This window comes from Astatotilapia calliptera, chromosome 1, assembly GCF_900246225.1.
Source record: "Astatotilapia calliptera chromosome 1, fAstCal1.2, whole genome shotgun sequence".
NCBI lineage: Eukaryota > Metazoa > Chordata > Actinopteri > Cichliformes > Cichlidae > Astatotilapia > Astatotilapia calliptera.
The window spans coordinates 7,142,102-7,274,401 of record NC_039302.1 but is presented as its reverse complement, the minus strand read 5'-3'; the positions used below and the strand labels follow the sequence as shown (position 1 = coordinate 7,274,401).

The following is a 132,300-nucleotide window of genomic DNA, read 5'->3' as shown; positions in this document are numbered from 1 at the left end:
AAAAACACACCATAGCTGCTCCCGTAAGAGTTCAGAGGGTAAGTACAACCGAGTGCTGCTAATCAAATGCTCTTGATTAAGTGATCATCAGTGTGATCGCCACTAAAAAAGCAGAAGTTTTGGCAGTTTGCTGGTCTGGAGCATTCGGGTATATGTTAATACAGTGCCATAATCTTTCCAGGCAGGAATTAACGATCCAGCAAATTCAAACCAAGGTCGGACCGTCAGTGCTCGGAGAAGCTGCAAAAAACCCAAAAGCTACAAGTCACACTTTATAAGCCTCAGTTAGCATGTTAAATGTCATGACAGTCCAGTTGGAAAAAAAGAAGCTCTCATCTGCCTCTCACCTTATGGCAGCTAACAACCCTGATTTCAGAAAGAAGAAAATAGATGAAGTATGATTTGTTTCTCTCTGAAGAGAAAATGGCAGCACAGTGTAGGATTGTAATGTTGCATCAGAATAAAACACAAGACTTCTGGAGCAATGTCATTTAGACCGATGAGATCAAAGTGGAGATGTTTGGTCATAATGCATAGGGTCACATCTGATGAAAATCAAAGTTTATCAGCAAAAATAGCACCTGTCAACCATGGTGGTGGAGAGGTAATGCTTTGGGATGATTTTCAGTCTTCCATGAATCCCTCTGTATTCCAAAGTATTCAAATGTGAAGCCACGGATCTGACAGCTGAAGCTTAGTCAAAAATGTGCCATGCAGCAGGACAACAATCAAGCACAGCAGCAAACCAGTACTAAAAAATAAAAGAATATAGTTGTTGCACTAGCACCAGTCAAAGTCCAATCCTCAACCCAGTTGACAGGCTATGGCAGAACCTTAAGAGAACTGTGTATGAATGAATGCATAGAAATCTAAATGGACTGAATCAAAATTGTAAAGAAGACGACTCCAAAATTCCTCCACACTGATGTGAGAGACTAATAAATCATACAGAAAATGATTGCTTAAAATGATTGGTGCTAAAGGTGGTTCTAAAAGCTTTTGAATAAATAGGCATTGCACAGAGTCCCATTAAATACTTACATTCAGGTATTTGACAAGTTGTAATGTGCAGTTTCTTTCAACTAAAATATCTGATTATACAGTATATCTTCCTTCGGTGCCTTTTTATGGACCTTTTTAGTCAGTCACAGCACTTGGTTAAAGTCATGGAAAGCTCTTGTCTAACACAGAAAAAGATGTGTGACACATATTTTAAATGTGGAGCTTCATCCAGTAATAAATAAATAAAAATTGCTTCTGAAGGTAATCCTGACAGCCCTTTTGCTACAAACACATAATTGAGAGAACAATTTAGTTGAATGAAATTTCCGAGTTTCTGCTTGAGATATGATGAAACGATAAAGGACAGTAAGAATCTAAATGTGCTTCGTAGAGCTTCACAGAGACTTTTTCTTTCTTTCTTTTTTGGGGGAAGAGAAAGAGGATACTGCTCACTGGCTTATTTAGAGATACTGGCTTTAAAGTCTGTCAGACAAATTGAAGGACACAGATGGGAAAAGCTATGTGAAAGTGTTTAACAAATTATGGGCAGAGATGGCTTTAGTTGATTCTTTTTATCCCTCATTTTGGTCCATAGCCACTTATCTGTCAAAACAAGTTTGGCCTCTATATTTCTTTCCCTCTGTGAGACATCTCTTTTTTTCCCTCATCTTCCTTCCTTTCTATCTTTTCCCATCAGTCTATTGGGATGTTGGCTCGGCTGCTGTGGTAGCACAAGTCCCAGACTGCTTTCTGGGACAAACTTCAAGAAGCTGGGCTGGAAGAAAAAAACACGGAAGGGGAAATATGGTGAGAGAAAGAGAAAGAAAGAGAGAGAGGATCCTCTAGCTCTACGGAGCCTCTTCAATTATTCAAATGGCCGCTGTCCCTCTGCACTTGTTCTCTCTGCTTGGTTTGAATATTAAAATGGCCGCCCCCAAAGAGACAGATATCCACAAGATGAAGCCCACGCAGAGAGCAAAGGCTGAGTGTGCTTGACTTTTTTGCATCTCTGCCATAGCAGTTGATGAACAGGAGACTATCTTTGCAACTAAATGCATGACTTTGAAGAGTGACAAATTCTTGTCACGTATAGACTAAATTCTATTAAAGACAGGCTCAGGGACTGCCTTATTAGCATCAAGTAGAGCATGCTACCTGTATCCCAACAGACAGGAAAAGCCCTCTCTGCTCATTCGTGCAAACTGAAGTCCCTGGTATTTTCTTTGAGGGGTTGACCTGGTCAGAATAGTCTGGTGGGACTTTGTGACATGAACAGGAAAGTCTAAAGATTCTCCTCACACTCAGTGTTGACAGCACAATAACTTTATTTCACTTTAATTTTAGCCAAGGTTGCTAACAAATATAAGATCAAGTTATGTCAGATAAAAAGCCCCAAACTGAAAAAGACAGCTTGCTGCTCTCCATAAATGCCAGGTCTGGTGCCCAACAACTACAGGTTCACATTAAAGGATCTCAAGGCTGTTTTGACACAATGGAGGTGGTGCTGTGCACACTTGCAAATGATCTGAACAGGGAGTAGTAAGAACCTTTGTAGTGGTCCCCAGGCGTACAAGGAGACTGACACAAAGAATCAGCCATGTTTCAGTGAGGTATCTGCCTTTTGGGGTGTCGTAGAGCTTTCTGATTACACCACACATCTGAATATGTTGTGAAAAACACCATCACATGATAAAGAATGAAGTGACCATCTGACCATCCATCCATCCATCCATCCAGGGTTATATTGTGGTGTCCAAATCTCTGGTTGTGAGCTATAGGCAACCACTCACATTCACATCTACACCTGGGGGCAATTTAGAATCACTATTTCAACTAACACATCTTTAGACTGTGGGAGGAAACAGGAGCAGCTGGTGAAAACCCACACACCTACTGTGGCACTCAGTTAATAGCCAATCACCTTAGGGATGGCAGCGATGCTAGCTCATATCTTTTAAAAAGAAAAGAAAGTCATTGACTCAAGTCTTGCATACTAATTCTTAAGGAAATTACAACAAAATGTATTAGTTTAAAAAATGCACAAGTATTCATTATACTAATATTATGGCCCTTATCGATGTGATGAGCATTTTCTCAGTGCAGTGAGCAATTTTTGTTTTTTTCTGTCAAAAAGTCAAAAAGAGTAATTTCCTGTAGAACAATTTGGGGATACATGTCACTAGGCTAGTCTGTAATTTTAGTGTTTACCAAGAACAAATGTCAGGTATTTTATTTAAAAGCAAATAAACTAAGGGAGGTATTACAATAAGCCTGAAAATAAGGGTAAAAAGGAAAAACTCTGAGACTTGCTGTCTCATGACATCAACCAGTTTTAAGTCGTTTCCTAATAAATCCTTTACATTGTTGTTTCCATCATATTTTCAGAAATCTGCATAGTCTGTGACTTTGTAGTGCCTCAAAATCTCTTGGCACAGCAAACATGACCCATGGTGGCAGCCTCCTGGAGGCCAGATGTTAAAAGTGTGTCACCTGCAGTGTTGCTTTTTTGGATACTAGCACCAATCAAGATGCACAACACTGTGTGAGGGAGGAACAAGGCATACGAATGCTAAGTAACCACCTCGTCGTCTTAAAAGCTGCAAACCTGCAAAAGTGGTAAAAAAAAATGTCAAAAACACAAACAAGGTCAATTACAAATATTTGACCAAACAGTAGTTTAAAAATGATTTAAGTACCATTACTTCTTTGTGGTGGGGTTAATGGTTTAATTCAACTTTTTCCACTCCCGCAAAGTCGCAGTTGAAAGTTTGAATTTTCTTTAGAACCTAGACTAATAATTGTTCTAATAATTGTTCCTGAGTAGCTCCAGGAACTTTGCGGAAACAGCAAATATCCTCTGTAATTGTTTTATAGCTTTTTTGTGGCAATATATAAATTTCCATGAATTTTAACACTAAATTATTAAGAACAATATTATTCATAAATAAATTACAAATTTAAATGTACTTAATAAATATTAATGTAAATTCAGCTAAATATTCCATATAAAATATAATATGTATACATTTTTTAGCACTGTAGAGAGAACACAAAGCAAACATGGAGGAAAACGTGATACTCCTGCACTCAAGGCGGGAAGTTTCAAAGTAGCCAATCCGAGAACATTATTCATCTTTCCTTCTTGGATCTCCAGCAGATGCAGTCCAGCATTCTTTGCTGTTTACAAACTGTGTAGCTATCTCACCTAGCCTTCTTTGTTTTTCATTTTGTTATCTTTTGCTGTTTAATTTTTGCTGCGAATTTCAGGGGTCAACTTTATACGTATGTGATAATTACTTTTGAGGAAATTGTAACACAACAAAAATGTGTCCTTTGGATGAACAGAAACAGCCAGTGTGATCCTGAGGAACACGCAGACTTACTTTTGTTTTACTCTCTGGTTTTAGTATAATATTACCTGTATTATAAATGCAGTGGTTAAGGTTGTTAAGACTGGTGTCCAGCGGTGAGCCTTGCCTTTCTTCTTTGACTTTTTTTGTCATGCAACTCAGTAAAAACTCCCCAGAAATAAAACCTCCAAGGCATTCTGCTTTATTTATTTCATTTTATTTTGTTAGTATTCAGTGATCACAGTGAGCAGTGTAGGAGGATGAACCTTAATGGACCATTACAGCAGTTCCAGATAATTAAAGTGGCATTTCTGTGCATGCATATTACACTAAAGCCCCTTTGTGGAAGGAGAATAAAAAAAATCAGCTGGTGAAATGAGTGTGCAGACTGTAAATGTAAATGAACTCTAAAGTGAATAGAAAGCTGCCAGCGTCAGCAGCTCCTGGGGGCAACAAAGGTACATCCAGTTTTAATATAAGGTCAAGCAATCTTGAGGAAACCAATGTCAAAATTAGGTTGATTCAAGTTAGTGCCCAGTCAATAAAGACAATGGTTATTGTATCTAGTATGCAAGTGAAATACTCTAAGTTAAAAAAAAAAAAAATGAGTTCTGCTTTTTTATGGTTCATAAAGGCTCCAATATTATCAGTATGTAGGTCAGACAGAATAGCCTGTTCACATTTTATTTATAATTTTTTTTCCCATGAAAATGGGACATAGTATGTATAATGGTCATTTTGACCTTTGGATGCTGGGCCACAAAACCCCCAATTTTTTTAAATTAGATCCTTTGGTGTTGAGTGTTTTTTAATTCGATTAAAAAATTTAAAGAAAAGCTGAATAAAAAACAAGGTTTAAAATAAAATACGGTGCCATCAGATTTGAGTTTGTCATTTCTTTCTAAGACACCTTAGCACTTAAATGCATAAATATCTGAAGCCACAGGTCTTTCAAAGTGTGTTATAAGAAGCAACAGGCCAATCATAAAAGTGAGTTTTGTGACACATGTTGCAAGAGAGCATAAGAGAAGAAAAAGGTAAGGATAAAAAATATATATATTAGCTCTTCTCATAGGTTGCAAGCAAGTTTATATTAAGAACTGAGAGGGGAAAAAAAGTAATGCAATGTGTTGGCATGTAGTCAAAAATGGTACGTGCCCACATCATTGCTGAACAGCGCTGTCCAACAGTCCTTGTTTCTCCAGAATACATTATTGTGATTAATTACACCAGGTCCCCATTGAATTTGAATGACCTCCAAAAGAGTGCACAAAGTCCTGGTCATGTGACTTCCTGTACGGTGCCCAGATTTCTATAAAGAATGATAAGGAGCCTTATTAGCATAAATGTGAAGACAGAGAAAGGCTTCTAAAACTGGCCAAGGTGTTATATCTTTTATCTGGCAACTTTCAACAGTTTTACCACCTCACACGGAGATACAGCTCGGGAAAAAAAGACAACAAAATCATCCAAAAAAAGAAAAATGCTGAACACATGAGGAGGGTGATTAATGCAAATGCTTTACGCGTTGCACAGGAAGGCATAAAGATGGTGGTTAAGGGAAATTTAGTGTGCTCTTCTTTTTTGCCATAAACATCATAACATGCCACAATAAAGCAAACCAGTGCCTTGTGAATAATGACGCTCTCCTGCATATGCAGCCCATGAAGCAATGAGAAATCAAAATACCGGCTCATGCATGTTGTCATATGTGATGTGCAGGTTTGCAGTCCTATGCATAAAACATCTCTATACTGAGAAATGCTCTCAAGAGTTAAAATCATTAGGAGTGAAACAGAATTGCGGATGAATAATGGATTTTATGATTTGATAACCTTCAGATGGAAGTTATAATATTTTAATGTGATGGGTTTGCTTTAGATTCAAGAGTTAGAAAATTCTATTCACCAAAGTATAGGAAAATTGTTCACCCTCTGATGATCAGGAAATCGCAGATGTTTTTAGTTATCAGTGTAGATGGAACTGCAGGTTGATATACTGGTTGTCTTACTGCTGTAGCAGTTCAATGCTTCTCTTAATCAGAACGGACAGTGGGTGCTGTGAAGGACTGAAGCAGTGACCTTCCATTTGTGCGATTGCTTCTTGCAAGCCCTTGCAAGTCTTCTGCATCATTGATCTCTCTGTACTGAATTTTATATCTTAGCAAAAATGTCTCTGAATAAAAAAAAAATTGTATTGAATAATCAATGCCTAGAGGGCATGGATATATGGAACTCATGAGCATTCTTTAACTGTTTTAACAATAAAAATTTCACCTTAAAAAGGCCTTTTTTGTGACTTTTTCTATCCTGAAATCCTATCAAACCGCTGCCGGATGACAGATATGATCAGGTGGTTGTATTACTCACTACACAGGATCTTGTGTTACAGTCTTTTGTGGCATAATCCAGACTGAGCACCCACACAGCAGCCCTATTCAGATGTCAAAGCAGAAGGCTATACTCACCTTCAAATGGTGACTGAGGCATAAATCTATGTGACAATTAGACAGGCGACACAATTCATTATGTAACAAACTAATCTAGCTGCTCTTTCCAGCAGCCAACTCATTTAATTAATAAAAGTTACGTCTCCTTGGTTATCAGATATACATTCTTGTTTTGGTTTTTTTTGCAGATCTTATGTTACTACTGTGCCCAATTCATCACTAATAACGATTCCTTCTAAATCAGTATTTTTCTCTGTCCTCAGATACGCGAGGTTTACGGAATGACTAAAGACCACCTGGAGGCCTCTTCACCAATCGATACCAACCTCATGGTTGACGTTATCTCCTAAGGAGGGGAGTTGAGATTGATTGTTGTTAAGCACTTTGCAGGATGGAAAGAGGATGAGGACGAATCATAAAACGCCCACGCACACCTACCCATCCCTTTTCAGCCGCAACAGAGTGCAGCCAATCGATAGAAGCAGGATCAGCAAAAACAAATAAATAAATAATATTAAAGGAGTAAATATGTGAATAAACAGGGGGGCAGCAGTTAAGAAAACAAGAAATTGTATCACAAATTACTCGAATCTATGACAGTAAAATGCTAAAATCTTGTGTTTTTTATATTCCTTCCAAGCCAAATAAATAAACATAAAAAATTTGTTATTAATGAGGTCAGGTGAATTTTAATTGATCCCTGTAAGACTGATTTTGCATTTTTATGAGTATTATGTAACCAGGGGAGTCTGCGTTGTGCGAGACAAAGAGACTAGAACCACAGATGTCTTTAGAGCTAACCTCTGTGTATTCCTGACATGAGAGAAAGGGAAAGGCAGATCTTCAAATTAAATAACCACGACCCTCCAGCTTCGAATTAATAAAGCAAAATTGGGGGATTAGTTTAACTCACTCAGGAGGTAACAAAAATATGCACAATGGATTATTAGAAAGCATGGGAAGGAATTATGACATCACATTATGGGTAGGAGGTAAAATGGGTACACACATGAATTGGGAGGACTTAATCAGTCCGGTTACTGCTGTGTACTGACAGATTTTGAGTATATAAAAGTATATTTTAGCGAGAGCAGAGCGCTTTACATTTTCAGAGCTTTTATAGCAGCCTTTCAAGCCTCGGTTGTTATTATGTGACTGAAATGACTCTCATTGGTAAATAAGGTGTTTTTTTATAGGCACATGGAGCTTTACTGGAATACCTGAAGAATTAACCAAGAGTCAACATTACATAACTGCACCACCTGACAGTCCTCATTCACGTCACAGCACATTACTCCCGCTGTTCCCGCTTCTAGCAGATATAATCAGCACAGATATCTTAAAATCAGCAGCACATAAACCTGGGGAAACTGTTGAGTACGTTAAAGCTTTAGAAGTCTCTTCACGGCCACGCTGGAGGTCTCAGTTCAGTATTTACATGTTGTCTTGGAAGGGAGACGTCTCTTTTCACTCAGTCGTAGTCAAACGTGTGTTTTACTCATTTGACAACACTGATTTTAAAAAACCATTGATATCCATTATTCATTAAATTGCACTAGTCATTCGATACTGGCAATAAATAAATAAACAGCTGACTACAGTTTTTATTTCTTCTTTTTTTTTTTTTATTGCACTGCTTCACTTATAGTTTGTCTGCACTTGGACACGGCCTACCATGATGTTGGTAGCTCCTCGATTAGCCCTGTGTGTGCTGTTGACTTGGTGCTATTTTGGTTTTAGTGCCTTCTGTTGATGACACACAGTCTCAGTGCAACGGTGTCTCTTTTGCTTGTGGATTAATAAACCCACAGATTTGGCAGTGTTTAATAATTTGAGGACATGAGATTCCCCTCAAACCACCTGTGCTATAAATACAGTGACATTGCTGTCATGGTTGCTATGATTCATATGTTCTCGAGGGGTACAAACCATTTGCGATAGAGAGAGAGAGAGAGAGAGAAAAAAATGACCACCAGTTTAAAAAAACCCCAAAAAACCTCAATGATACATAATGCAGCAAAAAGTATGATTTTGTTATACTGCACTAAATAGAACACCATGAAATTGTTTAATTTGCTCCAGATGGCAACAAATGATTCATTCCTCAGTCATTTTCCACAAGACAGTATGGAGGATATATACAAAGGAAAGATGTTCCCCTTTATCGCCCAGTTTGTTCTCAGACTGAAGCAACACAAGGCATTGGATAAAAAGTAAATCAACGACAAATGCACACAACATAGTACAGGAGCAAAGACCCATGATTGTTTTCTTTTTGCACGTTAGCAATGACTGGATTTGGTTATAAAGCACAACATAAAAATACTACAGCTGTTTTAGATTCAAATAAGTATTTTTTCTCTGTTCTCACTAAATGAACTCTTTAGTTCAGTAAGGCCACGAGAAGCACAGGCACGGCAATTAAACACTCGAAGTAGAATGATTTGCAAGTCACTTAACAATCTGCAGTTTTCAGGAAAAGGAAAAGTGAAGCAAACCTGTCTGTGACAGGTGGGCAATCACAAAGACTCCAAAAAAATAATAATTGTGAAAGCACTGTGCATCTCACGGCTTCTTAAAAGAGTGAGATCATTACAGCTGCCAGCTGCACAAAAATATTTAAAATTAAGTGAGATGGGAAGACTGATTCACAACATGTCTGCCTCACAAAAGTCTGACAGTCTCAATGGTGAGGAGGACATTAAGTTAAAGTAGCTCAAAAGTATCAAATTAAAGTCTGGCATCTTTAAAACTTTGAGCAAAAGATCAAAAAAGAATAATTTGACAGTCATTGGCTTAAACTCAGGTGAAATACACAGAATCAGGCAAAGATTAGGAAACACACTTTAAAAGATGCTTTCATGACCTATTACAGTCAAAACCCAGGATCCCACAGTGAGCCACTATTTTTAGCTTTTTCAAACTTATTTTTTATTTTGATGCCGGAAGCAACATTTTAATATGCTAATACATGTTTTTCCCACTTAATGGCACCAGCTCTTTGATACCGATGCATCCACTTGCAATTAGAATGGCAGGGGCTAAGATTAGAGTCACAGAATAAGAGTAAAAATGGAGCCGAGTGTGCCCTACATCTGTCTGAATTTGTTCACAAGGCTGGTCAGGATAAGGACAACGCTGGGATCCACCAGCCAGAGAGCGCTCACTGGTAATGGTGTAGGTGTAAATGGAGTCATGCTCTGTTGAAAGAGTAAGGCTTGTGTGTTCGTTCGCCTCATCCATCATATTTGAGGGTGTGCGTGTCTTGTCTATGTGGGCAAGGAGAGACGGAGGATGCTCTCCAGCCGGGCCCAGGAGATGGGCTGAAGGGAGGATGACAGATGACGGATGAGGTGCCGTCATGGTTTCCTAAGAGCTCAGTAAGACCTGTCTTCTGGCGGCACGTCTAAATTATTACCTCAGCTTCTCTGCCGTTTGTAGCGTTCAGCCCTGGTCTTGTGTTATTCAAGCAAAGCTGCAGACCTTTAGGTTTTCTAGGCTTGAGAGCTTTCTTTCTCCTTTTTTTATTAACATTTACCTACAGGGAACAACACTCCTCTGAATGGCTCTTGCTCTTTAACAAAATCTGTCAATTTCTATTTTCTGTGATGTTAGTTGCACATTTGAAGGTTTATCTAAAGTGATGAGTTAATACGAAGCATTAAAGGCAGTGCTTTTTTGTTGTTGTTTGTACACAGGTTCAGTGAAAATTCGGATGCCCAAGTCATCTATTTTTCCATTTCTGCTCTGGTGCCAATGATAAGCATATATATTTCAAGATATTTTACCATCACTTGCCAAGATGCATTGCGATATGGATTCAGCAGATGAAGAAGTGGTATGTAAAGCAAATGTTCGTGCTCTTTGAAGAGCTGGTCTCAAGCCAACGTCACTATTATAGAATGCTTGACACAAACAAGCTTTAATGATGAATCCTCCTGCACACTCATTAATTCAAGAGTTTACTGAAAAAAAATCTAAGTGAAATAAATAAAAACATGCATGGAGTGTGATCTGCTGCTTGAAGGCAGACTCTCTTGCCGGGAGCTTGGATAGCGAAGGGCCCCGATCCGTCGAACGTGCGACTGTGGCCCTAGACAGTACAACTGGCAAGGACGCTCACAGAAATGTGAGCTAGACGCACGTATCTGCCAGACACTGTGTGCCGGTGCTGAGTAGGAGCTTCAGCGTGCCAAGTTGATGTGGGAGAAAATAGAGCGCACAATGCTGTCCAAAATACAACAAAGTGGGCCTCTCTTTTTGCTGAGAAATTACACAAATGTAAACTGTCAAAAAGATTTGCATATATTTGCAAACTAAATGGCGACAACAAGTCATTGTTATAGCAAGTGCGGCTTTGCTGCGAGCCCATGGCACATCTGCGGTATCACAGTCGCCAAGAAATTTCAAAACAAATTGCGGAAATGCAGATTTCAGCCAGGATCTGTTTTAACTGGGCACGTGGAAGCTTTGTGTAAGTGAGGCGTGTTTCCAGAGGTGCTTTGTACATATTCAGCACAGTGTTCAAGATGATATGATTCTTTCACTACACAATGAAATATTTAGAAAGAGGATGAAGAGAATGGCCGCAAATCTGTGAAAACTTGAAGTGTAAGAAAATAAAGCCTCTGCTTTCTTTCATTAAAGGTGTAAATGATGTCCTACACCTCTGCGCTCTTTCATACGAAATATCTGCTCTCACTGGCTGTCTTTTACATGGTGACTTTATTTTCTTTAATTACCCAGGCTGATCTGAAAAAGGTTAAATAGTACATAACACTGAACAATCTCTGCAGTCTTACACGGGTTTTGTGCGTGTCTGTCCCGAAACCATGGATTTTCCTCCACCCATTTATATCCTACCTTTGAAACTCTGAGAGAGGTTTTACACTTGCGTGTCGTGGGACGTTTTCGCACATTTTCATGAAACCTTCATTATAAAGTTTACTTTCGCCAACTGTGTGAAAATGACCAACTTTACAGTAGGCTCGGTACAAAAAAAATATTGCTGCCATATTTTCATATCATAACAATTGTAGGAGGATGATTGTTTGTTTTGTTTTTCCTTTAATATAAACACTTTATTGAGAAATATTTATCATTATGGGCACATCTGCTTTGACAGCTAAGTTTCCTTTTTCAGTTTTCAGGTGGAGTAAAAGATATTTGAAGCTCACTGTTTTTTTGGTTTTTTTTTAAAATACATTTAACCCTAAAGGTTATATTAGTAATAAACACCCCAGTTAATATAGTTGTTAAGTCATGAAGGAATGGCTGTAACGGCTAAAACGTGCTAATATACTCTATATGGACAAAAGTGCTGAGGCACATACAGATGTGACCGAGGGCTGACAAGCCATGCAATGTGTTAACTTTGGAGTGATCGCAGGGAGGAGACAACCCCACCTAACTCCACCCACTCCTGCTGCAAATGGTGTGCATGATTCTGTTTGAACAAATCTACTGACAACAAAAGCCACTCAGTGCAAATGAAGAGCGAATATATATCCTTCTGAGAGTGGGAAAAAAGAACCAAGAAGAAGAGAAGGGGGGAAAAGCCAATCAAGAGTGGTGCAGATAACTAAATGCTGCTTGTCTAGCTTTAACTGTGTGAGAGAAACACTTGAATAATGCAATTACTACTAGCAACACACGATTTCCTTTGTTTACTTTGACATTTAACATTAATTAACTTAGCTAGCAGAGCAACCTAGTGTGTCCAGCCTTGCTGGCCGAGACCTGACCTAGATGAATGTGCAGTTTGGGGGTTTTTTTTGGTGTCAAATTATTTATAAAATAATGATGATGAATACTAGTTGGAAGAGCTTTCTGTGAATTTTTGTCTAGAGCTCCAACAGACACTGGAGCCACCACTGCCTACAGAAGCTCCTCAGCCATAGAAACCTATGCCATGAAGTTCCCAGGGCACACTTTTTATGCTGATGTTAATGCCAAAGGAGCTTTGGAACCTGTTGGTAAACCCAGTTTGTAACTTTACATTGTCTGGCACTTTGTGGCCGAGACAGGACTTTACCATAATACCATTTTTGTCAATGACTGTCTAATATCCAGATGGGAGGAAATTTCACAAACTTACTTATTGCAAAAGATCAGTTTATTTACTATTACCTCCACTGAATTCAGTGAGCTCTTTGAAACGACTGACTCTTTCACAAATACTTGCAAAGGCAGACTGCATGCGTAATTTAGTTTATGTAAGGATAAAACATAACTAGAATTTCAGTCACAGATGTCTTGGAAGATGTGCTAGCATACTTAACAGGACAGGAGGCCATAATATTGCCAGATAACTGCTTTGAAAATACTTTGAAAAGAATGTACAGACACTACAATTACAGCTGAGAGGTTCAGTTAGGTGACTCAGCTGAAGTGAGCAACTATAGCAGTCTGTATCAGCGCCCTGGTGTCACTCAGAGCAACCAAACAGTGTATAGCCCCCAATCCCAGAGGAGGCTATGCAATAAAGAACTGAATCAGGTTTTTGTTGCAAAGCATTTGCAAACACAGGTCTTTGGGGACTTACTTGCTTTCAATCTAAAGTGCACATTTGAGGACCTGCAGTTTTGGCATTTCCACATTGGTTTCATTTGGTCAGTAGTGCCTTCTTTCACATTAACAGCAGCTATGTGATTAACAAAACATCGATCTGGCATGCAGTAACATTTGCTGTTGAGAAATCAATTGTTTAATAGATAACTATGGGGAATCACTAGCTATCATTAACATAAAACAGCCAACAACAAGGATATTAGCAACAAGGATAATACATATATTTCCCATCAAGATATTTCAGCACTTAGGTATTAATATTTTATTCCTGTCCACACTTACTGGTTTGGAAATCCCAATGGTGCAGGTGGTGCAATGGTCCAATCATGCAGGCTGAGTGGTGTTTTTTTTCCCCAGCATAAATGGTCTAACCTCAATATGAACATTAAATTCAATACATTAAATGGCATTTGTATTAAAGTGTCTAATGCCTCTCATGTTCACTTTCATATATGAAATGATTCTTCAGGCATCTTATAAGCACACCTCTGGAGGCCGGAGACTTAAACTAGTCTGCCTCAATGTGTCTCGTGATGACACTACAGAGAAAGCAGCTTTATGGTAACAGCTCAGAGGATATCAATTTCAGCCTAGTTGAATAAAATGAGAGCATTTTATAAAATAGAAAAAAAAAATCCACTGCAGTGCTTGTGATAATGCAAGAAATAGTTTTCTTCTATTCGTTTTTAAACTGAACTGAAATAGATTACAGCATCGTTATAAATACCATCCCATAAGCAATTAGCAACAACAAGGAACCAGCAGAGGGCAACAAAAATCATCATCTTCCCAGTCTCCCATTTAGGGCACCTCCAGCAGCTACACTTTATAAAACGGATGCACTGGAGTCAGCCAGGAAGAAAAGAAGAAGAAAAATAAGTAAACAATGTGAGGCAGCCACATGCATATGGGACCTGCATCTGACAGTTAAGCAAGGCAAACATATTGCTGCAATATTGTGCGCAGTAGTAGAGCTGTCAGTTTGCTTAAATCTAAACGCACCAGCAGTGCACAACTGGACTGTGCTGGCTTTCACAAAAGCACAAACTTCAGAAGCAGTTGAGTTGTTTATGCTTTACAGCTGTTTGTTAGTTTCTGTTTTTTAATCTCTCTCAAAAAAAACCCTTTAATTACCACATTTCAATAAATTTGAGGGGGAATTTGGTACATTGCTGAGGCACATTGATTTAAGGCAACACTGTAAAAAAAAAAAAAACTGAAACTTTTTTTGTTTTAAATGAACAAATAATGGCACAAGCAATGAAGTAACTTTCTAGTTACATAGGAAATGGCAGACTATCACATTTTTTTTCGCAAAAACATGCACAATGCATATTTGTAACATTTGTTCAGGTTTTCAAAATAATTTCTGCACATACTTTTAAAATTGTAGCATTTACAATTTCAACTTAACAAGCAATAACAACAGTGTAATCTATAATTTCGACTTGGACCATGAGAAACACTTGCTAATACATTGCATACTTAAGCGTGACAACATGAATTTAACTGAAAAAGAAATTATTGGAAATACACCATGTAATATTAATGGAAAAGTGAGAATGTTTGTGGGGCTAGAGTACTCTACAAAAGTCTTGAGCCACACCTCATTTAAATTTTTTATTTTATTATTTTGCTTCCAGGTGGATTTTCCTGAGCTTTTTTTGGGTCTTGAAACAATAGTTCTTCAGGATCTTTGAAGGTCTTTCAAAAGTTTTCTTTGGACATTGGCTTGTTTTTTAGCCGAGATCTTGTACCTGACCATTTTCAGAGGAATTGTTTCTTGTTAAGCCATTTAACACTGACCTGTGAATAATTCAAGGACAAAAAGGAACCTAATTTGAGGGATGAACCAGTGTCTACACATAACAGGTAACTTAGCAAAGATTAAATTTGAAATTATATCTTAGCTCTGGCATGAATTGGTGTGGCATTTCAGCCAACATTGTTGAGGAAAAGTCAAAATGAATAGAAATATGAAAGCAGAAAAATACTATCAGACTTTGATTCACCATGCAGTACCTTCTTGAAAGTGTCTTATTGGAAAAGGTGTCATTTTTCAGCATGGTAATGATCCCAAACACGCTGCCAATGCAGTAAAAGGATACTTGGATAGAAAAAAAAACACTGTAACACCGGGATTCCCACATGCCGCCAGGCAAGTCAGGCAACAGTTTGGGCTCCCAAGGCCAGTGGGAAGCCTCAGAAGGCTGACAAACTTCAAGCTACATCAGTGGCAATGCACATTCTGTTTAAACAAACCTAATCACAGCAATGAAAGCCCCTCAACCAAAATTTAGTTATTCATCTAAAAGAGGAAGAAAAAAAAATAAAATAAGAAAATGATTCAAAAAATGAGACAGTGGTGAGTGGCGCAAATAACAGCAATTCATTTTAATGCTAAAAGACTAAATGCTGCTAAACTATCTGGATGACAGACAGTTGAATAATGTAACTTCAACTAACATAGGATCATTTCTTTTACTTACTTTAATTCAACTTTAGTTATCTTAGCTTACAAAAGCCTACAGTGCTTAAATCTGATATCTAGGATTTGTGTGGGTTGAGCGGGTGCTACTGAAGTCAAAGTCTGGACACTGGCAGTCAGCTTGTTAGTGCTGTGTTGTTAGTATTAACACTTCATAATCAATCAGTTCTTGTCTTGTCTTGGCCAATGTTACTAAAATAATAAACATAGTATCTGGTATTTCTAGAATAATGGTTTACTTCTTGTTTTATAAGACTGCTGATGCAGTTTGTGGCGCTGTCAGAGTACTTATAACACACGGTGATGAAAATTGGTTGAAAGGGCTTCTTATCAATTTTTCTCTAGGGTCCCAACAGTCTCTAGACGCTATCAGTCATGGATTGGTCTCCCCAGAGCCTGGACCTCAATATTATTAAAGCAGCGTGGGATCATCTTGAGACAGACATCCAAAAAAGAACTTTGAATGCTAGCTGGAGAGCTATTCATGAAGACTACTTAAAGAAATGATAAGAATGCTTGCATAAGAGAGTTCAGGCTGTGTTGAGGAATAAAGGTGGTCACATCAAATATTGACTTTCAAGCTTGTTAGATTTGTACAAATGCTGTATTTCCATTAATGTTTGCACGTTTCAATAAATTGGTATAAATGTCCATTTCCCTTTTTCCTAGCAAAATATAAAGAAATGACGGGTGGCGCAACTCTTGCACAGTACTGTATACGTGACTGAGTGAAAACTAGAAAAGCATTTCTATTGAAGCAGTTCTTCTGTTAAAGCAGAGGCAGAGACTTTTAAGTCAGAGCAAATGACGCTGACAATGCCTTTGCTGACAGGATTTTTGTTTTTATTCGTCATCACTTGACCTTTACTCATCTTCAGCGTCATTGTGAAAATGATCAATCTTGACCTTTTTACACCCTTCCCATGGAACACTGACACATTCACATTCTAAACAAAAGAAGTACAGTTTAAAAAATAAATTAAAAAAAAGGTAAGCATGTCTGTGCTTTTGTATATTGCCCCATTCGTCTGCCTGCCCCTACTTACTAGTTATTTTGTTGCACAATTTTGCAGTCTGGAAATTTATCTAAGTTACTGAATAAAAACAAAACAATTAAATTGGAAAAATAAAGCCATATCACAGCATACGACAGAATTTTTCAGTATTTTTAAAAATGCTGATATAAACTCAATTTGGAGAAATCTTTGGAAATTCAGGAAAAAATATTTTATTTTTCATCGGGGATCAATTAAAAGAATTCGGAGACTGAAATGATGTGGAACCGGACCCAAGTTGATAGCTCGTTCGTTTAATGCCCCATCTCCAACAGAAAGGTTTAAACATCAGGAATTTGCAAAGAACAGATGTGCTAGTCTGCAGCTCTTCCACGACTATATACAAGGACACAGCATTTTACCTTTAAGGTTCAATGTAAGAAGTAATGTAATAATGTAAGACATCCCAATCATTTCACCAGAGAAAACAATCTCCATTCCTCAGATGTCAGATAAACCCAGTTTTGCTTTGATAATAAAATATGTGTAAAACAATGTATCATCCAACATCTACTTGGCTTGCAGCTCATTTAACCCAGATGTGGAAATAACAAGATTAGAGGCAAGCCTGCCAAATCTCCGCTGGATGTATCCAATCACATTATGTATGAAATACACTGCGGGAATACAGAATATTTCACTAGTGATAGCTGAGATGTGTGGCGGCAGCTGCATAGGCACTCTGTCTTGTGGCTGCTTCTTGAAGCAGGGATGTGCGCCAAGAAGGATCTGAGTCCCTTGCAAATCCATTCACTGGGAATGGTTGTCATCCCTCCAATCCATTCAAATTTGATTTGGCAAAAAGTAGTTTGCATGACAGAACCTTGAGCTTCAATTGGGGGAGGTGATGAGGGGGAGGCAAATGACGCACATGCCCAGGAAGCTAAATGAGTCAGGAGGAGGATTCCCAGTGTTCATACAATACACTTGGTTATTAAATTTAATCCCTCATTTTGAAATGGCAGTTTATTCAACAAGGACATAGCCAGCATTTGTTGTGTAGTGTACACTAAATACACGGAGTGGCAGAATGCAAGAAAATAATAATTAAGGTACAGTATGCAAGTATAGCTTGAATAGTAGCTGTTCTATGCAATTCTGCATTCTGCTATTCTGTACTATGCTAAAAATCAACTAATGCACTGTGATAATTTATTTTAGAAAATTCAACAGGCAAGTGGGGCCATGCTTTTCAGTACACATAGGGTATCCTTTCCTTGTCTTTCTTCACTGAACCAAGTAGCAGCATGTTAAGCAGTTACACAAAGGTGGTTATCAACCGTGGTTTCCCAATCTAGCTATGGTGACAAAGAAGCAGTGTTTGCCGTTTATGATAGCAAACATAGAAAAATCTAGATGCAGCAGAACAGCAGATTTTTACAAGCAAAGAGCAAAGCATAAAATTTGAAAACTAAGATGACTGCTTGTTGTGTAAAGTCCTTCGAATAGTAAGAAACACTATTTAAACAGCACTTTCTTCAAAGTCTATTTATTGATGGCCATGGCTCCGACTGTAATTACAGCTGTGAATGTCTTTAAATAAATGTGTTGTAAGACATTTCCACCCGCCTTCTTTCAACTGCAACCCTGGTGATAATAAACTGTCTTAGACCGAGTAAAGAACAACAAAAAAAGAACCATATTTAAAACCAGTAACTTGCTGACTTGCAAATTTCAAACCTCCCCAAATAGGTCACAAGGGGTTTTTTTTAGAATGATATTGCTATACAGCAAAACTACAGTGGAATAGCCTGAAAACTGCTTGGAGCCAGCAGAAAAAAATAAATGTGAAGAATTAAGTCACCATCTGCCAATAGCTTGTATTTGTCATTCATGCTCAGAGACAGGTGAAGGGTTTATAAAAACTACAGACTTGCTTGGTTCTGTATCCAAGGCCTGAAGAATCACTCTGGAATGGTGACGCTGTGTTCCAGACACCTGATTAGCCAGGAAGAGGTACTTTTGTGTCTTGACTCGAACATAACCTGCTCCAAAGCAAATCAGCTCTATAACATAAGGTAGCAGAAATAGTCCAATAGGTCAACCACTTTCATAACTTTGGAAAGCCAAGTACCCAGGGTTAAAGAGTTAGAGCATCTTTGCTTAATGGGCGACAGGTTTGTGCTAGAGTTTTGTTGCTGCATCTGACCCCAACTACTATATTATATTATTATAGCTGGCGGAAAGACCCACTCCAGTCATGGTTGCTACTGCTGAATCTCTTGTCAACAACGGTGTATTTGCTAAAACATGTGTCCCTGACAAAGACAGAGAGTGAGGGCATTGTGAATTTGCTGCCTCTGCTATCAAACTAACTTGATCATATAGACAACACATGTTGCAATACACACCCCAAACCACAGACACACAAACAAACTGTTAGGTAATTCATGAATGTACTGAAGCATAGTATTTGGGGCTTTAACGTGCTTCTTTTTTCAATCAGCACCAACCACCAACCATTTTCTTTTTTCTGACAACATGTATATATTCCAGAAAACAAAACAAAACAAAGGACTAAGGCTATTGTTTGACTTGCAAGTCAAGACAAGACTTGACCCGAAGTGTTTGGCTGTCTTTTACTCTGTAATTCTATGTGCATTTATTAAACATGCTGATCAGTACAGGGAAAGAGTAAACTGCAGAGGAACATTGCTACTCTTGTAAAAGAGATGGGAGAGGATGCATTAATTGAATTAATGATAATAATGTAGGTAAGACATATTGTGCAGTGTGCCTCAGCACTTTCAAGGAGAATTCAACATCATAACTTTGGCTTTAGGGTCTTCATAAAGTCAATAAGATGGACCTGGTATAATGCCCTGTCAGATTTACATTATAAACCAGCTTGCAGTTTTATATAGCAAGCACTTTATGAGATTAGCACTTTTTTTTTTCTTCATGAGCTGCTTCTGGAACAAAGCACAAGCTGCATTTAGCAGTATTATTTATGGGCTTTTCTTTGTTCAAATGTATATTTCCAGCTTAGATTTAGAATAGAACAGGTTGATGCTTTGGACCCTGAAAAAATCCAGTTGATGAATTTGTGCTGTCCATGACCTGCCAATAGGGCTTTGGCATTTCGTAATAACATTATCAATTAATGATAAGTGTGACTCGTAATCTGTGCTCATTTCTTCCCCCTGTTTAGGCACATTCTAATTATCCATGAAATAAGGGACAGGTGTTGCTGTATGTAATAAAAATAAAAGGCAGCTATGGATTTCTATTAGCACATGAAAGTTATAATAAATTCAGTATTTTTATTGATGATATTTCTAGTCCAATCTTTCCCGTTTGAGGTTTTCAGAGCCTCGGGGAAAAGAACCTTAACTGAAGAGAAAACAAAAGAAGAGTCAAAGTAGTGTTCTCAAAGCCAAAGTTATAATGAAGTCCGCACAGACGTGCAGCTATCTTCTCTAGCTGCAAAAAACGCCCCCCCCCCCCAACTTATTCACAAGGGGTTGCCACAGTGGAGTAGCCTGTATGTATGAATTGGCAGGTTTTAGACCGGATGCCCTTCCTGCCGCAACCAAAAAGGGATTCGTCTCCTCCCAGGACTGAACCAGGGATCTTTTACTTGTTAAATGAAAGTGTAAGCTCAAATATAAAATTATACTGTATAAAAACAGTTGGTGGATATTGTATAGACTTTTATGACTCAATAGAAATCTTTTTTTAGTGGAAGTATACTGCATTGAAATTTTAAATCGGATATCGACTATTTTAATTGTTTCCACCAACCATTTCACAGTTGCTTCTTCCTCATAAATATCGGCTGTGTGGGTAAAATATGGCAATATGTCGTTCTGCATTCTAGACACAATTAGCAAGTTGCCATGCAGTCACCAATTAACCCAACAAGCACAATGTAGTTTTGTACTTTAACCCAACCAAGTAGCAAATAAAAAGAAAGACAGGAAAAAGAGGTCCAGGCTTTTGGGAGATTATGTAACTTTATATTAAATATTCCCTACTGTTTTTTGGTAATCTTTGATAATGCCAAGCTCAGACTGCACACACCACTGGCTCTGCCTGGCTAGCTGAAGCTGTTTTGCTTTGATTTCTCTAATGATTCTGCCTAAAATGTGATCTAACTCAGTCAAACAGTACTTTTTTTATGTGTTTAAATACAAAAAAAATAAATAAATAATGAGAGGAAGAAGAAAAAAATAAACTGCTTAACTCCTGTATTAGCAACAGCCTTCATCAGACATTTCCTGTTGCTTCTTATGCAACTTGAACATAGGGTGAAGAGAAATTTCAGAGTATTCTTCCCTGCAAAAATGTTTTATTTCATCATCATATTTCTGGGATGTCTTGATTAAACAGCCCTTGTTAAGTCATGCTATAGCATCTCAGCTGGGTTGAAAATTTTTCCAACCATCCTGCTATTGATTTACTTGTGTGCTTTGGTTCATTGTCTTGTTGCATCACCCAGTTTTCTCCTAAGCTTCAGGTCCAGGCTTGCTGCTCTTATGTTCTCTATTCCCCCTGAAAGACATTTGAAAACCAAACCCACTACAACACAGTAAAGTATTCATAAAGCAGAGAACACACACACCCTTTTCCCTGTGCAAGCATTCTACAAATAGACAAATGATTGGATTTAAAGCACATTCTCTAAAGCATTAGCATATCTAAAGTTTAGAGAAAATAATTGCATTTGTGGATGCAAACAGGTTTTTGGGGGTTTTTTTGTTTTTTTTCAAAGCACAAGAAGTTTATTACGTTTATATCGGCAAAGTCAGAGCAGGCAAAAAAACAAAACAAAACAAAAAAAACCCAAAGTGAGGCCTGAGTGAAAGGATTAAGAGAAGAAGAGGGCCCAGAGCAAGAGCTGCTGCTGGTCTGATAACTTTGCTGAGGAAACTGATTCACATTGGCATTTGGCAGACATCAAACCATTACCACTCGCAGAGGACATAAGGAAAAATAAACCGACAGTTCACCCGACACCCGCCCCTTCAAAATATAGCTTGAAACCACAGCACACACTGGTTCAAATATTCTTTTGTTTTTAGAGCTGCAGCTCACATCAGCTACAGCCACTTAACTTGATTTATACATGGCTCACCAAGCTTATTTAGCCAGCTCCCCGAGTTAGTTTATATGGCATTGATGATCAGTAAATTAACCTGATAGAAAGGGTTTATTTTCAGTGCCAACCTGAATAAGCTACAGCACTTTGCCTCGAGTCCTTTTTTTCTGTTAGGTGCTAGAAATGAACGCCTAAAATCCTACACCAAAACATTTAATTGTCTGTGAGCACAGTTCATGTTTGCACTCAGTAATTACTGAATTACAAGTAATGACTCCTTGAAATTAAACAGTGATGGATCATTAAGATCCATTTGGGATTTTTTTTGTCTCTAGATTTAACATACCAGTAATGACTATGGCTCAATATTCAACCTATTACCTTTGTTCATTTTAATGGTTTTTAACAAGTAGTGGTAGAAAAATCAGCATAAGCTTTAAATTTGATTTAGTAATTTAGGACTGACAGCATGCATAGGAGTAAACATGAAACATAAGCCTAACAGTCTCAGGCGTGAAAACAATGATCTTAATTGTCTGTATTTGGAAAATGACCAAATAAATGCAGAATGTCAAGAAGAGAGGAGTCAAAGAATGTCAAAATACTGAAGAGGTATTTCATAGAGTATACTTATATCATACCCTGATCTAAATGAGTGATATTCAAGTGTTGAGTGAGTGACTATGTGCCATGTAGGGTTACAGTACTGAACGTCAATAATGTAAATTCAGGTGACCATTTGGTGTGTCATGAAGCTTTTACTGAAGCTAAAAATCATAAACTCAATTACACTTTAATCAATGAGGAAAAAAAAAAATATTTATGGGTCGAGTGGCACCTCTACAGCACTTGACCTATTAAACATCCTTCATCTGATAGAAAAAGCTGGGCAAAACATAAGGAGATGGCCTGTGTAACAACTTGTGTGTTCTTGAACAGGACTGCTAGCGGTTATACTGATAAATGAGAAAAGGAGTCGAATGATGTGATTTCTAGACCATTCGGCTACAGTCATGAGCCCCTTTAGAGACACCTGTTCAACTACTCGTTGATGCAAATATCTAATTAGCAAATCACACTGCAGCAACTCATGGTATACAGACATGCACAAGACAATCAAGACAAGTTCAAATCGAGCATCAGAATAGAGGAAGAAACATTGTCTGCATGACTTTGAAAGAGGGATGGTTGTTTGCGCCAGACAGGCTGGTCTGGGTATTTCAGAAACTGCTGATCTACTGGGTTTTTCCCCATGCAACCATCTCTTGGGTTTACAGAGAATGGTTAGAGAGAGAAAATGTCCAGTGAGCGGCGGTTCTCAGACAGAAAATGTCTTGTTGATGCCAGAGAATGGCCAGGCTACACATGGGCTAGGCTCCAGTCGTCCAATGACCCTGAACTGGATAAGGACAAGATAGCTAGTTGGGTGGATAGAAAAAATAAGCTCCAAGATTGTGACACTTTGTCAGAAAATCTTATGGTGAAAATTAAGGGGAAAAAAAAAAGACCCATGGAAAATGAAATTGAATATTTCACCACTGAGACCTCTAAATACTTGTTTAAAGAAAAAAACCATCAGCAGTTATGATGTGCATTTTGATGTCAAAAATGTTAAATGCCACAAGTGAGATATTGCCTCAGGAGCAGTTGACTGTACCGGCTGGCTGTGATGAATCAACAATCAATACGATAACCTGTGTGAAGCTTAATCTGAAGATAATCTATCCCAATTTTAGCAAAGATTGAAAAGAATTTGACCAATGACTTTGACCCTTTGCTTAGACACTATAGCACTTGGATCTAGAGGTGTTAAGAGACTTCAGAAAAGAATGGGTACCTACACAGCTATGCTGCTTGGCCACCAATAAACTTTTTGAGGGAATTCAAACTGAACCAGTGAGCAAAAACAATCAATTATCTGAGCTTGTTTGATTGAAAGCTTAAAGGTTTCAAGGGTTTGTGCCTTCAGCCATTTAGAGCCAGTACCCCTCAAAAGCCGGTCTTTGTATAAAAGTGGTTCCTCAACAGTTATTGCAAACTTTTTTGTAATGTAATGTCATTTTAGGCCAAGATTCAAGAGAAACACACACAAAAAAGGCTTCAAACAGCACAGTAGCACCAAGATCCAATAAGCCCTCATCTTCACCCTTCAATTACATCCTTGAAAATGGAGCTGATGACACTCCAGTACTTTTGCTATTTAAGGCCTTTTAATACACTTTATAGACACTTAAAAGGTAAATTATTAAATACTAAAACAAATACTCGCTTTGGGACAGAGGTCTTCTTCAGAAGAGATGCCATGATTTGATAACAGAACGTAAAATGTTTGCAATCCAATTATTTTTTTTAAAAATACCTTGCCTTTGCATTTTATTAAACCTAAATGGCCTTTCCTCCCAATACGTATTAGAGTACAAGATCATCCTGGTCACTTACAATACCAGTAGTTCTCTGCTCCTGATCTCTCGGGGACAAGTTCATACTTCATCCTAATCCCTCTTCACCATCAAAAATAAACCTGTATGTGTTTAACTTTGTATTTGTGAGTCAGGTGTCTGTACCCACTCAGCCCCACTTCAGCGTGGTTTAATGTGCCACAGCAACCCCCTGAGCTCTAATATCATCTGAGTCTTTCTTCATATTCTATTCTTAATGCGTCTGTTGCTGCTGAACTTTTCAGGCTGACAGGCGATAAATATTAATAGGAATGCATAATGGAATGAATATTGGGAATTATAATATACATAATATTAGGATGAGCAGTCTGAGTCTATCAAAATGATATTGTCAGATTTCAGTCCAACTTTCACATTGCTTTATACTTTTGAGTTTTTAAATGCGAATGATTTTTTATTTATTTTTTATAGATAAAAATCACTGAACAGCAGCTGCATAGAAAGAAAGAAGTAAAAATCAGAGAACTCATTTCCGTTGAGACATTGTGTCTCTGACATTGTGAGCTTCAGAATGTCATTTTCTGTGTTACAGGCTGGTGTTCGGTTTCTTTTGCAAATGAGCTTACCAGAGATCCTCATTAATCAGTTTTTTTTTTTTTTTGGGGGGGGGGGTCTTGGCAGCATTGGTGCAACACAAAAGAATATTTTTGTTTATGTTTTCTGTACATTTCTTGTTTTCACCAATTTTAAATAAGCCTGCGGCACATTTGACAGTGTTCTGTTTTGAATGAGTGTAGCGGTGGAAACAATGGGATAGTGGCAGCAGAGGGAGCTTGTTAAAAGAACAACAGCTCTGGCTTTCATGAGAAATGAGTATGCCGACGACTGAAGTCATGCTGTGCGAGGATCCGCAGACGCCGTGAGATGCCTGCACACAAATGCACATGCCTGTTCCTGGAATGGTGGTGTGAGAGCGAAACAACGTCCACGGGTACAGAAAGAGTTCTTTCATCCAACATGTGGTCACTTTTGGTAAACAGTGTTTGAGAAAAATGAGCAGCCATTTCTGTCTATGCTGTATTTTTTATAGGTTAAAGATGTGCTTTATTTACATATACAGAACGTCAGGTGTCTCCCTGGGCTTGCATTGAAAAATTAACATGAGAAAGATCGTGTTTTAGAAAGGAAAACTGGATTTTATTTAACTATAGCCGAAAACTTAAGAAACAGAAAACCTACACTTATTTTACACAATTACACATTTTATTGGCTTTTTTTTTTTCTTTTCTAAATCGATTGAAGCAGTCAGTGAAATGCAGCGTGATGTTCATGCCTGGCATACACCGAGACCTTGATTTCAGTCCAGTCAGACTTGAATAGAGAAACATTTGAACCTAAGGACATTGATTTGACAGCTGCTCACTCATGAGTTGTCCCACAGTGCTTCACAGTGTTCCTTCAGATTCTTCCAGATCGCAGGCATTCAATCTCCTTCAACCCTGAATCTACCCTTACCATCAAATTTCATCAAATTTGAAGCAGGCTGGCATGAAAGGCAAATGATTACAATCTGCTCTCCTGATTGAACTCCACTAACCTTTCTGCCACAAATGTCTCTTTGAAAAGCACCATCAAATATCAAACTATTCCTTTTTCTTCCATCGGAAGGGCTGAGGGGTCCAGTCCACATTGCTTCATCTGGACTGCAACGTCAAACAGGTAGTCGTAGCATTCGCACCTGGAAAACACAGGAAAGATGCAACAGAAATTATTAAAACTAAATGAGTCAGGAGGAGGATTCCCAGTGTTCATACAATACACTTGGTTATTAAATTTAATCCCTCATTTTGAAATGGCAGTTTATTCAACAAGGACATAGCCAGCATTTGTTGTGTAGTGTACACTAAATACACGGAGTGGCAGAATGCAAGAAAATAATAATTAAGGTACAGTATGCAAGTATAGCTTGAATAGTAGCTGTTCTATGCAATTCTGCATTCTGCTATTCTGTACTATGCTAAAAATCAACTAATGCACTGTGATAATTTATTTTAGAAAATTCAACAGGCAAGTGGGGCCATGCTTTTCAGTACACATAGGGTATCCTTTCCTTGTCTTTCTTCACTGAACCAAGTAGCAGCATGTTAAGCAGTTACACAAAGGTGGTTATCAACCGTGGTTTCCCAATCTAGCTATGGTGACAAAGAAGCAGTGTTTGCCGTTTATGATAGCAAACATAGAAAAATCTAGATGCAGCAGAACAGCAGATTTTTACAAGCAAAGAGCAAAGCATAAAATTTGAAAACTAAGATGACTGCTTGTTGTGTAAAGTCCTTCGAATAGTAAGAAACACTATTTAAACAGCACTTTCTTCAAAGTCTATTTATTGATGGCCATGGCTCCGACTGTAATTACAGCTGTGAATGTCTTTAAATAAATGTGTTGTAAGACATTTCCACCCGCCTTCTTTCAACTGCAACCCTGGTGATAATAAACTGTCTTAGACCGAGTAAAGAACAACAAAAAAAGAACCATATTTAAAACCAGTAACTTGCTGACTTGCAAATTTCAAACCTCCCCAAATAGGTCACAAGGGGTTTTTTTTAGAATGATATTGCTATACAGCAAAACTACAGTGGAATAGCCTGAAAACTGCTTGGAGCCAGCAGAAAAAAATAAATGTGAAGAATTAAGTCACCATCTGCCAATAGCTTGTATTTGTCATTCATGCTCAGAGACAGGTGAAGGGTTTATAAAAACTACAGACTTGCTTGGTTCTGTATCCAAGGCCTGAAGAATCACTCTGGAATGGTGACGCTGTGTTCCAGACACCTGATTAGCCAGGAAGAGGTACTTTTGTGTCTTGACTCGAACATAACCTGCTCCAAAGCAAATCAGCTCTATAACATAAGGTAGCAGAAATAGTCCAATAGGTCAACCACTTTCATAACTTTGGAAAGCCAAGTACCCAGGGTTAAAGAGTTAGAGCATCTTTGCTTAATGGGCGACAGGTTTGTGCTAGAGTTTTGTTGCTGCATCTGACCCCAACTACTATATTATATTATTATAGCTGGCGGAAAGACCCACTCCAGTCATGGTTGCTACTGCTGAATCTCTTGTCAACAACGGTGTATTTGCTAAAACATGTGTCCCTGACAAAGACAGAGAGTGAGGGCATTGTGAATTTGCTGCCTCTGCTATCAAACTAACTTGATCATATAGACAACACATGTTGCAATACACACCCCAAACCACAGACACACAAACAAACTGTTAGGTAATTCATGAATGTACTGAAGCATAGTATTTGGGGCTTTAACGTGCTTCTTTTTTCAATCAGCACCAACCACCAACCATTTTCTTTTTTCTGACAACATGTATATATTCCAGAAAACAAAACAAAACAAAGGACTAAGGCTATTGTTTGACTTGCAAGTCAAGACAAGACTTGACCCGAAGTGTTTGGCTGTCTTTTACTCTGTAATTCTATGTGCATTTATTAAACATGCTGATCAGTACAGGGAAAGAGTAAACTGCAGAGGAACATTGCTACTCTTGTAAAAGAGATGGGAGAGGATGCATTAATTGAATTAATGATAATAATGTAGGTAAGACATATTGTGCAGTGTGCCTCAGCACTTTCAAGGAGAATTCAACATCATAACTTTGGCTTTAGGGTCTTCATAAAGTCAATAAGATGGACCTGGTATAATGCCCTGTCAGATTTACATTATAAACCAGCTTGCAGTTTTTATATAGCAAGCACAACAGAAATTATTAAAACTAATATGCTTTTGCAAGATTATGACACAAAATAAATAAATAAAGCCATAAGCAGAGATGGTCTGACCTTTGCACTTTAGTAGAGGGGATTTGTGCAGTCAGGTAAAAGTCTTAAGTCCTGGAGTCTAAGTGGGTGTTGTACAAATTAGTTGCTTATCACGTCATGTAACCACTAGGTGGCGTTTTAGAGCACCCGCCATTTATATTTTACTGTATATCAAATGTAGAACAAACAATGAACATTTGTATCTCTGATAATGTTTATCACATAATGCCAAATTCCTGTTGAGAACAGGTGAAACTATATCAGTGAATATTGACATTGACAAAATTTGCCATGCTGCCACAGACATGCCTTGCAACAAAACCTCGAAATTTTTACAAGTTAGCATAACAAAAGCTTTTAGATTAAACTAACCAAAGAACAAGTATATAAGATTCAATCAAAATGGGGTGTTATTGTGTTTATTCTGTCACACAGGCCTAGAGAATGGTCAGCAACCATTTGGCAACCAGTCAGGAGGGAAAAGTGTTCATCACCCAGCTGGTTGCATACTGGTTGTTGGGAACAGTGATCAAAGGGGAGGTTTGGACACTAGCATGTGGCTATGGTCACCACTAGATTGGTTGGAATATGCCAACTTGTCGGCAAACAAACAGCTTGCCAAGCAGTATTGAAACTGTTGAAAAATGTGATGAACTGGAAACCGAGAACGTTCACCTTGAAAGTGAAAGTCCATCATGCTCCATCAATTTGGAAAACATTCCCTTGTACTCAGAAAAAAGTCAGTGTCTTGCATGCAAACTATAGCCGACTGCAGGAACTTCTAAAATAATCAGAAACCAATCTTTGAGACAGATTTCACCTGATGAAAGCCAGCAACCACTTGGGAGTACACATTTTTCGTTAGCAACCAGAGGTTGGCAGAGGGTTGCCTTTGTGACTGTGGTCTGAAAATGGCAAAAACCTGTTAAATTCAAAGTAGTGAACTTCCTGTTATATTCAGGGAGTGGTTTCAAAAATATTTCCTTTTTCAAAGCCATTCTTCATGATGGCATGGCGTTAAATGAAAATGCAAATTTTTCATCATAAAGCATCATCTAGATCTGAAGGCTCTTCTGAGTAAGCTGGTAACTGTGCAGGGGCGGGTCTAGCAAAGTGTTGGCAGGGGTCCATGTAGGGCATTAAAAGGGAAAGGGGGGCACAAGGAAATACTTTCTTATTCTCATTTAAAATGTCTCACTTTTAAAAAAATAATTATCTGAGTCTTACAACAAACGATTGATAGATTGATACATATATACCATCAGAACAGTGTACATCACAGTCACAACAGTGTTTGTTTTCATTCAAAGGCTTTATGATTTTTCCTATAATGGCAGGCCGGTCTCTAGTCAAAATGCCCGGGACGATTTTTTTTGTCCCAGTCCAGCTCTGTATGCAGCTCATCTGCAGTCTGGTCTTACCTACATCTTCCTATTCAGAAGGCAGAATTTCCGAGTTCTGAGTACAATCGAAAGCACCACGACTGCAGTTTTTTGTGCTGCATGTAAAAAGCGAGGATAGAATGGCTAGGATAAAATCAGGCGTGGGATTTCTCTCGTGGAAATGTGCACATTATTTTTTCCTTTCTATTGGTAGGTGGCACAGTGCACTTGTGGCAAGTAAGCAAGCTAGAAGACTGGCAATCTTGCTGGGTATCCAGTTACGGAAGCAACACATTAACAAGAGAATTCTGAGTTAAACCAAAGTTACTTTCCCTAGTAACTAGTTACTCTGAAAGTAACGAGTAACTTGAAGTAACTGAGTTACTTTTGATAGAAGTAACTAGTAATGTAACTAAGTTACTAATTTAAAGTAACTTACCCAACACTGCTCATTAGTGATATGTAGATATGTTCGGGCTATCTTTTCATTAACCACAAGAGGTTTTGGACTGATTGGACAACGTATGTATGACTTACAACAACTTAAAATTTCATGGTGTAAGACAACCCTAATGGAAACTCCAAATCTTAACAATTCACCTTCTACGGAAAGTTTGACAAACTATACTAGAAATGTCAAAAACTTCATCAAAAGTCTTGTTTTGCATATCTTATCATGTTTATAGCAACAAGTGGAATAGTGCAGTGAAATAAATGCTCACATAGTCTTCGCTTTTTCCCACGACTCGCCCCACACATAGACACCATGCCTGCGGACAAGAACTGCACATGAATCTGGGTATTCTTCCATTGCCCGAGCCATCCGGTCTTTCAAGTCCTTCTCCTCTGGTGTATTTTCAATAATCGGCACAACCAGGAAGTCATCATACCTGTGTAAACATGACAAATGACACAAAGGCTGATAACTGCTAAAGTTGTTCCTTTTCACCCTTTTCCCACCAGAGTACAGTCAGATACATGCTCTATATGCTTGTTCTCGGAGGCTGACGCTGCCATCAGCTTGCCAGAATCTTTGATTGGGTGGCAATCAAAAGGAGGCAACACAGTGAGGGTAAATCAAGCTTTGAACTTAAAATAGTTGAGCATGAACCCTGTGAGGAGTTGCTGTTTCTCTTATTTGCATTTTATAACCAGGTTTTAGACTGCTGATTAAACAAAACAACCTCAGACCTGTGCAGCATGTTAAAAGCTAAACAGTTCATCATTTAATATAATCTGCTGCCACCCTATTTCAACAGGGTTTAACCATGGTGCCAAAATTTCCTTCATTCATTCAGCTGTGTGGTTAGATAGCTATCAGTACATAACAATGAACACTGCATAAAAGGTTTCCTGACCAACATCAGGGTTATTGGGAAAGAGATGGCAATAAACATGGGCAAGATGATGATGTATAAATAGCCAACATATTAAAAAAAACAAACAAAAAAAAAAAAAAACCCTCTTCAGCACATACTGCGGTTATGCTTTTCTTAACCCCGACCAAAACAATAAACCAAACATGTTTCCACGGAAAGCTCGCTGAACTACTAGGCAAATGCTGGAAATTTCTACTGCCAGATTGAAAGTACACGAGCTTGTGCCAAAACCCTGCCTCGACTTAATCATTCTCGTTGGACAGGTTTCCACTTCATTTACCGTAATTGTTCTCAGCTCATGAGTTTGTTTGGGATACGTTGGATAACATAAAAATAAATAGTCTATACCAGGGGTCGGCAACCTGCGACTCTTTAGTCCTTCTATTGCGGCTCCGCGTGGTTTGGGAAAATAAATTACAAGTACTTAGCTGAAGTGTATTTTTTGTGTTAGTTCTTTTTAAACTTGTAGTTCTAAATTGGAAGATTATTGTGATTTTGAAATATAAAAATAAAATTATATTTTATTATTTTTCGTCGCTCAAAATAAGTGTCACACTCGCGGAAGCCGGTATACACGCTGAAACGCCATGCATTTACAGAGACTTTCAACCCCAGGCTGGCCAATTATGCACTGCAGACCACGCCCCGCCACACACATTTACCAGGTAAAATAAATATAAGTAAATAATATTTATGCAGAATTTTACAAATATTTATTTTTCATTTTTTAGTAAATGGCCTGTATTTGTATAGCGCTTTACTAGTCCCTAAAGACCCCAAAGCGCTTTACACATTCAGTCATCCACCCATTCACACACTGGTGATGCAAACTACACTGTAGCCACAGCGCACTGACAGAGGCGAGGCTGCCGGACACTGGCGCCACCGGGCCCTCTGACCACCACCAGTAAGCAACGGGTGAAGTGTCTTGCCCAAGTGTCTTGCCCAACGACCGAGACTGTCGGAGCCGGGGCTCCAACCGGCAACCTTCTGATTACAAGACGAACTGCCAACTCTTGAGCCACGATCGCCCCGTTGCATAGTAGCATAGTGCTTTATTCCGATATAAGGGTGGCGGCTCACAGCAGTTTTTGTTTGCTGGATCATTTTAGTTCAGCTGGGTGTCTTTCCTTTTTGTTATATTTCTTTAAGAGTTCAAAATGTGTTCGTTACATAAATAAAATGTAATTTTCTCTGTAGCACTTCATGGATTTCATAAGCAACACACTTTAGTTGTTCACAAAAAGCATAAAGGTAAAAAACAATACATACAGTGTTATCTTCATTTTAGATGTCAAAAAGTATTTGCAGCTCCCAGTGTTTTCCTTTGCATAGAAACCGGGTCCAAATGGCTCTTTGGGTGTTCAAGGTTGCTGACCCCTGGTCTATACGTAGCCTCAAGTTTAACATATCTAGTGTCAACCACTTCATTCAAGTTTGTGTTTCTACTCCTTTTCCGTGACCATATTTGCATAACAACTTTGTTACACCATGAGAAAATAAATAAATAAATAAATGCTTAGAAGCTCGTTGGACTTCACTAATCCTTGCTGCTTGATTACATACCGATAGTTTGTGCCTGAGGTGCCCTTACGAATCCCCTTGATCATCTCCTGGTGTGTTATCCTGAACTCTTTGCCAGGATAGAGCAGCGTTGCCATGACAGCAGCCTTCGAGTGGGTGTGTATAACTGCCTGTGCCCCTGTATTTTAGCAAAGGAAGAGGAGATTTTGATGTGTGAGTGTTGTCTATTGGTACAGTCTTTCGCAAACGATAATTTAAAATAAAATAAAAAGTTGTACCCTTCCCCTAACAATGACCTCAAGTTAAACTATGCTTAAGTTACAACTTAAACTGTAATAGTTTTATGTTGTGGATCTCTTTTAAAGTTATTATAGGGTAGGCTATTTCATTAAAGGTTGGCTTCTTATTACAATTCCTTTATTAAATACTGCTTTCATGAGTCTGAGCTTGTCTGCTTGCTAATAAAATCTGTTCCATATGGAAGACATTTATTTTGTAGACAATCTTGTGCTCGTCAATTCACATTTAATCTCTAAAAGAGAAACCTTTCTGGGTATAAAAACAAACAAACAAAAGGAAACTTGACTTAAAATAAATAAAAACAGAACAAACTTCTTGAGAGTTTATGGTTTTCTACAATTGAATTTTGTTTCCATGACAAAACGGTGTACCCACTTAAGTGAACATAATCACAGCATTTAGTACATGAATCAGGAGCATGCACCACTCCCACATTTCATTTAGCTTTTTAAATTAGAAAACATCTGTAATTAAAGAAGTATTTTCTTTTTTCTGTGTGCTGTACTAAATCATCACTCAGACTAAAAGAACTGCTTCATTTAAAAGATCACTTACAGATCTTTTTCTTTTTTTAATTGGTGTATGCAAATAGTGGCTAACGTGGGTGGTAAGCATTGTGCAAAGAGCGACTAACCTCTCATAGTATAGGCGTTCATAAAAAGTGGTGTGCACTGGCTCTTCTTCAATGTCTTCCAGGCAGGAGGACAGCTGATGTCCCTCTCCTCCATGTCACAAACAAACATATCTTCTGGCTGAAGAACAGAGTTTCAAAACTGTTGATCACTCACATCAATCTGCTCTCTATTGGGCAGAACAAAGTTTCACACCACTTACAGTCTCCTCACCTGGATTCTCTCTTTCTGAACACCTGATGGTGCAATGTAGATCTGGTCTCTGTAAGTTTTACAGCAAATACAGTTAATATCATGAGGATAACGTAGTACATCCTTCTGATGTGAACCTAGAAGTTATTTCTTCATAACTCCATGAGAAACTAAGGGTTTCCACGTCAGAAAAAAAAAAACTAGTAACTTAAATTTAGAAGGTATTGCATGGCGGCTCAAAATTTGACGTTACTTTTCCATGTTCATAATTCCATCAATTTTGGCACAATCTCCAACACCACTGGCTCAAATGCAGCCCTGAACCAAGACACAGCCTCCACTGTGTTTTACAGATGGCAGAAGACAATGCTGTAGCTGTCCCCATGCATTTTTAGTCCACTTCCTGTATACCACAGCCTTTTTTTCTCCACCCTTTCCCTTTCTTAAGAACCATTTCTGACGAGTCTTCTGCAAACACTAGATGGACCAACTGAGGGCTAGAGGCATCTCCAAGTTCCTGCATCAAGTCTTTGCTTTTCCTATTTCCTAAGGACATGACTCAAAAAAAATGTTTATCTGCTGAATATCATCTGCTTGCATTTTTAAGCCAGCTGCTTCTTTTGTCCTTTACTTGTCCAGTTTACTCAAATTTTTTAAATGACACTGCGCACCATGTGGACATACGTTTTCACTTAATAGCTTTTTTAAGAAATCACGTCACGGGTGCAAAATCACTTTATATTGTACCATCTTTTGTAGATTCACCTAAAGAAATTGGAACAAATGATTTCCAAGACGTACAAGAAAGTCTGTCTCTTGGAATCAAACTATATCCAAGGACAAAAAATATGAAAAGGGGTGGTTCAAGACTTTTGCAATCCAATTTCACTTTTTTCTTTTTCCACCAGTTAAACACAAAGTTGGCTCAGAGTTTGGCCGTTCAGCTGGAGCACTTTATTGCTCTGCCTTTCCATTTACTTGGAACCGTCTTTGAACTGCAGTGTAAATATCACAACTGTTATGTGTGTAAATATCATGTGACATTTCCCTAATACAGCATTCTCTTTGTTAGAAAACCTGGTATTCTATAGCCTTGTTCACAAGACCTGATGGAACAAAGCCTGGAGTGAAATGCAAACAAATGCAAGTGGCAGTGTTAAATAGAGAAACTCAGCTGATTCCCTCAAAATCTCTGAAACAACCTTTCTTTTTGCTTAAATGTTTTGTGCCTTGACATTTCCCAATAGAGTCTAGTAGATGGAACCATTGTTCCCGTCTTTATCTAGCAACAAACATTTCCAGATAGAGGAGTAGCTTATTGATTTTGAGTGCAAGTTTCGGTGAGGCTGCCTCAGGCTGTGAGTCATTTCTGAGTCAAACCAAAGCAGCTGTGAAGAGGAGGGTGGGGGGCAGGAGAAAAAGGCAGAAGAGCTTAAAATTCAGCCCTGCGCTTACAGCAAACAAAAAAACCCCGAACAACAACACACTTTTGTGTAAAACAACACTACTGCATAATGTATTCTGGCTGCCTGATCGATTCAACATTAGGTCCAATACATATGATTTGTGTTGTTTGGTGATATTTTCTTTTTATCATCACAAAATGCACTGAGGTGATAAATGTCATGGCCGTAAATTACCACGGCATACTCCATCTGTAATGACACAAGCCTGCGTCAAATGTGTCCTATTTTTTTTGGCGGGCGGGCGGGGGGTATGATGTTAAAAAAAAAAAAAAAAAAAGTCAAACTGAAAGATAGTTATTCTGTCAAACTGCAGGCTTTTTGAGGAATGATCCAAAGTGGAGCTTACAACTGCTCATTTTCTATTTGAATCTAAAGGTATAATCATTCAACAAGATGGAAAACTCTCCCTCAAATCATTTTAGAGTTGCCAGTGTGCATGAAGCTGTGGCTGAATGGTTATCTGGCTTCACTGGAAGTTTCATCAAGTTACCTTGCTGGCTTAAATAAATGTCTGCCATTCCACTCTTCAAAGAGATTTGCTAATGGGAGGTGCTTTCTTTGTAGCTGCCTTCCAAGACAACATAGTTCAAAGATGCTTGTAATAACCTGTCAAAGCCTTCGGTTTGAATTCTGTTTCATTACAGCAAAACTACGGCCTTCTGCTTTTAACCTAGATTCACACACACTGTCAAAACTAATATAACAAACTCCCTATTAGCCTCACCGAATCCTGAATCACTGCCATGCACACACATCCACCAACAAAAAATATTTTTTGGCATCTTCGGCGTTTCCAAAGACATTCGTATTAACGGTGTGCCAATCAGTAATTTTAACAGGAAATATCCTTCACAGATGAGCAACAGAGGATAAGCCTCAACATTTCCAATATTTCACAATGCTCTGCATTGTAAGTTGAAAAAAAATTAAAAATTTACATACGAACCCTTGTTTCAGACTTATCCCTCCACCCGTCCCAGTCACCCATCCCAGCTGGTAGAAGAGCCGACATAACTCAGGAATGAGGACACGTGGATGGTCCTTGTCCTGTAACAGACGCAGAAGTGTAACTTGAGTAACAACAGTTGAACACGTTGCGTCAGCCAGCGTCAAGAAAAGTAAAAACTCATGCACTGCATTTTAAACTTTGAACGCTACAACATTTACACGGCGAACTTCAGTGTCTGCTGATACTTAAAATTGAACGGTATTTGCACATAAAGATAAAATTAACTAGATATTCACAGATAGGGTGGTTAAGAGCCAGATACTTTTTTCCCCACCTCAATATGAAGCTTTGTTTCCCCGGCACAAAAGAATAAATAAATACCAATTAAATTACAACTACCAGTAGCCTATTTGCTTTTAATGTTATACCAAGATACAATCACTTTTTATTGTAGCAAATCAAGGTTTAGTAATGTGGCAACTACATTAACAGTGGAATTTATGTCTGTAAGCAGTACTTCAAATTGCCATAGCAACAGTTCATAGGAAATTATTTGCATATAAAGACCAAAAATGAAAGTCCTCTTTTTTGACAGCTTTACAACCATATCAATCATGGCAGTTCATACATTAACCTTATTAGAAAAATGACATAAAAATCAGGCTTACAGCATTTTATATATCCATAATGTACATTATATAGATTTAGTTTACGAAGACAAACGTTTTCACCGATTCTTTTAACTACAGCACCCTTCGAACCCTCAGCTGGGCCAATAGATTTTAAACGCGCACATCATTAAGCCGTCTACCTCACTAACATCACGCATGAAGCTCAGCTGTAAAGTTACAACCAACAAACTACTCTCTGCATTGTCACTGGAATTCAGTGAGTGATGCAGAAATATAAATGTGACTGAAACTTGATTCTAAATCTGCTGCCAAGTCTCTTGTACTCTGGAATTGTAGCTACTAAAACACACAGTGCAACACCTAGAAAACCGACACAATCAACTCCTTTTATTAGCCCGTGGGTGAGTCATTTTTCAAACTAATTCAGTTAATACATCCTAAGCTCCAAGGTGTGACTGTTGTATTAGCAAGGATAACACAAAGTGCATCAAAATAATTAACTTCAATTAAAATGTTTATTATTTTATTTTATAATTTTTAGCAGCATTAACTTCCTGTCTTTTGCATTTTACTGTAACAGTTTTCAAATTCTCACAAGTTTTTAATCACCATCTCGCTTAAGAAAGGCATTTAGAAGACTTCAGTTTATACAAATACCTTAACATAAATAAATAAAAATCTCTCATGTCACGCACTACACTTGCCTGCTTTTCAGTGGTCTCTTGACCTGCATCTTGAAAGTCATCGCCGGTGCCGCAAAAAGACGACATCTCCTGTCAAAACAGTTAACGGCATTTAAAAGATGTGTCATAATGTCAACAGAAACTGGGCAACGTAATCGGTAACACTTTATTTGGTGGAAGGAGGAAGAGCGAAGTGATTTAAGGTCAAAAGGGAAAAGGATCAAGGAGGAAGAAGAAAGAATTACAGTTGGACTAATTTCCCTTATTCTTTATTCTCCCACATGTCAGTTTCCAAGAACTGACATGTGGTTTCCTTTGATCAATCTTAGATGCTGAGTAACATGTAAAAGGTTATGCTCCAGCTTGAAATCCCTTGAAAACACATTGTTAAATGTATTTTCCTATTATGCAAGCATTTAGGCTCTTTTCTTTCATTAAGACATAAATTTTCCATGCCTCACTAGATTCAGAACCAAATACAATGATTTATATTGCATTTCAGCACAGGCGAGTGAGAGCAGCATGGCACTGGCATTAATAAATAGAAAGCACTATCATTAGTTTGACGATGAAGTGCGAAGGAGTTTCTTTTATTTGGAGACACATCGTCAATGAGGAAATGAAAAGCAATCAGCAAAGCAGACCATGACAGACAGTCTTTCATATTTACAGCTTCCCATGGTCACACCGTCTGCACGGGCATTAAGCACTGCGTGAACGGTTTGTTTTATTTGTGACTGCCTTTACTTTTAATGGATGATTTTTATTTTTTTTTTAAAGGAACTTCTTAGCAAATCTTTTGCTAAATATTAACACCCAACTAAAACAAATTAACACACTGGTTTAACATAGTTGCATAACCTAACTGTAACTGATGTCTGCAAGCTACAGCTATCCAGAAATGGCTGAAGTTGAATGTTGGATGAATTTCGCAGTGTGGATCACACTAATTACAGTTAACTGTTTCCTTTATTCTGCAGTACAGCACTAAAAGTCCATCTGTCCTGTATTTTTTTTTCCTTTTTTTTTTAAATTTTTAATTAAAAATTTAAAAAAAAATAAATAAATTAAAATGGCCAAAAGTTGCTTTCTGTCTTTGCTTCCTACATTTTCACATGGAAAGGTAAATTTATGTCACAGACATTCAAGAAAGAGATAAATAATAAACCTTTATTTCAAGTAAATATATAAGGGATAGGGATTTGTTTGTTTTTTTCCTCCATAGGGGACTTTTACATAATGAGGTGCGTGTTTATTCAAACATTCTTCTATATCACATTATTGAAATACCACAAAAAACACACAGATTCCTATTAAAGACTGTAACAAACTCATTCCACACTGCACAACGAGGAGCTTTGTTTTATGGCTTATCTGAGATTCTAACTGCACTGAAAGAAAGACATAGCAGTAAATAACATAATATACATACATGTTTCTAGCATTTGCGATTCAACGTGCAGTAAAACTTTTGGCTTGCATAGCAGGTAGTTACGTACCGGTCTACTATTACAGAGGGGAAAAGCCTATTTTATGCCACATGCCAAACACTGGCAGTACAATTACTTAAAGGTTGTTGTAAATGTGCAATTCCAGTTTGAGAAATAAATAAATAAATACATATATTTATGGAAAATAAAACACAAAAGGATAAACCTTTAATATATTTTCTATCAGCCTTGTCATTCATTTCTGATATGCAGATTTTCACATCAAATATTAACTAATCCATTATATTCAAGACGTTTATCGTCATATACACCGCAAAACACAAGTGGTTACGCAGAACAATGAAATTCTTACTTTGCAGGTTCCCTTCACACAACTAAATAACAACTAACTAAAATGAAGAATAAACTTAACCCTGAGCATAGAGCATATATACAGTGGGGCAAAAAAGTATTTAGTCAGCCACCGATTGTGCAAGTTCCCCCACTTAAAATGATGACAGAGGTCAGTAATTTGCACCAGAGGTACACTTCAACTGTGAGAGACAGAATGTGAAAAAAAAAATCCATGAATCCACATGGTAGGATTTGTAAAGAATTTATTCGTAAATTATGGTGGAAAATAAGTATTTGGTCACCTCAAACAAGGAAAATCTCTGGCTCTCACAGACCTGTAACGTCTTCTGTAAGAAGCTTTTCTGTCCCCCACTCGTTACCTGTATGAATGGCACCTGTTTGAACTCATCATCTGTATAAAAGACACCTGTCCACAGCCTCAAACAGTCAGACTCCAAACTCCGCCATGACCAAGACCAAAGAGCTTTCGAAGGACACCAGGAAAAGTATTGTAGACCTGCACCAGACTGGGAAGAGTGAATCTACAATAGGCAAGCAGCTTGGTGTGAAAAAATCAACTGTGGGAGCAATCATCAGAAAATGGAAGACATACAAGACCACTGATAATCTCCCTCGATCTGGGGCTCCACGCAAGATCTCATCCCGTGGGGTCAAAATGATCATGAGAACGGTGAGCAAAGATCCCAGAACCACACGGGGGGACCTGGTGAATGACCTGCAGAGAGCTGGGACCAAAGTAACAAAGGTCACCATCAGTAACACACTACAACGGCAGGGAATCAAATCCCGCAGTGCCAGACGTGTTCCGCTGCTGAAGCCAGTGCATGTCCAGGCCCGTCTGAAGTTTGCCAGAGAGCACATGGATGATACAGCAGAGGATTGGGAGAATGTCATGTGGTCAGATGAAACCAAAGTAGAACTTTTTGGTATAAACTCAACTCGTCGTGTTTGGAGGAAGAAGAATACTGAGTTGCATCCCAAGAACACCATACCTACTGTGAAGCATGGGGGTGGAAACATCATGCTATGGGGCTGTTTTTCTGCCAAGGGGACAGGACGACTGATCCGTGTTAAGGACAGAATGAATGGGGCCATGTATCGTGAGATTTTGAGCCAAAACCTCCTTCCATCAGTGAGAACTTTGAAGATGAAACGAGGCTGGGTCTTCCAACATGACAATGATCCAAAACACACCGCCCGGGCAACAAAGGAGTGGCTCCGTAAGAAGCATTTGAAAGTCCTGGAGTGGCCTAGCCAGTCTCCAGACCTCAACCCCATAGAAAATCTGTGGCGGGAGTTGAAAGTCCGTGTTGCTCGGCGACAGCCCCAAAACATCACTGCTCTCGAGAAGATCTGCATGGAGGAATGGGCCAAAATACCAGCTACTGTGTGTGCAAACCTGGTAAAGACCTATAGTAAACGTTTGACCTCTGTTATTGCCAACAAAGGTTATGTTACAAAGTATTGAGTTGTATTTTTGTTATTGACCAAATACTTATTTTCCACCCTGATTTACGAATAAATTCTTTACAAATCCTACCATGTGGATTCATGGATTTTTTTTTCACATTCTGTCTCTCACAGTTGAAGTGTACCTCTGGTGCAAATTACTGACCTCTGTCATCATTTTAAGTGGGGGAACTTGCACAATCGGTGGCTGACTAAATACTTTTTTGCCCCACTGTAACCACGGCGTACTTTTCAGTTCAGTTTCTAAAATCATACATACTGTCAATATAAATGCAGTTAAAGAACATACGTGGACTTTACATTTCACCTCAAGCATTACCCTGTGCACCACAACTACACAGGTGACTTTTCGGTTTGTGTTGCAGTTTCCAATGAAATACAGGCTGCTTGCTAACCTACATAATATATATTGTCAAGTCGAACATATACCATTTGCTACACTGTGATGAAAACAATAAAATCTGATTTATCCGAGTCAGTTTACACCGACAGGAATAATTAGACAGCGCTGCAGTGCAAAACATAGCTTTGATGTTAACTTTGACAAGTGACAGCACATATGAAAGTCTTCTTCTTCGAGGAAACATATGTTATCGCAATGCTCACAACTCAGCATTCAGTGTGAGAAGATGCTCGTTCATCTCAAACAAGGGAGGATTAGGGGAGTTCATCAACTAAGTTCCTGAGGCTGAGCTCAGTCTGGTTGCACGAAAAGTTTGCAGTTGTACCATTTGTGCTAATAGCTATGGCTAACATGTAGCAGTGACGATAGCTTCGAAAAATGGTTCCCGAAGCGTGAAGTCTCGTCGTCAAACGTTAAAACAACGACTCGTTTACCTCGACTCTGTAAGATCAGTAAAATAAAAGTGTAAAATACACCCACTTACTGGACTTTTGGTGCTAAATCAGTCTGTGTGCGATATCAGCGTTCGGACGTCATCAATACGCGACGTGCACAAGCGCGCGTGCAAATACACAACACCGGATGTGATGGCTCATAAACTTTGGCATTTAAACATTTTCGCAGAGCCTTCTGCGTTATACGAGCAGGGGGGAATAAAATAAAACAAAACAAAAAGTATTAACCCTTTATGGGGCACTAGTTGAAATGTATATGTAAATTGTCAATTCTAACTCTAGGCTTGTTTTTTTCTTCACTTGTGCGACTTTTTTCAAAACTGTTTATTTTTATGCTGTAAATCAGGCCCAGTGAAGTTACTATATATGGTTACTCACTAATTTAGGGCGCACTTCTTTTTTTCAAAATAGTGTGTATATAAAAACTATAGGAAGAAACAAATATTTGAAGGAATATGTCTTTATGGACACTTTTTTCTTGACTGACAGTTTGCTTTTCACATATCAAAATGCAGCCCTGTCTAGTTACAGACAAAATCTTCACAAATTGCAATAACGTCCAATAAGATATTGTGGCTAAGCATGTATACGTTTTTTCAAAGGTTTATGTTAATTTAAGTTTATTCCCTGAACTGAGTATGCCTGTATATATAAATATAAAGTAGGCAGCTGCAACAGAAAAATTACACACTTTTAAGTCAATTTAAGTGTAAAAATTACACTGCTGTAAGGTCAAAACAAAAAAAATCACACATTTCACTATTTCTGGCTAGAGAATTTTCATAAATGAGTTAAATTTCTCAATGGATCACTGTACACTGATATACAAAGTTGTGACTATAACATTTAGTATGCATCCAATGCATTGTCAAGTATTGTCCTATATCTATCATAGGTTGTTTTGCTTACCAATGTAAGCTTTTTGTGGTAGTAGGAAGGGGTGAGAACCCCATTTGGAATGGGGCATTAAATTAAACCCATAAAAAGTAGAGTAACCATGCCAATGCACCGACATAACAGTTATTAGTCCACACCAGAATATCAAAGTGCAGTTTAATTCATTCAGCACATTTGTACCGGAATCTTTACTATACTATGCTGTGTATAATGTAGTATAATATATAATATGGATATATGGATAATATGGATAACAACTAAGCAAAGATGTGCAAGAATGAAACAAATTTTTTTAAATTACATATTGGTATAAAGACTATACTACATAACAAGGTATATCTGTAATAGTGTGCAGCCCTACAGAGCTGTGAAAATGTAGTGCAAGTCAGGACAGCATCCACAAACATTAGATGTTATGTTGAAAGAAATCTTCTGCCAAAACGTGGGGAACACTTGATTTATGTTGTTGGTCGTTGCTGTTGTTGTTTGGAGACTGTTGAGAGGTGGGGGTTCTCATGTGCAATCCTGCCATCTATACTGTTCTCCGATAAACCCACAGTATCATCAACCCAGGTGATTTTCAGAGAAAATGTATTCATAACAGCATGTTTTTTTCTTAGCGCAACGGAGAGGGAGTGAAAGAGACATGTACTGCTTTATGTAATAACTTTGTTATTGTTCATTACCAATAGCAGGGGTGTTGAACTCCAGGCCTCGAGTGCGGGTGTCCTGCAGGTTTTAGATATCACCCTGGGTCAACACACCTGAATCAAATGATCATCTAAAACCTGCAAGACACCAGCACTCGAGGCTTGGAATTGCCTACCCCTGCCTATAGCATCGTTGTCAGCTATATGGTTTGCCTGTTCAGACTATACAGCATCTGCTACCCTTAAATGCACAACAGTGCCTGTGTTTTACCTGAAGTCAGAAACTTACAGATTATTTCATAAGAATTTGTGCGCCTAGTCTGAACACGCTATCTGTTGGCTTGAAGCCTTTCCACACAGGCACTCCTCCCTCAGTTCATCCTTCTATCTTGTTGAACTCACTCAAAATCCTATTGTGTATGGGGAAGAGAGACTTCAAAGAGCCCTGTGGGCACTCTGTGAAAGTTCCCACATTGGTCACTTTTTAATCTGTCAGACATCAATGAGGGTTTTCCTCTAGCTGAGGTAAGTGGAGCAGTAGGATTTGTGCAACTGTTACCTAAAAATGGCCAAATAATAAATACATAGATAAATGCTCTAAATGCCATTAGCTAGATATTTGATGATCTTTCCTAAACTGACCCAAAATATACAAAATTTATACACTGAGACTTTCCTGGGCCAAATATGATCCATATTCATTCAGATGGATTTTAGAACCATCACCATGGAAAAAAGGTGGCAATAGGGAAGCTTGAAAATGCAAAACTACACATGCCATGTCTGTGAGTATCTTTTTATCCAGCAGTGGTGACAGAGTTCACTGTCATGGAGTATAGGAGTGATGATATATGATCATGTATTATGTCATAAGGAACAGATGTACACTGTATTGCCAAAAGTATTCACTCACCTATCCAAATCACTGGTAGTGTTCCAGTCACTTTCGTGGCCACAGTATTTTAATGGGAACGAAATATCTAACAATAATATTATAGTATAATATAATATTGCCAAGCAAGCTAGAAATGTATTTGAACAACAAGGAAAACAGAATTCCAACTTAATTAAACCAAAAGGATAACATGTAAATATGATAAGATAAAAAAAAACTTGTTCTGGGAATTTATTTTACATTATAACCAAGTATAATCTTTTTTCTTTTTCTTTTTTTTTGACTGAGGGAATTGTTTATACGCTGGCATAATTCCTCCATGTTAAACAAGATAAAAACATGATTACTGTGCTATGCTACTTATGCATAGAAATGTATTCTATGCATAAGTAGCTTTTCATTTTCATTAACCTAATCCTATATATGACCAAGCAACAGTAAAGTCAGACTATCCAGTAGGGTTTATTTTTTATTTATATTTTTTAATAAAGCAGAAAGCCTGTGAAAGAAAAAAAGAATCAATGGATCAACTTGACTTTTGTGACATATATGAACAAGCACTCATTGCTTGTTTGCTTTAAAGCAGTACTTCTTCATAAGGTGAAATAAACTAATATACAAAATTAACTTTTTGTTTATGGTCATTTAAGATTTGGTTGCCTAGTTGTGAAGTATGATGCAATTAAATGCTCCTACCGTTCCTATATTAAAGTAAGCACAGATGTTCTAATAATCCACCTCTGGGTTTTGGAGCAGTGTTGTTATGCTATTATAAACAGAGAAGCAAAGGAAACAGTTTAAGTCATTTTTAATAAAATCATCAATCAATCACAAAAAGTGATTGCTTGCGTTGCTTTTAAGTTGGAGTATAACCACAATGCAACCAGCGATGCGTGAAAAAATGCAAAAAAATGTGTCACAAACGAGTTGACTGATTACACCATCTGATTATTTACAAACTCTCACCAGTTCTCTGAGGATGAGTGCAGTAAGCCAGCGTTGTAACGTGATTGGAGACAGGTTCCTTCCCGCCAGGTGGGAGCAAACGTGGCTGCCCAGAGGCTGAGCGAATTGCATGCTCAACCTTTGGTTGAGCCATTGGTTGCTTGCACTACTTCCACGTGGTTGCCAGATGTGAAAAAGTGCAAACCAATCATTAAGATGATGCCACCTATTTTTACTCTTGTGTGACTTTGCCACGAATAGCAGAGTTTTAGACAGTATCATACACAACATGTATTTAATCATTAGCATGTCTCTTTATAAGAAGTACTTTCACTCGTTCTTTTTCCAAAAGGGTCATCACAGTGGCATAAACTTTACACCAAATGTTCCTGATGCTGTTTTCCCAATTCCCAGGTTTGGGTCTCTGTCCATAATCAAACAAAGGCTCGTTCACTCGTAAAGCAAATGTGTTAACCACTACACCACAGAGCCATAGTGTTTGTATGCTTTACTGAAAAGCATTGCTTAAAAACATAATCTGTCCTGTCTTTAAAGGGAAAAAATGATAATCTCTTACAAGAAAATACATATGATGAAAACACCTCAATAGTTTTTAGGGAATTCTGCTGATTAAGAAAACATGAGGAAAAATCTCTGCTGCATTTTAAAAAGCCTGAGCCAGTGGAGCAGAGGTTTGGAAACAGGGTTCCTACGTGAGACCATAATAAACAAGCTTTTTACACCAAGATCGAAATATCTTTCAAATGCAGATAAATAAAGCAGCAAAAGAGCAGACAACTTCAGATTTGTCCAGACTTGGCTCCCTCACCAAGTTATGAGAATCTGAAAATTTCATCACGCATGGCCCCCGCAGTCTTTGCAGTGCAAAAAGAATATTAGAATAAAACACAGTTTGCCAATAAACCTCATACCAACTGTGAAGCATGGTGTTAGAAATTCTATGAGTTGGAGTCTCTTTGATTTCACACAAACTCCTGGCAATGTTGGGACAATCAGTTGAGGATCTTGTCAGCAGCTGTCCTTTCTCACATGTAGCTCACAGCTCACAGATAGTCTGCTTTACACGCCTGGATAGAACCCGCAGGAGGCAGGACACATGACGCCCACTCGCTCGCTGTGAATTCACTAAATGGACAATTACCTGGACTATTTTTACATGGGTTCAATTAGACATCACACAGACTTTGAAGTTGTGAGCTGGCGAGGGGAAAGACCGTTTAATGTCTGAACCAACTGAGTCTGACATTTGCATTCTAACATACAGCTCTGCTGGGTAATGTCTGTGGTTTCAGGTACTGGTCCGTCAATGATTCATCTATAAATTAGGCCTCATATCAAAGAGAGCTTGAAGATAATGCGAGGCCATATTTTTAAAGTATTTGACTGGAGCTTTCAGCAGAATAATGATCCTGAGCACACCAGCAACCAAGCTACAACAAGAAACATTTTTGAATCACACTGAAATGTTGTGGGATATTTAAAACCTTTAGTACATGCAAGAAAAGAAAAAAAAAGGGAAGGAGGAATGGCTGAAGATGTCAAAGTCAAAGGTCATATTAAAGATCTATAAGATAGTATGTTTGTTAAAGGGCCTGTCTCTTGATTTTATTTATTTATTAACCCTTTAAAACCGGTCAGAGTGGGCACGCTCCGTTTTGCGTAACTATTTTTAAATCCCGGTAGCACTGCAACCACGTGAGCGAGCGCAATAAATTTTTTTGCATATGAAACCAGAGGAGTTGTACTTACATCTTATGCCATCAGCTTGTCCTCGGTCACGGTTTCCTTCCACATATAGCTTTGCTAAAACTGCATAAAAAGCGCTTGCAGCAACAAAAACATAATATTCCAGAAACTCGCTTTGCCGAGCCGATCAGCTGTTCATAACACTTCCTACATCCATCAGCGTGAACTATCGCATGTCCGCCATGACCTGCCCGGAACCGGAAGTGACGTCATTTTCGCGGAAATGTAGTTTTTTACCATCATGGCCTCATAACCCTATACTAGTGTTTTTTAAAGTTATGTTTGACTTTCTGACTTTCTGTGTTGTTTCTGGGATGCTTAGGACTCATATTGCACTGCTGGAAATAGTTTATTTTGATGCATATGCTGCTTTTTTGCAAATTTGCACTATAATATTTATTTTCGTTTTTCCTGCAGTGTATAGAAATTAGTGTATTTCAAAAATAAAACTATGAAGACACTCAAAATAAATTTCATGTGGTGGGAAACTATTTTGTGCAACTTTTTTGTATTTACAGTTTTGAGGGATACGCCTCTTAAATTTCTCTAACTAGAAATATATGTTAAAAAAACAAAAACGATTTTCAATTTTTTTGTAGTTTATTGCACTTTTTTGCAATTTATGTAATTTCTATGCACTTAATGCATGCATATTATTAAAATTTAGGCTGTAATGGTTGTATTGATGTATAGCAACTTGAAATGCTCCCAAAAATGGCTCTACAACATGTAAAAATATAATATAAGCTCTGGCGGACTTGGTTCTATGGTAGGTCTTAAGGGGTTAATCAAATATTCCTTTTGGTGTACCGACAGTAACAAAGTGGACTGGCTGTTTGTTTGTGCAGTTTCCATGATGTGATGACTTTTCCCATGTTACTTTACAACTTAAAGGAGCGGCACCCTACCTGCAATTTTTTTGTTTCATGCCAGGTAATGTTTTATCACATGTTCAGTGAAGCACATAGTCGGCCAATTGCATGTTCAGCACAAAAAAATAAAAATAAAAATGCCTGCCTAAACAGAAACAAAAACACCATTTAGTAATTTAGAACAGGTTATATACATGTTCCTTTTTCTGAAACATTTCTGTACGTCCCTACCTAAATAAAACTACTGGCTGGTTGATAAGGAAGAAAATTATTTGGCAGAGTCCCATTCTATCTGCCCTCCAGTTAAACTGCTTTCCTTCTTGTTGCTTCCAGGCAATATGGGGCATCTCTGAGGTTGGAATGTCATCCAGATAGGGTCACAACTCATAACTGTGTACTTCCTCAGAATTGTTAGCAGGTCTGATCTGTTTTCCAGCGAAGATTAACCCATATAACAGAATTCCAGTCCAGAGCTGAACAAGGAAGTAATGGTTAGAACAAGCAAAAGATTTTTTTGTTGCAAGAGAAATGTGAAACGGAAGAGGAGAATGTCATTGCCTTCAATATACGGCACTGTGCAAAAGTCTTGAGAAATCCATCATTTCTTTATGAGCAATGCTTTAGTGAAACTTGCAAACATTCTTGGAAATACCGGAAAACTGGACAGTAAGGTGAAAACTACACCTGTAGATCAATACTTGTAAACCTACAATAATTTGAACCAGCCAATCTGTGAGAGACACATGGAACTGTTCACTCTGGTGGCTCAGAGACACTGCCCAGTGTTATATAAACAACACAGAAAAAGGTGATCTGCAGTGTGTCCAGCGGACATCAGCAGCAGAAGCTTGAAAGTCAATATTTGGTGTGATCAGTTTTATTCTTCAGCACAGTCTGAACTCTCTTAGGCAAGCTTTCTTGTCATTTCTCCATGCTTTCTGAAGAACATTCAAAGCTTTTCTTTTGATGTTGGCTACCTTTTGTTCCCTTCTAGGTAGATGTTCCCACACTGCTTCAGTAATGTTGAGGTCCGAGCTCTGGGGAAGCCAATCCATGGCTCATATTGTTTCACTGTGTGTGTTTCTATCGAGGTATGCTTTTACTGCATTGGATGTGTGTTTGGGACCATTGCCATGCTAAAAAAACCCATATTTTTCTATGTACAGAATTCCATTAATTTTGACAAGATCTCAAACCATGACAGAGCTGAGAAGACATTCACTGTAGTACCTCATTCCCGACCTTCCTGATACATGCTGCAGATGATATGAGCCAACAATTTCTCATTTGGATTCATCACACCATGGCTTTTTGAAAGCACCCTTCCACTGAGGCCACTTTCTGATGAGGCTGCAGTGAACAGTAGATGGATCAACTGAAGAACCAGTGAAAACATTGTTCTGTTTTCATTTCCCTAATGACATGACTTTTGCATCTACTGTATAGAAATTGTTTTTAGACCTGACACTTTTTCTTTTGTCATATGCTTCTCTAGTTACCTCAAATTTTTTAGAGACAGTTGTAGAGACTCATACTCTGACTATGATAGACCATTGAAAATCTCCTTTCTGTCCCGGCTAACAGATGGATCCAAGTGCAGACAAACACGGGAGGTTCAACGTTCCAGCACCGACTACTCTGTGCCGCAGCGTTAAATAGTCCAGAGGGACGCTGCCTGATCAGCAACAGGTGTAGTAATCACTGCTGGCGGGTGGGCCAAGGGTGAGAGCCCACAATGAGCTCCACCCAGGCAAGCAGGAGAAAAAACAGAACAAACTTGTGGCAAGCCAGAGAGGCACAGGGACCATGACACTTTTTGGTGCATAAATCAACTATTAAATCAAAGTCGAATGAAAAAAATAGGAAAAGTATTATTTTTTGAAAGATTACTTTTAATAAAGTGAAGTTTAAAATGTGTTCTTTGCTAGGCTTTCTGTTATGTGTAGAAACAACAGTTGTTCATCCATTTAGTTGGGTAACTTTTTTATGCATGAAGGATTTCACAGATCAGTCTTAAGTGGCTTGAAAACAAAAAAAATGGTAAAAGGACTGGACAGAAAATGACTGAAATAGTAATGTCCAAAGAAAAACTTTGAAGCGCCTTCAGAAAGCCTGGAGAATTATTTCTCATGGTCATTTTAAACAGTATTTTTTATTTTGATGAGCATGTACACATAAGCAAAGTTTTTTTAAATTTTACAAATCTTAAATTCACAAAGTACATTTTTATTTATTAGGTTTTTTGTTTTGCTTTGTTTTGTTTTTTAGAGCTCTTCTTCAGTTGATCATATTGAGCATTATTGTTCTTTGTTTCCCACCATGGTATGTTAAATCCAAACACAGCGTTGAAAGCTCTGACTTAAAATAAAAGTCATGCAATCATGGTTTTAATTTAAAATACAATCAGTAGTTATGTATAAGCGTGTGGTCATGTCTATACAGTGGAATTACATGCAGAGTTATTTATGCATAAAAGTTTTAGAAACATCCAGTAAATATAGTTATTCCATTTCATCCATCCATTTGCTTCCGCTTATCCTTTTCAGGGTCGCGGGGGGCGCTGGAGCCTATCCCAGCTGTCATAGGGCAAAAGGCGGGGTACACCCTGGACAGGTCGCCAGTCTGTCGCAGGGCTAACACACAGGGACAGACAACCATTCACACTCACATTCACACCTAGTGACAATTTGGATTAATCAATTAACCTATCCCCACAAGCTGCATGTCTTTGGACGGTGGGAGGAAGCCGGAGTACCCGGAGAGAACCCACGCAAACACGGGGAGAACATGCAAACTCCACACAGAAAGACCCCGGCCTGATGGTGGAATTGAACTCAGGACCTTCTTGCTGTGCGGCAACAGTGCTAACCACCGTGCCACCGTGCTAATTCCATTCCATTTCAATTAAACAAAAATGCTTATGGAAATGAATTTGACAGTTGCAGTGTGTAGGTCACTGGGTTTGAATGCCTTGGGATTTTGAAGAGGGGAACAATGGTATGAAACATGATAACAGTAAGGCAGAGGGAACAAAGAATGGTTGCTAATTGGTCTGCACAAACCCAGTGAATATGCCACTTGAAAAAAGCCATGCTGTTTTGTAAGTGTGCTACTGTTTGTCCATTCATGTATCCCCACCCCAATATTAAGGGCTCCTTTAATATTGTCTTAAGGATGATGAAACCCATAGTTGGCTTTCATAGGTGTGCTTCGTTTTCCACATTTTGCCATTGCTTCAACTTCTCCAGAATCCTTGGGCAAGATGCTAACCTCAAGTTGCACTCAGATGGATACATATTTGTGTGACAGAAAACCCTTACATAGAAAGAGCATAGAAAAAAGTGCTGGTGTGAGTGGCTGAATGAGGTAAAGTGCTTTGAGTGCTCTGATAGAGTAGAAAAGCTCTATATAAGAACCAGTCCATTTACCATAGCTATAATCTGAAAGCTCAAAATACTCTTAAAAGTTCAACTGAACAATTTAATCGTGACTATAGTTCTACCAAACTATGTGAAAGACTAAGGCTTCCATGCATTGTACCTCATTATCATTGAATCACTTGCACCGTCTGGTTTGTGTTTTAGCCTGGTGATTCTTCCTACTGTGCATCATAGCTAATAAATTGTGAAATTCCATTCTTAACAGTAACAGAAACAAGCCTCTACTGGGTGTGGAATACAAGTCTGGACAAGAGCTCACCCACACACGCTGAGTAATTCATGACGAATGTCACAACTTCACGAATGCACCAGAACACCTGAGGCAATAGTCTTGCTGTGACGCATGCATCAATTTCCATCAGATACCAGCATATCACAAGTGCTATTATATACAGCACACACTGCCTGCAGGAAGGTGATATTCAGCTGAGATTGTAACAAAAATCTTCCTAGTGAAGTCAAAAATTGGATATTAAAACTATGAAACCAGGCCAACAATGTATTGCCTTGTTTTGTTAAAATGCCAGGCTTCTTCTGTGACATGGTTATGGAAGATAGAATGATAAGAAAGCAGTGATAAAAAATGATGTGTTGTCTCATGCATCTGTAGAACTGCACATAATGTATCATTTGTCTAACTGAGTCTTGAGCAGTTTCCAAGCCTCTCTTCTGTCATCAACAGATTTTTCCATTTCTGTGAAGGCTTTTTTACATGGTACCCAGAGTTTCACCCGAGTTTCCCTATTATTCAACTGCTGGTTGGATTGCATTACATAACACCCGAGCAATCAGTAATGATCCCTTGTATGTTTTTCTTTTCTCTTGCATGCTTCTAGCCTGCATTACCAGACATGGAGAGATGTAATCTTACACTCATACACTCCTTTCAAACAAAGGCAACAATGGCTAACTTTATTAGGCTTTTAACAGATTCAAATGTGTCAGAATAAGTTCCCGTGTGTATCTTTCTTGTTAAAAAAAAATCCACATGTCATACTTAAATGTAGGTCAATTAAAAAAAAAAATTGCACCTACCCCTTTAGTGATAGGCTCAGGTCCTTGCAAGTATTTCATGCAAACTGTATTTTTCCATTTCTTATATAATCTTAGTAGGTTTATAGATTAGGATACTGATACTGTTTTGACATTTGGTGCATATGTTTGTGCAGCACTTTCTTTCAACTTTTTCTGGCCCCTGTTAAACACCACAGAAACATAACAGAAACACATGGACTACTACACACTAAAAAATGTTCTTGTTTTGCCTTCATGTGATACAGCCCTGCAATAAATGATAACCAAATCCCATCATGCAACGCATTTGTTAGAACTTTCACTAGGCAAGGAAAATCCTGAGCAGGAACTTTACATTGATGTAATTTTGACATGAGTGCTGTGCCTGAGGGAGAAAAAAACCGTGAGAAAGTGGATAAGGAAGAAGGCGAGTCAAAAGGTGTGTCTGAGCTCTTGTGTGTTTCTGTGACGCTAGCTTTTGTGCTGTTATGACCTGCTGCTGTATAAAAAGGCAAAGGCATGATTTATCTGGCTCAAAGTATCAGTTCACTGTGCAATATAGTTCCAGCTGACTCTTAGTTACTTCCAATCCTTGATTTTAGCACCTTTCTCTATTATGAAGATGAGGAATCTTCTTTTGGGAGTTCTTCTGGGACTCCTTGCTGCTGTTCATTCAACACCTGTTAATAGTAAGTGGTATTTTTTTTAATAAGTATTGTAGTAAATTGTTTTTAGCAGAATTTTCAGCTTTTTTATTTCAATGTGGATTTGTCTTTGATAGTTAAACTGTAAAAACAACCACAACAAAGCTATTTATTAATTGATGATGAATGATGCTGTATAAAAAAGATTCCATCGCAAGATTTAGGAGCAAAGGGTGTTCTGTCTCAGACAAAGTAATTCCTTTATATCAACTGAAAGTTCACCACTTCCTGTCGAGCCTTTCTCTTTACCCCGTGAGTCAGCACTCTCCTGCTACTACCTAAATCTCTTTATATTTGAAGTATGGCACTTCCTTAACGAGTCACATTTCATTGTTAGTGCACAGGTCTCATTGGCAGAGCTCAATTAAACACAGAAGTCTTTGTGAAATGTTCTGTTCCAGGAGGTGCATTAATGAATTTGTCTTGAAACCAAAGATCAGCGAAGAGCTGTTACACATGTAATCTCATAGGGAACACCAGAGCTGAATGTGACTGGGCAGAAATGGTGGAGATGTGTGATTTGAGCTGAGCCGCTTTCTTTCATTCATCCTTCCTTTCTTTCTGTATAAATCTAAACTATACATCGTTTCATTGGTTTACTTACACTATTCCATCAGTGTATAAGTGGCATTTAACAACATAAAGCATTTTAAATATGGGCTACAAGGTTAAGGGGGACCTTTGGTAGTAGAACTGCTAACAACTCAATTCATGCTCCACGATACTGCTAATGTAAGGTCTACTTGAAAAATACCAAGTAGTTGTAGATGTCAGGTAAATATAAGAATGAATTAACTTATAAAGTATCTTAAAATAGAAATATTTGAGAAAAGAAGCAATTAAATAAAAATTTAAATGTTTTCTATTCACCAGCGATTATAATGGTTTACCAGAAGATATGTGACTTCCTTCCTTTGTGACACAAAATCCTAACAATGGCTTAATACTTTTTGAAAGACAGAAAGCAGTTATGTTGGCCTGGTTTATTTGGGTTGGTATTAAAACTGATGCTTTGATGGAGCTGTCTCTCTTTTGTTAACACACTAATACACAAATAGTCACCTAGGTTAATTATTACTGTCTCTCACCACACCTTATCAAAGCGGGTCACATAACAAGCTAACACAAGACTTTGGGCTGAAGCAACATAAGCTCTGTGTGGTCCTTTTGTGTTTAACAAAGCTTGGTAACTTTCCTCCCTACTCATTTCAGAGCCAGTAGGTAAACACTTAAGATGATACATGGATTTTTTCCTTTTTCTTTGTCCTAGCTGTGACCCAGAACCCTGCCAACCCTGATGCAGGCTTTCTTGAGGATGCCATGACGGAGGGGTTCATTGTTGGTCCATCGCCTACGCTTACAACTGAAACACCCAAAATAAGTGCCACAGTTCAAGCATCACAGACACCGGTTTACAACTCTGAAGATATGACCGAAGGAAGTGCTGCTGGAAAGATCAGTGACATCTTAACAACGTCCATCTCACCTCATGAAACCACAACGCTGAGTATTTCAAATGCTCAGACCTCTGGATTCATAGAGAGTGCCGTGAATGATGGCAGTGGTTTAGGAGAGAACAGTGACGAATCACCGATCGCCTTCACACTCGATACCACAACAACGAATGCCACAAATGCACCGACTTCTAACTCCACAGACAGTTACATGTTTGAGGGGAGTGCTGTCGAATCAACAATACCCATCGCACTTGATACCACAACAGCAACGCATGCTCCGACGTCGGACTTCACAGAGCATTACATGTTAAAGGGGAGAGGTTCAGGATATACCTCACCTTCCCTCTTTAGCCATACCACCACAACATCAGTGACAAGTGAAGACCAGTCAATCAACACTTCAAACAACAACGTCTTCTCGCAAACTACTGATCCTACTGTCTCTACCAGTGACGTCACAACAAACCCGGATTCTGGTTCAGGGTCTGAACTGGTTTCTAAAAGCACCACTATGACATCTGGCTCGAGTGTAGAAACTAGCACTGTATCATCAATACTATCAAAACAAAATCGAAATTTTCAGCATCGGGAGAACATTAATAAAGGTAAATATTTTGTAATTAACAATAAGTACCTGTATGTTAAATTGTTGTGGTGTATATGGAGGGGTTTACAATTCTATTTTTATGTGCAATTAGCACCACAGACACAGACGCAGACGACAAACACTGAAACGACACACAAAGGACACGTTACACCTGGTGAGTCAGACAAAAACCACACTTCTGCACAATTAATACATGAATAACACTCATTCCACCTTTATAACACACCTCTCCCATATGACCAGATTGGATCATCATCCTTGGCTTTATCGTTGGTGTTGCAGCACTTGTAATACTCTGTGTTGCCATCGCAACCAGACACAAGTAAGACTCATATGTCAGAGAAACGAACAACATATCTGAGTAGATCTTCTCAAAGCACAGAATTTTAATTAATGTTTTTTATGTTGCAGGTGGAATGGACCAAACCAGGCAAATCTGACAGTGGCTTCAAATAACCTCTCGAACCAGAAGAGGGAGCGAGAGATGGAGACTTTCCTGCCTAATGAGAAACCCAAGGAGAATGGACATTCAGGGGAGTACACTGTCATTCCCCTGGAAGATGTTCCAGAAAATGGTCCCTCATACTGAGATCCAGAAACAAACCCTCTGAAAAACAGAACCGTGAGACTGTGTTTCAAGCACAATAATTTAAAAGAGGAACAAAATTGTCCAAACTGCGGAGCAAAAGGGGATTTGTGGACTCTCACACCTCTGATTCCTGTCTGAATGACAACAATATGTCTTTTCTTTTTTCCCCCACTGACTTTGAAAAACTTTGATGACACCTTTATAGCTGCAGTAAATTTTGATTAGTCTATTTATTGCATTATTACGTTTTTTTTCTTTCTTTTTAAATTTTTAAATTATGTGTTGGTCAGGTAAAGTGTGGTAATGTCATTTATTTCAAATGGAGCTAAACTCTCTACAGTGTTTTTTTCCCAGTTTTTCTTTGTAATTCACGTGGTTTCCTTTTTTCCAGCTGGCCTTTTTTTTTTTTTTTTTGTTAAAAGTGTCATTTGTTACAAAGCTATTTTCTGTAATAATCTTATTGAAGACTGTGTTGTGGACTGTAACTTATATTAAGCTGCTCTGTTGTTTTTTTTGTGGAATCTTGGAGTACTGAATGGTACTCAGGTCACTGAGTCTAGTTCCTCTTGAGAGCCTGCACAGCACTTCAGCAGTGGTAACATGCACTTACTGAACATTCATATGCTGTACTGCATCCTGCCTCCTATGAGGAATAATCACAATGGTAGCTCATCAATAAACATTTATTTGCTTACAATAATCTTTACACACATGCATTGAAACATTTATACACTTTCGGTCCATTTTTCAGACGAATATTTTTGCTCTTGTGATGTGATGGTGAAGCACAAATCCCTTCACTCTTACTTCCATTTAGCCAGTCAGAGCTTAGCATGATGATGAATGTCAGACACAAGAAAATATTTAATGCATTCTCAGACAGACATGTGTACAGAATCCCAAACAAAGATACAAAATAGGAGTTTAATCATCTAAAGATGGTACAAGTCTTACATCTTTATAGAAAACACTTGCTATGGTAGGCCAGTTGACTAATAACATATCATCAACTAAAACAATGACCAATAATAAATTAAAGAAATGGAGAAGCATAAAGAAAATCAGTGACAAATGACTGGCTTACTGCAGTCTTTCCCTTTAGAGATACCCATATTCTCACATACTGAAAAACCCCCATAAGCTTGCTCAGAACCCTTAAGCAACCAAATATGCAGTGGGTCAGTAACAATTTGTACCCACACTGACAAATAGTGGACTTTTTTCCCAGAAAACAATTTGCAATCTTTCTTAAAAACAAACACATGTAATGGATTCTTTGTTAATGAATAACCCTAAGGTCACAACCTATTGAGATAACTAATGGCCCGTTAAATAAATAAATTAGCATTGTTCTAGCATAACTGCAAAGTTGTATATCATTATGGTCATTATATAAATTTTTTAAATAGCAAAAACCATTATGATGACAAAAATATCAAGTCTATACATTTGATTTGTACACTTTTTACCTAAAGAGAGTATATACACAAAGTGCAAGCAGGCACTTTTATTTATATATATATATTTATATAAGCTTCTGCTTATATGAAAAAGAAATGAATAATCCAGTTTCATCTAGTTTTGAACACCAGAGTGAAACTCACAAACATGTACATACTGAGCCAACATCCAATGACCTTGTTGTTACAGCGTCAGATTTATGCGAGTGCTGGAGGCAGAATTTAGTGTGCACTTGCTAAACAGACGTGACCATAGCTAATTAACTGTAGGTGTAATTACAAGCTTGTTATTTCTATCTAAATCTGTTTTGTAGATGCTACAAAACCTTGTGAAGAAGGCCCAGCCATCCTCACTCACAAAACTTCTGTTACTCTTTTCTATTCTAGCGCGACAATCCATACTAGCTTTCATCCAGAAATGCTTCAGTGATCATGATCATACTAACTGCACTCTGCAGGTGACATCATCAAGGCAAGGTTGTCATATAGTAAAGAAATAAACGGTTTGAAATAAAACACTGGACAATGCACTGGTCTGTTGAGAGTTTGAGAGACATCCCCACTTCTTCTCATTAAACCTCCAGTTTTTTGTTCCTTTTCTTTTCGTTAATCTCCCCCACTCTCTGTCAGAAACACACTCGTACACACATGATTTCTAGGACACAGCAGACTTTTGATTATTAACAGAAACTCAGTTATCCATACATTAAGGACATACATACAAAAAACAAAGAAACAAACATATGGATAAATAACTGGGAGGACACCCTTTATGTAATCTATTTGAGCTTTACTCTCAGCAACACATTCTGTACTTTGTGTTGCTACATTTAGAGGCCACGCTCTCTGCTTTTAAATCCTAATCTTCACTTATCAGCTCTGACCTTGTGTGTGACATCAGGGAATAATCCCATGAGCTGAACAGTCAAAGGTGATTCAAGGTTTAACTGCCATGACCTTTCTCTGCAATTCAACAACAAGACACTCTTTGCTTTGGTTTCTTTTCTTTTCTTTGCCATAAGCTTACAAATTGTGAAACCGCTGATGGTATCAACAATTCAGCAATAAAATCTGTCAGATTCTGATGCCTTTTATATCACATGCTCCTCGTATATAAGTTAAGCAGCAAGGCCATCAGTCACACACCCTCCTTTAAGCTACAAAGAAAATGGTTTGGTACAAAAGAAACATGACATGTTGCACAGAGTAGAAGAATTTGTTTGCGTTGACAGGACAGGTAGCTTGCAGCAGCACCAAGTAAGGCCCTGAGTGTTGTCAACTGAATGTTGTCTCTACAAGTGCATGGAAGTTTATTACAGTTTGTGCAGAAGTTATACAAACACAAGATCTGATCTAGGGTGAAGATTTGATCCATTCAGTTACCCAGATGGATAAAGGTATTTTCAAAATCTGTCCGACTCCTGTTAACCTCCCCTTAATGCTTTCTTTTCTTTTCTTTTCTTTTCTTTTCTTTTCTGTCTTCTTCTTAATATGATTGCTTTTTGTCGTCGCTTGTATTTTTGCAGTTGTGTCGGCAGAAGGTAAAAGTAATACTCATGTAAGGTGCAGCGGCATCTGAATCTGCTTTACCCGCATTTCCATGGGTCTTCCTCAACAAGAGAGAATTCTGCAGTGTTGCCATTTTTGCCCATGGTGACCTGTAAGCAATTATCAAGAACAACTAACTGTTGTGACCAAGGCACTGTTACTGACAGACTGTCAGTGGTTGGGAGCAGAGAAACCATTGCTTCATTACATGTTGGCCATTGACCTTGGGGCTGAGTTTAGTTAGTCCCCGACAGACAAAAACACGTTGTCATGCAGTGATAGACAAGTACATTAAGTCATTTTTCCAGAGTTGGCCATGTATTTAATGGATTCTCTCCCCAACCAAATTACAATAATGATATTCATCACTATACAGGCAATGAACGTGAATAAATTTTTTTTTCTGTTGTTTGTTTAGAAATCTAGCTACAGTATAGACAGGAGGCATGAAACAGGCATTTCTTAAATGAATGCATCACTTTGGATGATTGATGATGATATGGAAAAAACAGCAGTCTTTATGTGTACCACTGGCTAAAATCACTTTGAAAATATGGTTAAAAATGTAAGAACTAATAATTTGGTCAGGGCTACCATAAATACATGTCCAATTAAGTAAGCAAATGAAATAAAACAGAAAAATATGCCACATGTACGAGACAATGAATTAGATTAGTGTTGAGCCTTTAAAATAAACTGATTCAGTTTTTATAAACAATAAGAACAATGTTTGATGTAGAAGTGAACAAATTTTGATAAACCTGGTATCACAAAAACTGCTTTTTCATATGATCAACAGGTGAATAAATAAATATAAAAAAAATATTTATTTAGCTTTTCACCACTTTAAAGATGACATTTTTCAGTCAAGAATGACTTTTACTATTCACACAGACACCAATATGCCAACATAGGAAGCCACAGAGAAAAGAGTAACAGACACAAAAAGAAAGACAAACACACAGCTGGGAAGGATGCGCTACATACAGGTCTCTATGTCCGTTAACGTGAAATGTACCTTGCAGTCGTCTATCAACACTGAGTTGTGGTGAGCGTACATATTCTGGTTGGTGTTATTTTCAAAGAATGATTGTGTCTTTGCCATCTCAAAGTCGTCCATCCGGACCTGCTGGGCGTCAAAGGAGTCAAGCTCGTCTTTGGAAAGGTGGTACACGATGCCTGCTCCATAGGAGTCCCCAACCACATTAACAGAGGTACGGAAACGATCCCTACATGTTAAAAAAAACAAAAAGAAAAAAGCACTAGATGAATAAAAACACCATCCATGCATGCATCCATCAATTGTCTACTGCTTATTTGGGGCCAGGTTGTGGGGACAGCAATCTAAGCAGTGACACTCATATCTCCCTCTCCCCAGCTACCTCCTTCAGTTCTGGGGGAACACCGAGGCATATACAGGCCTGGGTCTACCCTGGTGCCTCCCTCGGTCCTCACCCAGGAGATGCCCAGGAGGTATCCTTGTCAGCTCAAATCACCTCAGCTGGCTCATTCTCGAGGAGTAGCAGCTCTACTCCGAGCCCCTCCTGAATGACTGAACCAGCCAGCCTTCATAGAAAGCTCATTTCCTTACTTGTATTTGTGATCTCAGTGTTTGTGACAATCCAGAGCTTGTGACCACAGGTGAAAGTTGGGACGTAGAGCAAATGATAAATCTATAGTTTTGCTTTTATGCTCAGCTCTCGCTTCACAACAATGGACTGTTACAGCAGCACCAATTAGTTTGTCAAATTTCTGCTCCTCTCTCCCACCACTTGTGAACAATACTCCAAGATTCTTAAAATACTCCATTCCTTACATAAAATCACTTTATTTTGTTTTTAGGGAGTTTTAAATGATGATTCATTTTATCAAGGGAAAAAAGCTAAACCTAAACCTAATTTGGCCTCTATGAGTTCCATAACAGTTCCCCTTGCTAAATCATGAATTAAATGTGATTAACCACATTTTTGGTAAAGCAGGGTTCAGTTTCACTAGTCAAACCGAGGCCTCATTCCTGCCACTCCTGATAAATCAAGAAAGCTCATAAATAAAAGCCATGATATAAAGAAGCAACTTAGAAACAAAGTCACTGACACCTATCAAGAGTTCCAAAGCCATCTCTAAGGCTTTGGGACTTCAGTAAACCACAGTCAGAGTCATTATCCACAAATGGAGAAGACTTGGAACAGTGCTGAAGCTTCCCAGGAGTGGCGGGCTGACCATAATTACCCCAAGAGTGCATCAACCACTCTCTCAGGAGGTCATAAAAGAACCCAGAGCAACAGCTAAAGGACTACAGTCTTCATATGCCTCAGTTAAGGACATAGTTCAAGTTGCAACAGTGAAAAAAAGGCAAAAATGCCATACATGGGAGAGTTCCAAGGCGAAAAACGCCTGCTGACCAAAGACAACATAAAAATCATCTTGATGGAGACTTAAGAGAAAATATTCTGTGGACTGATGAGATGAAAGTCTTTGGAAGCTTTGAATCCCATTGCATCTGATATAAAACTAACACAGCATTTCATAATGAGAGCATCATACCAACAGTTAAACATGGTGGTGGAGGTGGTAGTTTGATGGCCTGGGGCAGCTTTGTTGCTTCAGGACCTGGACAACATGTCATAACTGAACCATGAATTCTGCTCTCTACCAGAAAAAACAGGAGGAGAACGTATGGTCCATCAGTTGATGCCCTGAAGCTCAAGCTACCTTGAGCAGCACCTCTGAATAGCTAAAAAAAAAGAAAGAAAACAACCTCTGAATGCAAAATGAAGGCTCTGGAGTGGCCTAGTCAAAGTCTGGACTCTTTAGATGCATTTAGATGCTTTGAAATGATCTTAAACAGGCGGTTTATGCTCAAAAACCATCCACTATAGCTGAATTAAAATAATTCTACAGGGAAGAGAGGGCCAAAATTCCTCCAAGGCAATGTGAAAGACTCTTGCTGTCAAGGGTGGCAAAGCCAGTTATTAGGTTTAGGTAGGTAGGTAGGTAGATTTGGATAGCTTTTTTCTTCTTAATAAATGAAAGATCATTTTAAAACTAAACTTTTACTCCAGTTATCTTTGTTTAAATTTGTTAAAGATTTGAAATGCTGAAGTGTGACAAATCCCCCCAAAACAAACAAACAAACAAACAAACAAACAAACAAACAAACAAACAAACAAACAAACAAACAAACAAACAAACAAACAAACAAACAAACAAACAAACAAACAAACAAACAAACAAACAAACAAAAAAGATCTAAGGAAAGGGGAAAATACTTTTTCATGGAGCAAATGTGTAGGTGCTAGAACTTTAGACATTTACTGTGGTTATGTGTTTTCTGAAACAATACAAATATTTCACTGTGTGACTCAATTAAATGGTTTTTCATTAAATAACTTAAAACCATAACAACCACAGTTATAACAGTGATTACACATGTTAGAGGCCAGTAAAACAGGCACTCTACTCTTTTAATATTAGCAAAAATGTGTACATACAAATAAAATGATTACTTTAGCACATATGCTCGGGAAATTTACAAAAAAAAAAGATTACTTATTTGACTACACGTGATAATATATAGCGGGAAGGATTTGTCCTTATTATTGTAACATCTAAAACTGCTTACATAAAATTTAAAAAGTAAGAACATTGAATGGTGTTAGAATATGTCTGCATGCTTTTGTCATGATAGCAGTGTTGATGTGGCGCTCACAGAAGCCAGTCGACAGCAACCAGGAGGCTGATGTCCTGAGTGGGCAGCCCTACTGCTGTTAGGATCAGAAGCATGGTCACAAGTCCAGCACTCGGGATACTAGCTGCTCCAACACTGGCCAAGGTAGCTGTCATGCTAAATAGGAGAAATTTTCAAGTGTAAGGTTTTAATACACACACATCCTTACTATCTGTACACAGCTAACACCCTATACTATCTCTACAAAAGGTTTTATGATGACAAAAGTATTTTGATAACTAAGTATTGAAACTGGGAACTGTAAGAGTGTACACTGTCTAAGTAAATTTAAACCACAACCTTATTCTACACAATGACTTTTCCTGTAAAGTGAAGAGGGATAATGCAATAAAAGAAATAATGTGTTTTAGTAATTTGGACACCATGTCCATAGGACAAGCTTTTACAAGAGTGTGGACGTTCTCCCCTGTCTCCCCAGTTTGGGTTGAGAAATGGTGACTGTGTAGGCTACAGCATGACTGACAATGCTTTTATACTAATCAAAGAACAGAGGGACTCCTTGTGTCCTATGGATAGGAGGACTGTAGGCTTACCTTACGGTAACAATCTGGCCCCAGTCGAGGCTGATGCCATTCATCTGAGCGATGAAGATGGCAGCAACAGCCTCATAAAGTGCTGTGCCATCCATATTGATTGTAGCTCCCACCGGGAGGACAAAGCGTGTCACTCTCTTGTCAATGCCCAGGTTTTCCTCTAAGCATCTGAACGTAACAGGCAAGGTACCAGCACTGTGGCAAATAAAACAAGACGAAGCTTGTTAATATGACATGAGAATGAGATTCAGCTTGGAAATTGTGCACCCAATTTGACACTATAAACGTGTAGGAATAAAGAACTCTGCAACAAATAATAGACTGTCTGTTGAGAATTAATTTGCCTGAATCACTCTTTATATTCCATTGATTTTTAAATTTAATTGCACCATTCTTCCATTCAAAATGAAAATAATTTACTCCAAACTATGGTAATTTGATTCATATAAGGTCTTTCAGGCGTTTTACTTTTGAAAACAATCAAAAACTTTAACTTGTTTGAATTTAAGACAGAATATCATAGAAATAACCACAGCTGTGACTCCAAACTTGCTTGGCTTCTTTCTTCTAAGGTTGTGGAATGGTGAGCTGGAAGGAACTGGGAAAAAGCTGAGCTCACCTCTGTAGAGGGAAGCGTGTATCTGGTGCCATTAATAAAACATGGAGATATTCCATGTGGAGGCAAAGTGAGAAAGTGTTGCTAGCAAGCTAATTCCATAGTTATCACTCCAAAAAACCGGTTGCCCTGATTATTTAGCATCTGTGATAGAGTATTTACAAAAGTATTTATAAAAGCATATATCACATTGAAAAACAAAGCCTGATTTCTAGACAGGGATACTGTGGTCCTCTGAGGGTCAAGGAGTCTGAATTCTACAATGTTCAACACAAACAGATGCAAAATTCCCCATACCTGGACGCTGTTCCCAGTGCCGTGACCCAAGCCTGGAATATTCCCATGAAGAACTTGTAGGGGTCTTCTTTTACTATTATAAAATATATCAGTGGAAGAAAAATTCCTCCATGTATGATAAGGCCCACTATCACAGTAACCATGTACATTCCCAGTTGTCTTGCAACCACCTCCAAGTCAGCAATAGAGATGATTTTTCCACAGATGAGGCAAGCAATACCAACAGGGGAATACCTGAAGACAGAGTGTGTATTTTGGTTACAAATATGTCAGGCACAGGAAAATATAGTATATAGCATTCATGTCTGTGAAGGTTCTCAGTCATCCAGGTCATTGTAGTCAAATGAGCTTGCAAAGAAAAGCGTCTGGACTTCTTTAAGTTGCTTGAAGACGTTTCACCTCTCATCCGAGAAGCTTCTTCAGTTCTAAGGTCAAATGGTGGAGAGTCTGGTGAGATATCTGGGACTCTCCACCATTTGACCTTAGAACTGAAGAAGCTTCTCGGATGAGAGGTGAAACGTCTTCAAGCAACTTAAAGAAGTCCAGACGCTTTTCTTTGCAAGCTCATTTGACTATATAGCATTCAGCTTAGATCCTACAACAAGTTGCTTCATGCTGTACACACATATATGTATATATATATATATATATATATATATATATATATATATATATATATATATATATATATATATATATATATATATATATATATATTAAAGAGAATAAATTGTTAGGAATAGGCAACACAGTTTTGCTTTGATTTAGCAGCATGTTGTTATTCAAGTGGTTTGATAGTGTACAAGGCTCCTGTATTTACTCGAGAGTCTCTTTTCAAGCTTTAATGTTCCCCACAATAGAAGCTTTAGGCCAATCACTGGGCTTTTCAAGCCAGATAATGAAAGTATTAAAGAGCAAAAATACTTATTATGGAAACCAACACAACCTGTTGAAATGCATTAGGAATATCCCTTCAGGGAGTGGCGTTTTAGTGTTAGGGGCTTAAAATGGAGTGGGGTGAACTGCAGGTGGGGGGCATGTACTTTTAAGTTCTGATAGCTTTTTTCTACCTTTTAAAAATTGGGGCCTGCAGCTGTTTTAACCTTGTGTGGAACAGTGCTTGTGATGAACTGAACTTACCACATAATTGCACCAACGAGCTTCATAACAATCTCATTGAGTATGTTGAAAAACTCCAACATTAGCTTGGCCTTTTCGCCCATTTTCCCCATAATAACTCCAAAAGCAACAAAGAATCCAATTAAACCTGTAAGACACGGAATATGATAATTTAGTATAAATTAATAGAAAGTTAATCATTTTACTTGCTCGGAGGAAGAATTATTCAGACATATTACTAGACAGCAAAGCAACATTCTGCTATGTACAATACCTAATTTTAGAATATATAAAGTACATTTGTATGTATTGTAGACTAAATCTAAAGTGACAGGCAACCAATCATTCATTTTAAGTACTGTACAGAATGAAAGGCTGTCCTAGGTGTTGGGAATGTTCAAAATACCAACTAGAGCATTTAGTTATAGCATTAATGAAATGAAATGCAAACTAAATACAAATTAAAGTGTGTAAAGAAAATTCAGCCAATGTAAAGTTATAAGTCTTTCCTAAGTTGGTAATAATGTTAATAAACATGAGCACAATGGAGAGGGAGACACCCTACATTAGGCGCCCCTGGTGAGGAGCTCAAAAATCTGTGTTTGCAGACACAGATGCCAATCGATGCCTTTGTGTTATCTGAATGTTTCCCTTTGATGATGGAACTTTTTTTTAAAACAGAACTTTTGTTTTACATCAGTAACCCTGCTAAGTGATTCCATTTATGCACTGGGCGTGCTTTCAAACCTACCCAGGACATTCATCCCACTCTTGAACTGAAGTGACCTTTTGACTGTGAACTGCGGAGGTGCTCTGGTCCTGTTAGTGGGTACTGGTACTTTGGTGGTTACTGTCTGGATCTGGACAGCAAGCAAAGAAAACAAGAATCAGTTGGAGGAACTGACATGTGAATCACATTTTTGCGGTGGACGAAGACCATCTGTGAAACTCCTACCTGCTGGAAACAGGCCTGCACTAAGTTCTCTGGGAAAAGATTTCGGATGAGATCAAATAAAGCATCCACACTGGACACATCGTCGTTCTTCTTTCCCTGTCCAAGATTGGCCCTAAGCTTGGGGTTCCCGGGATGGATGGCCAGCACCAGGACCACTCCTAGGACAGCCGCAATCACCGTTGTCGACATATAGTACACCATGGCCCTGGTGCCTAGTCGCCCACTGGATTTGGCATCCAAACCAGCTAGTCCTGTTGGCAAAGTATGTTTTACAGGATATAATAATATTTACTCAGAATGACAATAATGAATCAAAATAGGCACTAAGATGTCATTAAATTAATCTGTTTAAATTAATCGGCTACTGTAACCAAATTGCTAAAGTCCTTCCAATAAGAGCAGCATGTGGCATGTGAGCTCTAAAGTCCACTTTCAGATACATTAGGATAACATACAGATGGGAAATAAATCAAGTGATTTAGAAATATTAAGTATGAAGTCCAGCAAGGAGTTAGGTCACAGAATGCCATTAGAACAGCTCAGCTGCGCTGTGACAGTCTCAAACTCTGAACTTGCCAATGATTGATGTTTAAATGAGTGCAGTAAAGAGTGCCATCTAGCATGACATGTTTTCATCATAAGATAAAGGTGAGGACTAAGTAACCTTTTACTGATGGATGCGACTGCGGTGGCAAAATCAGGAGGTGTGTAGGAATAAAGGGTTAATGTTCTTACTGTAAAACTGCCATTTAAGTATGAGCAAACTTACAGTGCTTAACAAATTTATTAAACCAAGTATCATAAAACTAAGAAATCACAAATATTTCAGACATCTGTAAAAAAACACATTTAAAACGTAATAATTATATTGCTATTTGTTAGGCAAACAACAAACTGAATTCGTGTTTTTCTACCCGAATTTGAGCCAAACTTCTCTGAGAAGTCTGACATTATCAAGCATAACATTCAACCAATAAAACTAAAGTTTGCTTTTTAGGAATGGAAGTAAATAAATGCATCTTGATATAAAAAAAATAATGATAATAATCATGTGCTTTACTATTTTCTGTATGTTTACTAAAACACTAACATCAACAAACAAATTATTAGATTTTATAATTAAAAATATAATTTGGATTTAAGAGCATGCACACACTGATGGATTAACCATTATAGAAACATAAAAACTCATTTGATTTATTGGTATTGCTAGTTTAAAGCAGCTGTGGCCATAATAAAAGCAACGTATCAGTCTGAGAGAACACATTTTGCAACTAAAACTAAAACTTAGGGAAACATAACTGCTGTAAATAATGATGGGGTGTACAAAAAAAGACATTGTGCCACAGAACTGAATCTTTTAACTAGAGACTGATACAGTATCAGTTTGCTAGTATTATTTGCTAATATATTGGTCAGCAATATTTAGTTTTCTTAAAAGTAATTTGATATCTCATGTTGTAACCTCGGATATTTTTGAAATGAATGAATATAAAGCTATAACACAACTATAAGGCATAAAAAACACAATCCTATATTACAGTCATTCTGCTCAGCTTGTTAAAAAAACACCTGGCTCACAGGGAACTTACTGTAACTGTGTCTCTATGCTTCACACCAATGCGACTTTCAGCTCTATTTTTTTCTTTGCACAGTAACAGACTGTGGCTCATGCATTCACTAAAAATAGATCCCAGTGTAGAAAAACAGTAACACCTGTGTACTTGTGCAGTATGAAATCAACAAAATCTGTTCTGTGGCTCTTTTTCCTCCCACTGCTCCCCCCCCCCCCCCCCTTTTTCTTCTTCTTCTTCTTTTTTTTCTTTTGCCAAAATGTAAAAAAAGCAATTTTAAGATCATTTTTTCCCCAGTTTACCAGGAAAAAAAATACACCCACTCTCACATCTCTGCTGTTGCGACTCAACTCCAAGGTAACAAGTAGCACCGTTGACCTCATTTCACGACAGTTGTCAGCAAATTCAGCAGAACATCGTATGTTCGAGTTACTGTGCCTCACCCACCTGTGACCAGACTGGAAACAACAAGAGGCAAAATAAGCATCTTCAGCATCCTCATTAGGATCTCTCCAGGAAAAGCAATGATCATTATAACATCAGGAGGGAGAGGTGATATGTGCCGCAGAAGCATTCCGGAGATGGAACCCAGAAACACACCTGAGACAACAAATAAAAAAGAAAAAATCAAACACAGAGCCAGTCATTTGTTTAACATCACCTGTCCTCCCACAGTCACTGTGTCATAGTATTACTTGTAGAAAGGTGATAAAGTGTGACAAAGTGTGAAAAATCAGACTTAATAAGGTTGCTTATTTTTCACCTTACAGCAGCTAATAAAGTAATGACACCAAAAATGTTATCACCTTGACTTCAGTCTAAATATTTTTCCAATTACCGTACATCTGTAAAACGTTTGCAGGGAAAAAGCTCCAAAGGATGACATAAAAGTTACTGAAGCTTGTAAACTATTCTTCTTATACACTGAAATTACGTTTCAAAGTTAGTTCCTACTTTAGCGTTTTGCACGGCAGTCTAAATGCAATACAACCTAGGCTGTCATGGCTGCCTGCTAGTTTAACATCAAGAAAGAAGCTGTGAACATTTATGCATTTAAATGGCACTCAGGAGCACACAGTGAGAGCACTGATAGAGCAAGAATTAAAAAGGGAAAAAAATATTGGCTGCTTTTTTTTACATTGAGTGGAGGGGATTTTTTTCCCTCTTTTTCCCCAAAGGTGATTTTCTTCTAGAAATGCAGTAAAGGTCAACTGCAGCTGCTTCACTGGTCGGAGCCAGGTGTTGCCATTCTCCCCTGACTGCGTAACCTCGGGGCACACGATGAGAAACACCTGCCTCTTATCTGCTCTAACAGCTGATCAGATGTGGGATCAACAACAGGAGGTTCCATTGAATAGAATTGTATTTATTTATTTAATAGGAAAGGTATTGATTTGTTTAGTTGGATTTTGTACTAAGAAGGTCAATAGACTCTGTGTACTTTAATGGGGACTTCTAATCAGAAAATATCTGTGAATGACGTTAACATGGCACCGTGCTTGCGGCGTCTCTTGTTTGTTTAGTTGTTTTTCAATATTTTCTTTTTGCCTAAAATTTCCTTTACAGATTGTTCTCAAAAAGTGCACAGTACAGTTTACGATAGTTCCATTTACACAACACAAAGCTTTTGCAGCATGAGGAGAACAGTGATGGCTATGACAGTCGAAATATCCTATAGCTTTTTTTTTTTTTATATTCTTCCATCACGCACCAAAACATTGGTCTCATAAGAAAAATGGAAGGAAGAAGTTCCTTCTGTACTCTCTGGGCAGCGTTTGGCAGTTGACACACAGTGATGGATTGGTATGTCGACATACCTTGCATGATGATCCAGATGAATCTAAGTTTGTGTAAATACCATCATGATGATTACACTACCTATATGTATTTTAATAAGTTCCCTGTCATAGAAGAGCCCAATAAAACAGACTGGAAAAAAAAAGATCTGATAACATTTTATTAACCTGGCATCATACCTTACAGGATGTGAGGCTTTTATTTATTTATTTATTTATTTATTTATTTATTTATTTATTTATAGGGTCACTTCACAGGCTATAACAACTACTGGAAACTCAATCCTCATTGCAGATTTCTATCGTTGCCCTCCTGCTGACAACACCTGCACTTTTCCATCTGCACTTGGAAACCTGCTGTTCATCTAGAACACAATTTCTCTCACTCTGTTTTAAAATCACCCATGAAGCATGTATCCAATAGGGACAGTTACAGTGTTTTTTCACATCTGTAAGCTAAAGGTCTTGGACAGCCTAAAACTGCACAGTGTAAATGTAACCATGAATAAAAGCATATCGTGGAGGAATGAATGTAAATAAATAACTTACCAAGGATGGTGAGAGTGAGAACCATGTTCTTCATAATCTTATCACAGAGGGTTCCACATGGATTCTCAGGTGGGTCTACCCCTGGTCCCAGATGGCTCTCATCCATCCTGACCTCAACTTGCTTCTGCATTTTGTTGGCACTGGAACAGGTAAAGAAGGAAGATGTTATAATAATAATTGAGACCCATCATGACATCTCCGCCACACTACTATGTTTTTAGTGTAAAGCAGAACAAATGCTTAGTAAACAAAACTGCATTGATTTGTAGCTAAGAGAACACATAATCAATGTTTAGATTGCACTCAGATAAATTGTAATTATAGCTGAAATGCAGGAACACTCAAGTGCGATGTCCGCACGTGTTAATGCAATCTCACATACTGAAAATATATAAAAACAGTAGTGTGTGAATAGATGAGAAGGCACGAAATGTCCTTGGGCAGGTTAGTTGAAAGCCACTTAAAGATAATGCTGTTGTCACTGTACTAGCAACTACTGCTAATGCAGTAACGGTCAGCACAGATGATGATGGGCTCTATGAATCTCACTGTCCCCCCATATCCAGTTGCTCCTCATTGCAACTGATTGACACCGTAGAGGGGGCTCATGCCCATCTACTGTATACACTCAAGTTTCAACAGCCAAAGGAAGTTGCAGTTAGAAGAAGTAACATGAATACAACCCAGTGTGTTGCAGCTTCAAAATCTGCGAGGAAAAACTGGCAAAATAAGGAAGAAATTGTGCTTGTAATTGATATTACACTTCTGGACAAAAGCACTGGGTCACCGACACACTACACCCACAGGAGTTGCTCAGTCATGGAAACGCATACCAGAAAGCACCTGATGCACGGTTTTTGTGCTGATGCTAAAACCACAGGAGGTTTTATTAGTCTGCATTCAATGAGTCACCAGAGCTGTGGCGACTTCACTGTCCACTATGTAACTCCGCACTCTGTGTGTTCTCCTGCTTTGCAGTAAGACCACTCACAGTTAACAGAGAGTATCTGGCAGGGAAGAAATTTCACAAACTGACTGTTTGCAATGGTAGCATCCTCTTATGGTAACTCACTCAAATTCAGTGAGCTCTTTAAAATGACTCATGCTTTTATAAAATTTGTAAGGGCAGACAACATGGCAAGAGGGTTGGTTTCATCACATGGTAGCAAGAAGACTCAAAACACCTGAATTCAAGGACTAAGCCCAAGGGTGACCCAGTATTTTTGTCCATAGAGAGTATGCTGAAATACTAGCTGTTAAGAGAACAGATGGCTGGATGGATTGATGCTTCTATGCTTCTGACATGTTTCTTGGTTCGCCTCTGCTGATCAGTCTCTTGTCTCCGGGAGCTTTTCTGTGTGGAGTATGAATGTGCTCCCTGTGGCTGTGTGGGAATATTCTAGTTTCCTTTCACAGTTGGAAGACATACATACTGAGTTAAATGGTGATGCTATTCTGGGTAAAATACTACCTCTATATTTAATTTAAACAGAGAGCAATGCTCTGTTTAAATATATGAGTAACTTTGACTTGAGGTTTAAAGGTGTTTGAGTGGTCAGCAAGTCTAGAAAAGAGCAAGTGGCTAGCTAAGTGCTGGAGTTTTCTGCAGCTATTGTATAAAAATACAAAATGTATATATTTGCTTCACTGATTCATTTTTAGTTTTGAGGATATTTTCTTGGACATGGTGCTTTGTGTTAATTTCAGATAATGAGCTCATCCATCTGACTATGTACTTCTTTATTTTACTACCTTTTGATGCCTCTGAAGCAACAAGTATCTCAGGTTTGCTGTGGTCTGGAGTAAAGCCTCTTTGACTTAAAGATCAACTCTCAGCTGTACAGCCTTTAAATCCTGTAGAGCACAGACGTACACAGTTATGCAACAGCGCGTGCCTGTGTCATTTGGGCAACCATGACCTTGATGACACGAACAACTGGAATGATGTTTTAAAACAATAAACTCTAGAAAAATCCCTTTTCACCTATTAGTTAAAGTATTTTAAATATCCTGCAGATGAAAATTCACGGGTAACAGGAAAGACAAAGCTTCAGTAATGTGTCATATATGTATATCTGCTAAATCAATAGCATATTTGATGATTCATTATTTAAAAAAACCCTTCTGTCTAAGACATGTAAGTGGGCAGGGAACATGCAAGGTAAGGACAGAACAACTGCCAAGTCAATCATGCCTGTCTGATACACTGTGCTCTGGCATTAATGACATGTAAGCCTTTTAAAGAGGATAAATTTAGCACTTCAGGCATTCAAGTGATTGAGTTATGCAACAGACAAGGGCTTCCCAGGAAAAGTCAAAGTGTCACCACTACCTACCTAAAACTGTTATGCATGCATGTGAATGCTAACTTAATTTATAGTTTGGTATTCAAAGCGAATTTCTTCTTTTCTGCAGAAGGAGAAAATCAAAAGCACTGGACAAATAATTGGATGTGAAAAATGAGTAAGCAGGGTTGGACAGTGACCTCACAAGTGAAAGGTCTTCTGGAAAGTGCAGGCTAGGTAATAATTTTATGCTTTTACCATTAAAAGAAACACACCCCTTCAATGTGAGGTTGATTCAGAGCGAACTGAAGAATAGAACAGCAACAATGAAAAACAACGTTATCTACTAAAACATCACCAAGGACAGCAGGTCTACTGTAGCTGTACAACAGACAAAAGATTGTCCTTATAGCTTTTGTTTCTTAAATGCACTTACTGTATAATGCATCAAGCCTGTGCATAAAGTTGCATGATCCTTTGGAAAGTTTCACAAAAATTGCTAAAAAACATATGAAAAAGTATTTTGAAGACACACCGTTCACTGCCGTTACTCATCTCATGAACTACCACCACATCACTACATCCTGCGAATTGTGCTTACCAGTTGGTTTGTATGCTGCTTGAAGTTGGAATTGTACTTGTAGAGAGGCACTACACAACTACTGACTTCAGTGAAAAAATTAACAAAATCATGGCTCATGCATTGGTAAATCCTCCAATCAAAGCCCCCCAAAAGTATGTTTTTCTCCCTTTACACAAAAGCACCTTCAGTGCTTAAAATTCTGCAAATGACTTCCTCTTTAGCAATTGATGTACATCCACAATCACAGATGCCCGTTCATTCAGCTGCAGGAAGGTGCATAAAGGTGACTAACCTGGAGGTCTGACAGAAGCCTCCCAGACAGGAGGGGTGGAGTCACCTTGCTAAGATTAGCCAGAGAGTGGAAATCCTCATCGCCATCTTTATTTTGTCCCTTCTATTTTTGCGTTTTTTTTTTGTTTTTGTTTACTTTGTATTTGAGACAGAAAGGTTGCATGTATAAGTCCTTGGGGCAATGCAAATATGCAAAGTCTATTCGAGAGTATATAATTAATACTTTCAAATTCAGGGGCTGCACAAATACCATTCTGTACAACCCATTTTACTCATAATGACAGTACTGTAGATTTCATCATTCAAAGCCTGCTTTTCATGGCTGACACCTTTCATAATAGGAATACTTCACAAGCTCTATTAACCAGTTTTTTAAATGTAAATGTACATTTTGGTGGAGATTAGGTAAAATCATAAGCATGGCCGTTTTACATAAGCAGTGCTGCTACCGTCTTTTCCCCTTGAAATTTTCAGCTTCATATGGCTCATGCTGCTATGTATTTATATCAGGTGCTGCATTTAATAATGGCTAATCAAATGTGGCCCGCTTATTAGTACTGCCTTATGGCTTGTTGCAAACTGATTTATTTGTAACATGATTTCGCTTGAATGTTAATCGCATGCTTCATTAGTACATTTGTTCAATTAATTGAAGGGTTTATGTCAAATTCTCAATTAATATTAAGCAAGAAGTTTAGAGTAAACAAAAACTTCCAAATTAGTCAGCAAAAAAGCTTGAAGGAGAAGTCATTTAGCAGAATAACGCTGGTTTATTAGAGCATAAGGGAAAAACTGATTGCAGCTTTCGTGTTATTTTCATTTTGGAATATTTAATCAGACACAAATTAACACTCGTGTTTGAGTAAGATTTTGTGTCTCTCGTCAATTTTAAAGGCAGTTTTAGCATGCAGGGAGCGTCTGTCGGAGTCACAGCTTAAAAACAACAAGACTGAGATGATTGTATGACTTTGTTGAAGGAAAAAGTAAATCAAAGTAAATTAAACCCTATATATGTCTGTTATAATCCAATAACATAACACTGAATGTTTCTCTAATTCTACCGTGTTTAAATCAAGCAAACTTAGAATAGCAACAGCAGCAGCAGGTTATGCGTTTATTTGAGGTATCTGCAGAAGCTCGTGTGTTTAACACAGCTTCGACATTGATTGGCCCCAGTCTGATTGTTCTCTTGCTGAAAGTTCTTTTGGTCTAACAGGGTGACATGAACATGTTACATGCACTCATTGGTAACATGTTCAGGACTCCAGCCTTTATTTTAACAAATTAAAAAGAAAGATAGAACAAAAGTGTTGGAGTGATTGACTTTAGGTGGAAAAGATGATTACAGAGATGTGCATGATATCAGAGGAGCATTTTAACAACTTTGATAGTCGTCACACTGGCGAGAATCAAAGGAGATTTTTATTCAAAGGCTACATAGCTGTTCTAAGAAGTTGGCCTATTTTCCGCGCAGTTTGCAGAGTTGCTGGTTATAAGACAGAGTGAGGATTCCAATTACGGAGCTGCTCTCAGAGCATGAGCTAGGAGAAGAGATGGAGTCAGAGCACATGGCAAAGCATTTGTTTGTGCAACTCCGGACCTAGCCCCGCCTTTTTCTCCTCTCAGCAACAAGCCCGCCTCATGCCGCAACACCTGACAACACAAGCCACGCTTAGACTGCAGGTGTCTATAATTAACTAATCTGTCCTGAGCCGCCCTAATCCAGTGCACATACACACCGAAATGGATCAGGCACACTTGGAGAGCAAGTCTTAGGCTGTCATAGAATAAATTTCATAAAATCATTAAGATATCTTCTTTGAATTCCACAGCTAGATGGTAATATTATCAGATTTAGGAAAAATAATAATAGTAACACTCACTAATTATAAAAAAGAGCAAGCTAAGAACACCAAGCCCCACCCTTATCACAACTACTACTGCCCCTTCCAATCTACACAAATACCAGCCATTCTTACATTTGCAATCACTCCTGACTGCAGTTTGCAGTGCAGACGCTGAATTTCACCGCAAATAACCACAAGTCTGATTTTATTTTTAATTGTAATATTTGGTTTTGCAATTTAATGACATGCACGTTAAAATTCAAGCAATTCCAAGTGTCTACTATTTGCATTCAGATGTGCAAACTATATTTGTGCTGACCTCAGCTATCTAAAGACAAATTCAGTAAACCAAATGGCCATTTTATAATTGAATAAATGTTTAACTGAACAACTTATTGTTTGATGAGCAATAACATCAAGTGCGTAAAATTTAGAACAGCTGTTTCTTTTAATCTGATGAAAATAAAGCAATAGAATGGTGTGCACAGCTTGTAAGAGAATTACTATCAAATGGTTTCCTTATTGGTTTAATGTTCATTAGTTAATCAGGTAGCTATTGTGCATATAACTGAAGAGGATAAATCAAAGCCCAGGAACTGTGGGTTAGGGTTTAACAGTAATTGTTGTTGTCGCTAATGGGCCAGAGAACGAATGGCACAATGAGCTTTGGAGTATTTATATTCAGTTGCAAATGTGCAACACAAGATGCATGAATGCTCTTTTTATGTTTTTTTCTGGAGTCTGCATGGAACATGCAGGCTTAGGTGGTGAATTGAAGTTTAAGGTCCGAGCAGAACACCAAGTTGGTTCATCATCAAGTGATGAAGTGTGAGATCATGGGTATATACTTTGTCATGGATCCCAATTTCACTGTTCAGTCAGGCTAACAGTAGCAGATCTGATCAAAAAGTAGACAATTACATCAGCAAACAGTCTGTATTTATTTATTTTTCACCCCAATCACTCTTAAAGTTTGGTTGAATGAGTATTATGGATAAAGCATGGTGGCAAGCACGGTGGCTGGTGGTTGCAGCGATTAGCACTGTTACCTCAAAGCAAGAAGGTCCTGAGGTCAACTCCACCACCTGGCCAGGGTGTTTTTGTGTAGAGCTTGCATGTTCTCCCCATGTTTGCGTGGTCCTCTCTGAGTAATTAACTCCCACAGTCCAAAGACATGCAGTTAGTGGCATTAGCTTAATCGAGGATTCTAAACATGCCCATAGGTGTGAATGGCTGTCTATCTTTCTGGGTTAGCCCTGCGTCAGCTTGGTGACCTGTCCAGGGTGTACCCCACCTCTCACCCTATAGTAACTGGGATAGGCTCCTGCCTCCCTGCGACTCTGATGAGGATGGGTGGATGCGAATAAAGTATGCTTTTAACTAAAACCAAAGTCATTGCTACACAACTTATAATAGGACCCCTGCTAGTATGTTCTCATATTTACGGGACATATTTTAAGCAAATTAAGAAAGGAGGAATAATTGCCTCTTTTTTTCTTTGTAAATGCTACAAGGTCAAAGGAATACAACTTTACTGTAGTGCTTATTTCTACAAAACACACATTAAGTGAAAATGAGTAATTTCAGTAGGATTTTTTTTCTTTTTTCTTCTTGGAAGAAAATAAAGTCCTGTACAAAGACTAAATGTCTCATCGAGACAGATGGCATTTTTACTGAATCACATTGCAATGTCCGAGATAGATATGCAGAATCTGTTCTATTCAGAGAGTCAGAGGAATACTAAATCAAAGCACTTTATTTCTTTTATGCACCAAGAAGAAGTAATGAAGTAAGTTATGTTTTTTATTTGTCCTTTGAATTTTCCTTTACTATTGTGTATGGTTTTGCCTTGACCACTCATTTGTATTCTGAGCATTTTCAAACTAATAACACACACAAAACAGTCACCACGGTGTTCTGAAAAATAGCTTTGACACTTCAAAGATATAACAGCAGCACGAGACTTTAGTGTATAGACACCGCCAATCAGTCACGTCTGCTCACATCCTGCAAATACTTTTATCAAGAGATTCTGTGTAGAGAGCAAACCAGAGATAGTCTATGCAAAATGTTCACTTAATATCGCAAAACATGACATCTGAGAAATCCATCTTGTTTAAAATATGTGTTGTAAATAAATAAATAAATAAAAATAATAACTTAAATCAGTTCATGATAGTTTACTACTGTAACATCCTCAATTGTAAGTCATGACTGATGGACTTGATGATTTATTTATTATTTGTTGTTTTTTTTAACAAAGACATGTATATGCCTTCAAACTGCAACAAGCTAAATGTCATATGGAGTGAGTGTTGTCACTGGCTAACAGCAGCCCATCATGCTTTGCATAAGTATGGATTGCAATCATGATTTACCACTACGACTGATGATCATATTTCAGTGATGATTTTAATGACACGTGTCTCGTAAGAGCAGGATTTCAGTTGGATCCGAGCCAGGGCTTTACTCCAGCTCCTGATTATGAGAGTTAATTGCTCTTACTTATGCAGGAGATGTACAATTAAAACATTTCAGATCGGATAAGGGGCTCTTGACTGGCTCTGCCATCATGCTCTCCACTTCAGAATGAGAAGCAGAGGAGGAAATGCTGTTTCTACTCAGACTCGTTTCACAAAGTCCACTTTTCCCTCATCGCACAAACTCAGGCAAAATAAAGCTAAATTATGCACATGCGCTTCTTTCCTGTTCTACCAGGCGTTGGACAAGAAGACTGATATTATTTTTTTTTGTCACTTTGCATTCAGATGCTGAAAGTGTGTAGTCTGGCACTAGATGCAACTGGCACTGATAATAAACAACCCATTCATTAGCTCCAAAATCATAAGCATACCATGTGTCAGGTTTTGTTTTGTGCTTTTTTTTTAATAAGGAGGCATCATGAATTTAGGAGCTGATGAAAATGACTTACACCTCTTCCCACGCTGCACCGGTGTGACGTGTTTTATAGACAGTGATGACATTTTCAGTATCGCATCTGGTCTTTTAAAATCATTTCAACATCTGCTACCAACTGCACAACTGAAGCTCACTTATAGAAAACTGGGGAAAAAAATCTAAAATGAGTGTTTGCATCTGTAAATTATAGTATGGCACATGTCAAAGTTCCTCTTGGTGCTTTTCAGCCTTCCTGTACTCTCTGTGCCTACTGAGAGTAATTGCACTTTTAAAGGTTAACAGTTTCCCTTATGCCTGGGGTCCTGAATAGACAAATGGAAGAGTTGGAATTTTAAGCCACAAAAAGATTTTAACTAGGCGAAAGACTTAGAGGAGGTATTGATTTAATTGTAGAGTAGAGAAGGTAATTCTACCCATTTATGAAATGATTAAAAACAGATTATTGTTTCATAACCAGCTCGCTTTTCTTTGCTATTGTTTTTTAGTAAGTCAGTAACTTCTGCAGATGCTCATCCGAAGCATCCCCATATCGTAGCAAAGAAATGAGAGATGAAGCTCTGATCCTTTTGCATCTGTGGAACTTTAGTTAGGTTTAAATATACAGTAGCTGAGCGTCACCTATAGGAAAAAGATGATGAAGTTCTCAGTGATTATAATAATACTACTTGTTATCAAAGGCTACTTAAATCTTTCTTGAAAATTTCACACACAGCGTTAAGAAACAGGAAGTCGCTACTCTGAATGGTTTTAATAATGTAGAGTGTTTTGCAATCTGCTTCAGCTCGAATGTGCTTGGACATGTAGTCCCAGACAGGAAATCCCTGACAGTTGTATCTTCAGCTTGATCTTTTACCTGTAAATGTCATGGCATTTACAAGGGCTGCCAGCCAATAGAGAGTCCTTTAATAATACTAAAACAAATGAATATTAAAAACTAATAGAAACTAATGTATAACAGCCATCGAAACTACTGAAGCCACCCTGGACAGGTTTGGCAGTCAGTCACAGGGCTGATTTATAGAGACAGACAGCCATTCATGCTCACATTTAGACCTACCTTTACAATTTAAAGCTGCCAGCCAGACTTCCATGTCTTTTAACTATGCCAGAAAACTAGAAGAAACTGGATAAAACCAAACCCAGGACAGGGGGACATTTTAAGCTGCATATATGAAGGCTCCAGTCTGCCAGGACCCAACATAAATGGGCACTGTGTGCAGAATTTAAGGTATTTGCATGACTGCGTCCAAGTCTTCTGTTGCACCAGTTGGAGGATTTTTATGTATTTCAGCGTATTTTCATATTTAATCAAATACTGCCACTTTGTTAAAGGCACTGGCATCTCAGAGATGTGCCCAAGATATTTCAGCATATTCTGCGTAGGCGTTGGTGCAGTAAACCAGGTCTTGGCAATAGTGAGATGGGTCTGACTCCAAACTCATCACATTTGGATGCTTGTTGAGCAACCCCTGGCCATGATGCCACTTAAGGCCACAAAGTGTGTTTAAAATCATGATTTTAAACACACTTTGTGGCCTTAAGTGCAGAAGAAAAAGGGCACATTTAAACCTAAACCACTACTTCTTAAACTTAACCTGAATGAAGAACAGTTTAGTTAAAGCTGTAACAGCAGCAGCCACATTTCCCTCCCTCCAATGGTAATATACTAAAAAAAAAGTTGATAAATATTTTAAACCAGACTATTCTACAGCACTTTTGACCAGGGCCCACTACTGCTTCGTCACCCTTATTAGCTTACACTCCCTGACAGAAGAATTTAAAAAAACACTTTTTTAAAATTAAACTAAAAATAGAAGTGGGATTTGCAGTGTAGCCCTTTGGGATATCCTTCTGAACGTCATCCCCTTGCAGCCCTGTCTCCAGTTGAAGAATGTGGTGGGAGTCAATCGCACAGAGCAACAAATCTTTAATAATGCACAGTTGGCCAAAAGCAAGCAGTTTTGCATTCCTCTAAGAAACTGTCAGCTACATAAAATGCATTATGATTTGTTCCTCTCTTCAGATGTGAGATGTAAGTGATTCATTTTGTCTTTTAAATAGATATTTGTTTGTGGCTTAATTCAAGTCTTTGTGGATGGATGATTTTCACTGGCTAGGCACTTTGTCAGTATCCACTGCTGACCTACAACAAACAATTGCCCTAAGAGCAGATGTGGGAATACAACCAAGCACCAAACATTACATTTAAAGTATACCTAGGACTCTGTCACAGCACTAAAAAAAAAAACAGTTTGCAGATTTTTCTTGCCAAATAGTTACAGACAGCTTACCTCACTGTGACCAAAAAAGAACTTTTCCTGACCTTGAGTGGACTCCATATGTAGTGACTTGTACACAAACCTGCTTTCCAGTTATATGCCTATGAAAATTTCCTGTAAAACAAAGGAGGGTGTTGTTATTCACCTCTCCTCTTCCTTAGATGTAAAGTGCTCACCTGTGGAAGTCTTCTCCTTGATACATTTATCGCCTTTCCTGCTCAGCTTCCTTGTAAATTTCTTTAAAACTGAAGCAGCATCAAGATTCTTTGGAGAAAAGGTAGCTGCTTCAGCGGGATCCACCTACTCTAAGGTATGGAAATCCAAGCAAGCTAAACAAACACCCTGCACATGCACAGTGAGCGCACTGATGCACGCACAGAGGGCTGTGGATTTGAGATTAGAGGTCAGTACCTCCTCTCAGGTGTGGCTGTGGTGTTCTCTCTTTTAAAGAGTAACAGAAGAGCAGACTTTCCACCCATTTTTAGCCTCATGACATCATACAGTAAAATGGAAACCTTGGGAGACCTGTGACATTGCAAAACTCAAGGTTTCCAGTTAAATGTAAATAATAAGAGAAGGGGCTATGAGTGCATTTGCAATATTTGTTGTTGAGTAGGGTGGGTTTCTCGACAATTTCTGAATGAGCAGTAGATTCTTTTATGCGTTACTGTCTAAAGCATTATAAATAAGAATATTGCATTTTCTCTGGTATCTCAAGATCAGAACTGCAACCATAAATAAGACGGCCAGCAGTTGCTTTAATTCTTGCAGTTCTCCCTGTAAGTTGCAGAGACCAACTACTGTGCTGCTCACTGTTTAATTGGCCAGCCTGAAAGGTGTCCTGCACAAAGCTGTAGAGAGCACAGCGGATGTCTGTGTCTCAGGAGTAAGAGCTAAGTTTAGCAAATCCTCTCAGTGTGTTTCTCAATGACAGCACATGTTGGACGGTCTTGCAGAGAAACTCACGAATGCATAACCTTACATGCCAACATGCTGCAGACACACAGGCACTGCTCATAGCGTATGTGCTGTGACAGATACATGCGCACACAGTGTGCTTCCATGCATCTGGACACATGCACAGATTGTAAATAAGTGCAAATTCAGGGAATTGTTTCTCAGTGTATTTTCAAGTACTGATAATGATGACGTTACTAAATTTCAGCTACGAAAAAAAAGCAAACAAACGCCTATTTGCACAGCTACACTCATCTTTAAGATGGTCAGAGGTATTGAGCCTTAAGTTGGCAGAGATTCAGTAACTTGTCAAACTTTACTTGGGTGAAGAGAGCGAACAACAGGGTGGAGATTGTAACTGGGCTCTTTTGCTTTGAGAGACGCATTGAAGTAGCTCTTATTTCAAACTCCTGATTTGTGAGTCCATTTGAGTTTTGAGACAGACTCTAGAGTTTGATCGAGAGAAACATTTTCTTAAAATGATCTGTGAATTACAAAAAATAATAATAATAGCAATTTCTTTTTTGTCAGTGATAATGCCAATAGCATGATTATACGCTACACTATAACCAAAGGCGCCAATATTCTTACCTGTGACAGTCAAATAATACTATTTAAACATCAGAAAGTATCTTAACCCTCTCTGCCTCTGGTATCAACACAGCCTGAAGGTATGCCTTTTGTCATTTCTCCCAAGTACATCATTCTATTATTCAATTTTTTATGCCTGCCAGTGGAGCTGGGCGATATGACCAAAAATATTTATCACGATATACATTTGAAAATTTGCAATAACGATATAACTGACGATATAATTGACACTAGACAAAACACTTTACAACTCCACAACTTTATTAGTGCAAAAAAAAAAGCATCAATGTATTTTCGCTTAAACAAGCAGCTGTTTTTTAAGTGCATTAAAGTTATATAAAAAGTTTACAGTGCAAATGCAAATTCCTTGCTGACAGTTTAACCAAAAGGCATTTCCAGTGGAAATTGGCCGACATATCCTCAGCATAACCACGTATAATATCCACAAAACTTAAAAAGAGGTTATACACACGTAATACGGTAATACTATGTTGAAGCACAGTACGTATCACTCCGCAGAGGCTCCTGCCTACGATAGCCGTAATGCTCCGACAATCCATCAAGCGATGCGGGTTCCTAGCTTAGCAAAGTCGTACTAAAACATTTGACAGATTTTCGTGCGCCGTGTACGACATAAAATTATTTCGAGGTCAGTAAACACAACCAGAATTCATACATAAGGCACACGGGATTATAGGGGGCACTGTCGATTTTCAGAAAAATCAAAGGATTGATTTTAAGTGTGCCGTATTTTCCAAAAAACACAATAATAACGACGGCCCGCTAGCATGCTCTACCAAAAATAGTGCTTTGTTGTTTATCTGACAGACGAAAGCCAAACCAGTTCCACACCACTGAAGTTTTACAAACCAATTGTGGTTCATCTGTTTCATTCAACGATTCGCTTTCTCCCTTCTTGTTCTCCGTCATCACCATGCTTTTTCTGCCATGTGCATATGAAAACAAAGGCCCTGCGCATTTTACCCATATTCTATCGTGATATTTTATTTTCTTATTGTTGCCCAACATTATACTGGTATTACTGTGAACGGTATGATATGGCCCAGTCCTAGCTGCCAGTCAGTTTGTTCCTGATAAGTTAATATAGGCTAACTATTTCATTTGCAATTGAAATAATTCTAAAGTACTTTATAATGACTGAAACAATGTGCAATAAAAAAAATAATAATAAAATAATGATAATAACAATAACAATAACTTTATTTTTGGAGCAGTGTGTTTGAAAAAGTGCTCATACGTGTCAAAACGTATAAAAACACGAGCATATATCATACACTCCTTCCTGTCACACACTTCCACACATTAGATGTGAAAAACAGCCAAGAATATTGGGTGAAAGATTAAGAAAAACCTAGAAAAAAAAGAGTTATCAGCAAACAAAACACAGATTCAGCCACCTTGATAGGGTAGGAAGGCTCAATCTGTGTGCAGATGCAGCTACAACCTTAAAAATGTGGTGGCCAATGGTTATAAAATAAGAGCATGGAACAGTTAAAAGACCCATATTCAGAGAGGCTGATAGGTGGAATTGGGTCTCAGCAGGTTTACTGTATATTTGTTTGTAATTAATGAAAAATAAAAATGAATTTTGAATTTCACTGGAAGACAGTGATGTTAGTTTTTGTTAGCAGCCTACTTGGTATGTTCTGGACCAGATGAAGATGGGAGGACTGCCAAATGTGAAAAGTAAGTGAAAGTAGTCAAGAAAGCACTGGATGAGCTTTGAGATATGAGATTCAATTTAAATGCTGGTCAAAAGTACTCACAAGGTTCTTTGCAGATGGTTTTTGTGTCAAATTGTGTGATACAATTATTTAAACACAATTCATTTCCTAGTTGTAAATAGATTGTAAATATAACACAATTAAAGTTTACTTGAAATGGCAAAAAGTTAAATGATGCAGAAATACACATTTTTAATGCATATTGTGCAATTTATATTGTAGAAAAGCATGTTACATGTTTCACACAATATACTTTATAAATCAACTAGCTTTACTAAAAAACAAAACAATAACTGCTTGGAACTAATGTTTTAGATGTCAATAATTACATAACTACCCGTGTTTTGAGAATAAATAGGTCAACAGTTGTCTGTCTTTTTTATTACAGCAATTTATTCTTAGAAGCATGAGGATGTGTTTTATATGGGAGTGATCGCTGCAGGTGCAAACACATAATAGAGTTCTAACGATCACATGGTAGTATAGGAAGTAGGTATGCATTAGGTGCTTAAAACCAGTTTAGTTTAGTTTGTTTTGCATAATTAGCAGCACTGAAATATACAGAACTCAGATTTAATTATTAACATTGCTGAAATTCTGCCTTTTATAAGATTGTACCAAAAGCACCTATTTCACATGTTGCTCTATCCAGTCTTGAAAGTTTGCAATTTGTGTGTGAACTGTGTAACTCGGTTGGTTGCAGTTGTTTTTCTCAAAAGATGTTGCTCTCTCTAAACCAAGCAGCTGCCAGCCTGCACTAGAGGCTCGGTGAGTATCCTCGTGACCTGACAAGACAGCCCTTGTGGATGAAAACACAGTTGGCATGGTTGTGATGCCTGGAATAACAATTGGGCAGGCGCTCTGAGGACTGGACGGTTTGCTAATGACACACAATGAATTGTCACTGATCGCTGTGGTATGTGCCCCTCCTTGAGCAAAATCTCTTTCACAATGAGTAACATCAGTCAGCTCAACAAGTTTTGTCAGGCTCAAGGTTGCAGAGTGGCCCAGGTGCCTCGGATTGCTTGGTAAAATCCACCTCGCGGTGTAAGCCTCCTGCGCAGTCACCTCCCCTCCTTGCGTTTTGGGTAGACACACAGGCAACACGCGCTCTCTGATCTTGGCCTTGTCTTTTAGCTTAAGCACAGCCACATCAGAGTCTGGTGAGGAGAAAAAATTTGGATGGACTACTATCTCTGAAACCTGCTGGGGCAGAAAGAGAAGATGAGGGAGAATTGGAAGTTAGACTACTGAGTTGCATGCCAAGTTTTGTTGTTTTTGGAATACACATCAAGATTAGATTATATGCATGCAAGATGTGCAGAACCAAAGAAAATATAGCTGCATTCCATGTAAGCTTTAAGTGCATATCAAATATGCACCTTATCCACTTTATACCTTTACAAACAAATATATATCCAAAAAATAACTTCAATTTAATTAAGACTGATTTTTCTTTTTCTTTTTTATCAACTGTTGTGCTGCAGAATTTATAAGCATTTCTGCACTTTATGACTTACAAAAAAAGAAAAAACTAATGTAAGACCACATATTTATGAGCACTGTTTGGTCATTTTCAGGCCAAATGGTGGCTTCTAGGTTTAATGTGGGGTGAAAGTGAGATGACCATTTGCCATATAACCTGACCTGCAAAGGATTTACTGATATAAAAAGGCATTAATGAATATTTTTTATTTGCATATTACATGCTCATCCATTTAGACTGCATTGTTTAGGCAAGTTTAAACAGTAAAAAGTTGTCATGCATATGGGACTTTACCCTCAGGTGGTGCTGGCTTTTCAACACATCCCTGGGTGTATGGTATTGCTTGCCTATGACAACCTTCACATGTTCAGGCTGAATGTGCTGCTGCTTGTTCTTGTCTACCACACACTGAGCCACCACCAGGACTCTATGCTGGGCGACAAGAGCTCCACTGCAGGCCAGGAACCAGAATGTGGACTCCTCTGAGGCCCCCTGCTGGTCTGTTATGATCCTTCCAGGGGACGTGTAGGTGCTCACAGTGTGATCAGGTGGTGAGCGGATATAAATGGCTGCGTGCCACGGCCACTGAGCGTCGGAGAGGTTGTGTCTGCTGAAAGCGTCAAATTTGCCACAAACTGTGACATCAGAGAGGACAAAGAACAGAAACGTATTAAATTTTACAGTGCAGATGTGAAAGTGGCTTTAAAATTAGAATCTAGCCCTTAAAAACAGACAGACAGGTAAGAATGATGATCAGTTGACTTCCAGAAATGTCAAAGAATTACTTCAAAATCAAAATAAGTCTGCGTAATTTTTTTCTTAATAAGATGTCACTGTGACCAAGATGATTCATTTAAAAGTGTCGTGACTCGTGTAACTGCAGAAGAGTCACAAAATTGCAATATAAATGTTACAGAATGAATCTAATATCTGCGGTAGGTTGCTTCTGAACTCAAACAGATCATCATTATTTCGTTTTAGTCAAACTACAATCTTTCAGGTGTAAGAGCTAAGTTCACACATCAATTTAGCTTACTTAAGAATATACTTCTGAAATTTGCTAACAACGCTGGAATGTATTGGTCAAGAAGAAAAATAAAGCCAAAAAGTGCAGTTCCTCAAATGACCACTTTAGGTTGGCTTTTTAAAAAACCCACCAAATTCCTACCATTTGTTTTTGGAATCATGTTATGAAGCCTCAAGATGAGTGTTTCCACCATCACCATCTTTGTTGCAAAAAAACTTGATATTATGAGGAAAGGCTAACGGGTAATGTGTGGTTAAAACTGGTTAACTATATGTAACTAACAGCCTGTCAGATGAGTCTATTCCTCACTTGTAGTCAGTGAAACTAATACTTTTTCTGTACACAGAAGTACAAAAGTACACATTTGTCTTGCATGCAAAAGATCCCTGGTTTGAGACCAGGAGGAGACACAGGCTAACATACTCCTGGTACTGTACCAGCCCAAAACCAGGATAAATCAGATTGTTGCTTCAGGAAGGGCACTCAGCATAAAAGCATGTGCAAAATCAAACATGTGGCTCCACCTGCTTTGGTGACCCTTTGCAGCTAAAAGTATCATCTCCATAAGCACGAGTTAGCTGGTATTTGTGTCTGTGCAATGTACCAATATGGTGTTTTATATTTCTCTGTTTTTTAAGAGAGATTTCACTTAACAAGCCAAGCGTAAACTTTTGCTGATCTCACCTGGTGAGCAGGAAACATAGTGCCCACTCCACCTTCCAGTCTTCAGACAGGTGCGTCGAGAGCTTCCTTTGTTTCGATAGAGAGGTGAAGCACACTTGTAGTCGATGCTAGTGTAAACTGGGTGAAAACCTCGAGGTATCTCAGCCAAAGAGGTGTCATCATTTTTCTCTCTGGACAATCCACCGGATGTTAGTGGAATAAAGCCAGCGGACAACAAATCATCCACGCTGTATCTGGATGAGAGGTGAGTCTGGTCTGAACGCTGTCTAAAAGAAAGAGATAGTTTGCCTTTAAAGCTCATCTTTTCAGTGTGATAAGCATTGTGAGTTTTTATACATATACATACATCTTGTTTATCTTTTATTTACCCATATACAGATTTGCTTATTCATTGTTTACAAACTGATATTTCCAATATTTTTTGAGCCTCCAAATTCTACCAACGTGCTCCCACTCATGTCCTTTCTTATTTTGTTTTAGAGCTAAATGACATTTCATTTTCAATGTGTGGATTTACTCAATCATAAAACCAAGAAGAGAATAACCTATGTTTGCTTCAAGTTCTACTAGTGCTTAGCATCTGGGACACAATAAGGGGCATAAATGACTTCTTCTTTCACATGCATGCTACATTGCTTTTTTTGAATATGCTGCACTTAAGTGCGCGATTCTGGTCTTTGAAGCACCCATGGCATGAATATGAGCAAAATTCAAAGATGTGTCAGGGCAATACACCAGATAGCTACATAAACTGCTGTCACTGCTATCAAATCAAAGAACAGGGAAGAGGAAAGTCTGTCGGATTGTTCAGTTTTTTTCCTCACAAAGTAAAACCATCACAGCAATTTGTATAATGACAAAGTAACATAAAAAAATCCAAAATAATAACTTTAGGTGTGCAAAACTCATACATACACACATATAACATTACCTTAGCAATAGGTGTGGCTTCACAACACTTTGCCGTACAAGTTCAGAAACTCTGGGCTCTCGACAGACTGTGAAGGTAAATCAAGCAGGTGGCAACAATAAGTAGATGTGTATGTAAATGATTCTGCTTAAAAATATCAGGGACTTAAATACTGTAGTGACAAACACATAAGAATGTCTAATCTTTCTTTATAAACTTCCCAGTTTACAATATATTACAATGTAATACTCTATACTCTATTTTTTTTTCCTCATGTAACAACGAGGAGGAAAAGCAGCTACAACCTAAATCTTTCTTCCTTTTTTTTTTTTGAAAACTATTACCTCTAACACACTTTGGTGACCTGCTACTCCAGGATCCATTAGAGAGACAGGTACTCTGGTGGTTTCCACTTAAAATGTAGGAGGTTTTACAGAAAAACTCAATTGTCTCAGCACCTCCAGCTGAGTCAAGAGCAGGTCTGTGATATCCGTGGAGCAGTTTGGGTGGAGGAGCGCACTGGACCAGGCTTGTTGGACCTGTATGCAGTTGAGACAAAAGAGAGAAAAATGTATTTCCTAACTGTCAATAATAGTGTGCAAACACTATAACAGAACACAACAAGCACCATGGGAGGAGTTAAAACACACAAGAAAAACCTTTTACACATGAGGGAGCAGTGCCACTCCATGTGCCATTAGGTAGACAGGTCCTCTGCTGCATGCCAATCAGCCTGAAAGGTGGATGGCACCGGTAGTTTACCAATATGAGCTCCTCTTCTGGACCATATACAGGCAGCAGGTATCCATTCACTGGTTTGTCTGGTGCTGCGCATGCTACATTCTTGATGGCTGACACTGTAAAGAAATTTTCTGACTGTGATAAATGAAAGATAACACTGAATAACCAATAAACATAACATTTATAAGGGTGCACATTATTATATTGACATAATATAAACAGCTAAAGTAACTTATATCTATCGATAGATAGTATCGATCTGTGTAAATCTCTTAGACAGATAGATAGATAGATAGATAGATAGATAGATAGATAGATAGATAGATAGATAGATAGATAGATAGATAGATAGATAGATAGATAGATAGATAGATAGATAGATAGTAGGGGTGCAACGATACTCGTATCGATATTGAACCGTTCGATACAGTGCTTTCGGTTCGGTACGCATATGTATCGAACAATACAAAATTTGTAATTTATTTTATCAACTTTCCTTCTGACAATGCTGTCTGTGTTGAGCGCTCAGTGAATCTGCGTTCGACTACTCCGCCTAGGCTGCACTGTCGAACGCAGATCCACTGAGCACTCAACACAGACAGCATCGTCAGAAGGAAGAGCGCAGGGCAAGCTAGCGAGACAGAAGTTAAGCTCTCCTTGCAACATGGCAAATTGAACCTTCCCCACCCTCATTCAGATCTGGCGTTTGGAATTATTTTGGTTTTCATGTGACGTATGACCCTGAAGGTAAGCGCGTCATGGACTAAAGTAAAACAGTATGTTGGATGTGCCACGCAATGCTCAATTACATGGGTGGGAACTAGTGTGTTAGCGCAGTTAGCTTGTTAACGTGTTGGCCGTCTAGCCCCACGCACGGGGCGATCAGGGGTAGCTCGTTAACGGAGATTTGCCGTGTTGTGGCGTTAACGTCATTTCAACGAGATTAACGCTGACAGCACTAGTGGGAACACAACGAATATGACTGCACATTTACGCCGACATCATCCTAGTGCAAAGACAAGTGGAAGCAGACAAAAACAACAAGCATGCATGCTACAAACTTTACCCGAGTCATTTAGACAGCCGTTAGCACATGATTCTCCTTATGGAGACCTGATATGTTTAATATTGTGGCGAGCTCAGACAAGGTGGAGACAGAGGTATCGTTTGGTCTTGCTTCCCGTGAGCTAGCTAGGGAGCACAGCCGTTTATTGACATCTGCAGAAGAACACTGCCGCTAGCTAACTGGGGTCCGTTCTTCGTACCTTGCTTACTACATCCAAGATCAAATGACACATCCAAGATCAAATCATCGCGCTAACTTTGAGCTCGCTATTCCGGTTCTCCGAACACACCTGTTGTTGACGATTAGTATAGCTGGATGAAGTAATGTGAGATCACTGGGTGGCTTAACAGGGGCTACGCATCGATAGTAGAAACATTGATCGGCAACCGTTTGATTGGTCGGCGAAAATGTCGAAGGAACGCGCTCAGCATTTTTCGGCAGCAGAGCAAGAACTCTTGATTGAGGGATTTCAGGAGTTTCAGTTTAATTAAAACGCAAGGGAACACTGCAAAGGCTGCAAAAGCAAGGAGAGAGGGCTGGCAGAAAGTTGCTGACAAATTAAACTCGTAATTTATTAATAATAATAATAATAATAATAATAATAATGGATTGGATTTATATAGCGCTTTTCAAGGCACCCAAAGCGCTTTACAATAACACTATTCATTCACTCTCACATTCACACACTGGTGGAAGCAGCTACGGTTGTAGCCACAGCTGCCCTGGGGCAGACTGACAGAAGCCAGGCTGCCATATCGCGCCATCGGCCCCTCTGGCCAACACCAGTAGGCGGTAGGGTAAATTTATTATATTATATTATATTATATTATATTATATTATATTATATTATATTATATCCTCTTTCACATTAGAGCCACGACAGGACCCACCAGAACATGGGAACAAGTAAACGTGAAATATAAGAATATCCTACAGAATGGTAATATTTATCACTTATATTGCTTTTAGTCTCTTGAAAAGAGACCCTGAAATAAACTGTTTGTTTGTTTATAACAGCAACCAAGAAAAGGGCAGAGCAAAAAACGACAGGTGGTGGTCCTGCACCCCCTCGTCAACAAGTTGGTTAAGTAAATAATACCCTCACGGGAAAATCGATATCTCTCTATGAGCACACTGTCGCGCTGAGCTAAAGGATCCTGTCTGTCCCGCAATATACGCTGAATTCTGAGAACTCTCCATATCAATCTTGCACCTTCCACAATGGGTGGCTCGCGTATACGGACAGGACATGGCTGCGACAGACTTCCCAAATCCACCTTCACTTTTATAGCCATGGTCTCTCATCCTGATTACACGAAGTAATTTACTATTACTACTCTAAAATATGAATTACATCTGTAATAATCAAATACATGAAATAGAATGATTAATAGTACATTTCCCTTTTTTTAGGAAATGACCTGTATGTATCTGTATGGAATCAATAAAAGAATCAAATACTGCATTATCTTTAGTTACATTGATACTATTTATTTATGGTAAAACAGTGGTAAAATATTGCTGTTGCTTTCGTATACATGAAGCGGACATACCTGAGTGGCCGCGATCTAATCCTGTTTACATAAAGTAAACCTGCTCCCGAGCAGGTTTATGCTTACGGATCTGTTGCTATGACAGCAAGTCCCGGATGAGCTTCGGAGAACCGAACGATCCAAGATCAGGCGAAATCGTCAACAATTAAATCCAGCTAACTTACTTAGCAAGGTACGAAGAACGGACCCCTGCTCAGCGCAGCAACCACACAACAACAACACACAGGGCGCCCTCTGACCCCGGAAGGACACACCGTCGCAGTGAGAGGGCGTCACCTGTCACTATGGCAAGATAAACAAAACATAACTGTACAAACAGAACCCCGAACAGCCCTGACCCGCTACATAGCCCCCACTTAAGGGGTCAGTCGTCCTTGACGACCCCATTACCCCACAAAAAGTCCTGCAAATGTCCAGGTGCCTTCTTTTGGCGCACTCGGGTCAGAACATGGGGTGCCACCATCATCCCACTTCTGACACCAATGTGGTGAGCTCAGACAACGAGGAGACGGAGGTGTCGTTTGGTCTTGCTTCCCGTGAGCTAGCCAGGGAGCACAGCCGTTTATTGACATCTGCAGAAGAACACTGCCGCTAGCTTACCACAAAACAGAAAAGTTAGGACAAATCAGACTATAAGGCAAAAAGAAAGTGCAGCTTTATGGTTTCTTGGACAAAAGAATTTCTGTGGCTGCAATATGACGAGCTAAATAACCAGGGCTGCACATAAGTGTTTGCAGGTGCGCATTCGCTGTCAAAATAAAATAAAAAATACGCGCACAAGATATGAAGTTGCAACGCGTGTTTGCATACATAAGATTTTCTGGAGGAGGACAGACATTTGTTTAGAACTCTTAAAGATGTCGAAGAAGCAAGCTCCTTTAAGCAATTACTTTGGTGTTCCTCCACCTCCAAACAAATGTCAGAAGGAGTCCGAACCACAAAAGAAGCGCGTATTCTCGGAAAAGTGGTTGCAGGAGGTGAGCTGGCTTCAAACAAATGATGAACGCACAGAGATGTGGTGCAGAATGTGCCGTGAAAATCCCACTCTAGCGGACAAAACAGGGCCTTTTAAATGGACGCAAACGCGCGTTGCAACTTCTTATCTGGTGCGCGTCTTTTATTTTGACAGCGAATGCGCACATGCGAACCACTTATGTGCACCCGTGTAAATAACATAATGTTCTGCCGGGTGTGTTGTTGGTTTTCTCTCGATTTCTGAGTCGACAAGCGCCTTTGTTACTGGGACCAGTCATTTTAAGAAAGGCCCCCATTAGAACCCATGAGAAATGCAAGAAATGCATTATTGCTCAGTCTGCAATATCTTTCCCAGAACAAACACCGATTGCAAATAACATACTAAAAATAAACCTGAAAAATCTGTTTAGAACAGCGTACTATGTTGCAAAGAGTGAACTACCACTGGCACAATTTAGCAGTCTTTGCAAACTTCAAAAAGCAAATGGCGTAGTTCTTGGTTCCACTTGCCTCTTACCCGTGACTTCAGTGGAAATTTCAAATTCAGGATCTGACACAGACTGATTCATGTCCTACACAGTTCTTACAAGTTCATAGAAATTTCTGTTCAATTAGAACCAAGTACAGTGGGGCAAAAAAGTATTTAGTCAGCCACCGATTGTGCAAGTTCCCCCACTTAAAATGAAGACAGAGGTCAGTAATTTGCACCAGAGGTACACTTCAACTGTGAGAGACAGAATGTGAAAAAAAAATCCATGAATCCACATGGTAGGATTTGTAAAGAATTTATTCGTAAATCAGGGTGGAAAATAAGTATTTGGTCACCTCAAACAAGGAAAATCTCTGGCTCTCACAGACCTGTAACGTCTTCTGTAAGAAGCTTTTCTGTCCCCCACTCGTTACCTGTATGAATGGCACCTGTTTGAACTCATCATCTGTATAAAAGACACCTGTCCACAGCCTCAAACAGTCAGACTCCAAACTCCGCCATGGCCAAGACCAAAGAGCTTTCGAAGGACACCAGGAAAAGTATTGTAGACCTGCACCAGACTGGGAAGAGTGAATCTACAATAGGCAAGCAGCTTGGTGTGAAAAAATCAACTGTGGGAGCAATCATCAAAAAATGGAAGACATACAAGACCACTGATAATCTCCCTCGATCTGGGGCTCCACGCAAGATCTCATCCCGTGGGGTCAAAATGATCATGAGAACGGTGAGCAAAGATCCCAGAACCACACGGGGGGACCTGGTGAATGACCTGCAGAGAGCTGGGACCAAAGTAACAAAGGTCACCATCAGTAACACACTACAACGGCAGGGAATCAAATCCCGCAGTGCCAGACGTGTTCCGCTGCTGAAGCCAGTGCATGTCCAGGCCCGTCTGAAGTTTGCCAGAGAGCACATGGATGATACAGCAGAGGATTGGGAGAATGTCATGTGGTCAGATGAAACCAAAGTAGAACTTTTTGGTATAAACTCAACTCGTCGTGTTTGGAGGAAGAAGAATACTGAGTTGCATCCCAAGAACACCATACCTACTGTGAAGCATGGGGGTGGAAACATCATGCTATGGGGCTGTTTTTCTGCCAAGGGGACAGGACGACTGATCCGTGTTAAGGACAGAATGAATGGGGCCATGTATCGTGAGATTTTGAGCCAAAACCTCCTTCCATCAGTGAGAACTTTGAAGATGAAACGAGGCTGGGTCTTCCAACATGACAATGATCCAAAACACACCGCCCGGGCAACAAAGGAGTGGCTCCGTAAGAAGCATTTGAAAGTCCTGGAGTGGCCTAGCCAGTCTCCAGACCTCAACCCCATAGAAAATCTGTGGCGGGAGTTGAAAGTCCGTGTTGCTCGGCGACAGCCCCAAAACATCACTGCTCTCGAGAAGATCTGCATGGAGGAATGGGCCAAAATACCAGCTACTGTGTGTGCAAACCTGGTAAAGACCTATAGTAAACGTTTGACCTCTGTTATTGCCAACAAAGGTTATGTTACAAAGTATTGAGTTGTATTTTTGTTATTGACCAAATACTTATTTTCCACCCTGATTTACGAATAAATTCTTTACAAATCCTACCATGTGAATTCATGGATTTTTTTTTCACATTCTGTCTCTCACAGTTGAAGTGTACCTCTGGTGCAAATTACTGACCTCTGTCATCATTTTAAGTGGGGGAACTTGCACAATCGGTGGCTGACTAAATACTTTCTTGCCCCACTGTATTTGAGTTGATGATTGTAATTTTTATAAAATGTTGTAATTTGTTTTTCAACAATTTTTTGATTAATGTTTTGTTTCCTTTACAATATTATACTTTAATGTATTATATTGTAAAGGAAACAAAATAGGAAACAAAACATCAATCAAAAAATTGCTCTCTTTTTTATTCGGGCTACTTAAATTTATTTTGGGCTACCAAAAACTGAAGAGTCCCTGCCCGAAGGGCTACCAGGGATTTTGAAATTTTGAGAGCCCTGAGATATATTTATTTTTTTAATTACTTTTGTTTCAGCAACATTAAATTTAAAAACTGTACTTTTGAGTTAAAATATATATATTTATAATTTTAATAAATGACAAATTAAAAAGGCATGAACATTTTTTTTGTATCGAAAAAATATCGAACCGTGACACCAAAGTATCGAACCGAACCGTGAATTTTGTGTAGCGTTGCACCCCTAATAGATATAAAGATAGATCTTGTAGGACTATGAAGCTCAATGTTGCACTAGAGATTATTACTAATAATAGGGCATCTTCTGCATACATGAAAAAAAATCTTAAATCATTCTCTGGATACGTCCCTCTATTTTTTTCCAACAGAATTATTACTGAAGACTGCCATAACTCTCATTCATGCCGTGGTGCTTTGATATGTTGGGATTAGGAAACCACAGTTGATGCCCAATGAGGGAAAAGACTGTATAAATGGGACTGAAGTTAGATGCATGATTTGCTTTAAAGGCGGTAAATGGGGCAGAGAGGAGCAGGTATGATAAATCTGTGTCATTGACTGTCCGTCTCACATCACTGCCCTATGAAGGAGGCTGCACAGACACAGATGAAGAGTGAAAGTAAAGGTACGTCGACGAAATGTGCTGCATAGAAACAAAATACATGAATAGTGCCATGTATTTGTTATATGTATATCATAAAACAGACGCTATCAGTCCTAACAGCTTTGTACAGGTCTGCTGTAACTCTTCCCTCTAATTATAATAAAAAATGCTTTTTCTCTAATTTGTTAACTGCCTGTGTGCACACTGAGCCTAACACATTTGTATTGTTTGTTTTGTATGTGGATTACATAGAGGAAAAAAACCCTTCACACAGAGCATACGCTGACTCATATACCGTGATAACAAAATAAAAGGCCACGTATCGTAATGTAATGTAATCCAATATAAATCCAGTCTGCCTCCATGGACAGGCTTTAAAACATTATTGTGACCAATTGTATTACGCTGCATTATAATGTTACGTGTTTGTGTTATATTGTCTGTCCTGCGGCAGTGTGTATGCATTCACATTGCTTATGATTAATACCTACCTGAAATTTTCTGAAATGTAAGAACAAAGCCATCAAAGTTATTATAGCCATCAGAGGTGAAGAGAATGTGTAGGAAGTTCCCGGAGCTTTTTATTGGAGGAGGTAACTGATCCCCACAAAACCGACCAATCACAGGAGAAGTCAGGCTGTCACCATCACGGACCTCGACGTAATCGTAATGACAGCTGTGGTCAGACTCCAAACTCAGCAGTGAAAATCTGCAGCAAAACAATACAGAAATGATGTTTGTCACCTGATGTGAGTTAATCCCCATGCCAAGTCTGATGTATAGCACGTTAACAGGACAGATATAAAGCGGGATGAATGAGTTATACTAGTTAATGGCAATCCAAAGTATAGATTTGAAAGAAATTTCTATATCTTATGTTAATGTTCTACTATGTATTTTTACTGAAAAGTACATTATTTTCCCAAACAAACAAAATGATACCATTTGTTTTGTAACTGTTACCCTGCTTTGAACCCAAGAATGTCCTCACTCTAAAGTACGCTCATCTCCAGCTCTTTTATTATTCCAACACAGTCAATTGCAACCGCCAGATTGCTTGACTCTCTCCTGTATCATCTGCAGCTCAGCAGTTCTTTATTACCTGAGGTCACATTGATCCCTTCTGAGCCTTTCAAATAGAGACTTAACTAAATCTTTTCTCTTTGATCAAATCATGTGCCTTCAGTGTTGAATGATTTTCATATCAGATCTTTGGAAAAGTTACCTACCTGAGCTGGATACTGCTTCCCCTCTCCATTTGCACTATCCATTCACATCGAGCATTTGTTGGGTAACTCTCCAGGGCTATGTGACCCTGAGCTCGCTGAATGATGCCTCCACATGCTACCAACAAGAGAACTATAATTACTTATACTTATACCCATTAAATGTGTACTTATCTCAGTGGCACTGAGCATTTTGACTGTTGCAAGCTAAGCCCCATAATTTGACATGCTGTGTAAGAGGGCAGATAATACCAAAAAAAAAAAGGAAAAAGAAATATACATATATGTGCGTGTGTGTGTGCGGGGGGGATTCGGATGGTTCTGATTATCATCATCATGCTGCTATTAATGCTGTTAAGAAAAAGAAAGACGAGATACTAAAGCCATGTTGAATTGATGTTGACCAGTCTTCGCTAAGGGAATGGGGTTGTTTAGAATTTTAAAAAAATATCCCAGAATAAGATCATTCAGTCTATTCAAGGAGTTGGTCAGCCTGTGTAGAACATTCTGTAAAAAGCCTGTGTAAGAGAGAGATTGCCCAATGTCCAAATGTCTTCTTTTGTGTAACTCAGAATGTTAGAACATGACAGAATAACACCTGAGTGGCAATTTCCCCAACGCCATTAAATGTAGAGAATGGAAAAAGTACCATGTGAGAGAATAGGAGTGGCAACTAAGTAAACTTTTTTACTTTGCACTAATATCAGCTTCATGTTGCACTGAGTCTCACACTACAGTTGGTCTAAATTATTACGTGGTGGTTGTTGTTGTATCTGTATCTGTAGTTGTGTATATATATATATTTTTTAAAGTAGTATTCATCCATCTTTTTATTCTTTTTGTGAACTTGAGCTCTAAGTAGACACTAGGCTGCATACAGTTGTAGGCAAACCAATAAAAAGCACTGTCGCCACCAAATGTCCATAATGTGTATTGCAACGAAGGTTGTGTCATTTTGAAAATTCTTAACCATAGATCTGATTATTAAACAGCTTTTCCCGTATATCCTTTGCTGCATACATGAACTGTACATACTTTGGAGATGCTAAAGATATTTATTTTACATTAAATGGTGGTGATGTTTCCTCTTGATGTTTTCTTCCCTTTACACAACACTCTGAGCCACAGGATGTCATAGGGTACCAGCATCTCAGACAAAAACAAAGGTTCTTATGTTCCTTGGAGACATGTATTAAGTAATTTAATTAATTTAATAAAGTAGTTTACTAAAAGGACAAGGTCTCAAGGTTATTAGCCCTGCGACAGACTGGCGACCTGTCCAGGGTGTACCCCGCCTCTCGTCCTATGACAACTTGGATAGACTGCAGCACCCTAACGCCTCCTCACCGCAACCCTGATAAGGATAAGCGGATAAGAATGGATGCATGGATGGATGGATGGACGCCTGTTATTCAGTCATAAGTCACTTTTACATTTTTTGTTTTACCTGCCTTTCAGCAGAATTGTTGCATTTGTGGCAACGAGCACTGTCAGCATCAACTCTAATGAATTGTAACTAAGGCCAGGGTCTGTCAGTGTGTGTGTGTGTGTGTGTGTGTGTGTGTGTGTGTGTGTGTGTGTGTGTGTGTGTGTGTGTGTGCTGCACAGTGCTATTCAGCATCCTGTACACAGCTTCTTCTACAAAAACTGGGCTCTGAGTAACAAAAAAGGAGAATTGAGGATTGTTTTCATCTTAGTCCAAAGAAGAAATAGAAGCGGTGAGATGAAATATCATTATGCACATGTTTCTGCTTGGCATTATTCGCAGAGCAGCTGTCTGTCTCTTAATATGATTGCATGTATTTGTACTTCTGTTGTAGTAAATAGTGTTAGCTACTTATCATGTATGCAGGGGGATGAATAATAGGACTTCTCTGCCTCACTGTTCCATGTAAATGTCAGATCATGAATATGATTTACTGGGTTAGTGCTCATAACTGGTATCCTGGTGCACATCTTATCACAGTCACAGAGAATGGAGCCCTTTGGCCAATAAAGAAAATAATTAAGTCAGTTTGTGTCTTAGTTATTTCTTTATTGGTTGTGATAGTTCTTTTTAGTATTTTTAGAGTTATTTGAATGAATTTATGTAAAGTCTTCAGGTATGTATACAGTTTGTATGCAGTGTATTCAACTGAGCACTGCAAACAAGCCGGATGGTCCCACTCTTCTTTAACCCAGAGGATAACAGCGTCCATGTTTTCCTAAAAGAATCTCAAATTTAGATTCATCTGACCACAGAACAGTTTTCCACTGTGTCTGTGAAGTTTTCCACTGTCTATTTTAAATGTGCTTTGATTCAGAGAAGCTGGGATCATCTTCACATATGTCTTTAACCTGTATCTGCAGTTGGCACAGTGAACTTTGATTTCCGGAAGTGTTCCTGTTGTGTGTTTTTAATGCACTACTGCTGGGGGCCAGAAGATCACAGGCATGCAATATTAACTTCTTGATCTTATATCTTATGCACAAAGATTTCTCCAGATTCCCTGAATCTTTGAATGGGATCTTCTGACTCTTTACAATTTTACAATGAGCAACATTATTTTGAAATTGTTCCAAAATTTGCAGATTAAAGTTTTTGCAGACTGGTGAACCTCTGCCCATTTCAACTTCTGAGAAACTCTGCCTCTTTAAGATGCCCTTTTTATACAGATAAGTATAAAAAAGTGAGAGTACAGACTCTGTCAGGGATGCTGTCTTCATACAGAGTCATGTTACTGACCTGTAGACAATTAAACTAACTAATTATATAGCACGTCTCCAAGTATTTCTTTTTAGAACCAGTTACTTTTCCAGCCTTTTGTGGCCCCATCCCAACATTTCAAAATGTGCTAATCACTTTTGTGAAATAATAACTCATCAAAGTTTAAATATTTGATGTCTTCTATCGTGAATAAAGTGTGGATTCATGAGAGGACACATTATTGCATTCTGTTTTGATTTACATTTTACATAGCATCCCAATATTTTTGACTAAATATAAGACACTACACTGGCAAATGTGACATAAAATGAAAATCCCTTAGAGAAAAACAACCTGGGATTGTAAAAAAAAGATCAGCACTGCACTTATCTGTTCATTTTCACTTCATAATGTAGGCTTTGCATGATCTCTGTTTTCCTATCAGCAATCACATTTAAGAATATGATTCATAATATTAGACATTTCTGTAGCTTGGTCAGGCCTCACAGGAATACTTCATTAAAGCACTTACTCACTTTTACAATCCCCTCCACTCCAGCCTTGACGGCACTCAGTACAATACTTCCCATTCACGAAGAAGTCATCATTAGCTCTCCATGTTCCATTGTTGCAGGTTTTACAATTCTCAAATAGACTGCAGCCTGGAGAGAGACAACGGCAGAGCAAAAAGTAATAATCGAAAACATTTTTTAAGATAAATTGGAACTCCTAGTCATTTGCAGTATACCACAACAGCTCTGATATTTTTTCACAACAATATATCATGTAATATGTTTTGTTTAGAAAAAACAGAAAAGGACAAGAATTTACCTGGATGAACAATACAGGGGTCACATTCATCCAGGACATTGCGGCAGCAGGGAACAGTGTAGCCTACCCTTGTGCCTTTTGATGGACACCGACACTGGATCAGGTGGTACTCACAACACGGGCGACACATCACGTTCCACTGAGAGCTCGGGCAGTTGTCTCCCCTCAGGGCTGTGAAGGAAAAGGAAAATATTTAGATTTTAAATCTAAGAGCTGCCAGTGGAAACCTCAGCATAAGTAAAATAAGTAATCGTAAATTATGTGTTTGTGATTGTAGAAAAATAGTCAACAGTACCAACAAGTCCCTTTCAAATATCGTCTGATGAGGCAGATCAAACTTCCAAGAACATATCACATGACGGAATGGCACCATATTGATCTTTTACAGCAGGTAAAAAACATCAAAATCAAACAGGGCTATACGAGTATACAGTGTGTGTACACCAAATCTCAGTTTGCCCTTGTTTAACCTCCTAGGACCTGGCATCCACATATGTGGCCATCACATTTTGACCAAAATACTAAATTTTGCTCTACAAGGGCCTGATATCCACTTACGAGGACATTATACTGCTACTGTTCTATCGAAATTTTAAACAAATATCCTCATATGTGGCTCTCATTTTTCTTAGAAACAAAAATTAGGTAAAAAAAAAATAGGTAATTTTGTTTTTACATTCATCGATATGCCCAAAGATCAAAGAGAAATTAAAAATGCATGCTGTGGAAGAGTTTGGGTCTTAGGAGGTTAAACCTAGTGTCACATTGATGCTGATCACATTGAGCAGCTTGAGAACGATCCAAATACATCCCAAAATCCAATTTATGATGCTTCATTTGGAGCACTAATGAATATACCTGCTGTGTAATGGTAGTTTTCTCTCAAACAGAAAACTGCAGTCAATCAGTGAACATGTTTCTCAGGTTATAGCTCCCAAAGGGCAACAAACAATTACAGCTTTCCCAGGTTTAATTCTACTCACAAAGGCAAATGAATTCAACTGTAAAAGTATCCCAGCTTTAGTCACTGGTATGCCTGATATCTGTATCTGTGTACGTTTTATTCTTGTTTCAGTAAGCCACACTGAGTGCATAGCATGAAGTGACTGAAGTCTCAGATGAGCAGAAGAAGTGACTCATAGTTATAAAATAACTCCACAATTAGTCAGCAACTCAGTCAGCTGGCTTATTTCTTGTTAAAACTTTTTTTTCCCCATAAAGACACAAAAGTTCACAAAGACGGTCTCATTGGAATTTCAGAATCAGAATATAATGTATTTTACTTACCGTGTGTCCAGCCCATTAGACACAAACTGAGATTTAGGAAGAGGTGGAAGATTAGGGGGACGCTCTTTGTGAGGAAAGGAAGCATGGTGGCTGCCAAACAACAAGAAACCTCCCGAGAAACTCCAAGAAAGGAGCAAAAGCTTGATGATATCCACAGTATCCTGGTCTGTCTGAAGTGTAACTGGCTATAGACGATTCATTTTCCTGTGTTAGCACGGTGGACGGAAATCTTTAACCCATTCCTTCCGTTGTGCTCTCATCTTGTGAAAGATTGCATTTGGTCTGAAGTTGTGCACAACTGTACTGGGTCTGCAAGCAGTTCCTGTTCCTCTCCTCTTGTTATGAGTCCGGTGTGTGCGCTGAGTAAGAATGGAAAAATATTGGCAAAGGTAGTGGAAAGTGCATTTAGTGGGAATAAAAAGACGATAATGAGAAGAACAGCGGAAAGTGATGAAGAAAGTGCAGGCAAAAAATATCCATCAAGTCCAGTGAGGAAGGTTTTTAAGGGAATCTTTCTGAAGCTGCAAGTTAGACACTCAAAACCAGTTGTTTTTGCACAGAAACACTTCATGATACAATTGCAGATTTTCATGTGCATCGACCCAAATGCGTTTACTGATAGTTCATCATGCACCAGCTGTCATACTAGACGTGACAGCTTCACAACATCTTGGAAAACGAATAACAGATGTACTCTCTAAAGTTGTTATGAAATGTTTATGTGCCTGAAGCTATGAGGCTGACAGCTCATCACCGCCTACTTTATGTCCAAGGTTTCTTTTCCATCGCCTAAGCTTTTAGTATTTCCATATTTAAGTATCTGTTTTCATGCTTTCCCTTACAAGCAGGGCGTGAACAGACAATTTGAGACTTTAAAAGACATGAGGTAAACTTGTTGTGATACCTAATATTCTAGATATTACAACAAATTTAACATTGCTATTAAATTCTTTTTGTTCTTTTTTCTTTTTTTTCTAAACGAGTTAGAGCATTGAAATTATTCATCTTGAAGATGTGGATGGTGTTGCCTTTCACTTCTTTTATTTTATAAATAACAATAACAAAAAAACATGGTTTCATCACATATGTTGATATTAAGTTGATCTACAGTACTTTGCATAGATTTTACATGTCATGTTTGAATGTTTTATGTTCCTTTTAGTCGCTGTAATGGTTTTTGTATAGTTGTCTGTGGGACTTTTCTGTTGTTTTTTGTTAAAACGTTAAATAGACTGGCCTAAGAAAAGCTCAGGAGAGATAGCATTGGAAACTTTTAAAATTAAAAATAAGTAAACTACGCTTTTATTTTTGAAAATCTAACTCACTGAGGGGTTTTATTTTGAAAATCTGATCCATTTCGGATGATCAAATTTATTTTCTAAAGTTAACTTCGGGTTTTCTAGCTTTACAATTTCACACCATTAAAGCAAACAGTTAACATTTAATATGTAATTTGAGTCTTTTATTTTGTAATTCTGAACATCCTGTAAGTATGCCTCAGCTTTTAGTCTTAAAAATAGAAATGTGGTAAATTGACACATACTTACACAGGACGTTTCTGCTCTAAATCAGTGTTCAAAGTGCGTTGTACTTCTAACATGATTCACCGAATTGCTTACATTCATAATTTTTTTTTTCTATGCCCAAGCGATTTTATCTAACATTCACACAGTCGTAAGTCGTAAAATGGCTGCGCGTCAGGCAGATTTGGACCCAGACTCAGGACCCCTGACACAAGGAATTAACTTCAAACTCAGCTATAGTCCTGGAAAATCACAGGAAACAACCCAAAACATACACAGAACAGGGAATTAGCAGAACAAACTGAAAACCTGAAACCATGTCACATAACCACGAGGGAGGACACAACAAAGGGAAATGCACGATTCAGACAATAAATACACACCAGATACCGAGTACAGGAAACAGGTGAGAGACGAGCTAACACTAATCACAGAGGATGAGGCAAGGAAGTAGAACTAAATACAAAGTGAGATTGACAGAAGAAATTACTGGTACAGAGACAGAAAATCAAACAGGAACATTGGGAGTAGCTCAGTTCAGTATCTGGACCAAGACATGCAGAACAGAGGAGCTGGAGATCCAAACACCAACCTTTCAATTGGTAGCCGACCAGCTCTGCTTTCTGAGCTCTAAACTGAAGACTTTTGTTTTTAAAATCTCACTCATTTTAAAATAAACTGGTGGCTTTTAATTTGAAAGTTTGAAAGGCTGCTGCTCCCTATTGTCACTGTTTTCTATCGTTCATCAGCATATCTGTGTATAAGGCAGACATGGGAAGCTTTAAAGTGTAAATATCAGCTTAAATACTTGGAGTTGTGATGATTTGCCTTTAAACTGAAATATATCAACTAAAGTTAGATAACTTACTCAAAAATATAAGCATTTCTGTTTCCCACACATTATGTCTAACCTCAAACTTGCAGCCAGTCAGGGATGCTGGCAGGCTGGAGAATAAATAACTTTAAATTGGCTGAAATGTGTCAAAGTCCATTTCAAGCAGCTCCATGTATATCAGTTATTTTGAAGATCTAAGGCTTTAACAACTGGTTTGGCTTCACATCCAGTATATGCTGAGATTTGAAATGTCTGAGACTCTGTGGTGTCAAGGTTATCATGGATGACACATCCAATATTTAATGTTGCAGGTTGTATATATCGTTAATGTATTATATTAATTTTCATAGAAGTGTTTAAAAAGAGAATAAGCTGGAAATACACGTATATCCAAATAAGCTACACAGGGCTATTGTCTCTATAAATGTGATTATATTTAGCTTAATGAATCAGGGCTTTCTCTTATAGATACATTTGCACGACTTGATGCACTTGTGCACAGTTTGGTCCAGTCAGCAAAAAGTTTGTCAACATTAACATTTAGTGAATTAAACTCATGCTGATTCTTATATTAGTTCTACGAGAAGGCTGCCACACAGCCAACTCACAACAAGTTTGACAAGCTTAAATTTCTTGACAGTAGGAGTTATTCGATAAAATCCAGTTCATCTTGTTGCAAAAGCAATGTAATGAATCTTTATTTTTATTCTTGAACATATTTCCAGTCTTACCTAGCCCGTTACTGAGCCTGACATCTCAACAGCCGTGTAGGTTTCATTTAAAAGAAAGAACTGAATTATGTAGTGCACCTGTAAAGTACCTCCCAGGTTTTCTGGCAGTGAAACTGGCCTTTACAGCTCCGTCTCTTATATTATATTATCCTGTGGTTACATGCCATTTGACTTTCTGAAGCTTCTGTTCTCTGTCCGTGACTCAACATCTTGACTGGTACATTGACTCAAATTTTAAAATGACACCACAAAATTCATTCTGTGTTTGCTGGGGATTAAACGGTCCTTGAGCGGCCTTTGAGGAGTCTCTCATGATGCAGAGAGCTTTCTTCTTGCATTGATCCTTGAAACTGGTTTCCAAGTAGGGGAGTGAGATCCTGATGACCCCTTCAAACATCCTCACACACGGCAAAATCTTCGTGTCAGTCACCATGCAACTTATCAGAATGCTCTCAATAGTACTTCAGTAAAAGATGGTGAGGATTGTGTATATATATGTGTGTGTGGCTGCGCGTGTGTGTGTGGCTTCAGCATCTTAAGTACGTGCATCCTCTACCTAAGTCTCCTTGGCCAGGCGTGTGGTGTTGAGTTCCACAAGAGAGCGTCTCTGATGTAGACAACCAGGAATTTTGTGCTGCTGACCCTTTCCACGGTCAAGCTCTTGATTTGAAGTGGAGCATGCTCAGCTTTTGTTGTGTCCACAATCAGGTCTTGGGTTTTGTTGACACTAAGAGACAGATTGTTGTCTCCACACCACACCAGCTCCACCACTGCTCTGCCAGATGTTTCATCCTGTCTGATGATGGGTTTTATACTGCTGCATCAAACTAGACGAGCTGATTTGTGCTAAGAATTTGGCAGTGCAGTCGTGTGTCACCAAAGAGAGCCTTGAGGCGACTGTTGGTGTGATTTGGTATTTGATATATACCAAATATGTTTTTTTTTAAAAACTGAATTGAACCTAATTTAACTGAACATGAAAAATGATCCCCTACCCCACCCTCTGCTAGAGTTTCAACTGAGCCTGGTCATGCTAAATCCTTGGCTATCCGTCACTCTGTCTTTACAGCTTTTTGTAAGCAACAAATACGAAAATCTCAATGGTTGTAATGACCCATCTCATTTTAGGAAAACAGATTGGACCTCGCTTACATAATATTCCGACTCCTTACGGAATTAAAAGTGAAGGGGCTGTGTTAGCTTTTATTGCATGATGAGAACCTGTTTCTACACGTCATGGTTTTTGATGGAAAACATCAAAGTAGCAATTAACTCTGCCATCAGTGAAGTGACAACCACTATTTGACCACCACTTTGAGCAGACAGACATGAAGAGGCCTGAGTGATTTCTTATGATACGTGCAGCCTTTGAAGTGGCAGTCATTGCTGAAGATTTTTTCCTCATTCTGTCATGTCAAATCTGACCTAGAGAGAAAGAGATGAGGAGTAGGGGATTATGTATTCCGCATTATGGCACAGTTATAAAACTTTCATCAGTGCCACAAGGCCAAACTCACTGTTGAGATGAGTTCTTGACATCAGAGACCAGTGTTTTTTAGCTCATGTAATTACGCACAGTGCTCTTTCAGCTATTTTAGCCCTCTGTTGCTCAGAGAAATATTTCATTTGGACGTCAAAGACTGTCTCATCCAACCCCACTCCGACATCCACTGGCCTCCATCTTGTGACAATAACCAAACTACCCAGTGAAACACAGAGACCTCTCACCATACACAGTAAAAAGGATTGTGGAAGACATATGATCGCGATACACCAGTTACATGAACCTTGCTGTTAATGTCTTTACCACAAGACTTAAAGATTTCATTTACAACAAAATTAAAACTGCAATAATACATTTAAAAAATGTTTTTGGAAGAAAATTCCTTAAATACATGAGACATATTGATCAGTATGCCTCACATATTTAAAGAGTTATTCATTTGGAGCATTGAATGCTAGGGTTGGGGACTGAATTAGATGGGTCCTACGGAGTACTAATTCATATGAAGTCATTCAGTGCCAAATTTCAGTATAAGAGGACATCTAGGCTAAGAACTACAAACACACATGGCAATGGCGGCAGCTGTGGGCCAAAAGCAGTCTCATCTGTGGTAATGCTTTTTAAAATTCAACACAGACAAAAATCTCTGCAACATTTGTAATGCTAAACTGAGCTAAGCTAAACTGAACTTTTTCCACTTTGTTAGTTGATGAAAGCACTTACATAGGGAAAGCACAGGAAAAAAGTGTTTGCATGAATGGGTGAATGAGGCAAGCTGTATAAAGTTTCTTTAAGTCCTACAAGTAGAAAAGTGCTAATTAAGAACTAGTCCATTTACCATTTCACCAAATTTATTATAAGCATGCCATTCAAAATAAACACATTAGTTAGGATAGTCTGTTAGTATGTAACCATCTCACTATAATGATTGTAGAGTGCGAATTAATGTTTTTACCCTAAAGCTTGACTTAGACCTACCTACATAGTGAATGGAAACTATTTTTGTCCCTACACTGCAGTCTTCCACGGCGTTGAAGTCATTGTGGCATTTGTTGATCCGACGTGGTTACATAGAACGTTGACGCATAGGATTAAAATTGGGTTCCAGTTATGCCGTAAGTTAAAACGTATATTTGACGCAAAGTATAATTCATATGTCACTCCTCTTAAACGCGTTAATCAATCTGGGGTACCATGATTATCAGCATCTATATCTCTTCAGGGAATTGCAGTTTAAAAAGAAGAATAAATATTTTTATTATTCATTTTTGGGTGTTTATGAACAACCATTTTTCTATCTGACTAAAAACAGTCATATGTATTAGTGATAAAAAGAATAACATTGTAGACTAACTCACATGTCTGTGTTTTAATGCCTTAGCAAAGCAAGCAAGCAATGCAGGCCTGACAAAAAGTAACCAATGATAGTACATTACTTTTTAATACTGCACTATGCAAACACTATGACTGTGACTTCAACATGACCAGTATTGTCAGAGAGTGACCAAGGCAGCTGAGGGGTTGCTACATGGAAGGTTCAACACAGCCAGGCTTTCTTTGGCTCGACAAAACCTAAATCCACAGCCGGTGATATTGTGATGGCGATTATCAACTTTCTCCATTAAACTGGGCCTTCTGCTTTAGGATCTGTGTGTGCCCACATAAAAAGGGGTGCTTCACGTGCCACATTACTCTTTGTCAAAATAACCCTGCACCCGCCAGTCCTTTTACTATCAGATGTTTTGATGACGATAAAATTGTGATAAAAATGTATAAAGAATAGAACAAATAAAAAAGTAAATCCAACTCTGCTGTAACTAAGAGATTAATGCTGCATAAAATTGTTAATCTTGAGATTTGCCACGCAGAGTGATGAAATTAACATTTTAATTCAAGCTAATATATTGATTTTAATGCTGAGTGCACTGTTGGTGATGCTGTTTATTTTTAACATGATAGCTGCACTTTAGAGTTCAGAATCTTTAAAGTGGGTAAATTTAAACATTAATGACTACTCATTGTGTTCAGCTCTGACTGTCCCATACAAAGGCGCTGTGAAAATCGCTTTAGTTTCTCAGCAGATCAAAGGAAAATGTGTTTTAGGTGAACAGATATTCTACTGCATGACTTTTTAATTTTGGGGGAGCTTTAGGGTCCCTATTAATATATCAATCATAAAATTTGACACCCTGCCCCCCCCCCCCCCCCCAAACAGATATTGGTTTGTTGCTTCAAGACAACACTGTGCAACAAGGGTAGTCAAACACCAAGTTATTCTATAATAAGCTTTATTATTACAACAAGGATGAACAAACAATAAATAAACAATGTAAACATTTCACAGAACAATAAAACACCAAAATACATGCAACATTTGACCCTAACCCCATGCCCATGCGCATGCACACACACACACATACACACACACACACACACAAACACACACACGTTGTGTTTCCATCACATCTGGGGACTTTACATTAACTTACATTTATTTCCTGGAGACTTATCCTGACCCCACCCATCACAAGTCCCTGCCTGAACCTAACCCAAACCTTATCCTAAACCTAACCTTACCCTAACCCTGACTCAAGCCTTCACCCTAAAATTTAATGATTTTCCTTGCAATTTGTCCCCATAAAGTAGGCGAGACCTCACAATGTTTGTAAACAGATTTGTGTCCCCACAACAATAAATAATACACGTCCACACACACACACACACACACACAATTACTTTACCAACTGACCCCTAAGCGCCCAAGTGTCCCTGAAACCTGATTCAGGGATCCACTACTTCACTGTCACTCCCCGAAAGCTCGCTGTCCTCACTTTCTGAGGACAGAAAATGCACATTCCCTTGGTTTCCTTCAATAAAAGGTTTTTATGTCCGTGTCCTGTAATCACCAGTAGATTGTAAAGTAAAAAACATTGACTATGATCATATAAATGCACACAAACACATCTCTACACACATATGCTAGTGCATTTTATTGCCTGAAAAAAAACTAGGCTAACAGCACAGTGTTGCCTTGAGGCAACGAATGAAAATTAAGTTTTACTGTATAAATAAATTTTAAAAAGTAGAACAAACAATCAAATATGCTTCTTAACATATTCATGCACATACAAATATTTTTATATACATTTATTTCACTATAAACATGTAAAATAGTGATCTTTATCTTACCTCCTAATGGGGATGCCTCTCATGTACTGCAGCTTGCAGAAAGGGACCCCCCCCCCCAAATGAAAGTCACACCACCTTCAATTCATCATTTTATTGGAAAGAGATGTGCCTGGTAGCATTAGTTGAGAAAAAAAAAAAAACTTTTTTTTTTTTTTGTGAGGCATGAAAATGTGGTTTGCTGCCTTAGGGCAACGCTACGCAGTAGAGGGTTAGGGCGAAGTACCGAAAACATCAGTATTTTTTGCATCATCAGCTGAATGCATGCAAGTTTCAGTGCTAATGTGATGCAGTCTTAGCGGCTACAGCGTTACAGCTGGGCTTCATCCACGATGTTGGTAACAACTTTCACATATAAAGCATACTGGCCCAGCAGAGAGTCTGTATAACGCAACATGCTGTAAATAAAGAATCGGTGAAAGCTCAAGACTCTAAACATGACTTGCTCCCATCTAGTTTATGTATTCAGCATAAGTTACCATGGTGATTTTTCCTGGTGAAAAGAGAGCCACCTTGATAGAAGGTAGAAGAAAACAGACTTTAAGCTCTACATAGCGTTGTAGCACACATCTTTGGTGTTGTGTTTAAGAATTTTCAATCAGAAAATATTGACAAATTTTGTAAGAAAAAAACAAAACATAAATTTGTTATTTTAAAATAAGTAAAGTACTGAAAAAAGGTTATTGAGAGATACTAGAGAACTATGTAGATAAATAAATATACTGAAAATGACTAAAGTTCATCATATACATTTAATAAAGAAACATTGTTTTATAAGAGTCATTTCTTAGCTTTTATTCATTCATATCAAATAGCTTTATGTTTCAGGGAAACTTCTCCATGTGCCAAGAATCAGCCACATTAAGTGGAAGAAAATATGTCACAATGACTGATCTTCTTTCCCATGTCCCAAATGAGCTACTGACATGACAACCAGGTTCATTTATCGCACAGGGAAGTGAAAGGGAAATGAGGAAAATGAGGCTGGCCTTTAACATTTTCTTAACAAGTGTCACACAGGAAATGATGTCAAAACTCAAACTTTACTACATTTGCTCTGGACTTTTGATCTATGGAAAATGTCTGTATAAAAATTAGTGGTGCAACGGATCAAAAATCTCACGGTTCGGATCGGATCACGGTTTTAAGTCACGGATCGCATCAATTTTCGGATCAGCAAAAAAAAAAAGAAAAAAAGAAAAAAGACAAAAATTGAACATTATTTACTTATTGAAGTATTTTTTTTTTCATTCCACGCAATTATTAAAAAAAAAAAATGGTACAATATAGGGAGTACAGTCTTTGTATCTACCACTCAATTCAATTTTATTTATAAATCTCCAAATCACAACAACAGTCGCCTTAAGGCGCTTTATATTGTAAGGTAGACCCTACAATAATACATACCGCTCATTATATCGTACTCTGCTGTGATATAATGAGCTGTCACGGTCACGTAGCTTTCCGTTGCCCTGGAGGTCCACCCATTTGTAGTAGTTAGGGCAACAGAAGATGCCTGGGACAGTTCAGCCATAACTTAAATCTTCTCCTGCTCATACATGCTTGGAACGATCTTGCCACTAAAGTGGACGCGAACGGGATATCATAGTTTAAACCCCTTGTTTTGCACGACGGAATACGGCCTCCAGTCTGCAGCTAAACACCCCAATAGCTTTTGTAATAGCTTTAGCCCGGTCGGACTGGGCAGCAAAGGGCTGCTTAAATACCGCAAACTCCTCCGCTCCTCCACTTGGACCGCTAGCGCTGGCCATAACTATAGCTTGACCCACCACGCGCACCATACACATACTTTTTTTTCTTCTTCTTTTTCGAATCTTCGGATCACGTGCGTACCAAACCGTGGAGTGGGATCGGTTCGGATTACGGATCAACCATGATCCGTTGCACCACTAATAAAAACTATACATTTCATTTGTCAACTGTAAATCAAAAGAGTACATGTGAAAACTATCATTTCATTAGCAAAGAGACCATAAATTACAATCTTTCATTCTGTTAAACTTAAATGCTGCGATGATTTTATGACACCTTAAAAAGCGAGATCACAAATTATAAAACCTTTTCAAGTAGCTTCTTTTGAATAAACCAGGTGCAGTTATAGTAAACTGTGGCATATGAAAATACATATTCACATATTCAAACAGGTCCTTTTCCTGATCTGCTTCACATTTGTTTGGAAATGTGATTATGAAATGAATATATCTCATGACAATATTTACTTTTAATTTCCAGTATTATTTAGTTCAAAAGCAAGTAGTAAATGGTGTACAGTTCAAAACTGTAACAGACTAAAACATTCATGGACTGCTTTCCTTAAGGATAAAAAAGGCCTGTAGTAGATCAATCAGTTACACAAGGTTTCTGATTACCTTGTCCCTCACATCTTCAATAAACTTCAACAAATTACCAATTCCCCTAACCTCTCGACATTTGTCACATAAAAACAAACAAAAACAAAAAGACAGGTTCCACAAATATCATAATTAACTTACTTTCCTTTTTCCTCTGGAATAAAAGTTACTTCCTTTGTACTGTCACAACATTCTCAGCCCACATAGATAAAACGCCAAAGTTTAATAACTTACACTGCTTGGTTTTCTTTATCCCCTGAAAGCAATTTTTCCTTTGCTGAGTCCTGAGGGACTGTGTTGGGACTCTTCTTCATTTCTAGACTTTTTACCCAAGTATAAGCAGACGAACCACCAAGAACCATCATGTTACTGGTCCACCACAGCAGGGTTTTAGTGGAAGAGTTGTACACTACTGCGATGACGGTCTGTGCACAGGCCTTTGCAGTCCCTGAGACATTATGCGTGAGCGGGCTTGTATATTTGATCTGGAGCCCTGTAACATAGCCTATGGCAAAACCAAACACTCCTCCGAGAGTCATCATTCCCCAAAAGCTGATGTCAGTGAGACGGCTGAACTTGATGAGCTGGCCCAACTCTCCGAACACAAGGATGAGAGGGAGGAAGAGGACGCAGGCGTTAATGTTGTTATAGTAGGACAGTTTCCAGATGTTTCCATCCAGGGCAGGCATTACCTTCTTAGTATAGATGGCATTGAGAGAGACGCAGGCGCTAGCCAGCACCCCAAAAAATATGCCTGTCCAGGAGAGGGACCCTGTGATGCCTTCCTGGTCCACACCAAGCCAGAAACCACCTGGAAAGCACAACATACAATCAAATATTTTAAACACTTAAATATCTAGTATTTCATTTTTAATCTACACCCATTCAGTGTAACCCTATCCTGTCACTGTAACACTGCGTGTGGCAAAAAAAAAAGCCCAGCTCAAAACAATGTGACAAAGGATGGAAACTGCACAGTCTTAGGGTGATATGAAGTGTTGCAATGTTTATGAATGTTAACATACACGAGGTATGAGTGTATGCATGTGATCAGTGTGAATTGGGAGGGTGAGATGAGCAGAGAAGAGCCAATGAGAGGTTCTGGTAAGGCTGTTTCATGGTGCCTTAAGTCCAGCCTGTTCAGGTGTGCTACATAAACTAGGTCAACTCCACCCACCAGTTTCCTGGAAGTGATTAGAACGAGAAAGCCAACATGGAAAGTGAGCCCTGTGGCTGTCACATGTGGTACAGCTCTGCACACGCACGCAGTTTGTGTCAGGAAACAGGGACACACCAGGGAGTTTATTTCCCACTTCCAGGTTATTGTAGAAACTGAGTTTCTGTGACAACCTGACCTACTTCTAAGGTGCATGAAAAAAAATATAAAAAAAGAGAAAAGAATGTAATCTGACAATGTGAAAATTCCATGACAATGCCCATTTCTAGGCTATCCCAGTATGGAAACATTTTGAATAGTATAGTATTAACACTATAACTTTTCCCTCCCTAAAATTTGATGCAGTTCTCTAAAATCGAGTATTATCCAGGCTGTATTTACAGCACAGCAAACTAAAAACTTCTATTGGCCTGCAAACCTTCTGAGTGTTATATTTCATATTTTCTTCGTTTCATACAGTTCTGTGCAAAAGTCTTAAACAACCCTTCATTTCTTCACATTTTGCAAGCGAAATGTAAGTAGGTGCAGAAAATTTGCAAAGATTTGCACATGGGTCACCATGGCAGGCCTGAACTGTCAAATCATAGCAGGGCTCTAGAGTGCGACCAATTTGGTCGCAAATGCGACCAAATTTTTCAGTGGTGCGACTAAAAATAAATATTTGGTCGCACAGGTGCGACCAACTGTTCCGGTAACAAAAAAAAAATCTCTGTAACTCTCCGTGTGGTCAACAACAGACACACATTATGCCCCTATCGTGGACTAAACCAATCAGAGATAGTCAGGGGCGGGACCTCTCTGATTGGCCGTGGTCCAGTTGAAAGTGCAGGTGGAAGAGAGAGGTGAGTAGCTTGAATAAAGCGATATCAATTCATTAACGGATTCCACACAAAGACCTAAACACGGAGCGGACCCAACACATCAGAATCAGCTTCGTCTTTCTCGGCTTTCTCACCCGACGGCCTGAACACGGACACGCTGTCGGAGCTTAGCGATTCTTCGGGTCCGCGCTGTGTTTACGTCTTTTTGCGCTGATTCTGAGCTGCAGGTTTTGCCTCTCTCCAACCAAAATTCACCGAGCCTGCAGCAAAAGAAGCAGCAAACTGCGCTTCACATTTGATCAATGTCGTCATGAATTCCCTCTGACTTTTGCTGTTTTGCTTCCACCACGATAAAAATCACACTTCCTGCACAGCTCTCTCTCTCTCTCTGTACTTCAGGAACAGTTTCCCGTCTCAAATCTGTTTTCTGCATTATTCATTCGCTTATTACCCACCAGTCTAGCGTTGTTTACAGCGCTTTTTCTTTTTTCACTTAAATGACCTCGGACAAGAAAGCCTAATTTCTGCTGTTCAATACTGAAGAAATTTAAATTTCTTAAAATTATGCAAAATTGCACAATATTGCAGAATATTTTTAAGGTTATCTGTTATAAAAAGCCAGACCAGGAAAATCTCCTTCATGTTTTCCTGTGTTTTATTCTCAGTTACTTTCACACAAAGGCATCTGCTGTGATTTTCACAATTCTGATGAAGTCTCATGTGTATCAGTACTGATAAATGATCAGAATTATAATATTTCTGACTGTCTGAGGCTAAATTGAATCAAATCAGGACTTTGAGAACCGGAATTGAATGGATTATAGAAATCAGTGATGATACTCAGCCCTAGTGAGCAGCCTAGGCCTGAGAGAAGTGGATGTACTGTAGCTGTGGGTAATAAGAAAAGATGAAAAGAACTATTGATAACTTTTTTGTTAAGTTAAGGCCTGATCTGTCTGAAATTCATAGCCAGTGCTCTGACACGGTGCCATCAATATTTGAATGCTGAAAAAGCACAGTGTATCCAGAAAACACATTATATGCTGCAGTAAATGCACTGCCCAAGTGTCCCCTCTCCCCACGGCCTTTCAGCAGCAGACAGCAGCAAACAGGTTGTCAGAGGAGGCCAAGATGATGATTAAGTTTTTAACATTTTCTACAATATTGACAAAGCACTTTAAGCACAAGTTTGTTAGTTAATAATTTAGAAATTAATATTGTCTGTATGGACTTCCCCCCCCCCAAAGAAAGTGCACATGTAAAACTGCGGTGTTAAGCGATGCGGTTGAAAAATTTGAGTGCGCCTAACTTTTGTGCCGGTACGCCTAAATTTTTAAAGTTAGGCGTACCGGTGCGCCCATGTCAAAAAGTTAGTCTAGAGCCCTGCATAGTATGGCAGTGAGTTTTAGAGAGGAACGAAAAAAGCTGCCTGTCAGCAGCTAGTGAGTAGTAACAAATGCTTTGTCTTTTGAGATGTGGCGAGGTACGATAGACGTATTCCAGGCTAGCAGTTATCCATGAAATGAAGGTAAAATTTTCAGGTTCTCCACTCACAGCACCGTCTTCCTGTTTTTACTTTTGTTGCTCCCGCCTCATAAACGTTTGGCCAATATGCAGACTGAAAATTGTCACGTGATTTGTAGTGAAGCATTTCGCTTGGAGTTTACAAACTCACGAACTGATTCAGACCAGAGTAAACGAATTACAGCTGAGAAAACGCTCTATTTTAAAAGTGAGATATAGATATATATATAGTCAGTATTATTATTATTATTATTATTATTATTATGCAGAACCGAGTGTCCGTTTCCACCACTGTTGGTGTCATTTAGCTTTCTGAAAGGAGAAACTAAGTGCAGACTTATTTACAGCCAGTGACCAATTATCACGTGCAAATCATTATAAGGAACATGTCAGGGTAAACGCACCTAATATGATCCCACAGCACGCCAGAGCCCTGAAAGACGTGGTTTGTTTCAGGATAATGTACGATAACAGCACATTGAAAACTGTGCTCAGAGAGCGGCCGATCGTGTAGAAAGCCACCCCGAGATGTTTCAGGCACAAGTTGTTGAAGGTGATCATGCCGATGAACACGATGGACAGCGGTAGGACCTCCCGGGACAGCTTCACGTCAAACCTGACCGAGGGGAAGTCGATGAGTCGGGGGCACATTTTTGATAGCAGCTGCATGAGCCAGCAAAGTGCCACAGTGACCACACACTGATAAAAAGTGACGAACAACGGCGCGTCCAAGTCTTTGTTGTCCAGCAGGTGATTATTGAGGAACACCATCGTTATCGAGATAAACCAGTATAGCGCAACCACAGCTGCTATTCTCACTGCTCGAAATACGAAAGTCTCTCTGGATTCGTCCCGGTCCATCATTTCAGAACCGCTCAAAGCCATCCTCAAGATGCTGGAGCGCTTCAGCTGTGTCCTGTTCATGAGTGCAGATGAAGAAAACGAACCTGAGTAAAAGCTGGGACATTTACATGAGCTAATACGCCGCTCAAGACCAGCAAACTGACTGTATGAAAAAGCCAAACATGACTGCTGTTTGGTCAGTGCCGTCATCAAAGAGATTTCCGATCTGATCTTTTCAACATAAAAGCCCAATTCAAGCCTGTCAGAAATCGTTTCGTATTCCCATTAAAAATACTTTGCAAACAGATTTTATGTTTTACTCTGCTTTAACAGGCTAATTGCTAATCTTTGGCTTCTGTTGTTAAAAAGTGAATACTGTAAATCGTCATTATTGTATTCTCTTCTTTCATTAAGTGAACATTTGCTCTAAGCTTTACGTTTACTTTGAAAGGCTTCGGCTCCAACCGGAAGACTCATTAAGCGCCACAACTTCCTTGTTTGAACGACCTCTATTTAATTTAAAGACATGCCCAGTTTGTCCCTGCCAAACAAACAACTGCCAAAAATCTTTGTATGTACAGGACATTTGGCATGTACTTACATACTGTTTTCAAAACTGTTAAACTTATGGCCAAAACAATAACACAATGCAAAACTTAAAAAGACAGCAAAATTCAACAGCAATATTTTATTGAAACATATTTTAAATCTAAAAATGCAGTTTAACCAGCCACAGCTGATTCTCATTGTAGATGAACATCTACACAGGTGTTACTCCTTCAATTTTTCAACTCCTTCAATTCTGGCATGCCAGAAGATTATTTCCTAGGTGTATTGCCCTAGATGACATAAGATGTGATATGGATGAGAACCTGTGGCCAAATGGAGAAGACCGAGTAGATTAGCATTACTATTGTATGTGTATCAGTGGATGGTGTGTATACAAATTCTTGTATTTTGGGATTACTTAGTGCAAAAAAATAAAAATACATAAACAAATATTAACGAATTCTGCATGATGTCTGATTCATTCCAGTAACATATATTGAAATTATAAAGAGAGATGTGTCCTTGTTTTACACAAGAAAACACTGTGTAATGCTACTGTTGTGTTTACATACACTGCTAAGATGGTGAAGGGTTGCTTACAAGGGGGACTGAATATGAACATATACTCAGTTACCAGTAGGGGGCTCTGTGACTAAGGATGATGGAAGGAGAGAAGAAGTGAAGTGTATGGTGAGATGAAAAATGGCGAACTACTGCTGAATATATACGTTCCATTACAAACCAAGCCGTCTCCGTTCTTCTGTCGAAACACCACAAATTGGCGACGAGGATGAGTGCATCAGTTCCGAGTCCACGGAGTCCACCATCTTTTCTTCCACATGTGGGTGAGCCGCCGATTCCATTTACTACATGGCGGAAAATATTCGACAATTACATGCTAGTAATCAATGCCACGGGAGACGCATGGCCGGATGCTAGGAAACGCGCTGTTTTGCTACACTGCTTGGGCCCGGAGGGACAGCGGTTATTCTACACGTTACCGGAGCAAGGTGATACATATGCTGACGCCATGAGCACACTGGAGAAGCACTTTGTGCCGAAAGTGAATGTCGTGGCGTGCCGTCATACATTCAGACAGCGTATGCAACGAGCGGATGAGACTGTTTCTCAGTATGTGGTGGCTCTGAGAGCATTAGCTTCATCTTGTAACTTTGGACAAATGGAAAGTGAAATGATAAGAGATCAGTTGATCTCCAATGCTCATCTCAGCGCTGTGAAAGACAAACTGTTACTGGAGGATGAACTCACACTGGATAAGGCTCTAACTATTGCGAGCCAGGTAGAAGCAGCAGTCAAAAACGCTACTCTACTCTCCACACCCGGCTCGTGTCCGACCGCGCCTGTTCAGACAGTCGACGCGGCAAATTCCCACTCTCACCAGAGGAGAGGACCTCGCCCCGCTAAAGGCTGCACTCCAGACCAACGCAAACGGGGAGGTTCAAAGCAGCAGCAGCGGAAGTGCTTCAGGTGTGGTTCTCACAAGCACTTAGCTAATGATAAAAACTGCCCGGCTGCTTCTTCAAAATGCAATAACTGCGGGGAAAAAGGACATTTTGCCAAGGTATGTAAGTCGTCAGTCAGTGAAGTGAGAGAAGTAGTGGTTCCAGAATTGGCAGTACTGTGCGTGCAAGATGCTAAAATGATGGCAGCTATTCAAGATAAGCTTACCTGCACTGTCGACATTGAAACTGTACAAGGTGGCTCTAAGACAGTAGAGCTGATAGTAGACACTGGAGCTTCTGTGTCTATTCTGCCAGAAACTATCTACAGACAGTATTTTGCAGACTGTTCACTGGTGCGACCTAAAGTCAAACTAGTTACTTATGCTAAAGATGAGTTGGCTGTGATGGGTTGTCTGCCTGCATCAGTTGCACTGCATGCACAGAATGAGAAAGTTCCTGCTTCCTTCTACATTGTCAAAGCTGGTTCCCCACTATTAGGCCTCGACCTCATTAGAGCACTGAACGTCTGCATCGTCGGAGGCAAAGTGGACCGTATTCAGGATGAAACTGCAGATGAGCCGGATTCGTCTAACCAGAAGTCTGCTGTGTACAATGTTGATCCTATTCCACCAGCTCAACTTGGATGTGTTAACGGGTTCATCCATAAAGTACAGGTAAACAACAATGTGCGGCCTGTACGCCAAAAGCTGAGACGCCTGCCATTAAGTGTACGTACAGAGGTGTCAGCAGAACTCTCTCGCTTACTCAAAGCTGGCATAATTGAAAGGATCGATGCAGCTGAGTGGGTGAGTCCTTTGGTCGTGGCCAGAAAGCGAAAAAAGGAGTTGAGACTGTGTGTTGACCTTCGTGAACCCAATAAGAGCATTATTGCTGACTGCCATCCTCTTCCTCATATGGAGGATCTGTTTTCTGACTTGGCAGGTGCCACTCACTACAGCCAGATTGACCTCAGCTCAGCATACCACCAATTACCTTTGCATCCGGAGAGCCGCAAGCTGACTGCTTTCATCACTCATGAGGGACTGTTCCAGTTCACATGTGTCCCATTTGGCCTAGCATCAGCACCTTCGGCGTTCCAGAAAATGATGCAAACGGTCCTGAAAGATCTGCCTGGTGTTCGCAACTACTTGGATGACATCATCGTCTACGGAACATCAAAGGAGGTGTATGATACACGCCTGCAAGCTGTTCTCCAACGTCTCAGAGATGTCGGCCTGCAGATTAATGCTGGGAAAAGTTCCTTCTGCCAGTCACACATCACATTCCTGGGCCATGTAATCTCAAAGGAAGGCCTACGTCCAAGCCAACATCACCTTACTGCTATTGCTGAGGCTCCTGCTCCAAAGGATATGGCTGCATTGCGCTCGTTCCTGGGTTTGTCATCCTGGTTCAGTAAATTTATTCCAGATTATGCTACACTGGTGGAACCACTGCGACAGTTGCTGAAAACAGACATGAAAGTCGAACTCCAGTGGAACGAGGCAGCACATGAGAGCTTCAGTAACCTGAAAAAACTCCTTCTGGAAAGTCCCGCACTTGCCGTCTATGACCCTGACTTACCTGCTTTTATCACCACAGACGCATCAGACTATGGGCTAGGCGCTGTGTTGACACAGTTACACCCAGATCAAGTGGAGCGGGTTGTGGCGTTCGCCTCCCGAACACTGTCTCCTGCTGAAAGAAAGTACTCCACCACAGAAAAGGAGGCGTTAGCCTGTGTCTGGGCGGTGGAAAGGTGGCGTACATATGTATGGGGCCGCAGATTCACGCTTCGTACTGACCACCAAGCTCTTACTACCCTTCTCAGCACCAAAGGTATGAACAGAGCGGGCATGAGAATCGCACGATGGTCTGCAAGGCTGATGTGTTTTCAGTATGATGTGCAGTACCGTCCTGGTGTTCAGAATGTCATCGCAGACTGCCTCTCACGGGTTCCCCTGATGTACTCCAGCACTGACGTTGATGCTGAAAAAGACCTTCTCTTGGAGATAGCTGAAGTTTCTCCTCTCTTGACAGCGACACCGTTGACGGATTTTAAAGCTGAATGTGAGGACTGCCCTGACCTTTCTCTGCTGCAACAGGTTATCCGCTCAGGCTGGTCTAAGGTGAAAAGGTCTCTCCCACCTGAGATACAGCCGTATTTCCTGGTGCGACATGAACTTGCTGTGGAATCACCGTTGGTTTTCCGGGGGACACGTCTGGTGGTCCCAAGGTCCCTGCGGGAAAAGGTGATATGCCTCGCACACGAAGGTCACCAGGGCATAGTTCGCACAAAGCAGCGGCTCAGAGAGCTTTACTGGTGGCCATGCATGGATACTCAAGTCCATGCGATTCTGTCATCGTGCTCAGTCTGTCAATTGTGTGACAAAACGGCCAAAACTGCTCCTACTCCCTTACAGCCGGTTCAGTTTCCAGATGGTCCCTTTCAGCATGTGGCCGTTGACATTGTTGGACCTTTTGACCGCGGGTCGCAGGACTGCAGGTTTGCCATCACACTGGTCGATTACTTCAGCAAATGGCCAGAAGTAGCCTTTACTTCATCAGCTACTACAGACACTGTGATTAGGTTCTTGTCTTCAGTTTTTGCACGGGAAGGAAACCCTTGTGAGCTTACCACAGATAATGGACCACAATTCACTTCATCTGCCTTTGCTGATTTCCTGACGGAAAGGGGCATCAAGCACATCAGAACAAGTGTGTATCACCCTCAAGCGAACGGGTGTGTTGAAAGATTCAACAGAGTGCTGAAGGACTGTGTTCAGGCTGCACAGGTGTCCCAGAAGCTGTGGAAGCCCGCCGTGACAGAGATGCTACAGAATTACCGTGCTACAGCTCATGCAATGACTGGAGCAGCTCCGTTCCAGCTTCTCAGAGGGAGACCCATGAGAACAAAGCTAAATGTCCTGCCGTTTCCCAAAGACACAGGACAGTATGACCAATGCAGGGCCAGAGTCTCTCACCAGCAACGTAAGAGTAAACGCTACACTGATGCAAAGAGGGGGGCAAAACCTCCCCAGCTTGTGGTCGGTGACAGGGTGCGGATACGTAAACCTTTCCGAGTGGGGAAGGGAGAGAGACAGTTCACTGATCCACTGTCAGTGCAGCAACAGACTGGACTGAGCACCTTCATCTTGAGTGATGGAAAGAGATGGAATGCAGCCCGTCTCTCACTCTGCCGCACAGAGAATGCTGAGCCGTTGCAGGCTGGTGACGAGGTTGAAAATAACACAAGAGAAACTCCTAAAAGACCTTCTGTTCCTAACAGACTGAGACAGTTACCAGCTTGGACCAAGGATTATGTTATGAAATGAGTTTAAAAAAAAAAAAATGAAAAGGAAAAAAAAAGTGAAAAAAACACGCTTGAGCTGTTGGGTGCTAATGTTAAGTTCCATACTGCTAGTTTTGAGGTCCAAGTATAATAGAGGATTGATTTACTGTGATTTATTTGTGAGTTTTGTGACTTAAGGTTGTTAAGTTACTACAGTAACCTTAACGGTACAAGTATTCATTATAAAGGACGATTTAGGCACCATAACAAGATTGTATGTTAAGATCACGGGTATAGTTCAAACACCCAGTAATGTTATAAGTGAAATAGGTATTGAAAATGCTGTCTGGTTGCAAAGTTTACTACTGATAATGTTCTGTGCAAATAGTAATGTTGCCATACTAAGTAAGTAATACTGAGGTAGTAGAATTCTGTGAGAATGAGGAGAGATGTTGTGTTTACATACACTGCTAAGATGGTGAAGGGTTGCTTACAAGGGGGACTGAATATGAACATATACTCAGTTACCAGTAGGGGGCTCTGTGACTAAGGATGATGGAAGGAGAGAAGAAGTGAAGTGTATGGTGAGATGAAAAATGGCGAACTACTGCTGAATATATACGTTCCATTACAAACCAAGCCGTCTCCGTTCTTCTGTCGAAACACCACAGCTACATGTTGTTAGTGTTTTTTAGCTCATTGTTTTGTGGGTGACAAAGTGTGTTTGTCGACTGTCAACCTTAGTGTTCTGGAAGAATGAGTTTATTTGAGACCTGAATAAAGTGTTTTGGTAGTTGTAGTGCATTTTGAATGTGAAATGAACTGCTTTGCCAAGCTGAAGGTCAGTTAGGAGAATTGTGTGAAGAGTTTTGCAAAAGTGACCTAAGTATTGAGAAATGTGTCCTAGCGGCTGTAAAAAACTGTAATAGCACCAGTTATTGTGCTGTGTTGTTTTCTGAATCCTGACTGATGTTGGGAAAGAACTGAATTTTTGTCCAAAAAGTCTTTCAATTGTTCACTAATGAACTTTTCTAGAACTTTTGCTAGAACACACAATTTCGATATGGGCCTGTAGTTATTAACATCTGAAGGATCACCTCTTTTCAGCAAAGGGAGAACACAGGCAGATTTCTGTATTACAGGGATCTCACTGTTTGAGAGGCTAAGATTAAAAATGTAAGTTAGTGGTTCTGCTATAAAATCTGCAGCCAACTTAAGACAATAAGGATCAAGTTGATCTGGTCCTGCAGATTTATTTAGATCCAACAGATTTAAAGCCCTGTGGACCTCAAAAACATTTAGTGGAGAAAAACTGAAGGGTTGGACCAAAGATTCAGTTTGAGTGGTTGCAGAGAGAGCCTCCTGTTGATTAAGCTGTTTTAAATCTGGATATAAAGATTCAAATAGAGATCCTGAAGAATGAAAAAGCTCATTAAAGCAGTTTAGAATATCACATTTCTCCATTAAGGTGCAGGAGTCTTTTACGACAAAGGCTGGCATCTCATTTGTAGTTATGTCTCCATAAGAAGATTTTATTATTTTCCAGAATTTTCTAGGATCGTTCAAATGTTTAGTAGTATTTGAAAGATAGAATTCTGATTTGGCCTTTTTAATTAAGGAAGTAGAACAGTTTCTGAGCTGTCTAAAAATCAGCCAATCCACTTCGGATTTAGTTTTTCTGGCCTTAGCCCAGGCAGCATCCCTTTTTTTGAGTAGACTGGAGAGCTGAGGAGAAAACCAAGGGTTGTTTCTGCATTTTACTCTAAATTTGCGGATGGGGGCATGTTTATTTATAATTTTGATAAAAGTATCATAAAAATAATTCCATGCCAGCTCAAGATCAGTTGTCAGGTAGATTCTACTCCAGTTATAGTCCCATAAATCATGAAAGAAAGCTTGCTCACAGAAATGCTTAAAATCTCGTTTAAAAACTATTTGTGGCCTTGATTTTGGGAGCTTCGATTGTCTGACTACAGCTACCACACAGTGGTCACTGATATCATTTGCGAAAACCCCAGTGTGAGAATATTTATACGGCATATTAGTTAAAAATAAATCAATAAGTGATGACTTTTCTGGGCATTTAAGATTTGGACGAGTTGTGCTGTAAATTAGTTGTGTGAGATTATATGAATCACACATGGATTTAAAACTGTCTGAGGCAGAGGACAACTAGTCCCAGTTGAAATCTCCGGCCAGCACAATTTCATTAAAATCTAAAGTAGATAGTTGTTCATTAAGTGAAACTAAAGCCTCACTACTAGCTGAGGGGGATCTATAACAGCCCACAATGGTAATAAAATAGCCCTTGAAAAGTTGGAGCTTGAGGGCAAGAAGTTCAAACTGTTTACAAACAGATACCGATGAATCGACAGTAACATGGAATTTGCTTTTTACATAAATTGCAACACCGCCACCCTTTCTGGGGTGGTCGCAACGGAAAAGATTATAGCCCGTTATTGCAATGTCTTTGTCAGTAATTGATTTAGTAAGCCAGGTTTCTGATAATATAAGAATATCAGTATCTAACTCTTTCATCCAAATTTTCACAAAATCAAGTTTGGGAAGAAGACTTCTGAGTTTTAAAATCACAAGGAGTACTTAAGCATTTGCAATCTGGACCGGGATTAGGTTGCACATTTCCAGATAAAAGAAGCAGAAGAACAATAAAACATTTTCTTTTCACAGATTTTTTTTGTAGGATTACAGACTGATTTCTCTTAGTGCCCAATCTCTTTGGGGGGATGAGAGGATTGGGAAATAAACCAGTGATATGGAATGAATAAATCAGTTGAAATGAGATCTCTGCTGATGATCATGTTTGAGAAGCTTCTAAAAGATGTAAAATCCCACCTTGTTCCCTTTGAGAGGAGTAAGAAGTATGGTGTCTCTTGCTCCACAGACTGTTCCTGCACCTCATGTAGACAAAAATCTGTCAATAAAAGCAATAAAGGAAAAAAGGCTACTGAGGATAACATGCTGACTGATAGATAGACCCGGTAGACCTGTGGTAGAGCCTGGTTGTGGCCTGCTAGGTGATAGTGGAGCCTGGCTGTGGGCTGATGGTGGAGCCTGGTTGTGGCCTGCTGGCTGATGGTAGAGCCTGGTTGTGGCCTGCTGGCTGGACCAGCTAGCTGATGGTGGAGCCAGGTTGTGGTCTGCTGGCTGGACCAGCTAACTGATGGTGGAGCCTGGCTTGGTGGCCTGCTGGTTGATGGTGGAGCCTGGTTGTGGCCTGCTAACTAGGGTTGCCAACTCCCTGAAAAATAAATAAGGGACACCTCGTGGCCAGGGCCAGGCAACCCAGTTCACCCTTCCCAGTGTGGTGAATTTTGTCGCTCTTTTTTTTGTGTGTGTGAAATTATTTTTTAACCATTTGACTTGAATTTGATTTAAGCAGATGCATATTCTTTGTGATATGACCATATGGGAAACAAATGATCATTTAGCCATTTATTTTTAGCTCAAAATGACAACATTAACACAGTAAAACAGGTCTCTTTCTTAAACAGAAGCCTGTCATGCTTAACTTTTGAGAATATAAGTAAATCTTTCTTTAAAAGAACTCTGTCCTGCTTAACTTAAAATTATATGGAGGCACAACTTGTAGAACTTTGGAAAGCTCATCCGAGCCTTTTCGATGTGGCATCACAAAATTATCACGACCACAACAACCGTGAAAATAGTTGGATTTACATTGCTGCTCAATCACAGCTGCCTGATCAATGTTTTTCATTAGCAATTTAGCAAAGTTGAAGGTGGTGGCGTGTGTGTGTGAGTGAAAGACGGAGAGGGGGAGCGACAGATTTTCTGTTATAACCTTCATTTTATGGAGGCACAGTGTGAGCACTCAGGTCGCATCAGAGCATCGGGCGGTATAGTGTGAGACCCTGCACGTGACCTACCAACTTCTAACCCCTGCGAGTCAATCGTGCAGTTTGAGCAGGAGCTGAATAACGTGACTGAAAAAAATCGCACAGTGTCTGCCCAGCTTTAGGTGTACTGTCGTCCGAGACTTGCACCACAGTGTCGGCGTTTGTTTCCCTGTTGGCCATGCTTGTTGTTGTGGTCATCTGTTGTCTTCCGGTATTTTCTCCGCAAGCGACCTTTCCTCAACCAATGAGATGAGCGGTAATCTGAATTGTCATACTCGAATTGTCATAAGTGTGCTGTCAGCTCATTGGTCACAAAGCAGGAGAGGGGCCGGGAATTATGTTTTCAAACAAAGCGTTAATTCCATTAACATTTATAGACTACTTTTAATTCTCACTGTATTACGGGACAAAGTGCGTCCCTTATTAGCTCAATACGGGACGTGTACTTTTGTTTCGAAATACGGGACGATTCCGTTTTTTAAGGGACGGTTGGCAACCCTACTGCTAACTGATGGTAGAGCCAGGTTGTGGCCTGCTGGCTGGACCTGCTAGCTGATGGTAGAGCCTGGTTGTGGCCTGCTAGGTGATAGTGGAGCCTGACTTTTGGCTGGTGGTGGAGCCTGGTTGTGGCCTGCTAGCTGATGGTAGAGCCAGGTTGTGGCCTGCAGGCTGAGGGTAGAGCTTGGTTGTGGCCTGCTAGCTGATGACTATTAATTGTTCTTTCCCTTCCCACATACTGTCTATCTGTCGCTCTGCTACTCCTCAGGCTCTCCAGGTGGCTCTGGCTGAACACCAGGGGGATGTGAACTACCTGACTTCAGCTGTGGAGCTGGTCTTCCACAGCAGTGGCAGCCATGTTCCCCATAGTAGCCTGCTCTCTTTTATTTTTTAATTAAAATATTAAACCTGTAAATAACAAAACGTCATACTATATGTTGTTTGCCAATTAACTAGGGTCTAAGGTACAACAACACCTGAACTATCATCTTGGTAGAGGTGCATATATCCAAGCATATCCTCTACAGGCTTGCTGGAAGTCCAAGCACAGAGACAAAAAATGTTATTTCTTAATACAAATGAATGAAGTCACCATCACCCAGTATTCATAAGTGAAGCCAATTTATTTATAAGCACTTTTAAAAGTAACAAGGGTGGACCTGTGCTGCACAACTAATAGGATTAAAACAGAGGAGTAATCACATAAGGGGCAGTGAGTAAAGATGTGTCCACATGTGGTTGTTGGTGAAATCCAAGCCTATAGATAAGGGATGTCAAACTCACTTTGCATCGAGGGTCACCTGCAGCTCACTTTGATGATTAAACATTGATTGAAAACAGTGACTATGGTTGCCGGTGTCTCTAGCTTCACATGTCTGAGAACAGAATCACCAATTACCAGAGTTTGACCCGGGTGTTTCGCTGAGTGGGGAAAAACGGTTAGACACATGAACAAGTATCATTACTGCTAAAGGAGGCCGAGGAGTAACTAAACATCTGACACAATAAGTAGGACAGTGCAGGACGGACAGGTGAAGTAGCCATGGTGATAGTGAGTTAGCTACGAGCTAAGCTAAGTTAGCGAAATAGTACACACACAGTGAGTGAATACTTTGGTAGTGAGTACACAGAAAGTGTGCTTTGTATGAAACACATGAAGATTATACTATGAAAAAAGAATGTATTTAAAATAGGGATGCACCAATACCGATACTGGTATCGGGTATCGGGGCCGATACTGTAAAATGTGTGTGTACTCATATTCGTAAAAGTTAACCGATACCATGAACCGATACTAACTTATTTCATTAATCAGAGGGTGGATTGTCATTTTTGTTGTAGTTTTTTAGATTGGCCACTAGGGGGACATCTCGTGCTAAACAGGCACAGGGTTAGACGAGTGAGACTGGCAGCTTCAGATTAAAAAAAAAAGAGAAACTGGAGGCTGCTGTAGCTAGGCTAAACAAAATGTCAGCAGTGTTGACCGGAACAGCCAACTTTAACTCAGGTTTTGGAAAAGCAATGAAAAATGTCAATAGAAAATCCACGGGCAGTTAAAATAACGGAGGCTCTGACTCATTTTATCGCTCTGGATGACCAGCCATTGCCGGTCGTGGAAAACATAGGATTGCACCATCTTCTCAGCATACTCGAGCTGCGATATGAAATTCCCAGCCGCCGACACATCAGGGAGATAATGGTGCCAAAACTTTCTAAAGAGGTAAAGACAAGCAGTGTGTGCGCGATGTCAGTCCTCGGTTTAACGGCACAGTGGACTGATGATCCACGGGCAGATGGGGAGTTCGTTCGTCAATGCCAAATACTTTTGTTATTTTGTTTGTTTGTTTACAATATGAACACTCTGCAACAATTTAAAAGTTTATTTTATTCTCAAACCTAATTTGTATTTATTTTATTCCCAACAGAAGTATTAATTTATTATTCTTAAAGCTTGAGACAGTGCCAATAGTTCAGTGATATTTTGTTAAATTACAATGTGGAGACTGCAATAATTTAACAGAAGTGTTTATTTTTCACTTGAAATTTTTTTGTGGTCATTTTTATTAAGATATTATTATCGGCAGAGAATAAATAAAACCTGTCTTCCAATTCATTGCATTTGTGTGTATGTGTGTGTGGTAGAAGTATCGGTTTTTGTACTCTGTATCGGCAAGTACTCAGATCCAAGTATCGGTATCGTATCGGTTTGAAAAAATTGGTATCGTTGCATCCCTAATTTAAAAGTTTTTAATTAAATTGCTAAGCAGATAAGCTACTCAAAAACACCACCAAAAACACAGCAGAGAGAGCAAACACCAATATGGCATGATTCAGAGTTGTAGCAGAAGTCAGGGGTGTGCAGGGTGAAGAGAAGACGGGAAAGCTAGTGTCCTGTGTATCGGGTAATCTCGGGGTAGTTTTGTGAAGCGCCTATTGAGGCTTGCTTTGGTTAAGTATGGAGTGAGATTCGAATTCGCCAGATTCTAAATAAATTGGGCAACCAAACACAGCTGATTCCCCCATCACATTGTGTTGTGGAATTGGATTAAGTCCCAGTTACATACTTACTTGAGCATTTCTTCTTCGATGGAACCAGCAAGAAAGAGAAGATTTTCCCCAGTCTGGCAACATTTAGATCTCATTTTGTGTCATTATCCAGATGTACATAAGCATGATTACACACTTAAACAATCATACCAAAACTCTGTCCTGATAGTTTCCACTTTCTCTTTTATATCAGACATACTGAGAAAATATTCGGGATAAATAACCATGAAAACAATTTATTTATTAAGTTTAGAGGTTTTCACATCACATCATTATAATCATTGAGCCTATTTGACTTTAATCGTCCACTTGATGGCGCAGTAGAGCCAATGAATCATCACAATGCTTCGAACCATGAGTCGACCAGTTGGATGAAAAGCTTCAGTTCATCACAAGGCTTCATCTCACCATCACTAGTGTGCAGGCAGGAGTGGTGAAATGGAGCACCCAAAGTGCAGACTCCGGAGACAAACGTGAACTCAAACAGCTTTAATGCTGAACTCAAACAGAACAAAACTAAGACTACGTTCACACTGCAGGCGAAAGCGCATCAAATCCGACATTTTTGACCCTATGCGACCCATATCCGATCATGGTATGACAGTGTGAACAGCACAAATCCGATATTTTCAAATCCGACCTGGGTAACTTTCGTATGTGGTACTGAATCCAATGCAAATCTGATGTTTTAGAAAGCAACTGTTGTTTGAATGGTCATGTTGCATTAAAGCTGTCTTTTACATCACTGACACAAGACAGACGCCAATTATCAGCGCCCGAGAAGACATCAAGAACGCTTCCTGGGCATCCAGTGTAGATGTTAGTGAAACTGTTGGGAAGACAATGTTGAAACATGAACATTTTATTTGTACTTCATAATCTGCAACTATCCTTTGAAGCACCGCTCTTCCCTAAAACAGCAATAAGGATATTTATTAGGCCATATGTAAATAACACAATAACTTTATAACTTAAAGCATAATTGGGAAACAAAGTCCAAAAATCTTTATAGGCCATCAGTCAAACAATACTGTTTGGTCTGGGTCTAAACAGAGCGCATTGTGTGTGACATCTTCTTTTGCGCATGCAGACCACTTTGAGGGTTCACACGAGAGCGCGTTTGCTGTCACATTTTATTTGTAGTATGAACAAGCAGACAAAAAAAAAAATCAGATTTGATGAAAAAGTCAGATTTGATGCGCTTCCGCCTGCAGTGCAAATGCCGCCCAAGAACCCAAATAACTTACATAGGCAGCCAGAACACACAGCATATACAATGGCAGATCACAACACAGACAGCGAGAAACACGGGGCTTAAATACACAGAGGAGCAATCAGGGAATGGGAAACAGGAGGGAAACACAGCTGGGGCAAATCAGGCCTAACGAGACAGGGGAAGCAAAACCAGACACATTAATATAAGACATGGACCTTCAAAGTAAAACAGGAAACAAATAGGTACAGACTTGACACAGGGATACAGCAGACAGGGGAGACAGCAACTATGGATCACAGACAGAAAACCAGAACACAAAAACTCTAACAAAACCCACACAGAGAACCTAAACTAAGAATAATCCTATGACCTATAAGGCAAAGCTAGAATATAATGAAATAAACAAAAACAAAGAACCAAAAACAAAAAACACTGGGTTGTGGTGAGACAGGAATGGAATCTTGCCAGAGCTGGATTCGGCATGCTAAAGGATTCGTTCCTCGTTGCCTTGGAAGGGAGCCCATAGCATGTAATGTGGATGAAGTCCTGTGCCTGACCCAGCACAGAGGCGTAATGCTGAGACAGGATAAATTATCTGAATATGCTGTAAAAATATATAATTTTTTAATGTGCATATAACTTTTTTTACTGCAGTTCTTTTTTTTTTCTTTTCTTTTTTTACAGTCTTTTCTGATTGCCTAAGCACATTTTTTGTAACTGTTGGCTATTTTTGCAAACCTCTACACACAAATAAGAAAACCTGTCACCCATTTATCAAAACATTGTAGTTCTCTTGCAAAAGTGAACACAGCTGGATTAACTCTTCACACCTTCGTAAAAATGGTGTTTCCGTATCAAACAGCACACACAAGCCATCATCTACTAAGCACACAACGCGCCAACTGCACACTGATGGCTTTTGCTTTCTCTGTGTACAGATGCCAATTTGAGGTCACACTTTTGTCATAGGTCCATAAACATAGACGGATCCAAACTTCAAGTACTGGTGTTTATTTACACACGTCAAAACAAACACAAGTGTTTATTTGCAAGTCAAAACAAAATAGTAATTTCACTGAGGAAAAAAAAGAAATCAGTCTACATCGTGTTGTCTCTCTGGATCTGGCCACAAAATTTTGTCTACATCACATGCAATGTCCTCTAGCCAAAGGCACTGGGGAAAATATCTTCTGGAATTTTACATCTATGGTATTGTTGTGTTTCTCATTAGAATATGGCAGTGCTACAGATCTTAGTGCAAAGTGACTGTACTAACCGATTCTCATTTCAAAATGTCCTTATGATCTTGCTACAGTGTAGCGGCTCGAGTTAGGCTGAACCCGTTGGCCAGCTTCCCTCAGGGTCGCTCCACGGTTGATTACATGGTCCACTATTGTAGCTCTGATGTCATCAGCAATTCTATTTCTTACTCTTCTTACCCTTCCTCCCCCCCCCTCCTCGTCCTCCTCTTGCTCCTCCTTGTCGTTCTCTTCGTCCTACTTCTTCACCTCCACGTCCTCTTCCTCGGCCTCCTCTACTTCTCACTCTTCCTGCTCCTTCCATTGTACTCCACACACAGAGCTTACCTGTGTTATAGTGCTTTGGCTGATTGCAAAGTGAACTAATTATCTAAAAAAGTTTTCACATGTGGCAGTGTGCCAGACAGTTGGCAAAATAGTGTAAATAATAGCCATAAATGTGTATAGTTTTGCTAGGAGTGTGTTGATCATTTGGGAATTGAGTGTAAAGCAGTGAGTTGTGTTTACAGTTCTGCAAAAAGAGTGCTGTGCAGAGGATTGTAGCTACAGGTTTGCAAAGTGTGTGTTACAAAATGGCAAACTGAGTGCAAAGCAGTGTTTGTGCTTTTAGTTTTGCAAACTCAGTGAGTGGTTTTGCTATAAGTATTAATAGTTTTAGAAATTGGGCTATAGGATTCACAGTTAGTGTTTAAGCATTCAGAAAAAACTGTATTCTGTTTCTTACTCTTCTTACCCTTTCTCTTTCCCCTCCTCGTCCTCTTCTTGCTCCTCCTTGTCCTCTTCCTCTAACTTCCTCTAACCCTCTTGCTTCTTCACCTACACGTCCTCTTCCTCCAACTTCTTCACCTCCACGTCCTCTCCTTCGGCCTCCTCTGATTCTCACTCTTCTCACTCTTACTGCTCCTTCCATTGTACTCCACATAGACAGCTTACCTGTGGCCTGTTTATAGTGCTTAGGCTGATTGCAAAGTGGACTAATTATCTAAAACACTTTTCACATGTGAAAGTGTGCCAGACAGTTGGCAAAATAGTGTTAATGATAGCCATACATGTGTATAATTTTGCTAGGAGTGTGTTGGAAATTTGGTAATTGAGTGTAAGCAGTGAGTTGTGTTTAAAGTTCTGCAAATAGAGTGTTGTGCAGTGAATTGTGCCTACAGTTTTGCAAAGTGTGTGTTACAAAATTGCAAACTGAGTGCAAAGCAGTGTTTGTGCTTTTAGTTTTGCAAACTCAGTGAGTGGTTTTGCTATAAGTATTAATAGTTTTAGGAATTGTGCTATAAGAATCACAGTTAGGGTTAAAGCCATCAGAAAAAACTGTAAAATGTGAGAACAAGAATAAATGAATGAATAGATAAATATTATTTTCCAGCTATTTCACAGTGTTTTGTATTTATTTTTGTAGTGTGTAATCGTTGCCAAGTTGTGTTTGCACATTGGCTGGTTTTGTGTGGCTTTTGGCACTAGTGGTTGGTTTTGAGTAAAGTTCAAATAATTTTGGGTCAAATGTTTGGTTTTGCAAGACGTGTTAAAGGTTATGTGAGTGTAGCTTGAATGTTACACTTTGTGTTTAGTGTTTTGACATAAAGAGATGACATTTTAGGAAATGTGTTTTTGCAGTACAGAAAAACTGTAATGACAAGTACATTCCTGTCAGGTGAGTTCCTGTGTTCAGACTCTCACTGGACCTGAGTCATTACCTGTTACACTTGTGTGTTGCCTTCCTTGATGACTCTCACGTGTGCTGCGTGGAGGCCTCTGTGCTGCGGGCAGGCTGTATTTTCTGCTGCAACATCTCAACAGGAAATAATAAGACTGGTGATCTATTCATATCAGTAACATCGGCAGGTTTCTAGTGCAGGAAGTAATAAATTCAGCCCTCGTGTTTGCACTACAGGTTGCTTTCATGAGTATTTCTGTTTTTGTGGTGGGGGGATTTTTCCTCGTTCCAATGATGTAAACAAAAACATTCATTGTGCTTTCTACAATGGCTAGTAATCTTTTTGTCCTACTGTTCATTTACAGTACAGGAAAGGTTTTGTTTGGTTATGATTGTTTTGCAAGAAATACTTCAATTACAGTGGGGTAGTCTTGATTAAAATGTTATATGAGAACTGTGGCACCATGTGTGACCAGATATGGGCATGTAGTCATCGCCAGACTGTCATCAAACGTGAAGTTTGGGACAGACTGGACAAAGTACACTTTTAGAGATGAAAATCTTATGTCCAGTGGTAAATGATCAAAATTCCACCACAAACATGGCTTTGACCAAGATGTCCCTTTCTGAAGTAACCCCAACAAGTTCCTGAAGTAACCAAATGGAATTTAACCAGTGACCTCTCACTTTGCAGGCGAATGTGTAAACCAGCGATGCCTGGAAAACACTAAAACTGTGCCAAAATGCCATTTTACATTTAAAATGATGGACTTCCAGACTTCCTCTTTGGATTGGGCTCACTGAATCTGTGTGTAATACAGTTTTTTCTGATTGCTTAAGCACATTTTTTGTAACTATTGGCTAATTTTGCAAAACTCTTCACACAAATAAGAAAACCTGTCACC

General features: G+C 39.0%; 5 protein-coding genes across 6 annotated transcripts; 1 reads left to right on the top strand and 4 right to left on the bottom strand.

The window, feature by feature from the left end:
* Nucleotides 1-25,526: 25,526 nt before the first annotated feature.
* apip (APAF1 interacting protein) lies at nucleotides 25,527-41,583 on the bottom strand. The gene is made up of 8 exons (XM_026160792.1): nucleotides 41,485-41,583; nucleotides 37,344-37,412; nucleotides 36,005-36,105; nucleotides 33,614-33,662; nucleotides 33,403-33,520; nucleotides 32,511-32,646; nucleotides 30,288-30,455; nucleotides 25,527-26,092 (listed from the first exon to the last, which is right to left on the bottom strand). Exons 2-8 carry the CDS (start codon nucleotides 37,407-37,409, stop codon nucleotides 25,993-25,995), a joined length of 738 nt encoding a protein of 245 aa, XP_026016577.1. The 5' UTR covers nucleotides 37,410-37,412; nucleotides 41,485-41,583; the 3' UTR covers nucleotides 25,527-25,992.
* A 10,871-nt stretch (nucleotides 41,584-52,454) lies between these two features.
* Nucleotides 52,455-55,684, top strand: cd44a (CD44 molecule (IN blood group) a). Its single transcript, XM_026160723.1, has 5 exons — nucleotides 52,455-52,624; nucleotides 53,910-54,701; nucleotides 54,795-54,857; nucleotides 54,947-55,025; nucleotides 55,115-55,684. The coding sequence occupies exons 1-5, from the start codon at nucleotides 52,552-52,554 to the stop codon at nucleotides 55,290-55,292; spliced, it is 1,185 nt and encodes a 394-aa protein (XP_026016508.1). The 5' UTR covers nucleotides 52,455-52,551; the 3' UTR covers nucleotides 55,293-55,684.
* Nucleotides 55,685-55,959: 275 nt separating this feature from the next.
* On the bottom strand, nucleotides 55,960-80,056 carry slc1a2a (solute carrier family 1 member 2a). 2 transcript variants are annotated; one of them, XM_026160577.1, is made up of 11 exons: nucleotides 79,868-80,056; nucleotides 69,488-69,627; nucleotides 67,590-67,742; nucleotides 65,569-65,819; nucleotides 65,365-65,473; nucleotides 64,635-64,761; nucleotides 63,495-63,728; nucleotides 62,582-62,776; nucleotides 62,010-62,144; nucleotides 59,319-59,529; nucleotides 55,960-58,410 (listed from the first exon to the last, which is right to left on the bottom strand). In XM_026160577.1, the coding sequence occupies exons 1-11, from the start codon at nucleotides 79,891-79,893 to the stop codon at nucleotides 58,339-58,341; spliced, it is 1,653 nt and encodes a 550-aa protein (XP_026016362.1). In that variant the 5' UTR covers nucleotides 79,894-80,056; the 3' UTR covers nucleotides 55,960-58,338. The 2 variants fall into 2 exon arrangements, with proteins under 2 accessions (XP_026016362.1, XP_026016424.1); XM_026160639.1 differs by lacking the exon at nucleotides 79,868-80,056 and adding an exon at nucleotides 72,374-72,655.
* Nucleotides 80,057-83,338: 3,282 nt separating this feature from the next.
* pamr1a (peptidase domain containing associated with muscle regeneration 1a) lies at nucleotides 83,339-100,608 on the bottom strand. The gene is made up of 11 exons (XM_026178713.1): nucleotides 100,524-100,608; nucleotides 99,237-99,407; nucleotides 98,942-99,067; nucleotides 95,723-95,837; nucleotides 94,985-95,202; nucleotides 87,751-87,948; nucleotides 87,436-87,630; nucleotides 87,113-87,179; nucleotides 86,182-86,447; nucleotides 84,765-85,105; nucleotides 83,339-84,187 (listed from the first exon to the last, which is right to left on the bottom strand). Exons 1-11 carry the CDS (start codon nucleotides 100,606-100,608, stop codon nucleotides 83,612-83,614), a joined length of 2,358 nt encoding a protein of 785 aa, XP_026034498.1. The 3' UTR covers nucleotides 83,339-83,611.
* Nucleotides 100,609-110,008: 9,400 nt separating this feature from the next.
* Nucleotides 110,009-115,266, bottom strand: slc35c1 (solute carrier family 35 member C1). The gene is made up of 2 exons (XM_026160494.1): nucleotides 114,601-115,266; nucleotides 110,009-111,485 (listed from the first exon to the last, which is right to left on the bottom strand). Exons 1-2 carry the CDS (start codon nucleotides 115,247-115,249, stop codon nucleotides 110,905-110,907), a joined length of 1,230 nt encoding a protein of 409 aa, XP_026016279.1. The 5' UTR covers nucleotides 115,250-115,266; the 3' UTR covers nucleotides 110,009-110,904.
* Between the last annotated feature and the right edge of the window lie 17,034 nt (nucleotides 115,267-132,300).

Excerpts from the sequence above, each read along its gene's own strand:
- slc35c1 (XM_026160494.1), bottom strand. The coding sequence starts at position 115,249 with ATGACGGCACTGACCAAACAGCAGTCATGTTTGGCTTTTTCATACAGT. Across the intron at positions 111,486-114,600 it reads GTGCTGTGGGATCATATTAG|GTGGTTTCTGGCTTGGTGTG; the intron begins GTGCGTTTACCC and ends TGTGCTTTCCAG.
- apip (XM_026160792.1), bottom strand. The coding sequence starts at position 37,409 with ATGTCGTCTTTTTGCGGCACCGGCGATGACTTTCAAGATGCAGGTCAA. Across the intron at positions 33,663-36,004 it reads GGGATAAGTCTGAAACAAGG|AGACCAGATCTACATTGCAC; the intron begins GTTCGTATGTAA and ends TAAAACTTACAG. Across the intron at positions 26,093-30,287 it reads TGGGAAAAAGCGAAGACTAT|GTGCGAATGCTACGACTACC; the intron begins GTGAGCATTTAT and ends TGTGTTTTCCAG.
- pamr1a (XM_026178713.1), bottom strand. The coding sequence starts at position 100,608 with ATGCTTCCTTTCCTCACAAAGAGCGTCCCCCTAATCTTCCACCTCTTC. Across the intron at positions 86,448-87,112 it reads AAGCCACACCTATTGCTAAG|ACAGCGTTCAGACCAGACTC; the intron begins GTAATGTTATAT and ends TCTTTCTTTTAG. Across the intron at positions 84,188-84,764 it reads AAAGCCAGCACCACCTGAGG|GTTTCAGAGATAGTAGTCCA; the intron begins GTAAAGTCCCAT and ends CTGCCCCAGCAG.
- cd44a (XM_026160723.1), top strand. The coding sequence starts at position 52,552 with ATGAAGATGAGGAATCTTCTTTTGGGAGTTCTTCTGGGACTCCTTGCT. Across the intron at positions 52,625-53,909 it reads TCATTCAACACCTGTTAATA|CTGTGACCCAGAACCCTGCC; the intron begins GTAAGTGGTATT and ends TCTTTGTCCTAG. Across the intron at positions 54,858-54,946 it reads CAAAGGACACGTTACACCTG|ATTGGATCATCATCCTTGGC; the intron begins GTGAGTCAGACA and ends CCATATGACCAG.
- slc1a2a (XM_026160577.1), bottom strand. The coding sequence starts at position 79,893 with ATGTATCAAGGAGAAGACTTCCACAG. Across the intron at positions 65,820-67,589 it reads TGTTTCCAGTCTGGTCACAG|GACTAGCTGGTTTGGATGCC; the intron begins GTGGGTGAGGCA and ends CTTTGCCAACAG. Across the intron at positions 62,145-62,581 it reads GGCCAGATTGTTACCGTAAG|CATGACAGCTACCTTGGCCA; the intron begins GTAAGCCTACAG and ends TCTCCTATTTAG.